Genomic DNA, 144,179 nt, shown 5'->3' with positions numbered 1-144,179 from the left:
CATACAAATAAAAAAGCATTCTCGGTATACTCATCACTCAATCTTAATTCAGATTCTAAAAGAGAATGGAAGCCAGTTACAGTTCAGGAAATATATTCTTTTATGACTATTTTGATTTGTTTTGGTGTAAACAACTCTAATGCTGACCACGTTAGTGATATGTGGCATTCTAGCTCATACCCACTATATCAAGCAACAATGGGAATCAATAGGTTTCGAAAAATTATGCGTTTTATTAGATTTGACGATGCCAATACTCGCAAGCAACGCAAAATAACAGATAAAGCAGCTCCAATTCGTGATATCTGGACAATGCTTAACAAAAATTTATCGCAAATCTATAAGTCAACAGAATATTTAACAGTAGATGAACAACTTTATCCTTTTCGTGGTCGTACAAAGTTTACTCAGTTCATTCCCTCAAAACCAGCCAAATATGGCATTAAAATATGGTGGGTTTGTGATGCTGAAAATGCTTTTCCTCTTAATGGTATCATTTACACTGGGAAAACTGGTCATATACGAGAAAAAAACCAAGGTGAAAGAGTTGTTAAAGAACTCGCAGTTGCGTACAAAGGCAGTGGGAGAAACATTTTTTTACTAGTTTATCTCTTGCTCAACAATTGCTCACATGGAACTTGACTATAGTTGGCACATTAAAGAAAAACAAACCATACATTCCACCGATAATGGTTCCAAATAAATCAAGAGAATTATACTCATCTATATTTGCCTTCCATGAAAACATGACAATGTGCTCTTACGCACCAAAAAAAAAAAATCAGTAATTCTTTTATCAACAATGCACTCTGATATTGCTGTAAATGAGGATCTAAAAAAAAAAGCCACACATTATTACTTATTATAACAAATGCAAAACAGGAGTTGATACCATGGACCAAATGATAAGTAGATACATTACACAACGTCGCACTTTGAGATGGCCACTGGTAATGTTTTTTAACATTTTAAACATCAGTACACTTGCATCGTATTTGATTTATTATAAAAATTATAAGATGATTAAAAAAAAAACCAATCAGCGAACGTTGTTTATGCGCCAATTAAGTGAAGAGCTTGCTAAACCAATGATAACACTCGGTATCAAAACTTGCAGGTAAGAAGACATTACAATACTAAGATTGCTATTGAAAGTGTGATTGGACAGCAAAGTGTTTTAGCGTATCAAGTTTTAATTCCATCAGTTGAAAGAGATTCATCTGGAAGAAAAAAAATTACTGGTTCTTGCCATATTTGTTACCAACAGCCAACAAAGAAGAGAAGAAAAACAAGAAAGAGTTGCTCTCAATGCAATAATCCTGTGTGTGACGAACATTCATTTGGTTTTGTTAAATGTTTTGAATGTAATTTATGAGTGTTTTTTTGTTAACTTTTTTTATAAACTTTATATTTTATTTAGAAAAATGTAGCAAATTGATAGCTGAATTTTTAAGTTCAACCAATCTTGAGATTTCTTATTGCGGTTACCAGGGTACCCGGTTGCGTCTACAAAGCATGTTCACTTCAAACTTAATTATTTTAAGAGATTTTTTTGTTTCTGGTATTTTTTATGCACAACTATGTTAAATTTGAGCCATATAATGCATATCTAAATGCCTAAAGTAAAATATTATCTACAAACTTATTTACATTAAAAAATGTGCTGTAGTGGGTACCCGTGTACCCGGTTGTGCACACAAGAGTTAATAGAAAGTTGAAAAGACAATCCATTTGCAATAGTTGATCATTCTTTTGTATATAAAAAATGTAAAGTATTATATTTTTAGTTTGCAGTTTATTATATATCAATATATTGGTTCAAACATTTAACAGCATTTCCTTTCAAATTTTCTTTTAAATTTGTTTGAATGAGAGACTTCTAAAGTAACTGTTTTATTTGGAGTATCAGGTTCTAATTGGGAACATGTTTCATGTACTAAAATGTCAAACACAAACTCAAATAATTCGTGAACTTGAATATTTTCTTTTGCACTTGTTTCAAAAACAGGCAGTTTTCCTTTTGGATGAACAGGAGAATTAAACCTTTGTGTTAACTCAAGTGATTTTGCTCTAGCTTCCTCAGGTAAAACAGCTCTTTGGTTCGAATTATTAACAGTAGACGTATTTAATAAGTCAAGTTTTGTTCCAGCTAAAACTATCAAACAATTTTCTGACACTGAAGAAAGCAATGGCACAAGTTTTGTGTCAATGGCTTCAAAACTTGAACGATCATTCAAAAAGTAGCAAAGTATTACGGCATGGGCATAACGACAATAAAAATTTGTTAAAGCATTATACATTTCTTGTCCTCCAGTGTCCCATACAGCAATATTTTTTTTGCCCCATTGTTTTAAAAAGTAGCAGCTTCCAATAGTTCCCGTATTATTTTCAGAAAAAGTTTCATTCATATAACGATTAATAAGACATGATTTACCAACACCTATGTTTCCAAGAATAATAACTTTCTTGTCTGGTTTTTGCTTTTGATTATTCATTGAAAAAACTCGAGCTTTTTATTGATGGATACAAGCGGTGCCTTTAGAAACGAAAACTTTAATATTTTTTTATTGCAAAACTTTTATTAGAAACTTGAAATAAGCAAGTACAAATGCGTAGATTGATGTTTAACGTATTGTTTAAATGAAAAGATAGCGCTAGCAAAAACAAATATTGTTATTCGATAGTTTTTAAAGAACAATCGCAAAACATGACAGCTGTGACACATGATAATATTTTTATTTCAAATGACCGCAGTTTCGAATATTTAATTTATAAAAACTTCCAATTTTTAAACTTTCTTTTATGGGCTGTTCGTAATATGGCTAAATAATAATTTAGAGATCTTGTTCGTAATTTCAGTGTATAGTACATCGTTTTCAAACTCTTTTAAATTATATTCTGATTCTGATTCTGAAAATTCAACATTGATTTCATTCTTACATATTTTTTCACGCAATTCTAGTTTCCTACTTTTCTTATAGAAAATATCTTTCACGGTCAGATGATAATAGCATGATTCGTGCACCTGCAGAGACGGGTCCACTTTTTCTTGGTGTTTGAAATAGCTAATTTCCAGACATTGAGCAAACTCCATACCTTTGTGACTTTCATTTAAGTTACTTAGTTTAAAATCCTGAAAAAGCAGTGGTTTTAATTGGTTTTTTGAATAAATACAAAATATAGTAAAATTTTTTTATATTTTACCAATACTATTATATAAACAAATAGTTTTCTATAATTTAAATTCAATAAAATTGAATAAATACCTTTCTGTAATTTAAATTTAATAAAATTGAATTTTTATCGTTCAAAAGTTTCAGTTTATAAATTGAAAAAATAACAAACTAATTCTTTTTTTTTTCTTGCGGAGAACATACTAGTATTGTTTCAACAAAAAGTGGCTTAAAATTTGATCTTTTAATGATAAGTTTTGTTAAAAACGAATCATAATAATCGAAAAATTTGTCCTAATTGTCAGGTTGGCATTTTTTTTACAAAATTAATGTGTTTTTTTGAGCTAATTAAAAGTGCTCATATTACCAAGTAGTCTGGGTAATGTGAGCATTTTTGCTGCTTTTTTAAAACCTCTGGGTTTTTAAGAAAAATTTCGGGTGCCTAAATATCTAAACGGATCATGAGTAGGGATCCCTAAATATTGTTTATTCGCAAAAATTTTTGATCCAGCTTAATTGTTTTTGAAATTATTCCAATTTTCGCATAAGGTGCTCATATTACCCTAATCTACCTTAACTATTTACCTAAGCACACTAATAAGTTCAGCTCTGTCTCCATTTCCATTCATTCTGACATATGCGCAAATTATTTCTACAGCTGTTTTGATGTTTATTTAAATTTTAGGCTCATTAAAGACTCTCTCCCTTTATATTCATATAGTAGATGCTATCTTTATATATGTTATTTATATTTTTATTCATATAGTAGATGATATCTTTATTTGTGTTACTTATATAACAGTAATAAAACTTTAATAAAGTTTAATTTTTTTATTTTGGAAATTTTAAAAGAGTTTTAGAAAAAATTATTATACTATCAATAGGATTTGAACCGTTGCGTTGTACTTCAGAAGTTCAGCGAACTAACTACTTCGATCACTATGGCGCATTAAACAGCCAATTTTTAACACCATTTAATAAAAAATAGACTTTATTTAAATGCTATAAATCAAAATTAAGGAGGTTTTGCCGCAATGCAATTTTCAAGTAAAAGTAAAACAGTAAAACTTGATAAATCGCGACGTTAGAATTATCTTGTTCTAAGTCCATGTTTTTGCAAACTGAGAAAATCGATGTCAAAGTTTGAGTTTGTTTGCTGCTAAGTTGAAAAAACTATTTGGGAATTAAAGATTTTCTTTAGATTTATGATTGTTCCGTTGTTTATTTTTAAATAAAAAAAACTTATAAAAATTTCGCTAACGCCCATATTTTCCCACCCACTTTTGGAGATAGAACAAAATAACTTTGGTATTTTGCAAAATGCAAAAATATTATTTTGTTACATCTTATATATTAAATATATTAACTATATTTTTTAACAAAGACATGTTGAAAATCGATAAAATTTTGTTCTAGGTAGTCATTCTTCTTACGCAGTGCTGTTGCACCCCCACGCCCCTAAATTAGGGTTTGTTGGGACCCGGCGAATCTATGGGAACTCTTTTTAAAGTAAAAGGAATTTTTTTTCGTAATACCTAAAAACGGAATTTTTTAAAATTTATTTTGGGAGGGGCTCCGACCCACTAGCTATTGGACTGTTCTTACAAGTTTGTTTGATACCTGTTCGCGCCGGCTCTGAACAAGACTAAGACATCTAATTTAAAACAGAACACTTCGCTACATAATAAAAAAAGGGTAATATATAGCGTATAGGAAAGGGATAAAAAATATTTATCAAAGAAATAGCTTTTTTAAAATTTTCTATCAATTATTTAAGTCTTACAAATATTAACACAACAATTAAACTAATCTAATTAAAAACAACATGCAAGATGAACTTGATTTTATTTTTCGTATACCTGTGATTCTATTACAAGAGTTTAAGTATTTGTTAAAAACTATTATAAATAATAAGCTAAATAAGGAATTTTATCAAGATTTCTAAATAATAATAATAACTATATGTTTTATATATCAATACTAAATAAATAACAGAGAAAGTCATATATAAAATCACTTTATTAATGCTTTGTAAAATGCAATATCAACAGCAGGCATGTATGAATACATGGAAGTGATATCATTGGCTTTTTCAGCAGATAAAGACTGATAAGGAGCACGTAAGCAAGCTGCCATTGGTATATCTGTCTTTAATGGTTTGGTAATAATGCTTGATGCTGCTCGCTTGACAAATTTATTAATACGAGCTTGTGAATAATTGTCTGAAAATGAGGTTTTAAAAAAAACATGGTATGGCAGTCCGTTTCGATAAACAAGATTTTTAACTCTTGTATAAGGCACTAACTTATAACTTGAAAAACCAGCAACAACTGAAAAATTGTTCACATCTTTTAATTGCATTTGGTAAACAGAGAATGGTTTTTTACGGTTTACATTTTTAATAGCTCTTTCTAGTCCAAGCGGACTTAATATTTCTGCAACAGAGAGAGATTTTTCAATTTGACTATGAATGTTATCACATTCTTGAATGCTGGAGTGACCTGGCTCGCAGAACTTTTGCTCAATGACTTTAATTTGTGGGTATCGTATAATAAATTCACATAAAGCTGCTGACATGAAACTATTGCGGTTTTGTGGTACACATGAATCGAACCAAATTATGAACTTATTTATGTCAAGGTCATCCATGATTTTCAGAAGCAGACATGTTACAGCACTGGCAAGATCATTTCCTCCACGACCAGCCATAGCTTTATGCCAAAGGACGCAATAACCTTTCTTGTTAAGCGAACAATGACCAGTTAAGTTATAATTTGAAAGTTTCCGTTTGTAATAAAAGTTTCCAACATTAGCTCGAGGCAAACTTAAAACATTTTCAAGATCAATACAAACAACTGCAGTTTTAGGATCAGCATTTTGACGATCTTTTTCACCTTCAGTTTTGGTATCATTCCTTGATGCTATGTGCTTATTATAACTATCTGTCTGCTCATTGCTTGCATTAACAATGTTGCAATATTCAAAGCATGTGTCACATAAAGCTTTCTTTGGTTTTTGAAATTCTATGTTGAACTCGTGATTAACGAGTAGATTAAAGATATAACGATACATATGTTCTTTTACTGGTATATAGTCATTTTCATCATAATATATTTTAAAAAGATCATACAGTTTACCTATATTAAGTGATCCTTCCATATACTCTTTAAATGTCTTTTTCCTGCAATAATGGGCCTCAATTCTTGGGAAAAGATTTATATGGTCTCGTACAACTTTTTTAGAATCTTCGGGTAAGCTTTTTTTTACATGTCTTCCAAATTTTGATTGCGAATTTGTGAAAGTAAAATTTTCTTTGGCTACTAATATTCAATGTTGAAAGATAGTAGGATTTACAAACTCTATATTGTGTATTAGAAACAAAGAAGCTATAATAATAAGACATTTTTCTTCTCGAATTTTTACCAGCAGCTGTCCGACAGCGTTTTTTCTCTAGTTTTTCGGTAGTTTTTGAATAAAAATGTTTTTTACCGTCATCATCTAAGGTGCAAAAGTTATCAAATATAACTTGACGCTCGATCTCAGTTATATTAGTAGAGCATTTGAACTTACAATTTCTGCAACTTTTTAGCGTTGCGATAGATCTTTCAAGCACTTGTTTACCTTTTGAATTTTTATAAGCCTTGCCCGACTGACGTTGCATTTTTCTTATATTTTGTTTCCAATTACTCGTATCAGCTTTACGTTTTCTAGATATTCCACCATGGGGTGACCTACTAAAAGGTGTAATACCAAGCGACTCTAAAGATTAAAAAACTCCATTACCTTTTTTACTTGATTATCTAGGATGCATGAATAATAAATTATTTTGTTTTTTATGCATTCTGGATAATCAAAATAAAAAATTGGCAAAATTATAACGCTAATTAAGTGAAAAAATACCTTCGCTTTGATTTAGAGCATGTTCCATTTTTTGGTCAATATTTTTAGTTGCCATTTTGAAAATTACAATAACAACAAAATTATTCCGTACAAATATGTAATTGTAAATATATGATTGGTTGATCGGAGTTAAAATAAGATAACATTTTCAAATTTGCTTATTTAGGAGATAGAACAATGCATTATGGCATGCAACACCGTATTAAAAGTTTTATATATTTTCAATATAAATAAAATAGAAAAACACAGTGCAAAACTATTCAAAAACTATAAAAATTCGATTTTTTCAAAAAGTGGAGATAGAACAAGATAATTCTAACGTCGCGAAATGTTTTAATTTTACATAATTTGAAGTTTGCATGAATTAGATATTTGTATACACTTTTTTTTACATTTTCTTATATAAAAACCGCTGCTACTTTTTTTCGCCAATATTTCGGGTTTAACGGCTGCCGTGAGTTCTGTGCAAACACGTTCATATGAGTAATGGAACAGGAGCAGCAGCATTAAATTCGATATTTAAATATTATAATATAAGTGGTGGCACAGAAAAATAGCTCTTCTAAACTTCAATAGTTACGCGTTAAAACCATGATACTAACAAAATTACATTTAGATTTGCTTTAAAAAGAAAAAAAATTTAAGGATCAAACAAGCAAAAAAAAATTAAATTTTGGAAATAAGAAAGACATCTTTTATAAGTTATTATTCTCATTTAATTTAAAAGTTACGTTTCTTGTTGCAAATTTACATTTTAATGTAGTTTTTTTATTTAACTTAGGAAAAACGACATATCTTTTAATAGAGAGTTGAAAGACAATTCATTTGCAATAGTTGATCATTCTTTTGTATATAAAAAATGTAAATTATTATATTTTTAGTTTGCAGTTTATTATATATCAATATATAGGTTCAAACATTTAACAGCATTTCTTTTCAAATTTGTTAGAATGAGAGACTTCTAAAGTAACTGTTTTATTTGGAGTATCAGGTTCTAATTGGGAACATGTTTCATGTACTAAAATGTCAAACACAAACTCAAATAATTCGTGAACTTGAATATTTTCTTTTGCACTTGTTTCAAAAACAGGCAGTTTTCCTTTTGGATGAACAGGAGAATTAAACCTTTGCGTTAACTCAAGTGATTTTGCTCTAGCTTCCTCAGGTAAAACAGCTCTTTGGTTCGAATTATTAACAGAAGATGAATTTAATAAGTCAAGTTTTGTTCCAGCTAAAACTATCAAACAATTTTCTGACACTGAAGAAAGCAAAGGCACAAATTTTGTATCAATGGCTTCAAAACTTGAACGATCATTCAAAAAGTAGCAAAGTATTACGGCATGGGCATAACGACAATAAAAATTTGTTGTAGCATTATACCTTTCTTCTCCTCCAGTGTCCCATACAGCAATGTTTTTTTTGCCCCATTGTTTTGAAAAGTAGCAGCAGCCTACAGTGTTTGGCATGTTTTCAGAAAAAGTTTCATTCATGTAACGATTAATAAGACATGATTTACCAACACTTGAGTTTCCAAGAATAATAACTTTCTTGTCAACTTTTTGCTTTTGATTATTCATTGAAAATACTTGAGCTTATTTATGAAGATTTCAATATTTTTTTATTGCTAAATTTTTTTTATAGGATTCTTGAAATAAGCAAGTACAAATGCGTAGATTGATGTTTAACGTATTGTTTAAATGAAAAGATAGCGCTAGCAAAAACAAATATTGTTATTCGATAGTTTTCAATGAACTATCACAAAATATGACAGTTGTGACACGTGAGATTATTTTTGTTTCAAATTACCGCAGTTTCGAATATTTGATTTTTAAAAACTTCCAATTTTTAAACTTTCTTTTATGGGCTGTTCGTAATACGGCTGAATAATGATATAGTGGTCTTGTTCATAATTTTCAACTTATAGTTCATCTTTTCCAAACTCTTTTAAATTATATTCTTATTCTGATTTTGAAAATTCAAAACTGATTTCATTATCACATATTTCTTCACGGAAATCTAGTGTCCTACTTTTCTTATTGAAAATATCCTTCACAGTCAGGTGAATAACACGATTTGTGCACTTGCAGTGATGGGTCCACCATTTTTTAGTGAAACAGCTAACTTCTAGAAATATCTAACTTTCAGACACGGAACAAACTTCAAACATTTGTATATTTATGCTTATGTCATATAATGATGCTTTGCAAAAATTTGCGATGATTTGAAGCTGGGAACAAAAATGCCTTTTAATTTCATCCCCGTCCCCCCTACCCCACTTCAAACGTGCGGGGCAACAAATTGATAAAATATTTTTTGCGTTATTCTGAACTAGACTTAGAATCATCAATCGAATTTAAGTTTCTTAGTATTATCTCTTAGCCTTCGAAAATTATGACCATATATAATTTGTTACCTCCTCAAATTGAGGGGGATTTAAACTTTATATGGTCATTATTTTTAAACGCGGAGACATAATACTATAAAAATTAATATTTATTTATTGTTAATATTTAAGTCTAGTTAAGAATAGTATAAAAAACATTCTATCAACTAGTTACGCTTAACGTTTGGGGTGGTAGCGGGGAATGAAATTAGGGGGCATTTTTGTTCCCATCCTCCAATCATTGCAATTTTCTGCATAGGATCATTATTTTAAATAAATACTTCAATTGTGTGCCACTTGTGTGCCAATTGTGTGCCTTATGGTTGAAATTTAATTAATAAATCATGGGCTCTCAAATAATCTGAAAATGGTAAAATCGCACGTAAGTGGAAATGAGTTTTTACTTAAGTACTTATTTAATAACTTTTAAATAAATAAGGGTTTTGTAAGTTCAAAAAAGCATTACATTACACAACATCTAACAAATGTAGGTTTAAACAGAAATTCCATCTTAACCTAAGTATTCATAAGTTTGGTTAAATAATAAAAATAATAAAAACGTTGGTTATACCTAACGTTTATTGAAATTCCCAAAGTTTATAAATTTCGTAATAGAGTTGAACGTTCAAAAGGTATTAAGATAATGTTTGCAGTAAACGTTAAATAAACGTTCGCTATTAATATTTCAACATTCGTGAATGTTCAAGAACTTTAAATCGGAGTTCACAAAAGTTAGTTAACGTAACGTTTGCAGAGAACGTTACGCGAACCTAATTGGGCGTCGTGGCAACGTTTCCTGAACATTAATTTTTAATTGTGTGTACACAATTTACAAAACATTTACAGAACGTTCATTGATCGTGCTCGAACGTTCACAACAAACTTGCAATAATTTCATTACGCTGGTGCTGTTTGGTAAAACTAATAGAATTGTTATTTTTATTACATAATTTTTAGAATTTATTGGTTGTCTAAAACTGTAACTGGCATGTTTTGAGCGTTTACCAGAAATAAATTTTACCTTTGAATGATTTAACACTAGTGTTCTAGTAAAATACGAGTGTTGTAGTTTGCACGTTATCTTGTTTGAAAATTTTAAATATAAGCTTCATTTCCTTTTCTTTTAGAATAATTACAAACCTCCGTCGTACTTTGATTAGATATTATTAATAAGGGCTAAAAAAATTAAATTTAAAATTCCCCTAAATAATTGTAGTTAATTTCATTAAATACTACTATTGCGTAAATTTTACAATATAACGTTTGTAATTTGGTTCTTTTTATGTTTATAAAACATTTGTTTAAAAAAATTATTCCATAAAATTTAAATAAACTTATACACTTATATAAATATAACCAACTTTTAAAAGGTAAAACTCACTCATCAAACACATTGGGTATGAAAAATAATATTAAAAAATTAGTATTTATTTTTCATACTATATTTATTTTAATTATAAAAGCAGTTTAAAAACATGATTTTGTGATTTATCTGCTTAACTATTCAAAGTTTTTTGACGGTTTTTTTATTTCTAAAATGGTTCAAAAATTTGAATTATGTTGAATTATTTAAATGAGTTCAAAAAATAGAATAGTTAAAAGAAGATATTATCCAAAAACATAGAGAGAAGATTAAAGTTTTGGAAATTAAGTTAAATTTTGTTGAAGCCGAAAATAATGTATAAAAAAAAGAAGAGGAAGATTTAAAAAAAAATTCCATAATATCTGAAGGAATTCTAGTAAAAACTTTAAGTAGCTTTTTAAGTTAACAAACAAACCTCAAACGTTCCCTTAACGTTCCCTTTTGTTAAATGTTGTTAGTGCAATGACTGTAGAGCAAGTTGATATAAAATTTAATGAAAAAATGTTTTGATTTTTGGCATTACGGAATCAAACACACTGGAAATTACTAAAAAAGATTCGGATGATAAAGGAGCTAACACCTGTTCCATAAAATTTGAGACTGGCTTTAAACTTGAATAAAAACTTAAATAAACACGATAAAAAAAAAATTTTTTGGTGTGTTTTTAGAACTAAATATGCAGAATAGGGAAATAAAAATAAATTTATCACAAGACTCCATATTTTCGAATTTGATCAAGTCTGGTATTGGTACCTTGTACCAGCTTTTGTACAGCATTTAGGTCAAGTCTACTCGCACAATAACGAATCCGACGCTTAAGGTTTGATATATTATTTGGGGACCATCCATTCTTGTTCACATCCCGCTTAAGCATTGCCCAAAAACCCTCTATAGCACGAGCTTCTGGTAAGTTTGCTGGATTGTCTTTTTTTTCAAACAAATGGTATCTTCTGGGTTTTTAACCATTTTGCTACCGAATTAGCATAGTGAGATGTTGCTAAATCGGGCCAAAATAATATTGATAATAAAAGGTTGCAAGCGCTTTTGTAAACACTCTTTTAAATAGATCTTTTTAGTTTACCGCTCGGCCAGAAGGAACAATGTAAATAGATGTGACCCCTCGAGGGGAGATTGCCATCCATACATGTAATTTTTTTTCAAATTTTGCAACATCCTAATACTTAACAATGTCTGGAGTCAATTTTCTATCATTTGAATAGTATGTATTATTAGCAGCCAGTGTGCTATTCGATAAAGTAAAGTATGACTCATCGTCAATAATAAATTCATGGTTGCGATATTTTAGATAAAGTCGACCACATTTTCGGCAACCCCGAAGCCTCTGTTCAGGAGTTCTGCTTGGTCTTTCTTTTCTTTTATAACAAGGAATAGGCTTTTTAAAGCATTTTAAGATTCGTCCGATGGTGCTTTTGCTACAACCAAGTCTTTAAGAAGCCTTTGAAAGTGACACTCCACTTCGATTGTTGAACATTTTCCTTAATTTGATGCGGTTGTTTTTGTATTAAGATTAGGCCTTCTTCCACTTCCAGCTTTGCAACCCAATGGTTTATTTTGATCGTAACTGTTCATATATCTATAAATTGTAGCTTTTGAGAAGCCCTCCATCTTGAAATGGTTCCAAACAACGTGTTTTCCATCTTCATGTTTTTTTTTATAAAAATTATACAAATGATTTTTTAGGGCTTGTTGATTTAGCATTTTAAATTGTTATCTAAACAAAAAATAATCAGAGAATTTATATGCTAATTGAAAGAGGAAAGATAGAGCTTTCATTTGATACCAAATACTAATTATTTTATCAAGCTTACTAATTAAATATTGCTAATTCAAGTTAGTCTCAAATTTTATGGAACAGGTGTTATTTTAAAGGTATTTGAGGAGATTGGAGTTAAAAAAAATACAAATAGTAGTCTGATATTAGTTGAATTGCATAGCAAAGATGATTCCATTGAAGTAAAAAAAACACCATAGCGATTAAGAAAAAAAAGTTATTATGAAAGTGTTTATATACACTATGATTTAACACCAATTTAACATCGTTTTTTCAAACATTCATTGAATGAACATAATCGTTTTAATAAAGACTTATAATAATAAAAACATTAAAAGATTATAGATATGGGATTCAGAATATCAACATTTACAGCAATCAAATCAATATAGTTATCGTTATTTTTAAAGTAATCAAATCAATCTAGTTATCGTAACTCAAAAGATTGAAAAAAATATATTAAATTTATGAACAACTATTTCTTACATGAGTCTGTTAAAAGTTTAGTAAAAAGTGCTTTATTTAAGAGGAAAATGAAACATAAATCACAAGAAAAACTAGAACCAAACATAAAATTCAAATTAAACCGTTTTTATACTAATCCCACGTCACAAAATTATAAAATAGACAAATTGAGTCATACCATCAAGGCACGTTCTCTAGATTTAATCATTATTACTAAGACTTGGTCTAATGATCTTTCCGATACACCTGTAGAAAATTATGTAATATTTTATTTTGATCGTGAAAATGGAAAAAAAGGTTGAGGGGTTGTCATTCACTAAAAATTAGTTAAGTTCATTTGTAGTAAATTAGTTAAGTTCATTTGTAGTAATTCATAAGTAATCTTGTCAACCATAACTTGTACAAATACTAAACATCTTTGAAAAAAATTTATTCCTTCCACAAAAAAATTATCATCATAATAATAAAAATATCTTAACAAAAATATAATAAACAATATTAGGACACCAGTCATAGTCAATTAAACCCTACGCTAATAATGCGCTCCACCCTGTAATTCCTGGCAAACTTAAATGTTCTTCTTCTGTAACACAAGAATTCTCTGGCGCCCAGTTTGCAATTGTGGTGATTGATCAACTCGTTTAAATCAAATGTTGCTTCATCGCTCAGAAAAATATTGTCAGAAAACTGTACTTGCTTTGCACATTTACATGGTAACATTGAGAAATGTCCTCTATCCAATTACACTCACTTTCATTTAGGGTATGCATGTATCATTGAAACTCTTCCAATATGAGCGCAGGAGGAACTCAAGAAATTAATTTGCCTAATTTCTTCAAGACATTTTGACAGAACTGCTGCAAACTTAATCTAATAATCAATATATACTTTCAATAAAATGTTCATCAATTTCATGGAGTGTATACAGTGCCTAACTCGACAGGTTATTGCAATCCGTGGAAACAATGAAAACGACAATCTTCGGCGGGATTTAAGATTAGTATGCAAAAATATATACCTGATTTAATAATTTGAATTTATGGCTAGACAAGCTCTTTCAAAATATATTCTCTAATTAGAGAACACTTACTTGAAAATCTAAAAGAAAACATGTTTTTTGAAAAGCAAAATTTTGATATATAAACAATATAGTATGTAATAAAAATTTACAAATATTGTAGTATACAAAAAGTATATTGTACCCAGTAGAAAATACAATGCTAACATAATGGTTTCATAACTGTAAGTAAAAATTTAGCGTGAGTATATATAGATATATATATATATATATATATATATATATATATATATATATATATATATATATAAATAAATATTTGATTAAATTATAAAGCTAAGAATATAAATTGATATCTTGTTATATTTATGTATACTTTTAAAATTTTTAATATATATATATATATATATATATATATATATATATATATATATATACATATATATATATTTATATATATATATATGTATGTATATACATATACTTACATAAGTATATATATATATATATATATATATATATATATATATATATATATATATATACATATATATATATATATATATATATATATATATATATATATATATATATATATATATATATATATATATATATATATATATATATATATATATATTTGGGTAGTTCAAAAACGACTTTTTTAAAAAAAGTCTGCAGCACTTTACTAAATGTGTTCTATATAATACAAAAAGACTAGGTTTAAAATTTTTTTGAATAAAAAATATTTTTAGGGGTGCCTCATGACCCTTCAAAATTTGACAGGTCCCTAATATTTAAAAAAAAAGTTTTTCTAAAGTATGTCAACCTGGTACTCAAAAGTAGCGAAATTATATAAACTTCCAAAATAATAATCAATTTACTTAAAAATATTTTTTTAAGATATAATCGCCTAAAAACTATTGTTATTAAGATGAAAATAAAAAAAGTCTTTTTGAGTTTTTTTAAAATAATTTTTTTTTAAATGTTTTTTATGTAAATTGATTATTATTTTTGAATTTTTATATAATTTCGCTTCTTTTGAGTATCAGGTTGACATACTTTAGAAAAACTTTTTTTTTCTTCACAATATTAGGGATCTGTCAAATTTTTAAGGGTCTTGAGGCACCCCTAAAAATAATTTCTATTCAAAAAAATTTTAAACCTGGTGTTTTTGTATTATATAGAACACATTTAGTAAAATGCAGACTTTTTTAAAAAAAGTTGTATTTTGAACCACCCTAATATACATATATATATATATATATATATATATATATATATATATATATATATATATATATATATATATATATATATATATATATATATATATATATATATATATATATATATATATAACAACTTATTTATTTATAATAAATTAAAGTTTATAAATAAATACGTAGGGGTTGTCCATAAATTACGTTACGCAGTTTTTGATATTTTAGACCCCTCCTCTTTTCTCCTTCCCTCCTCGTAACTCATCCGTAACTCCTTTTTGCCCCCCTCCTCATCCCGCTCAATATTACGCAACGGTTTTGTACAACCTTCTCCCTAAAAAAAAATATTTTAAATTTTTTAGGGAGGAGGGGGATTCAGAATTTTACAAAACGCAAAACGATTTCAAATATAATAATGTCTATAATTCTCTGAGCTTCTTTGAGTTAATTTATTAGTACTTTTTCGTCTGTTCAATGTCTTTTTTTTGTCTTAATAGTTCCGCGTAAAATTGTATAAATTAACATCGCTATCCTAAATATGATACCAACTTTAAAAACCTATTCTTCAGATATATAATACATGTAAAATATTATATACATATATATAATGTATAATACATAGTAATATATTATACATGCAAAAATATTATTTTAACTTTCTTGGGACAACGTTAGCGTGGCCGAGTGCATGCCGCCATTCAAGGGTTCAAGGTTTGCATTTCGTTATCGAAACTATTTATTTTTTCTTCTAGTTAGTGAACAAAGATTGTTTTTTTGTTGCGGCACACTTTTGTGCACAAACTAAATAAAGTTCTGCACTTAGACCATATTAAGTCAAAGCGAAGAACATGCACTGCACATAGACTGTTACAGCCGTAACACTCCGTTAACAGGATATAACTACTCCGTCAACGGAGCGTTCACATCGACTAAGTTAGATTTAGGCGTAGTTGATTTTACAATAAACATGTAGATATATCAACTGAGGGTTTTGATTTGGTCAAATACTCTTTTAATTAAAAGAAAGTCTTCTCTAGATTTAAAACTAAAAAAAAAATGTTGCGTCACGAAATCGAGACCCTTCCCCCCCCCCCCCCTCAATTAATGGACGACCCCTTAAACTATATGTGCGCTTCGTGGAGGTATACCGTATTGAGGCAATATCGAGATAAATATTGCACAAATGTTGCTTACTACAATGCACAGTGGACCAGAATTGTCTAAAAATGGCAAAACTATTTATGGGTTGAGTATAGACATATAATATATGTTTACAGAGGTTTTTTGAAGCAAGGATTTCATTTTTGGGCTTCATTTTAATTTTGGAGTGGTCATGACACGGCCGTTATTTTTTACTGTTTTTCTCCAAAATGCTTTTTTTTTAAAAATACCAAAATTTATTGAAACTTGATCCATCAGGGTTTAAAAATTGCAAAAAAATATAATCTTCAGCATGAAATTTGGGTTATATAATAGTATTTGAAGTATATTTTGTTAAATAGAAAATAAATTTCAAACATATATCTTTATAAAATTTTTTTTTTAAATCTGCTAGTTAAAAGTTATATAAATATTGAATGTTAATTTCTTTTAAAAACTAGTATTAAAACTAAAAATAATCAGCTTGATAGACAACATGACGACGTTATGAGAGCTTTCTAGTTGATCTCAAATTCCAGTTTACAACTATATCTAAATTAGAGTTATATAGTAGTTTCAAGCAAAATAACCATCAAAATGTCTGTTTTTTTACAAAATACAAATATATTTACGGCATCACTTAAAAGAAGATATATGTTGTAAACTGGAATTGTAGATTTATATATTAGGAATCCATGCGGGAATTTTCAGATCATAGATTTATCATGGATGAAGGCTATCTAAGAGTTTGTTAGTTGGTTATTTTTTCAATCAAAAAGTTGACTGTGAAACCGTTAAGGATTTTTAAAATATATTATTGTCGGTGTTATGTTATTGATTGATGCGTAAAAATTTAAATATTGATATCATATCATACGTTTGGTAGGGTAGAAAGTGTAATTTTGTTAATAAATTTTAAATCAACCTTTTTTATATTTGGAAAATTTTAGTTCAAGTTAAAGTATTAAAAAAAATTAGTTAGTATTTATTTCAAACAAGTTTTGCATAACATTTCTGTCAATATTTTTCTATAGCACAATTTAATGACAACTTTTTTATTCAACTAAAAATTTTCCTGATTCAAAAAAAGTTTAAATTATTATTACTTAGTTTTCAAATACGGTATATTTGATAAATGTTAATAAAATTTAAATTTAATATATTTATTAAATATTTATATTTATTTTTTAATTCATTTAATTACATAACTTTTACACAAATTAACATCGCTATCCTAAATATGATATCAATTTTAAAAACCAATTCTTGTAACAACTTGACAAAATTTACTTTGCCGGTACTCATTGAATGCGATAACTTAAGTGAACTTCACCAAGTTTTCAATATACTTTAAGCAGAATTGAAGTCATTGTCAAAAATGATTTTGTTAAAAAAAAAATTCAGCTTGAAGATTGTCTAATCAAAAATGGTGTTAATGTGATTGACCACAATCCAGTTCAAACATCCGAACTTAAAGGTGACGAACATACTTGGTAATAATTTTTTCCGTTCGGAACCAATGGATTCAGACAAACCCGCCAATTAAATATTACTCTATTGGATTACTTTCAATCAAGGATACTTGCCAAGGACACACGATTTCAGGGAAATGACTACCTATTTTATGCCCTTTAAAGATATGAATTTCTGAAAGTTAAAGCAAACATTTCTGTATGTGAAAAAAAAATTCAACACAAAGGCAAAATGCTTAAAGATGTACACCTCTATGTTAAAAACTTACGAGGCTCGGGATCATACTGGAAAGAAGCTCACATTTACTGCCGTGGACCACATCATTACTTTATCACATTTAGTTGCAATAATTTACATTAGCCTGATATGATAAAAGCACTTTTAAAAGCAAACAACTCCAATACTGTGAATTTTTCAACTATGAACGTTTTTGAAGTACAGTGCTTAGTTGAAAAGTTTTCAGTGATTGTAAGCAGACATTCTATGTTACATGTCAACATACTTCTGCAGTTTATAAAGACAAACAACGAAATGTTTCGAGAAAAATTAATTGACTACTAAAATCGAATTTAATTCATAAATTGTGGTTCACCGCAATTGCATATGGTCATTTGGATTGAAGGAACACATGACTTTGATACTGAAGAAGGAGTATTTCAAATTGATGAATTGATTTCTTGTAAAATTCTAGAAAATAATGAAGAATTGCTGACTATTGTTGAAAATTTTCAAATTCATCATTACACTACACCATGTCACAAAGGATGTTCAGAGACCGATTAAAGATCACGACGGCCATGCAAAAAACTAAAATTATCTCACACACACCTCAGAAGATTTCATCAAAAACGGTGGTCAAATTTGTGAGCTACGTCGTAAAAAAGAAGAGGAGTTTGTGAACAATTACAATTCCACTTTACTGATGTTGTGGAAAGGTAATATGGATATTTAACCATGTGGAAATAATGAAAGCATTCCCGAATATATAGCAAAATACATTGCTAAAAATGAGCCTATAAAAATTGAAGAAAGCTTAAGAAATACCATTAATCAAATTAAACAAGGTGAAAAAAACGTGTCTAGAAAAATATTTAAAATTTTTATGGCTTTATTTAATGAAAGGCAAGTATAAGCAAATGAATGTGTTTTCCAACTTTGTCATTTAAAACTTCGTGACAGCTCAAGAAGTTGCGTGTTCTTGAATACAAGAAAACCAGATCAACGCTACAAAGTACAAGCATTTCGGAATGATAATCAAGGCTCAGGTTTCTGCCGAAACATTATTAATAGATATAAAAACCGTCCTTTAGAGCACTTGAATTATGACTTTGAATCAATGAGCCTAACAAGTTTGGAATGCTCTTTGAACCATATTATGCTAAACCAAATAATGAGAAGTTGGAGTTGATGATGATATATATAAAGAAAATGATCCAGAATTTAAGACAAGATTTCTAATGCTGATTGATAATGCAACGATAAAATAAGATCACGTTTAGCTACAATGAGAGTTCCGTTCTTTCCGGCTAACATTGATTCTGAAAATTACTACTTCAGCTTGTTAGTTCAACATTGCCCATTTAGAGATCAAAGTAAACAGATGGAAGGCTTTGATACAGTAAAAGAAGCATTTTAGAGCAACAAAGAGAAAATGAAAAAACTTGTGCAATGATGGAAATCATCGCCAACGTAACAATGCTCTGGAAAATGCATTAGTTTAACCTCATGCTTTAGTAGAACTCCAGATTACTGAACCACTTATAGACTGCAATATAGAAATGGAAGAAAATAATGATGACAAAATGACAGTCACTGATTTTGATTTAGTCAAAAGAGCTATGAATATTTGACAACGTGATTTGTTCAACGATATTACATCAAACATTCGATTGCAACCCAATGGAGATAATAAACGCATAAAAGTTTTCATAACTGGTGGAGCTGGAACTTGAAAAACTTTTACCTTAAAAATACTAAAGGTAAAAATTCAAAAATGCTATGAACAAACAAATATTGTCTGCAAAGTTTGCTGCAAAGTTGGTAAACGGAGTAACAAATCATTCCACGCTAAAACTACCGGTTGAAAAAGATAAAATAGTAAATTTTCCTATGCTATCTGAAAACTACCTCAAAAGAATGAGACAACAATGGCGCGACATCGAATTCTTCATTATTGCCGAAATTTTCTATAAAAAGCTATGTATAATTGACAATCAGTTGAAGTACCTTAAAGACAGCTGAACTATTCGGCAATCAACATACTTTTCTTTGGTGATTTAATGCAACTACTTTCCATTCGAGGTAACCAAGCAACCGGAAAGAATGCAACTGGCAACACACTTATGGAGACTGTTAATAATTTCTAAATTAACGGAAAATATGAGACAGCAAGGTAAAAACATTTTTATTGATATTTTGAATAATTTTAATGTTGGAAAAGTGATTAGTGAAAACATCAGTGTTTGACTAACAAAATTTGAGAAAAATGATGTTGAAGATTTTGCCCGCGGAAAGAAACTTTGCGTGCATCCCATTATACAGCAAGCTGAAGACCACAGCAATGTAGTTTTGGAGCTTTACGAGAAAAACAATACTAAAATGAACGATATTCACGCTTAAAATACAATTGTTGATGCAAAAAGGAGGCATAGAAAATGTTGAAATTCAGAATTTGTTTCCATTAGACATCAGTAAAACTGGGGGACTCCCAAAGGAACTGACATTTTTTGAGAGCGCGAATGTTATGCAACGCAATAGCATTGACGCGTCAAAAGAACTTTTTAACGGGTCAATTGGTTTCATAAAAAATTACACTTGCTATTATTCCGGTGCAATCAAGTTCATAAAAATGACATTCCTTATGTGGATATTGGTTTTGCTGATATTGGAATTCAACGTGTTAAATCGAAACCGTACAATTTAGAAAATTCAAGAGAAAAATTCTTTCGGAACAGCAGAAAGACGAATGCTTCTTTTGATTTTTTCCTGGTCTTCTACAGTTTACAAAATGTAAGGCACAACTGTTAACAAGGGATTTATCAATTTAGGATCAAAACTTTTTTCACCAGGACAAGCACACGTTGCCTTGAATTGTGTATAATCTTTAGAGGTATTAAGATTAGAAGAACTAAGTTGCGTAAAACTAACACGTGAAAACGTTTGCAACAAATCTACTTTGAAAGAAATGGAACAACTAAGAAAACTTCCATCATTCTTTAAAGAAGTAGAAGTAACGCATGAAACTTATTCAACCACTGTAGACACTAATGAACCAGTGAATAAACATTTCTCTAAACTTCAAAGTTTTTGACAAAAACCAAAATGTATCATCTTTTCCAAAACAGTTAAATACTCAAATGATAAATAAGAGTACATAAGAAACAGGAAAACGAAAACGAGTAACCAAAACAATCCCAGAAAACAACAATTAGAGGAGAAAAACCTAGAGTTGTTAAAGCTAAGAACTTCATGGCAGTGATATAACTAACATGACATGGCAGTGATATGACTAACAATGACTAACAAATTTGTCAACTTTCTTAACTCATGCAAAGTTGTCATAATCGTGAATTACCCGTTTACAATTTGTGTCCATACAACTCATTTGCTCACGGAAAGGTCGGTCATTTAAAAACAAATTTTTTAATTTCAGAAATTGAAAAATACTTTAAAGCAATCACACTACCATTTTTTAGAAACTTGACATACATTATTATTAAATGTCATTCAGGTAACAAAGCTAAAGAAAATTGGATTTCATATCTTTCAAAAGATGATGTAAAAGATAAAATGCATTAAATCGATATAACAAATGATATCGCATTAATGGTTGATGAAATTCTTCAAGACTTTTTTCGTATGTAAAACTCTTCGAAAATGCTTTACCGATGGTTGTAGCAATATTGATAAAAATCATTTCTCAGATACTTTGATAATATCACTTAAGAATGGTTTAAAGGACATCAAGGGTTTGGTACTTAAAACGGTGACATCAGAACATCAAATATGTACCAAATGTAAACAGAATTATGAAATTCATGTGAAACTTAATGAGTTTGTAACATTCAAGAATGATTTAAGCATGACAATTTTGACTACTCCCTTAACTTTGTAATTGATTTTCGGATTGCACATTTTGTTTCAGACTGCAAAACACCCGGAAACTTATGAAAAACGGAAACTTAACTAACGCTATTAAAATAAATCCGTCTTCCTAAACGATTCTCGATTCAAGACAATTTTTAAGGTGCTAACGTTATTATATTTTTAAGATCAAAACTACATCCAACTTACTATTGAATTACTTTTTTTTTTTTTTTACCATTTGTGTTTTTGTAGCGAGAAATTAGTTTGTTTTTATTATTAACAATTCAATAATATTCAAATTTTAGTAAAATCTTGATAATAATATGGATATTAAAAGTATTGAAAAAAGTTGTTGCTGGTATACTCAAGAATCATAGTAATGCAAACTTAGAAGAAACAAGAAAACTGAAATTTTTTCTGTGAAAAAAAATGTTTACAGAAAGACTGAACGAGTGCGAGAAAGTTAATATTGATAACCAAATAAAAATTAACAAAATTGAAAACAAATTAGATAAAACCAACTAAAAAAGTCATCTCTCTTGAGACTGACTTTTTGGGCTAAAGAAATTTATAAAGACAAGAAATCATTTTGCTTCCGAAAAATTTGAGCTAGTAAAGTTGAAAACTAATGAGATAAACTCTAAGTTAAAAGAAAACTAAAGAGATAAACTCTAAGTTAAAAGAAAACTAATGAGATAAACTCTAAGTTAAACGATAACAGTGATTTAAAGGTAAAAAACAAACTGAGAGAAATTGAAGATAGGTCGAGAAGAAACAACCCGAGGATCAACAGCTTAAAGGAAATGAAAGCTGGAGTGATAGTGTAGCAAAAGTATCAAAGTTATTTGAAGAAACACTTGGATTGAAAGTAACTAAAATAGAAAGGGCACATAGAACTAATATCAGAGACAGAAAAAAAGTCAGATCTGTGGTATTAAAGTTGCTTAATTACACAGATAAGATAAACATCTTTAAAAAGTCACCAAAATTGAAAAGAAAAAACATTGATATCAACGAAGATTATTGTGCAGAGACAGTACAAATAAGAAAGGAATTGCGGATGGAAATGAAAAAAGCTAGAGAAAGTGGGAAATTTGCGTATATATCATACGACAGGTTGAACGTTCGTGATTGTTCTCCAAAAGTAAAGTAATATTATATATTTCTTTTAGCTTAACGGGCCTTTTATGTTTATTTAGTAATATTAATAGTAATATATTTGAGCTGTGACCGATAATTTGGTAAGTGCACCAAGTACACTTAGACAGCTATACCATTATTCAGCATAGTTGCATTATTTAAAATCCATATGTCAAGTTTAGCTTTAAAAAAATTTACAGAAATTGCATTAATGACATCATTAGGTAGTCAATTCCAGTAAAAAGATGCTCCGTTTGTTAAAAATAATGCCGAGGCGAAAAACTGGTTATTTCGCGATTATATTTCATTTGATGACCTTTTGCTTATTGATAACTTCTAGGCAAAGATTCATTAATTAAATTTACTTTTTCAGCTCCATTGAATAACTTATGCATTTAAATCAAGCCATCCCGAATCCGTCTTACAACTAAAGTAGTGAGACCCATTTTATCTAATCTTTTCTCATAACATAGTTTTTTTAGTGGCGATATCATTCTTGTAGCACGATGCTGTACCTTTTCTAAGAGATTAGTTTCATTTTTAAGACATGGAGACCACACAGATACAGCAGATTGAATTAACGGTCTTACAAAAGTTGTGCATATAATTTTTAGTGATTCACTATTTAAACTTAAAAATGTGTTCCTCAACATACCCAAAACTTCATTTGCTTTACTTGCACATAGAGTTATTTCAAGTCAGAGATAAATACTAGGCCAAGATCTTTTTCAGCAACAGGGGTACTTAAAGGTATATTTTTCATAAAATTAGTACTTTTGGGTTATTTTTACCAAAGTGCACTATCAAACACTTCCCAAAATTAAATTTTAATAGCCATTTGTTGGACCAGTTGACAGCTTTATCAAGGTCATTTCGCAATAGGTTAACACTTGGTTCTCAATCAACCCTTAATAATACTTTTGCATCATCAGCATACATTTTCGAAATATTAACAAATTTCTGAGGCAAATCATTAATATAAATAATAAATAGTAAAGGGCCAATAAACGAGCCCTGCGGCACACCACTAAATGTACTCTTTCAAGATGAGACGATATCTCCCATGGCATCTCTTTGTCTTCTATATTTTAGAAATGCTTAAATCCATTTTAACAAATTACCAGAAATCCCATAATATTTAAGTGTTATTAGTAGTCTTTTATGGGGCACTGAGTCAAATGTCTTTGCAAAATCTAAGTAAATTACATCAACAGGTATATTTTGAGATAGATAATACGAGATTGCATCTAATGTCTCAATAAGATTGGTTGAACAAGATTTTTTTTTAACAAAGTTGCGTTGGTTTTTTGAAAGAAGATTATTTGTATTTAGAAAATTCATTATTAAATCTCGCATAACCCCTTCTAGAATTTTACAAGGTACAGAAGTGACTGAAATCGGACGATAATTCAACGGCGACGCTTCCTTTTTTAAATTGAGGACTAATATTGGCTGATTTCCACTGAGCAGGTAGTTCATTAAGCACAATAAAAGCTGTAAATATATATGCAAGCGGTAGAGCTGATCCATATGCGCAATTTTTTAAGATTGACTTCTCTCTATTTAAACGTTATAATCTATTAAGAAGATCTTTGTATGATATCATATTAAAATCCAAATTTTTTATTGCTTTAAGACGCAAATGCTGGTCATTCACACGGACAAATACTATTTTCATGGACAAACACATCTTGGATGTTGTTATTTAGTAAACTTACAATCTGATTTGGGTCATTTGTCACTTTTCCATTTTCATTATGTAAAGCTTTTATTGAGTTATTGATCAGTTGTTGGCAGTTCACATATTTGTAAATTTACTTTGGATTTTTTTATACTCAATATCTTTGTGAGAATAAGAACATATTTTCAATTTTGCATATAAATATTCGAAGTATGAATAAAAATTTCGAGAACTTGGAATGTTAATCATGAGTTTAAAATGTTAATGTTAATCATGAGTTTGGAAACAAAAAATACCCTAAACGTTAGCCCCATGCCCATAACTCAGTCTTAATTCATCAATAATTTTTAAGTTCCACTTAATTATTAAGTGTAAATTTTTAAGTTACAAAAATTACGACCATCTAAAGTTTGAATCTCCCTCAATTTGAGGGGGCAAGGTCATAACAACGGAACACTAAGAGATTATTCTATAAAACTTGAAATTTGTTGATGAATTTAAACTGAGTTAATAATATTGAAATTAAAAAAAAAAAACTAGTTGTGTTTGAGTTATGGGCAGGGGGCTAACGTTTAGTGGTTTGTTCCCAAGCTCCAATCATCACATATTTTGCAAAGTATCCTTATTTTACATAAACATGAAAATATCAATGTTTGGATTGTCCACCATGTCTGGAAGTTAGCTATCTCAAACACTAAAAAAGTTGTCTTCGGTCTTGCAATGGAGTAGAACTTTTTTTTTAAGGGGCGAAAAAATGTCAAATTCTTTTAAAAAGACGTTTTAATAACTATTAACCTAACTCATATACTTGATTAACTATTCATGTTACAAAATGCTAATGTTAGAAAATACTTATATTTTTTTATACTGTTAGGTACAAATTTCAAAAAATATTTGTATCCAATGTTTTAAATTTATAAACATAAATCAAAATATCTCAACTTTCTAATCTATAAATTAGTACTGCTGAACGATTCAGCAATTCTTTTAAGAAAGTGCTTTGAAATTGTTTGTAAACATTAAATCGTTCAATTATTGACTTTATTTTTAAATGAGCCGATTCAGATGCTTGTTCATTGTATCGTCCAAGAAAATGACCAGTAAGTTCAATAAACTGTTGCAAGTGAGCTGAGATTATATGTATTTTCCAGGTCACAGTAAGTTTCTTTCCTAGAAACTTATAAAATATTCCATAAGATAGATAGTAACAATCATAATAATTTTTATTATTGTTATTATTATTGTTATTATTATTGTTATTATTATTGTTATTATTATTGGTATTATTATTATTATCAGATTCTCATACAACAACTTTGTCATCCAAAGTTTACATTAAAGTTAAATTCATACTCTGTCCAACACCGCAGACCTAATAAGTGGAAATTTTTTCCCCAGATTGTTACTATCAAGAGAAATACACTAGATCAGTTCAAATTTGAATCAAAGCGTTTTTTATTGTCTACGGACTCAATTATGAAAAGTAGTTTTACACATTTTGTGTATACATATATATATATTTTATCACAAGCATTTATCACGATTTTATATATTTTATTGTAAAAAACCACCTGTAATGAAGCCATAATGTGGCTTGGTGATAAGACAAACTGACGTTTTCTTCTTTCTCCAGCCATTTGTTTTATCATTTATGTTATTTTATAAACTTTAATTTTTTACGACAAAATGAAAAGAAAATTAACAAAAAAAAAAAAAAAAAAAAAAAAAAATCCTTTTTAATGTCAAACTTTAAGAAATTCATTTTTAAACGCGAAGGCAAAATCAAAATTAGCGTCAACAAAACAATCCTGCTAATTTCTCACTTTTTCTCCATTTATCACTTTTCCACAGGTTACCCTAACCATTTTGATACGAATGATACACACAGGCAGTGACGGATTTATAATACTATGAAACTTAAAATTTATCAATAAATATAAGTCTAGTTGAGAACAGTGCAAAAAATATTTTATCAACTTTTTGACCCCCGCGTTTGAAATGTGGGGGAAGCAATGCTTTAACCAACCAAAGGAACAGCGTTTTAACCAACTGAGTTAAGATAGCTCAGTTGGTTAAAGTGCTGCTATAAAGTTCGGAATAATTATTAAGCGTAGCAACAGGATTGCAGGTTCAATTCCCGGCTGCGCCTACTTAGCGTTTGAGTAGTACTTCGGTACGAGGGGAACTCGTCTCGATTAGCTCTGCTATTATAATGTTTCTTTCTCGACTAGTAAACAAATATTCTAGTCGAGTAAATGAAAATTATCAATGAAGTCAATGAGTTTTTTTGTTCCCAGACTCCAATCATAGCAGTTTTTTTGCAAAGCATCATTGTTTGAAATAAGTATAAACATAAAAATGTTTTGAATTTGCTCAAACACCAAAAAATCCTGAATCCGTCACTGCACACAGGTTATTAATTATTAGGCAACAGGTTACCCTAAGCTGATGATAAGAATCTATTTAATGCTTATAATGATAAAAAAATTTTGTTTTTTTGTAAATTTGTAAGCATAAAACTTCTACGCCATGCTTAATTGCTTAGAGCGAAATTTGTCATGAAATTACTAAAAAATACTATATAAAAAGTGTATGCTAAAGTTATATATATCTGGACAATAGAACTTGGGTGAGCAAAACGGATTCCAAATTGAATAAAAGTTTGGATTATTGCCCGGAAATTGGTTATTCGGCAATCAATATTTAAACAATTAAGTAAGACTATAGGTGAATTCTTTGTATCCCATGTAAAGCCTAAATGACTAAGTTTATCATGAATTTTTATTTATTGGCTTTTAATTGTTATTGTGGAGTTTTTAATTTTCTTTTTTCCGGTGAGAAAGAATTCACTTTTGTCAGCATTCCATTTTAGGCAGCTTTTTTTGTTAATATATTACATGTATTTATAAGCTTTTGAAGGCCAGTGAGGGTAGGGCTAAGAAATATAATGTCATCATGTTGTTGTTCAAGTTGTATAACGTGGTATATAAAGTCACATGTTGTTCATATGTTCAAAAATATTAAATGTGTTACTCCTAAAATGTTTAACCGGTTAATTAAAATAAATGAGAATGAACACTTGACCAGATTTTCACTTAAAACAACTTTTGGGCTATATACAGTTTAAGAGTTATTTTGCAGCAACTGAATTTTCGATTTTACTTAAAGGACCAAAGGTATGAAATAAACTACAAACCAATGAACACCCAACAGAAGCAGATATGCAAGGGGAGTTAGGGATATTTATCTTTATTATGTATTATCTGGTAAAAACATCTTAAATTTTAAGAAACAAAACCTATTAAAAAATTAGACAAAATGTTATTCATTAAATTAACTATTATTGTTTCCGTTCGATTGATTTTAACGAAAAAAATTTTTCCTAATGAAATTTTGAATGATATTCCATTCGATTACGAGTGCGAATTATATCCTCAATAGTTTAAAGCTTCTAAGAAGCTTTAAGCTATTGAGTATTAGCTATTTACTCAGAAATTTTTTTACTCAGAAACTTTAAAGCTACTCAGTACTGGTTTTTTATAAACAAGTATCTTATTTAAAAAAAAATTGTATTAAATAAAACAATATAGAAGTTAGGTCGCAATTCTAGCGGATCTGAATAATATAATATTAATATTTAATTATTTTAAACTTAATGTTGTTATTTTTCAAATTTACTTTAATAAATAAGAATATAATTTTTCAATCATAAATGAAAAGTATTTAAATTTAAATTTATAAAACTTTATTAAATTTAAATTTATAAAATTTATGTAAAATTGACTATAATTATAGTCAATTTTACAAGAATACATTTAAGTCTGTCGACTGCTTATTTAATATTAAAAAAGTACTTTACACCATTTGCTTCTTTAATAGTTTGTATGTTTTTTATTATTTAAACGCTATATTTTAATTTTTCTCTTTTTTAATTGTTTTTATTTTATATAGTTTACTAAATTTTTTTTTTATTATTTTAACTTCGGTTATTATGTCTCATTGCCAACACCTGAAAATTTGTTTCGGGTATAAGCAATAATCATACTAAATCTTATTCTTGAAATGTCTCATTCAAAATAAATTCACGGAATATTTTTTTTAAACAATATATATCACTAAATTTTTAATAGAACAATATTAAAAACGACTAAATTTTTTTCTTAAGAATGTTGTTTTAATCCTTTTAAACGAAACTATTCCTCTTTTTTTAACAGACGATATATTCTATATACTGTTTTAAAATATAATTTTTTAAATTATATTTCTTTTGAGTCAATTACATTAGTAGGTGTATTATATATTCTTTTAATTACGAAAACTATTTTTTGTTATAAAAAATGTTTTATGTTGCACACCTCTGGTTATTGTGGAATTTTATTTCTTATTATAGGATCGTCCGAACAAAAACACCCCCTATCTCTGTTTCATTTTTTATTTTCTTCGGTTAAATACTTATAATAAAGTGTTTCAAAGCAATCTTTTGTTTGTGATGTAATTAGTTAGAGTAAAACCAAAGCCACGTACTCATTTTATATCATTACCTAATATTTCAACCTGTCTAGCAAAGATCGTCATTTGTTTTATAGTATAATCAAAAATAAAAAAAATACAACTTTTCTAAATTAAATGAAGCTAAAAAGGAAACAAGTTATAATATAGTTAATATCATATAACGCATAAATATTTTTACCAATTCACCAATAATAAAAACTATATGCTGTTTACAGGCACAAAAAATTATGTTTGTAAACAGCACATTAATTTGTGTCGTTTTGATAATTATTAGAACAATTAGTAACACAACACTTCAAAAATACGGAAAAATATGGGATAAAAATTCAATCCTTTATTAGCTTTAAAATCGCCTGTGTTATTTTGAACGAAATTAAATATTCAAATTTACTTGAAATAAAATGCCATTTTTGGTCCTTCTTTATTAATAGTTTATATTACGATCTTCCAGAATCCTCTAAAAATCTTGAGGCGTTATGTTAGCTGATGACACAAATTTATTTTACTCATCGCCTTCAATCAAAGACTATGAAACGGTGAACGATGACCTTGAGAACCTAAATATCTGGTTTAATCTTATTACTCTCAAAAGAAAACTGAAAAATCTAATAATTAACAAAATCAATTTTATCAATATATATAAAATGTAAACATTTAATGTCAATAATTTAAAAAAGTAGAAACTGGAAAACGGAGTAAGATAGTGGGTCGGGCTAAATGGCTTTTCATGAAGCAACTCAACAAAAAAACTTCAAAATAGGTGAAAACAAAACTGTATATACATTGTATTTTAAAACACCAATTGGTTTTTTTTTTTATATTATTTATGCAATTTTATACGCATAAGTTTACTTTTTGCGCTTAAAAAAAAAAATACGTTGTTTTCGGTTAATCATAATAAATGGTGTCAAATGGAATCTTTGGGTGTAATTTTTTTCGAATACATTTTTTCGACGTGTTTTTTTTTTTTTTGTGTGTGTTTTTTTATTGCAATTTTGTGTTTCTTTAGTTAAATTAGTTAATAGCTTTTAAATTTTTATAAAATTGGAGTCAGAAATCACATAAGTCATCTTGCCCTGGTTACGTGACCAAATGCCATATTTATGAACTTTTAATTTTTATTTCAAATATGTTTACTTACAAACTGAAAATTCGTGCAGGCAATCAATCATAATGATAAATTGAACATACTGACAAAGTATTCTTCATGACTCATAGTTTTACTATAACTTAGGGCTTTCAAAACGTTTGCCATCTTACCCTGTCATTTCCTTATAAATTGAATTCTCAAAGGATCTTAAAATATCCTAAATATACAAGAGTTTTTTAAACCATAGTAGTTCAATCTTAAAGATTAAACCTTAAAGAGACCGAAGAATTTTTTCGATTTAAATGATCTTTTGAATTATTGAATTTGCAATTACAGGAGTTCTAATTAAAATAAAGTGAACAACCTAATAATATTTTTTGTATTGGAGGCCTCTAAACGTTTATGTGTGTTTTATAAATTTGTTTTTTAAACCTTTTCTTATAGCTCTCGATTTTTTTTTTTTTTTTTTTTTATAAAAACAAATATTTACATGACTGGGGGTAATTTATAAAAACAAATATTTACATGACTGGGGCTTGAAGAAGACAAAATTCATCTTATCATTAAGCCCCCCCCAAAAAAATGCATATTCATCAAATAAAATGTTTTAACAAAATGCAAAAAATAAAATATATAACGTTTAAAATATTTAGTAATTCAAAGAGTATTTATATTTAAGAACTGATTAGTAAAATAAGATGATATATAAGTATTAATATTACAAGAAGAATTTACAATAACTTTTTTTAATAAAAATTGAAATTATAAAATTTTACAATATTTTTAGTAATTAGTATTTCAAATAATAAAACTTAAAAAAATCGTTTGTAAATTCAAAACTTATAAGATAAGAAATACATTTACAATAGCAGACTATTGTTTAGAATATTAAATATAATATTAAAGAGTAATTAGTAGGTTAATTTTTGTTTTTGTTTGCTAGTTTAAAAAGCTTTTTAGAAGAACTTTAATTCATTTTCATGTATCATCAGTAATTGCTTAAGTTTTGTTTTAAACTGGTTTAAAGAATAATTAGATTTCAGCTCATTATTTAATATTGTATTCCACAGCTTAGGACCTCGGTTAGCAATTGAGAATTTGGTTGCTGAATAATGTGTTTTGGATTGAATGTAATTGTTTTTTGAAAATCTGGTAGGGTATATGTGGTTTATTTTTTCAAAAAGTGAATTAAATAACATTGGTGATATTTTTTTATCAAGTTTAAACATGGAGATAAGAATATGGTAAAGGTTTAGTTTATATACATTTAGAATATTAAGTTTATTAAATAATGTTTGAGTGTGAGAGAAACGGTCTACGTTTGTAATTATCCTTATAGCCTGTTTTTGTTTACTAAACAGTTTTTTTACTTTTGTTGCGTTTGTGCTGCACCAAGCAACGTTTGCATAATTTAAGTAGCAATGAATTAAAGAAAAATATAAGTTTTTTAAACAAGATAGATTTAAAAATTGCTTGGCTTTATACAAAACACCTATATTTTTTGATATTTTATTTTCAATTAGACCTATGTGGTCCCTCCAGGTTAAATTTTCATCCAGAACCACACCTAAAAATTTTATTGATTGCTCTCTTTTTAATAATGCGTTATCAATAAAAAGATCAGGAAGTTTTAATGGAATATCTTGTTTTTTATGAAGACGATGGAACAAAGTGTATTTAGATTTATTGATGTTCAAAGATAGTTTGTTTGATTTGAACCATTGGGTTAATTTTTCAAGTTCTTTGTTTACTGTTTGAAATAATTTACTGATATCTTTACTAGAATAAAACAAGTTTGTATCATCTGCAAACAAAATTAAGTTTAAAATGTTAGAAAATTTATATAAGTCGTTAATATAAACGAGAAATAAAAGTGGTCCTAAAATTGATCCTTGAGGAACACCACAGGTGATTGACTTATATTCCGTTTTTCCGCTATCATATGAAATAAACTGCTTTCTATTAGACAAGTAACTATCAAACCAGGACAAATTAGTATTTATTATACCATAACTTTTCAGTTTGGATAGAAGGATTTGATGATTGACAGTGTCAAAAGCTTTACTTAAATCGATAAATACACCTAGGGTATACTTGTCTTCATCAAACCCTTTAAATATATCATGAACAAGGTGAGTGATTGCATGATCAGTTGAATGACCAGATTTAAATCCAAACTGTTTATGAAAAAGAATATTATTAACATTTAAAAAGGAATATAGTCTATTATACATAACCCGCTCTAATATTTTAGAAAAACAAGAAAGAATTGAGATTGGTCTATAATTCGTAACATCGGAAGGATCACCTGATTTTAACACTGGAATGACTTTTGCAATTTTTAGGTTATCTGGAAAAACGCCTTGTTTTAGAGATAAATTAAAAATATGTAGTAATGGAATTGTAATTTGTTTTATTGATTTGATAATGACATTACTACCTATATCATCAAATCCTAAACTTTTATTGGGTTTTAATAAAGAGACTGCGTCTAGTAATTCTTTTTCTGTAAGTTTATAATTAGACATAACATTAAGGTTGGTTGAGGTTAAGTACGAACTAAAGTGTGATTGAGTAGTTGCTATATTAGATGATAAAGTAGGACCTATATTTACAAAAAACTGGTTAAGTGTTTCAGCGACTAAGGATTTATTTACAATTTGTTTGTTATTAAATTTAAGATTTAGAGGAAGTAAATTTCTGTATAAGTTTTTTTCTCCAATTACCTCCTTAATAATATGCCAAGTTTTTTTAGAATCATTTTTGTGCTTTATTAATTGTTCAGAATAGTAACGTTTCTTTGAGCGTTTTAAAATTGACTCAAATAGCCGTTTATAGTTTTTATAGGTAGATTCATTTTTAAGAGTTCTTTTTTTAAGAAACTTGTTATATAAGCGTTGTTTTTTTTTTGAAAATTTAAGAATGCCCTTCGTGATCCAAGGGTTTAAAAGTGTTTTTGTTTTGATTACTTTAGTAACTTCTGGGAATGCCTTGTTATAAAGATTAAGAAACTCTGTTAGAAAAATATCATACGCTTTATTGGCGTTTAGATTTAGTTTTAGGGTGTCCCAGTTAACACAGGATAGAAGCTTATAAAAATGACTAATAGAAGTGTCGGTTATTAAACGTGTTTTAATTATTTTTTCCCGTTCATTTTGGGCATTATATATGCATTTTTGCGATAGGATAAAAATCGGAAAGATCGAAATCGAAAAAATCGATAAAAAGACTAACTTAATCTTCTGCGAGTTACCTTACAACTATAGGTCTTTGTTATAATTTATTACAAATATATACTTTTTCAACACAAATACAAGCAAAAAGTCCAAGTGGTGCGTAGAATTGTCATATAATTTTGATTGCATGGCTTAATAGCCGACACTTTTATTATAAACTGCGAATTTTTGAAGTTAATTATTTAATTTCACTGTTGAGCGCCCAATTCACAGCAGCAGTTTTAACCATCTAGGTACTAAAAAAATGTGTGAAGTAATAACTTATATAAGTGCAAATGGTATAAGTGCGCTTAAAGAATTTCTAAAAATTGGCATAAGTGCGAATTAGCATCATTGGGTCTCATAAGTGTGAATCGGTATTAGTACGAGCTAGCACAAGTGCTCCAATAAAATTTGCAAACATTGGCATAAGTGTGAACTGTAATAAGTGCAGAGCAGTTTTAAGCATACTGGCATAAGTGCTAATTGGCATAAGTGTTCTGAAAGAATTTCTTTTACCGCACTTATGCTAACTTTTTGCTAATTTTTTCAACGCACATAAATCAGTTCACGCATATTGTAGAAAATAAGAATACAGTATTTATGTGTTAAAAAAAAGCTTTTAAATAAATATTATACTGATAAAGAAATATATGTTCTTTAAGATATAATTTGAATTATTTTTTATTTTGTATTTTATGAGTTATGGCACTTCATGTCTAACAATAATTCACGCATTAGCATTTAGTATAAAATTGAGGACGACTGATTATGTGCAAATTTCATGACAGCCAATCTACATTAGTGCAAACTGCCGTAGATGTAAACTTGCATAAGTGCAAAATGGCCTATGCGCAAACCAGTATAATTCAATTTACGAAATATCTACTTTTATTCAGCCTTTTATAAAACTGCACTTTTGTACGGTTCATAAATTGAAAAATGGATAAGATTCTTATCTTACAACAAAAAAAAGAATTTGATTCATATCTTATAACAACTGATATAATTATAGACGAACCAATTTTGAGAAAAAGTGAACTGCATAATGCTTTTAATATTCTCAAAAAAAATAAAAGTACAGTCATTGATCAAATTAATGTTAATGTAAGTAAATCTTTTTCTAATATTATCGATAACCCTCATTATTCCATATTTTTATTTTCTTACTTAAATCAGGTTATATTTCTGACAAATTTAAAATTGCAAAAATAATACCTATTTACAAATCTGGTGATAAGAATAATATTTAAAACTACAGACCTATTATACAGCCTTGCCCTGCTTTTCTAAACTAATTGAATGCATTATGTACAACAGACTTTATAAATATTTAACTGAAAATAAGATTTTATACTGTAATCAATATGATTTAAAAAAAAAGCCATTCCACTGACCATGCAATAATTGAATTGGTTAAACATATGTCAAATGGATTTAATTGTGATTGCTCTACAATTGGGGTTTTTATTGATTTATCCGAGGCTTTTGACACAGTATATTATGGAATACTTTTAAAAGAATAAAAAAATTATGGTGTTAAAAACAAAAGCTTAATTTGGTTTAAAAAATATTTAACTAACAGAAAACAATTATATCTAAGGAATCAAAAGATTCAAAAAACAACCTAATAACTTGTGGGGTACCCCAAGGTTCTATTTTGGCACCATTATTATTTTTACTTTATATAAATGACTTAGATTTAGCATCAAAAATATTAAACACAATCAAATTTGCAGATGGTACTAATTTATTTTATTCTCACAAAGATATTATTGTTTTTTTTTTAATGTTTAACGAAGAATTAAATAAGATCAACGAGTGGTTTATAAGTAACCGACTCTCATTAATCTCGTTGACAAAACAAAGTTTATCCTATTCCATAAACCTTATAAAGCCGATAATATTCCTCTTAAAATGCCCGAGCTTTTAATCAATTACATAATAATTAAAAGGGAATTAACTATAAAATTTCTGGGAGTACTTTTAGATGAAAAAATTGTGATGGAAATAACATATATAGAAGTACATATAAAGTAAGATATCAAAAATTATTTCCATGTTATATCGAACAAAACCGTTTCTTAAAATCAACCTTTGAAAAATATATATTTTTGTTCATTCACAGCTCTCTTCCTTACTGTAACGTTGCCTGGGGTAGCACTAATCACACTAAACTCAAAAAAGATTTATAGCAATCAATAACATGCTTGCAGGATAATATTTGGGGCAAACAGGAATGCACATTGCGAACCTCTCTTAGGTCAACTTGGAGCTTGAAATATTTATATGATTAATATTCATCAAGTAATGTTGTTTATGTTTAAAGCAAAATGTGGTTTATCTCAAGTAACATTTCAATATTTTTTTAATTAAATCTCTCATAAATATCCTACTAAATTTTCAGTGAATAACTTTGTCATTCCCACAAACCATCTTAAATTAGGCTCGTACAAAATTTAATATTGGGGACCTTTTATTTGTAAAAATTTTCTACGTATTTTTAATGAAAAACAAGACTATGTTTAATGCTGCACTTTGGAAAGTTTTAAGGCTGATCAAAAACGGCATTTACTAAACATGGACTTCGATATACTAGATTTCAAACATCTTTTTTAAAAACAGTTTAAAAGTTTTAAATTAATAAGTCATCTAATTTAGGTTTTTTTACTGTTTTCCTTTCTTGTTTAAAGTTTTTGTTGATATTTATTAATCAACCTCAATTACTTGTTTATATTGCATTAAGTTTAATAAAACTTAACGCGATTCTTTGTGATTAATAACTTTTTTTAAATTATTCCGCTGAAAGATTGTTAGAAAAAGTTAATTTTATTGCTGAAGTTTTGTAGGTACTTATACTGTTTTATTTTATCACTTATTGTAATGTAAATACGTTTGAAAACAACATTGTGAGGGGGCTCTGAAAAACCTCATTATTTCATTAGATAATATATTGAGTTATGTATTAAAAATTGAAAATATATTTTGGTCTACTTTCTTATTGTTCATACACATGTCTACGTTTATAGAAGTTTATTCCTACTTACTTTATTTATTGTTCTTATACTTTTTTATATGCTGGTTTACTCTTGTATAAAATTCTGATGAGAAGATCCTCTTGACCTGGTTTCAGATACATAGACTATTTATTTTGCAATTTTGTAAAAGTTTATTAGTTTTTTGTTTATTTTCCTCGTTAAACGCTTATTTATGGTTCTGACGAAAAGACCCTCGCGATCTTCTTTCAGATACCTTGTTTATATTTGTTATATTTTCTATCATTGTAAGTTTATATTATTATTTTTATTATTGGTTATATAAAGCTGTATAACAACCAACAAATGTGAAAAAAAAAAAATGTTTTGCCATGGATTGTTTAGAATTTCAATGGTTGAAATTTATTTGTTGGCGTCAGAAATACTTGAATCATTCTTAATATTACGCGCAATACTTTTCTTTACATAAATTAGAACTCCCGCGTTTATTGATCTCTTGAGAGTCTCTCTTGAGAAATTAAATCAAAGTAAGATTAAAATTCGAATTAATGTTTAAATCCTTTTCAGTTATTCAGTTAAACAAATAATATTTTTTTAAAAATTATTAGTTTCTTCTAACAAATTAAGAAGATTTTCAAAATTACGGTTTAGATTTCTGATATTTATATTAGGAATTCTTAGTTGATCTCAATTATTGTTTTTCATATCTTTATAAAAAAAATTCTTTTAATTTGTTAGGATAGTAATATGAACAATCCGTAATAATGTCATTGAAATATCTGGATATAAGTTTTCATCAGATTAGAATTGCCTCATTTCCGAAAAATTCAAAATCATTTATTTCATTTATAATCATTTATTTCAGACATTATGATTGTGTTATAAATTACTTGTGTTAAAAAACGTACGACAAAGAATTTTAATTTCTTATTTGTTGATTAAATTCTTTAAGTTTATTTATTTGTAAGTATTTATGAAACTAAAATGAAAAAGTAAAAAAACTGTTTTGTTTTTATTAACGAAATATATTTGATAGCCCTTAGTTACATTTACAGTTACAATTCTACTAAATCGTCAAAGTTTTGAAGCTAAGCCACGGAATAAGGATGCCTAAGTATATAACAATCATTTTTATGTAGAAAAAAATCGTTATATCGAAAATTTTATGTTCGTTCAGAAAATTTCATTTTTCGTTCAGAATTGCTTGTATTCAATATAGATAAAAAGATGAATATTCCTAAACACAGATCGTTTCAAATGACCAGTGTTTTGGAAAATTTGTGATTCGCTAACAAAACGCGATTGTCTGAAATAAAGTAAAAAAAAACTAAAAAAAAATATATAATAAAAACAAGGAGTTCAGAAAAATTATATAGATAAAATAAAAAATAAATAAAAAGAAAAATAAATATAAAATATGGGCATATAATTAATTTATTTTCGCATTAACATTACGATCTTACATTTACGATTTCATATTTACTTTACTATCAAAATGATCGTCTTGTAAATGTGATCGTAAAACGCATAGAATGAAGCTATAAGTTTTATTAGTACTAATTATTTTTGTTACTTATGGTTTATAAATAGGATCAATTGTTATTATTTGGATTAATATTATTATTAACTCAAATGAGAGCGTAAATCAAGTAATTTAAAGTTAAAATAAATTCTATATTATACTGAAGTTGTTCTGTACAACGGTAACTCTGTTGCTTAACAGAAAGTTTTTAATCACTTCATCATTAGTAACGGTTTTATGTTTTAATGTCATGTTTTATTTTTCTCTTTGGAATTAAATTCCATACGCGCTGTTCTCGGAATAAAATATAAAAGTCATTTTTTAAAAACAAAGTCATCTAAATTTTAAAATTGTATTAGGTTGAATATTTGTGATCAATTACAAAAAATTGCTTTTCAAAATATTTTAGGAGCGTGCTATTTTGTTATTTTTAAATAGTCAAGCATACACGTAAGTTTTGAAAATGGTTTAGTACATGAGCATCAAACGCTTCAACTTGCATGAATAACGGTGTTGTGTATTTATCAAAATTATATACTTTACCTCACGCTTGCTTTATATTATGTATATTCTTTAGTGCTAAAAAGCACTTAAACTTAAAACTTACTTAACTGATATAATAATAGGTAGAGTAATAGTGAATGAATAATAGATAATAATAGATAAATCGGTAAATTTTAGATAAGTTTTGACGTGTAAGCTTTTTGAGCCGATTGTCTTGAAGATTATATTTTTAACAAGTAAAACAAATCTTTTGCATAAACGACTGCTTTATTAATTAATTGATATCTATTCTCTGTTGAAAATAATTGCAGAGCATCTAGTTTAATATTGCATCAATTCTTTTGTTTGAGGTAGATCCCACATCTACCTCAAACATTATCATTTATTTCCTGAAGGACCAATTCTGACTCTCACAACCCAAGAAAACGCAAAAACTAAAATGATTTCAATGCCACCAACGTACCTCAGCATTTGACCTAGTACATCTGGTTTTTTTCGTAAGTTAATTGCTCCTTAACTTTTAGGATTTTTGAGTAATTTTTTTTTTGTCACAACACTATTTGTATCCTCCTTTGCACTATATCATGTTTTGATTATGTACTTGACAGCGACAGAAGTCAAAACAACCTAGCATGGAATTGAGGAAGAAAAAATAAGTAAAACTGCTCCAAAGTTCCAAATAAATGTAACAGAACTCACAGCAGCTGATGAAGTTTATATAATCTTTGATATTTAATTTTCCAATTTTTTTTTTACTAAATTACCGGGGTTTTTTTTATTTGAAAACCTTTTTTTGTAAATTAATAAGTCAACGTAAAATAGGGTGGCTTTGGACAATTTTACACTTTAACGTCTAATGCATGAAAACCACAAAGGTTATTTCCTCAAACACCCAGCACCATTAGAAGTGCATAGGTATGATAATTAAAACTATCTGTCTCATAACTAAAAATAAATCACTTTAAGTATTTTTTTAGAGGGTTTAAATGGTGGGCAAAACTCACCCCGCGTGTTAAAGTGACTTTGCTTAACCCAGTAAAAAAGAACTAAATGATGCATTGAATCTATAAAAATTGCAATGTTAAGGTAAAAAAAAAAATTTCAAAATTTTGTGAATTTTTAAAAATTTAGTAAATTGAAAAATTTACGAAAAGTTTTAAAGAAAGATTTTCTGACAAAACTTACATAATAAGTAAAAAAAATGTAGGTACAAGTTCAATAAGTTATGATTTTGTTTAAATAGTATTTTGCAAAACATCTAAAGTCATATGATTCCACAGAAAAGCCGTGAAACTATTTATATCAACATCCCTACTACATATACATATATATATATATATATATATATATATATATATATATATATATATATATATATATATATATATATATATATATATATATATATATATATATATATATATATATATATATATATATATATATATATATATATATATATATATATATATATATATATTAAATGACGACATCTTGTATAAGAGTTGAATAAATTTAATATACGAACATCAATAAATACGAATTCTCTCAATACTAATTTTTTTATTTTTCTAAGAAATTTTCGCTAGAATATTGATACTAGCATCTTCAGCTTTACTTACAAATTACACTGATCAACAAATAAAATTTTATTGTGCATATCTTGTTAACTAGGTGGTTTTTTAAAACAAATTAAATAAGCTGATTTCAAATATTTTTCACCATCACGTCAAGTTGTAAAGATATTTGGGTTCAAATCTTAAGTATTTAAGGTAAAGTCCCTAATATTGTCGAAAAAAAAGTTATTCAAAAGTATGTCAACCTGGGTCTCAAAAGAAGCGTATTTTCATAGAGATTTTAAAAATGGTATTTATTTGAAATAAAAATAAGTACTTTTTGTATTATTGCTGAGAAAAATTCTGTTAAAATTTTTTAAAAGTCTTTAGCATTTTTTCACATAATTTTTTTTGTCAATAAATTTTAAGTAAAAATATTTATTTTTTCTAAAATCTCTATAAAAATACGCTTCTTTTGAGACCCAGGTTGACATACTTTTGAATAACTTTTTTTACGACAAAATTAGGGACTTTACCTTAAATACTTAAGATTTGAACCCAAATATCTTTACAACTTGACGTGATGGTGAAAAATGGTTTGCATATTTGAAATCAGCATATTTAATTTGTTTTAAAAAACCACCTTGTTAACAAGATATGCACAATAAAATTTTATTTGTTGATCAGTGTTATTAATTAAATTAAATTACAATCAAACGGTAACGTCACATTTTAATGGCTTTTTTAAATTTCGCTTAAATTGGGCTTCTTTAATATTACGTAGGTATAAAAAATATGGCGTCCAGAATTGCGTCTTTACATATTGACCATCATCTAAATTCAAACCTTCATTTTTAGGTCCGCATTTGTTGAACTGAATTTCGATTGCCTCTCGAACTTTTCTTTCAAACTTTTTGGGTTCTACTTTTAACGTTTTTACTTGATCCCATTTCATACTACATGAACATTTAATTTTATGATGCCCAATTGCAGATTGTTCTAATTTTTCTTTAAAAACATTTTTTTGGTGTTGTTTTGTTCTTGTTGCTATTTTCATTTTTGTTTCGCCGATGTATGTTTGTTCACACTCGCATTCTATTAGGTATACTCCGGGATGGCTATTTAATGGTAGTTTTGTTTTGTTGCGTGAAGTTAACAAAGATTTAAGATTTGCACTAGATTTAAAGACTGCCCTGTAACCTGGTTTCCTAAAGATTTTTCGAAGTTTTGGTGATAATATTGGGATCCACGGTAGTGATACAGTTGGCATGGTTGCCTCGTTGTTAGATAAAATTATTTCATTATTTGAGTGTCGTTTTTTTATAACAATATTTGCAAGGTCTTGTAATTTTTTCTTTTCATATCCATTTTCAGCAAACACATTTATTAGGAAATCGATTTCTTTATTTAAAAATTTTTCAGAGCAAATTGATAAAACTCTATGAATAAATCCTTTATATATTCCTTCTAAGATTTTTGGATCGTGGTTTGAATTGGGCTTAACCTGAATATTTGTTATTGCTTTTTTTCGATCTATGTTAAAATCATAATTACCTCTTCCATTATTGGTTATTTGGATGTCTAAAAAACTTTTGTTTTCATCTTTCAATTCAATTGTGTATTTGATGCTATGATGTTGACTGTTTAATATTTGTTGAAAACGGATGGCATTATCTTTATTTGTAAATCTTGCGTGGCTATTATCTTCGCACCTGAAAAACGATTTTATTTTTAACGGTGGATTAGAATGAAGCGCAACGTCGATTGCTTTATTTTCAAAAAAGTGCAGGAAACCTTCCGCAAGTACTACCATGAGTGAAAATCCTATTGGACCTGAATCTACAAGCTCGTGAATTTCTTCATTCCATAAAAAATAACATTTGTATAAACACAGGTCTATTAGTGATGTTATTTCTGAAACGCTTAGTTTTGTTAGTTTATTTAAATTTGGGAAGTGCTCTAACATATCAAGAAGAATTTTCATAGCCTCTCCCAAAGAAATTGTTGGATATAAATTGACAACGTCATAAGATACCTGTATTTCACCGTTTGATATATTCCGAAGTTTTGCTGTTTTTACAAAAGTTGACAAAATTTTTAACTTTGTTATGTTTTTATCTAAAATTGGTTGAAATATATTTACTAGATATTGTGATATTCCATAACTTGGTGTCCCGATGGTTGAATCTACTATTTATATAGTATTTTTATAAATCTTTAATATTTTGACTCTTATGTTAAATAAAGTAGTTCACTACTTTATTTAACATAGGTCAAGCAGGTTACTTATTATCTTTAATTAATATTTAGTTATTCTAAACTTGTGTATTTAAAAAAAGTTGTTTATTTTAAAGAAAGTGTATTTAAAAATTACTACTTTCAACTTTACTTACTAGTTTGATTGTTCAGTTCGCCTGATTTACTGATTTAGATATCTTAGCTCATATAATTTTACCTTAAAGTATTTTCATATACATTTTTTTTTTACATTTTTTTTGTGTAAATACTATTTTTAAAATTTGTGTAAATACTATTTTTTCGTATATGAGTTAACACGAGTTTAGCTAAGATTTTGATTGAAGATACCTTCTGAAATCTAAGGTACTAGTTATAAAAATTGGAAAGCTGTAAGAGTAGAATGTATTCAATTGCTATCAGAAAAAATTCTTTAAGGTAAAATTATATGAGCTAAGATATCTAAATCTGTAAATCAGGCGTTCATTTGCTTCAGCTAAGTAAACTTTAACACTTTATTAAATAAACCCACAGATTATACGAAATAATAAAAAAAGGTTGCAGAAAAAGTCAGTGAATTTCTGTGTTTTTGATGCATTTGTCATAATTTTCAAAAAAACAGCAACAAAAAAAAAAATTAGGTCAGTGAGAAAACAAGTAATTATAAAGGTTTAAATGAATAAATTTTTGTTTATTAAAAGAGATTAATATAAGTTTTAAATAAGTAATTTTAAATTGTTTTTAAGTAAATTATTCTTTAAGATGTTCTTCTATGTCATGATAATAAACTAGAAGTTAGACGAATTGCATTTGTTTATTATCTTGTTCCTCAAGATTGGAATGCAAGTGATGGAGGTTTGGTTTTTTATTTTATTATTAAAAGTTTTTTTATTGTTTTTTACTTATTATTTTTTTTGGAATATTTTTTAATAAAATTTATAGTTTTATTTAATAAAATTTATAGTTTTATTTTATAAAATTTATAGTTTTATTTTATAAAATTTATAGTTTTATTTAATAAAATTTATATTATATGTTAAGAAATTAAAATATTAAAAAAAATATTTTTACTAAACTTGTTAATATAGGAGAGAGCGGGGAGATGTGAGACACGAATTTTTTTTTTCAGGGTAATTGCAATATCTTTTTTATTTGATGTATGAACTGAACCAAACTAGTCTTAACAAATAAAGCAGTTTTTGGGGCACCGAATCCACCCCCTAAGATTGACAGAATGTTTTAATAAAGTATATATTTTTTGGTTTAAAAGGAACCCTGCTATTGGAGTAAAGTGGGACAAGTGTGGGAGAAGTGGGACAAGTGTGCGGGAGAAGCGGGACATTTGGGGGAGATGTGGGACTATATAAAAACAACTCCAAATCTAGTTAAATATTAATTTTAGCAAACTTTGATTTTAAAGTTAATTTTAGTTTAAATAAAACGCGGCAGAGGAGTAATGGTAGAGCGCTTGTAAGAGAGAGGTTTGACTCCCGCAACGTCCGGGGTGGCCACATAAAATTTTTATAAGAAAAAGAGGATATTAGAGGATTTTAGAGGAGATTTTGCATATAATTTAGAGGACTTTCTCGCAAAACTACAAAATTTTGAATAAAAATAGAGGATTTTTTATACAGGTTTAACGTCCATGTTTCCACATAACTGGGGTTTGGACAAGGGTAAACAATGTCATTTTTTATGTTAGATGACACGGATTCGCTAAAATGAATTTTTTACGACCCAATCCTTATTTCACATGTTACCCAGTTTTGCAGACCATGAATTTTGAACATTAACTACCATCAAGAAATAAAAAAATAAAAAAGAGGAGTTAAAGAGGAGATTTGATCACATTTTTAACTTCTTAGAGGATAATTAAGGATTTTAGAGGAGGTTTTTGAAAAAAAAGGACATTAGAGGATTTTAGAGGAGCTGTGGCCACCCTGAAGTCTCTGAAAGTACCACGCTCAACTTAGTTTCTTCGCGCAGCGGGCCTTGTTCGTAAAGGTTCGTGTTTCCGAGTTAAAGGGTTGAGAGAGGGTTGTAACCACAATAAAAAAAAAAATTTAAAATGCGTAGCCTCTTCGACTGAAGTGGCCCCCTTGGAGAGAGAAAAAATAGAAGAAAAAATCAAATTATCAATGCCTTTTTCAATCAAATTAAGATTACATTTTAAGAATTAAAATTTCTTTGTTAAAAAAAGAAAAAAGTTATTTTACATTTAAGATGCCAAAGTTCACTTGGAAAATAATTTCAGCTTTTGTTCTTGATGTTGTTCCACCAAGCGGTTGAGGCAGGACTGCTTTTATATCATCAATATTCACACTACGAATGTCATTAATTCTAGGTTTGACAAATTTCCGTAAAATGTTTTTCCTCACATTTTTGGATTTTAGAAGGACAATTTTTTTACCTTTTTGTTTGTTTAATACCTCATTTTTTATTCTTAAAATCTCTGGTGTTGATGTGGCTATCATACACTTTCCCTTTTTACGTCCACGTCTTAAAATCTTACGAGAAGGTGCCTGCAAAATATATATTATAGTATTATATAATTATAGAATTTAAAGAAAACCTAAACTAAGAATATTTAGTTTAAATTACCTTTGGATAACCTCGTACAATCTCAGGAGAAAATACAGTAGAGTTTTTTTTACTGCTTCATGTTGCACACCCAAACCTGATATATCTGAAAGTATAGGACTTGTATTATATTTCTCGCATGAAGCTTCGTTGCATGGTTCTTGAGGCACATCTCTATCTGTAACAACTGCTTCATGTTGCACATCCAAACCTGAGATATATGAAGAAGTAGCAGTTGTAATCGATTTCTCACACGAGCCTTCACTGCATGGTTCTAGAGGCACATCTCTATCTGTAACAACTGCTTCATGTTGCACATCCAAACCTGAGATATATGAAGAAGTAGCAGTTGTAATCGATTTCTCACACGAGCCTTCACTGCATGGTTCTAGAGGCACATCTCTATCTGTTACAACTGATGGTAAAAAAATATCATCCCCATATACATGTCTATCATAAGGCCAAATTGCTGTCACGCGAAATCCTGACATAATATTTGTTGGTGTGGAAGATTTTTCCCATGCTTGTCGAATGAGACTGGCCATCTCATAAATTGCAATGGCTTGCCCTGGATTGCTAAGCATCTAGCTATTGGCAGCTGCATTAAAATATGTTTTCATTGGACCAAAAACAGACCTATCTAAAGGTTGTGTCTTATGTGAAGTATGTGGTGGCAAAGTCATCATACAAACATGGTTCTCTTTTGCATAATCAAGTGACTGTACTGAAAGGTGGCTTTCATGATTATCTATAATCAATAAAACTTTGTGATCGGCTGTTGGGCAAGCAAACTTAACAAAATGTTTTAAAAATCTATAAATATTTCAGCATTCATTCATCAAGATTGATTGGCTAATCCAATAGAACCTTCTGGTGCTCCTCTCATTAGTGAGTTTCAAAATAATTTTCTTGGAAAAACAATAACAAGGGGTATTGCTACACCAGCTGCGGAGACAATGCAACACACTGTTACTAATGCACCTCTTTCTCTAGATGTTATTTGCCCAACTTGCTTCGATCCCTTTGATGCAATGACACGAGGAGTTTTTTGCACAGTAGTAAAACCTGTCTCATCAAGATTAAAAATTTGAAACGATGTTGCTTTAGACTCTGATATACCTTCTTGTAATTTGTTAAAGAAAATATCAATAGTATACCGATTAAATGCCGATGCTCTTGCAATTGAAGTTGCCTCTGGTTTTCTAACAGATAGTTTTGGGTTTCTTTTTAAAAGTCCTGTTAACCAATCTTGACCAGCCTTTTTTTGCTCTATCCAACGCAAGGGACATTTTATTTTGTTTGCTTGAGCCATTTCAAAAGCTAGAGCTCTTACTTGAACTGGTGTAAGGCCATATAACATATCAGAACATGACTTTAGATAAGTGCTCAGTGTTTCTTCTTGTGCAACAGAGAAAATCATAGAATGTTTATAATTTGGTTGAAGATTAGCAGCTGGGTATTGACACTTTTTTTTTATACACCTATGAAGTGCAGACTTAGAAATGCCAGCCCAATATGCTGCTTCTCTAAGGCTTATCCCATTTTCCACTTCGGCTACAGCAACTTTCAAAATGTTTTCTGAAACATAAGGAGATTCACTTTTTCTGTTATAAACTCTAGGCATGACCTGAAATTTAAAAGAAATTAGGTTTTATAAAAAATATTTATTTTTTACGGTATTAAGGTCACTGTTATTACTATATCTTATATCAGACTATTATTATTGATTAAAAAAGCTTTTATGCATGCCTTTTGCTTTCCAAATGCTTTCAAACTATTGATGTAAAATAATTCTAAATTTGCTCCAAACAATAATGATGAATCAAATCAAATTGATCTTTAATGAAGATCTCTCTTTCCAAATTTTGTTTTAAATCAACTGAATAAGAACTAAAACTAAAATTAAATATTTCAATAAAGCGTCTCAATATATTTATTTTGAAAACTATAAAAAATTGTAGCTAAAATATTCTAGAATTTTCCGCAATAAAATAACGCATAACCGTAAAGGAGAAGTGGGACAGCGGCTTTTTTCTTTGTCCCACTTCACCCCTATGTAGGGAAGACGAAATAAAACTAAAATTACAGTTACACAGTTAAAATACAGCCACACAGTTAAAGCTGAATAACAAATTTAATTATTAAATGTTAGATGATAAGTGCATTTCCCTGTAAAATAGAAAAAAAGTGCAACAACAGTCAAAAATAAATACATACATAAGTTACTAGACTGTCAGGAAAAGTACTTTTTTGGGGTACTTTAAAAAAAAGGGTTTTCACCGCGCGCAGAGAGGGGAAATGATGTCTACTAAAAAGAGCACATGAAATCTATACGTTTACATTAAATAACAGTAATTAGGCGCTGCTGCAAAATAAATTTATAGGGGTGTCCCACTTCTCCCGCGTTCCACTTCTCCCCACTCTCCCCTACTTATAATGACTTTACGCCGACCAAATAACAAAAATGTGCAAACATATTTTAAGTTGCCATAAGTCAGAGCTATGAAAAGAATGACCAAGTTCTCATAAACAGCAATACCAGAAGAAAAGAACCGAAAACTATGTGAAGTAGAAAATCTAAAAAAACAAGCTAAAAAAAATAGAATATTAAAAAAAGAAAATTATTGTCAAAAAAATACCTAAATAATTTACTCTTTTTGTTTTCTTATTTGTTATTTTCCACTATAATTTTTGTTATTTTCCACTATAATTATTAGAAAATCTAAACTTGCCATAAAACAAGTAAATAAAAATAATAATAAACAAAATAAATAGCCAAATGCTAAAAATTGAAAACAATGTTCTGAAATTTACTAAAAATGGTATATATCAATAAAACACTATTTTAATTTATTTTTATTTTGAAAATTAATTGTTATTTTATATATTTTTAAATACATGAATAAAAAGTTAACTAATTTTATTATAAGTTTCAACGAAAATACAAAAGATTTCAATTCAAAAAATGTGTGATGTTTTTTAAAAATTATTTCGAAGTTTTACCTATTTGTTATAACTATGCATTAAATATTGAGATTTTTATATTTATATTTGTTTTATGTAAAACGCTTTTTATATTAGACCAGGACCTAAAGGAACACCATGTAGTGGTGGCTCGTTTGAGTATGAAAACAAATTTAGATATAATTATCTTAAATATAATTTGGATATAATTATCTAGTACGAATACATGTTTTTTGTTTCTCTTGAAAAGCTCTTTCCTATCACAAAACTTGTTTTTTTTTATTATTTCGATAATTCATTTTCCAAAATCATTTATATTCCTTACTGAAATAACACTTCATGGATCCCTAAAAGTACTCCAAGAACTTTAGGTTCTTTTGATCATTGATACAACTTATTCGTTGAAAATGGAGCAAAGTGGTTAGAGATGAAAGATTTTTAAAATGTTATTAGTCCTCGACTCGTTTATTTAGGTAAAAATGCTGAAGATGAAATTAATCACTTAGTCCCTCCACCAGAGTTACATCTTCTTATGGGGATTCTGACATTACTTTGGTAGACTACTTTTAGATCATTGGCCTCTTTTTAAAAATTGGCTCAAAGAACATTATATCTTACTTTGAGGTTATCATGGGTTAGGCTTGATGGAAACAATTCCATTAAACTTCTGGAAAAAGTAGATATTTTAGAGAGAGATGCGTTAGCATCTCAAACTAATTTATTGCCTATAGTTCATTGCCTCAGAAACTTTGCAAAGGTTAAAGAGTGCACCTTTGGATACAAATTAGGCAGCAATGCTTTTTCAGTTATTGAAGAGTTCAAAGTATCATTTTGTGACCTACAGCAGTTGAAAAGATGCGTTTAAATACAGTGCTGAAGGTTACCTGGAAAGTCCATATAGTTGTCTGTTATAATCTCCCATTTACGAAATTTAATTGTTGTTCTCTGGGATCATATGCTGAACAGACTGGAGAAGCTGTTCACAGTGCCTTCAAACCAAGTTGGTCTCAATACAAGCGAAAGATTGTACATATGCTAAAAGATTGAAATCTGCTATTGCGACTTTTTGCTTAGATAAGATGTGAATATTGCAATATAAAATTAGTTGTGTTATTTTTGTTGCATTAATTGTATTTTTTTCTTTTAATTATTGCTAAAATGGTGTAAAAGGAGTTTAAATCACTTCAATTTAAGATTAGTGAGAAAAAGTAAAGATTGTTTTAAAGAGGATAATGAAAGATTGATATAAAAAAATTTTCTTTTTTAAAAGAAGGTAATATCATCATAAAGGAAGTTTTTTATCACTTGAAGGGGTAAATAAAGGTAAGTAGGGTAAAAAAATAAGTTTTTATGTTACTTCTGATCGACTCTAGATTTGTCCAATACAAAAAAATAACATATCTAACCAGAGTTGTCTTAATATGTAAAAAAAATAGAGGTGGGGAAAAGTTGAACCTGGCGGTCTTTATGGCTCACTGTGGCTTCTGTTTTAATAATAACAATTAATTTGTTGTTATTATTAAAATAGAAGGACACAATTTCACATAGCATAACATAACAAATAACTGGTAAACGATTAAAACTTTTAATTTGAAAGTGAAGTAAAGCTACTTCAGTTTCGGTTATTTTTCTAAAATGTCTTTGATCATTTTTAAATTGTACAACAGAAATATTAAGCAAGCTGTATATTGTGGCAGAAGTGAACTATCTTTAAAGACTTCCCCAGCAACACTGAACAAATGTTCTGATGGTATACTTGTCAGTGGGGTACCCAAATAAATACGAGCTACTATCACCAGAGCTGGCAATCCTTGCATGTTGTCACTCCACCATTGTAGTGGATCAGCGTGTCTATTTATTTTTTGGTTCCACCAGCGTGTCTATTTAATTTTTGGATACTGGCTGAGCTGAGTGTCAATTCTTATTGGTAATTGTTGTTCATGTGCTGTGCCACAAGCAGATGTAGACTAGACAATTTCATCAATATATTGCCTGAGTAATGATTTTGATGTAGAAGAATTATCCAGGCGGGCATGATTAGCTGGATTTTCTTTAGCTTTGTCAGATTTCTCAGCATGCTCAGATTGACTTTCATCTTGCATCAATACTCATTGCACTATAACTTTATTGAATGCAAGCAAAACCACTACTTTTGCAGCTATCAGTGTTGCTTATGATGAAAAAAATTTAGTTACAGTTGTGGACCAACCAGTGTCGCCACTGTATAAAGAGGTTCCTACTCACTGCCTTTAAAACGCTCATCCAATGACTCGAGTAGGATTGACATCATAGGATCAATGCCTTTTTTATTCAACAGGTTCCGGAGAGCTGTTACAATAGGTATAACTAGTGTTGTATGTTCTGTTTCATATTCATAACTTCACAAGGAGCCTCTTCAAACAGAGCCAGCACACATTCAACTTAGCCACAAACCATTGAAATGCAGTTGAGCACTAAGTTCCATCAACTTCTGAACAGTAGACAGTTAATGAACGACGCTGTTCACATAGTTGATGCAGCATGTGAAACGTTGAGTTCCATCTTGTACTCACGTCTTACATCAGCTGGTGGTCTGGTAAACAAAGTTCAGCCGACAGCTCCCTTAACCGGCCAATCGCAGACAAAGAATGCTTAAAATGGCTAAGTAATTTCTTTCCAATACTTATTATATCTGATACTGCCCGCTGGTTGATGGAGCCATCATGCACCCGAGGTTTTCTATGTTGGCGTTACGGAAACATTTTGACATGTTTGCCGCATTGTCTAGAAGTATACTATGACATTGTCCGACAAAACGGAGTAGGTATTGGATCTAGCATTAACAACAGTTGAGCACACACTTCATCGTTTAGTTCAGGAATCAATCGCTCTGCAAAATACTTCCGTGAAGGAACAGTGTACAGTCTTTTTAAAAACATCATAAGTTCAACGAAGCCTGTCTTCTGAATAACCCGAATCGGCTCCATATCTGTTATAATCAGTTTAGCAATGGCACGATGAATTCTCATTGGTAATCTGTTAATGATATCCCATATTTTCATGCGTGCAACTTGTTCTTGAATTGTGTACTGGACTGTGGCATTACTGTTTGTGGCAGTTGGACAGCATCTGACAGTGCTATAGTTTCGGCTATCTTTTGTGAGTCAGCAACTTTTATTTGTACTTTTTCGTATTCTTTACGATGTTTTGAACAAAGATGTGTTGGCATAGACAAAATTGAAAACTTTTTAGGGTTCACCAGCTTTACTACGTGACAAGATAGTGGGACACCGGAAGCACTGGGATTTTGAGCTGTCGCCTTCATTTAATTTGAAGTGTTCCCAAACTGGACTGCTTTTCCCTATGTCTGTCATATAGTTAAAAAAGTAAAAAACAAATCTTATGAATGACTTATTATTATTAAATCTTTTGTAATTTTTACAAAGTAGTTGAATGTTATATCCAAACATAAAAGTTATTTTATTAAAACTAAAAATCCACAAATTACAAACTCAAAGTCTTTATCGTGTGTCGTCACTACAGAATTTGAGTCTTCACTTCAGACATGCTCTAATTAAAATATACATTTTCTTCACAGGGCTGTTATATTTTATTTTTATTATTCTATTTTGTTTACATTTATACTATATTACTCACATTTATAACAATAATAGCAATAATAATAACAAATAATAATAATAATATAATATAATGTAATATATATATATATATATATATATATATATATATATATATATATATATATATATATATATATATATATATATATATATATATATATATATATATATTACATTAGTAAAAATCCACTTATCAAACTTTTTTTATTTTATACTGTGTTTGATCAATAAAGGCTCATTAGAAAGAAATTTTCAGAAATAATTCATTTATATACATTTTTATATACACAAAAAAAAATTTTGAAAATTACGACTTTATTCTCTATTAATGTCATCTCCATTAACACATTGTGTAAGAAAAGATTCCCAGTGTCTAACGAAGTTTGAAAGATTGTGTTCAGTAATGTGCTTACAACTGCTTCTCATTTAATTTTCGCGAATATCACTTCACAAGGATTTAGAAAAGGTAAATATCGTGGTAAAAAAAATATCACAGTATTAATAATCATATCATAAAAATCTAATAATGAATGATGAAAGTTATCGTTGTTCATTACCAAGGTAAACTCGTCGTTATCTCCCAAAGTACTTTTAAGTGTATTTAAGAATCCTTTAAAGATATCTACTGTCACCCCTACGCCAATTATTACTTCACTCTAGACTATATTTAAACAATTTAATGCTAACACGATGGTTATGTTGCGGGCTCTTTATGACAGTACACGCTGATTTTAGAATCGCTCCGCGGAGACTGTATCCGTGGTTTCTTATCATATGAAGATTGAACGGACTTTCATCAATACAAATAATATTTTTACAACCTTGCTGCAAGTGCCATGAAACCTTGCTGCAAGTGCCATAAAACATATGTTTGTTTTTTTTCTTTAACCTCTGCAGTATTACATGTTCCACTAATGGGTCTTAAAATATTATATGTATAATTCAAATTTTTAACCATCACCATAATGTAGAGACATTGAAATCAATTCCCAATTCTACCTTTATCTCCTGTAGTTTCTGTCATCTCCAATTAACTCGCAATTATTTCTTATTTCCTCAGTAAAACCTGACTGTCGAAAAACGTTCTCTAATACCGGGATTGATATTACTTGTTGATATATCGATGGACAAGGCGTCGTATTATAGTCTCACTTCTATACACAAGTTCTGAAACTTCATTTACACTTTTCCCTTCGTTTATTACAAGATTAATGATCAAATTTCTTACTTTAACAATAATTTCATTGTCTTCGTGCGTTATTTTAGAGTTTTAAGAAATTAAAACTCTAAAATAATGCACGAAGAAAGGAAAGTACCCATTCTGCGAATAGGTGCTTTCCTTTATTTATTTAGAAAAAACCTTCAAATTCGTAATTGTCTGTAGTAAAAAATTTTAAATCTTAGTTCAAGATAAAACGTCAATGATACCTTTGCATTGTTGGTTCTTTTTGTTCAAATTCAAATTTTGTTTAAATTTAAATAATAGTATTTAAAAGCACAGAATTCGAGTTACAAAGTAGCTGTTATGATAATATATATATATATATATATATATATATATATATATATATATATATATATATATATATATATATATATATATATATATATATATATATATATATATATATAAATTAGTAAAAAACACTTATTTAACTTTTATCTTCGACTTGAAGTTTCACCATTGCTGGATCATCAGGAAGAGAACTCTTCCTGATGATCCAGCAATGGTGAAACTTCAAGTCGAAGATAAAAGTTAGATAAGTGTTTTTTACTAATTTATTATTGCTCTGTTCTTTAAGAACATTGAGCCTCTATTTGTAAAATACACTAACATAATTTTTATATATATATATATATATATATATATATATATATATATATATATATATATACATATATATATATATATATATATATATATATATATATATATATATATATATATATATATATATATATATATATTATCAAAACAACTACTGAGCAATTTAAAAAAAATCTATATTATAATTATTTTATTTAAAATTTATTCAAAATATATATATATATATATATATATATATATATATATATATATATATATATATATATATATATATATATTATTTAAAGCAAAGAAAAAAAATTTTTTGTATAAAAAATTACGAAATGTTTTGTTTTTGAATAAACTTTAAATAAAATAATTATAATATAAATTTTTTTAAATTGCTTAATTTCATTTGCTTTAAATTAAGACTTTTATTAATGATCAATAAATACTTTCTCAATACTTTTTAAATGTGACAACGCCGGTTTTTCCACTGAGGTCTTCATATATATATATATATATATATAGATATATATATATATATATATATATATATATATATATATATATATATATATATATATATATATATATATATATATATATATATATATTCAATTACTTAAGAATCGTGTTAATATTGATACAGAAATTGATACAGATATTAAAAGGAATAGTTTAAAATTGATTATATGATATACTATATATCGTCGTTGGCCAGGTAATATCTCACTTGTGTAAAATTCAAAATTTTACAGGAGACTGAAAAAACTATATATTTCAATGAAATGAGGTTTTAAAAGTAAGAGTAAAAAACAAATAACTAACAAATTATATTATAATTTGTTAGTTATTTGTTTCTTACTCTTACTTTTAAAACCTCATTTCATTGAAATATATAGTTTTTTCAGTCTCCTGTAAAATTTTGCTTTTTACACAAGTGAGATATTACCTGGCCAACGACGATATATGTTTATACTAATTATATACTTAGTGCTTGATATAGTATATCAAGTATAATACTTGATATACTATATCAAGAACCAAGTTCTGACTATTTGAAATATTTAGATATCACAGAATCTCATGCAGAATCATATTTTTCTAAAGGAAAACCTGTTAATGATACAGAGAGTTTTTCCTGATAATTCAATAGAATTTAATATCTTTAATTGACAACTTTTAGATTGTGCTATTCAAAATAGTTGGACCAGTACATTAGTTAATGAACTTCTTGAAATATTAAAAAATCAAGGTTTCGAACTTTGTGAAGATGCAAGAAAAATTTTAAAAAACACCTTGAGGTATAACTAAGTTACTATATACCTATAGGTTTATATTATATATATTATAGGTATATATTATGTATCTATAGATGTTTTTAAATTTTCCCTGCATCTTTGAGATAAACAGTTATTAACTGCTCCTGAAAAGTGTGTTGGTAATTACTCTTATTTTGTAATACAGGCAAGTATTAAGAATATTTTTTTTGAATTTTATTATTGATGGTTTACCATTATTTAAATTCTCCTGTAAACAATTGTGGCCAATATTAGCTTGCTTTATTATTTTAATTTTTGTATTGTTTGCATTTATTTTAATGAAAATAAGCCTTATTCAGTAACTAAATACCTATTTTTTTCTTTGAGTTAAGACAATAATATGAAATGGTTTTCTATACAACAAAAAATATAAGTTTAACTGTCAAGTCTTTTTTTTGTGCGATGTTCCAGCTAGATTGCTTTTAAAATCTCATAATGGTTACAACTTTTGTGAAAAGTGTTCCTTTTTATGGAACTTATGTAGGAATAATTGTGTTTAATAAGGAAATATTTTACCCACCTATCTCTTATATAAATCAACTGTTCTGACTGGTTTAATTTTTTAAATTAAACTCATTTGTTAGTGACTTATCATACTCTTTTGAAATTTGAATCTATTCCAAAAAAAGTCACACTAAAGAAAAAAAACTTTATTTGTACCAGGCATGTCAAAGTCTGCTTTAAATAATTCTTTAGAAGATAGATGTAATTAATTTCTCTATTTTATTTATCGATCTTTAAAAATTTCAAAAAAATAATTGTAATTAAAATCAATATTTATATTTACTATTTGATAAAAATTTTTTTTAGTTACTTATCCAACTTCAAATAAGAATGAGAAAGATGTATTTAATGATGGAAATGAGTTAATTTTTTTTTTTTTTATATGAATGAATTTTTGATAATTTATGGTTTTTAGTTTTAATATTTAGTAAAAAAATATAATAACAGCAAACATTTAAAGAGGAATTTCAGTGGACTTATATAGGCATTTTAGGTGGTTGCAGTTTTGGTAATCATATACTTAATGGACCATTAGTGGCAGCAGCCAAAAGTGGATAACATGAATAACCACTATATCACTTGTTAGAATGTTATCGGCTGGCTAATTAAGTAATTTACTAAGTAAACGATGAGTTAAACTGCTCAAAATACCTATATAGGTCCACTGCAAATCCACGACAACAATGTTTGCTGAGAAAGTTTCAATATTTAAGACATGCACCAGAAAAAATCTGCGCGTGTTCTGATGTGGTGTTTATGGAAACCGTGCATCATTTTAAATAGCTAATTGTTTTAAAATGTCATTGTATTAGTGTTATTCTAAAATTTAAACAACTCTGTTATTTAAACAATTAGTTTTAATAAAATGTAATCAAATCAAGATGAGAAGCAAGAAAAAATTTTACATTTTCTAGTTGAAAATCCTGGTGTATCAAACAAAACAATTTCTAAAGAGTTGCAGGTTGCTTTGAGAACTGTGCAGAGCAATGTGAAATGATTTCAGGACACTGGTAAGATCAAAAGGAAATCAGGAAGTAAAAGAAAAAAATGTTTTGTTAGACGAGATCTTGGTAAAAAATTGAAAGATGCCTTAGACAGAAAACCGGAGATTTCTGTTCGAACTTTAGCGAATAAATTCAAAACAAGTGTCTCCACTATACAGAGAGTGAAGAGAAATTGTGGTTATAAATCTTACAAAAAGTTAAAAGTTTCTTGTTGTGAAGAAAAGCAAAAAAATGTAACAATTCGTTGTTCAAAGCTCCACTTTAAAAAATTATGTGCCAAAAAATCTTGTTTGATTATTGACGATGAAACTTTTTGTGCTGCGTATTTTCGATTTCTCCCACGACACCAATATTACTCAGCAATTAATCGCAAAAAACTGAATTCCAATTAAAAATGCATTGGAATTCAAAAATTTGCTAAAAAATTATTAGTTTGGCAAGCAATTTGTAAATGTGGAGAAAGCTCTTGTTTTGTGACTACGGGAACAATTAACACTAAAATATACATGAAAGAATGTCTCAAGAACCATCTTTTGCCATTTTTAAGAACACACACAGGTAACCCCTTATTTTGGCCCGATTTAGCATCATGCCACTACTCTGGGACAACTTTAAAATGGCTTAGAGAATATAAAGTAGATTTTGTTGAAAAATACTACAATCCACCAAATTGTCCCGAAATACGTCCTATCGAAAGATATTGGGCTCTTTTCAAAAGAAAACTAAGGTTCAATGTAAAAGAAGCCAGAAACATGAAAAGATTTCAAAAATAAATGGATTAGAGCTACCAAGAAAGTCCAGTCGAAAACCCTGCAAAAGCTGATGTCGAGTGTAAAACTCAAAGTGCGTGCGTTCTCACGTACAAAGCTTTACAAACTTTCTTAAGTGAAATTTAAGAATATTAATATATGCACTTTCAAAATATATATAACATTCAATATCGAAATACAATTGTTAAAAAAATATCCTTTAAAATGCCCGCGCAGATTTTTTCTGGTACATGTCTTAGTCATTTATTGACATATATTTTCAGGGTTCCCAATCCTCCTTAAAAACCTTAAATATCCTTGGAAAAAAAACCTCCTTAAAGTCCTTAAATAACCTTTTAAAAAAGTTAAAATTTGACAGCTTTCCTTAATTTACTTTTCTATAAATTTTATTTTACTTATTAATTAAAAATTTATTTATAAACATATAAATGTATTGGTCAAATACATGGTTGTATTTAGTAATATGTTACATTTTTGTTTTGTATTTCAAAAACTCACATTGCATTTATATGTATTTAAATATGTATTTAGAAATTTATAATTGATGTGTTTGAAGTTTTTGTATTTAATTTCGTTTTAAATTAAAAAAATATTATTTGATGAAAAATTAACCCTAAACTTTATTTTTTTTTTTACCTTTGTTTTCAAAAAAATAGAACAATATTTTTGGCTATTGTTTATTTTATGTAATGGGTAATGTAATATAGTTTATTTTATAATTAAATAAAAAACTTCTATTATGTATGTAACTCTATTTTTTGAGTTAATTTTTATACAATATTTCAAGGTTGTCAAGTATAGTATATATAAATATAGTATAAATAGTTTATTTTATGTAATATGCTTAACGAATTTTTATAAGTAACAGCTTCTTTAAATCATTCAGCTCCTTCAAGATTTGAAAATTTCTAATTCAAAATTTTGCTTTTTCCAAGAAAAAAGTTGAAGAAAATATATGAAATCAATGATAAATCTTTAAGTTTTACGAAGATTAATGTAAGTAATATTTTTTTTTGTAATAATTATCTTGGATGTTATTTTAACTATATAAGTTTCTTTTTCTTAATAAATTTATTTTTTTAATACTTCACAATACTCAAAAAAGCTACCTAGTCAGTTCAGCAAGAAAAAAAGGGCAATTAAGATTTCCCTTTCGAAGGATGAATTTAATAAATTTTATGTTGTTTATTTATATATATATATATATATATATATATATATATATATATATATATATATATATATATATTTAAATATATATATATATATATATATATATATATATATATATATATATATATATATATATATATATATATATATATATATATATATATATATATATATATATTATGTCATAAAGTGTATTAAAATGTTCTTTTTATTCCTTCCCCCTTTATTTTTACATACTTATCTTTACAATTTTTTTTAAAATGCTGTGGGCAATATTCTAAGGCGCTCACCTGATCTAAAAGAAGGTGAATGACGTCAAATGTTTGAACAGTTGATTCTTGGAAATTAACAAGTGGATTAAGAAGTTTAAAAAAATTATAATTTATAGAACTTAGCACAATTATAATATTAAAAAGTTTAAGCAAATTTTAATTTTTTACTTATTCTCAAAAAATTCTGGGAAAACATAAATTTTAACCTTACGTTTGAATAAAGTCAAGTAAAAACACGTATTTTAGATGTCGAAATAAGGACGGCTAAATTAGGATATTTAAAAACGTCATTTGGCGCTTTCATTTAGCACTAGTTCTAAACGTCCTAAATTCACTACTTTTAGACGTCTGAAAAACACGTCTTCATTCCGTCCTAAAAAGACGTCATTTGGCGTCAACAAAAAAACTAAGGTAATAAATACAATTTTAAAAATACAACAAATAGGGAGGTTTAATTATATTAAGTAAATTTTACAAGGTTTGAATTGAAACTATTACGCAAAACTTGAAGTTGCATCTATAGCCAGTTAAAGGCTAAATGTATATTAGTACATGGCCAAGATTTCGACAAAAGAGAAAAAATACTGTTAAACTAATAATTCATCTAATACATCCAGTGAAAACTTGAAAATAAAAGTTGTCTAATCAACCTCAAAGTTGCTTCTATATTAGACTATACTATTTAAAAAACACTATATATTACTTTATACAGATCCTTATGTATTAAGCAATTTTTTTTCCTGAACTTGGATACTGTGCTTGAGATTGTCTAACATAATGATAAAAATGCTTCACTTCACCTTAAAGACGCTTCACCCTAAATTCATGTCCACCTCTTTAGCATATGTTTGGCATAAAGCAGTATATTCCTCACCAATATTTTTGTCGGTACTTCTGAGTTTTCAAGACTTTAGCTTTATTTTAAGTTTTAGCGACAAACAAACGTTTCCGTGCGTGACTTTAAAGCATTAATCACCGGTATAAAAGTTTTGATTTAAAAAAAAACTTTTTTTTGAAACTTGATTTTCAAGTCTTTTTTCAAATTAATCAAGCATTTGTCTTTACCCTAAAACAAAAACCAAAAGCGTAAAATTTTCTATAAATCTACACTAATATTGTTGTATTACATTGATTGACTAGTCGGAACTGATCTTTAAATTATAGGTTTTGTTAACTTGCAGATAATAAAGAAATTTTCATAGAAAAATTATCAAGTAAATTTACAAAAGAATAACAGCAAGTTTTTCAGACTTTTTATTTTCAGTAAATGATAAAAATTTATCTATTCCAGCGAAAAACTCCATACTGAGGTACTTTAAACTTCTCACTGATTTGTAATCCTTTTTCTTATATCTTTTTCTTTCAAAGCTCATTTTAATTTTATCTTTTTTTTCTTCCGAGTGTTTTTAATAGAAGAACTGCTTCAATATTTAGTTTTGAAACCATTCACTATTGCTGCTATCTAAAGGTTATTAAAACTACTTTGAGACAATGTTATAAAAAAAGGGTTTAAAATTATTTTCTGTAAGTCATTTGCTATTCGGAAGATTAAAATCTGTTTCTTGTAAATAAGTTTCATGTTAAGGATTAACAATTAAACATATGTTGTTGCTAGTATATATGATAATGAGGTTTACGTGCGCAAACGCAATTAATGCAAAAATGGTCATATCAAATTGAAGTGAAATGAACTCAGCTTTGACGCTATATACATACGCTTCGATTTAAATAACTTAGTATATTAGCACAACTATATGGTAGGTAACTTTTCCAATTTAAAGTCCTAAATGTTATTTTTAAATTGCTCTCATTGTTAGGTTTTTCTGATTAAAAACTATTCAATAATGAAAACCTTTCATGTCGTTGACCTCCACGCTAAATAAAAAATTGCTTTAAAGCGGCTAGGATAAGACGTTGTTTAGCTTAATAAAAATTTATAGAGTCTTCGTTTGCAATTTTTATAACTATTGCTGTGAGTAAAAATTTTTCTAGTCGGTCATTGGATGCGTTAAGCGTTAACACAGTGGCGTGCCGGCTCCACAATGCCCATGTAAGATTTTTGATAAAAAGGCCAATTTATGCGGGATTTAGTCATATATGTATAATTTTCATACATTGTAAAATAAATAATATTGCATAAATATATTAACGCTACGTTTTAAAAAGGTATGTAAACTAATTAGAATTGTTACACTGCGTTATTAAAAAAAACTAGTTTTTATCAGCATTGACGTCATTGATTTAAAAATGTAATAGTGATCGATTTAAAAAGTCGAATGCTTTGGATGTAAAATAATTATTTAATAACTTCTTTGAAATCAATGAATAATTTTTATTACCCTACGGTACATTGCTAAAATAATATTTTGCAATGAAAAATATTTTTAGAATATTAAATAACTGAGCAATAGTTAATTTAAGGAATTGTAAATACTTTATTGAAATTATAATTTATATATATCAAGTTTTATTTGAAACAAAAACTTGCCTGGTATCTTGTAAAACCATTATTTGTAAAAATTGATAATAGAAAATATTTTAGTGAAGTACTTTTTAAATTATATTTTTATCATTTATTGTTTTTATTATTTTGAAAAATTTTGACCACATCAATAAGTCATATAAAAAACTTTAGGTTTCAACTACTTCAACAATAAGATTTTAACTATAAGATTGTAACAAAGATGCTCAAAATATCGGAGTTATAAAAGTTAATAGAACGCCGAAGTGAACGCATGCTTTTTTCGCTGCTTTAAGAAAATAAAATAAATTATAATAATTTATATTATAATAATTTATACTCATTAAACATGTCTATCACACTCGTCGAAGTTAAAAAATTGATAACGGAAATGTTTATAAAGTTTAAGATCGAGACGGGAGAAATGCTTAAGCAACAAGAAAATACTTTTATCAACATAGTTAGTCTTAACACAAAAATATTGAATAATCGATTAGACAGAGTTAAACTTAACATCCTTCAAAACTCAACCAAAATAGCATCAATTGCAAAGGAAGTAGAAGAAATCAAAGAAAGTTTAAATTTTCATGAAGATCTTTTCAATAAAAAAATAAAAACCGCCATCGATTGTTTCGCAAAAGAAAATCTGGCAAATATCAAAATACAAAATAACAACCATGAACTTATAAAAATAAATAACAAACTCAGAGAGATTGAGGATAGGTCAAGCCGTAATAATCTAAGAATTGATGGTGTCCCTGAAAATGACAGTGAAAGCTAAGCTGAATGAGAAAAAAAGGTAAAAGAAATATTCAACGACATATTAGGAGTCAAAAGTGTAAACATTGAAAGAGCACATAGAATCGGCAAAGTTGTTCACAACACACATAGAAAAGTAGTCCTAAAGCTTCTGGATTTTAAAGATAAAACTGAAATTCTCAACAACTCTTCCAAATTAAAAGGTAAAATATTTTCATATATGAAGATTACTGTAAGGAAACGAATGTTATACGAAAGACACTACGTGAAAAAATGAAAGTCGAAAGACAAGCTGGCAAATACGCGTATATTTCATACGACAAACTTATTGAACGGGATTGGAATTCCAAAAAAAGTAATATCTTATCTTTTTATATTTTTTTTTATGGTATACAATAAGTTAATCACTAAGTCTTCCTAAAAGACTTTTAAATTGTCGCATACTATTATTTATTGCCAATTCTAAATTATAGCGAAAATGGAAACAGCTAATAATGATTTTGAAAAAAAAGCTAATTTATTTGAAACCTATAAATTACAATTAGATGACGAATCCGATCCGGATATTAATTATTTAAATGAAATTAATTCTCCTGAATTTGAAACCTCTTATTTTTATCCTAGTAACGTGAGCAAAATTTTAAAAGGCGATAATAAAAGTGATTATCTTAATGTAGTCTACATTAATATACGTAGCTTAAAAAAGAATCTTGAAAACTTTTTAAATTTTATTAGCGAAGCGGAAAGTTCTTTTAATTTAATTTGTTTAACTGAAACTTGGTGTTTACAAGCAGATTTTAAAAAATATTGGGTTGTCCGATAAGTTCTTGCCGTTTTTCTAAATTTGATATGACTTTATTTTTTATCATAAAATAACAACAATTTAATCAGTAATGTATTCTCCGTTGTTTGTTACGACTTGCTCCCAACGTTCAACGAGTTTTTCGAATTCTCTTCGGTAAAAACCGCCCAGCCTCGATTCGAAAAATTCTTCTAACCACGCCCGTAATTTGACGTCATTATTGAACGAAACGCTTCGCAAAGCGATTGAAAGAGATCGAAAGAGGTGGAAATCCGATGGCGCTAAGTCTGGAGAGTATGGAGGATGTGGCAGCACTTCCCAAACAAGCGTTTGAATTGCCTCCTTGGTCATAATGGCAATGTGGGGACGGGCATTGTCGTGTTGCAGAAGAACGCCATATTGCCTATCAAGTCGTTTTTGCTGGATGGCGTTGTTTAATCGTTCCGTCTGTAGAACATAAAGTTCCGCATTGACTGTTTGGTTGCGATCAAGCTATTCTTAGTCGATAATGCCTTCCCAGTCCCACCATACACACAACATTGTCTTCCGTGGATGAAGAGCTTGCTTCGCTCGCGGGATCGCTTATTGTTTCGGGCTTAACCATTCTTTGCGCTGCTTTATGTTGATGTAGAGACACCATTTTTTGTCACCAGGGACAATGCGATAAAGAAATCTTTGCTTATGTTCATGAGTTGAGAGATGACGAGCAAGCAAACTGGCAGCAATGGTGGATTGTTAATTTTTGTTGTTTTCGCTCAATACGTGCGGCACCCAAGCTCCGAGTTTTTGAATCTTTCCCATTGAGTGGAGATGTTCTGCTACTGTTGATTTATTGGATCCTATACGCTCTGCCAATTCTCTGGTTGTTTGACGCGCATCTTTGTGCAGAGGTTGATTCAACGCTCTTCATCAAACTCACTTGGTCGCCCGGAACGAGATGCATCCTTGAGGTCGAAATTGCCGCTTTTGAAATTCGCAAACCAATATCGAGCAGTTCTTTCAGCTATGGCACCCTTTCCGTATACGGCACAAATCTCTCTAGCAGCTTCCGTGGCTTTGGCACCTCGGTTAAAGGCAAAAAGAAGGTGGTGTCGAAAATGCTCGTTTTTGTCGACTTGACACTCCATTTAAATGCTCTGAAAATTAACAAAAAAGCCAAATAGACTTTCTTGTAGAGCGAAAAATTCTCTTTCGAATAACACAAAACATTGTACTAAAAAATTTCATTTCGATTGCAAATTTTTTAATTTAAAAAAACGGCAAGAACTTATCGGACAACCCAGTAATTAAAATCTCCATCTCCCAGGTTTTGATCCAGTAATTCTAGAACGAAGTACTAATAAGCAAGGAGGAGGAGTTTTATTTTTTGTTAAAAATAACCTTCTATATAAAGTTCGAAGCGAAATGCGTGTTTCTGACGAAAACAAAGAGATTTTAACAATTGAACTTATCAATAAGCGTTCAAAAAATATACTAATAAGCTGTTGTTACTGGCCACCAACTGAATGAATTGAAAACTTTGGCAAATTTTTACTAAAAAACATTATAAAGCAAACTGATCTTAAAAAGAAAAAAAATTACTTGATCGGGGATTTCAACATAAACTCCTTTGATTATTATGAAAAGCAAAGCTCGAGAAAATTTTTTAATGGTATATTTGAAACTGGAACAATACCTTTAATTAATTGCCCGACTAGAATCACAAGTCATTCACCATCATTAATTGATAACATTTTAACAACCGATTTTTTTAATAAATCACTAAAAAAAGGAATTATAAAAACCGATGTTTCCGATCACTTCCCGATTTTTTTTTCTATATGTGTTAATTTAAAAAAAGAAAAGCAGGGAAAAGCTTTTATAAAAAAACGGCTTATCAATAATAATAAGTTAAATTCTTTCAGAGAACAATTATCGCTTGTAGATTGGGGTTATATTAACTTTAATGATAATATCAACATAATCTACGACAATTTTTTTAAAACTTTTCACCAAGCGTACGATTCCAATTTTCCTTTAATTGAAATAGTTTTAAGCTATAAAGAAATGTCATCTCCTTGGATTACTAAAGGTCTCAAAAAATCGTCAAAAATTAAGCAGAAGCTTTACATAAAATACCTAAAATCGAAATCTGAAAAACATAAACAAAATTATAAAACTTATACAAACTTATTTGAAAGCTTCGCAAAAATGCAAAAAAAAGCTACTATTCAAACTTGCTTAATAAAAATAAGCACTACTCAAAACGCGTCTGGCAAATCATGAAGAAGGTGTCTGGAAAATTTAAACCAAATAAAAATTTACTCCCAAATTTTATACAAATTGATAACAAATTAATAAATGACTCAAGTGATATTGCATTTGAATTTAATAAGCTTTTCACCACTATCGGTACAAAATTAAGCGATAGTATTTCATTTATTAAAGATAAGTCTGTTGATGAGTTCAAAACATCAATAAGCTCTTATCTAAATTTTACTGAATTAACTTTTAATGAATTTGAGGTTGCTTTTAAGTCATTAAAACGTAATAAAGCTATTGGGTATGATGATATTAACACAAATATTGTGATTGATTCCTACGATGTTATAAAAGATATTCTTTATAAAATCTTCAGAGCATCCATTGCACAAGGGTCTTTTCCAGATAAACTAAAAATAGCAAAAGTAACTCCAATCTTTAAGACAGGGGATCGTACAAATATAACAAATTATCGCCCTATTTCAGTTCTTCCAGTTTTTTTAAAAATTTTAGAAAGAATAATGTACAACCGAATCTACTCTTATCTTGTTTAAAATAAAATTCTACACGAAAACCAATTTGGTTTCAAAAAAAACAATTCAACCGAGCATGCCATTCTTCAATTAACGCCCAATATAACTGACTCTTTTAAAGACTCTTGTTTTACACTAGGAGTGTTTATTGATTTGTCTAAGGCGTTTGATACTGTCAATCATCAAATCCTGTTAAAAAAACTAATATCATATGGTATTAAAGATAAAACCCTGTTATGGTTTGAAAGTTATCTTACTTACCGTAAACAGTTTGTTTACAATAAAGATTCTATATCTCATTTATTAATGAATATAACATGTGGTGTTCCACAAGGATCCATACTTGGTCCACTTATTTTTTTAATATACATAAATGATCTTCATAAATCATCAAACTTAACAACAATAAATTTTGCAGATGACACTAACTTGTTTTTGTCTCATAAAGATATTAATATGCTTTTTACTAATATGACAAATGAATTAAAAAAAGTACCTGTTTGATTTAAACAAAATAGATTGTCTCTAAATAGAGAAAAAACTAAACGGACACTTTTTTATGCACCTTCAAAAAAACAGAAACTGCCTCATATCATGCCAGACCTTTTAATTGATAATATAATAACAAAAAGAGAAAAAGTTACTAAGTTTCTTGGAGTATTTATTGATGAGAATCTATCTTGGAGAAATCATATTGATAATACCTCCAATAAAATTGCTAAATGCATCGGAATTCTCTATAAAGCAAGAAATATATTATGTAAACACCAGTTAACACAATTATATTATTCATTTATACATTGTCATATAAACTACGCGAATATTATCTGGGGAAGCACTCATCGAACAAAACTAAAATCTCTTTACCTTCATCAGAAACACGCAGCTCGCGCAATAAATTTTAAAAATCGGTTTTTTCATACGAAACAACTTTTTAAAGAAATGAATATTTTAAATGTATATCAACAAAATGTCTTTAACATTTTATGTTTCATGTTTAAATGTAGAGAAAATTTGTTGCCAACCGTATTACAAAGTCTTTACTGTATGAAACCTAAAAACAAATATAATCTTCGAATTAATAACAATCTTATTGCCCCTTTTTGCCATAAAAGCAAAGACCAGTTTTTTGTTTCTTATCGAGGTCCATATTTCTGGAACGAAATAGTATTACCAAATTTTGATTTTTCTACCCAACTGACTTTTGCTTCATTCAAACAAAAACTTAAAAAAATTATATTTTTAATTGAAAATATTTTGATTTATTTTTAATGTTTTTTTGTTTTGTTTGTTTTTTTGTTTGTTTGTTCGTTGTTGTTTTATTTTGTATATTTTATTTATTTTTTAATCTTGGCTTTTTAAAATTTTATCTTGGTTTTTACATGTTTTTGCATAAAGTTGTATTATTATTTCACAAAAGACATTGTATTTTTTATCAAAAATTAACCATATATTGTAAAGGGCTTCATGACAAGATCCACATGATCTTCAAGAAGTCCTGTCGTTACTAATGTAAAAGTTGTAAAATATAATTGGTTAATGTAATATTTTTAAATGGCAAAATATTAAAGAAAAGAAAAAAAAAAAGAAAAAAGAGTAATGTACAAAGCTAGAATTGCTTTAAATAAACACAGTTTAACACAATTATATTTCTCTTTAATTCATTGTCATATAAATTATAAAAATATTGCATTGGGTAATACCAATAAATCTAAACTGCTACTTCTTTATCATCAGCAGAAACATGTTGCTCGTCTTATTAATTATAAAGAGCGATTTGCTCATGCTAAGCCATTATTATTTCAAATGGAAATTCCTAATATTTATCAGCTGAATAGTTTTAATACACTTTGTTTTACGTACAAGTGTAAAACCAACGCATCTCCTGTTTCTTTTCATAGTCTATATACCACAAATAGTAAAAATAAATATAACTTACGAAAAGATAATCTAATTCGGCAACCTTTTTTTCTAACTAATTTTGGATAGTCACGTAATTCATTTCGAAAAGCTTTTCTTTAGAACAAAATAATTATGAAATATTTTGATTTATCCCATGAATAGAATTATCTTTCATTCAAGAAAAAACTTAAAAAAAAATTTTTTATATTTTGAAGACATATTTATATATTTTTTCTTCTGAAAATGAATATGAAGCTTATTACATAAAGTGATATATAATAGTATATCTGATATTTATAAAAACAGTACTTTTTAAAATATTTTTGTATATTTATAAAGTATCAAGATTTTTTTTATACCAATTTTTCTTTATATATTCCTACAAACTTTATGTTCTCGCTAGTTATTACTACGACAATGTTTTGTTAATTTTATCTTATATTTCATGTTAATTTAATGTACACTGTAAAAAAACTCCGTAGTATTTATCGTTGTTTTTTTCCGGAAAAAATCCGTTTTTAATAAATAACGGTTTTTTGCCTTTACTTTTTAGACTTTTCAAATAATCAAATTATTTTATATAATTTTGTCCATATTTATGATAACGAGAAGTTCCGGAACTTTGAATTACGGACTTTAAACGTATATTTTAGTATACTTTAGCCTCTAATTTACATTGCCAGAGCCTTAGGGGTGGCGAACGAGGCTACAGCCATGGGCGGCAAATTAGCAAGGCGGCAAATTTCAAAATTTAATAAACATTTTTTAATATATGAAATGTTTTAAAGACGCCTCAAAACCAAAATAATTTTAATTTGCGTTTCAAAATCTTTGGATACGCCTCATAATTTTTTTCGCACCTTCATGCAAATTAAAATAATTTCCAATGTGAAATTAAAACATTAATTAAAAAAAAATTAAATAATTAAAACAAAATCTGAAAGGCAGTGGAATATATATTAACGAAGATTTCGCTAAAGAAACTATGGAAGAGAGAAAGAAACTATGGAAAATGGAAGAGAGAAAGAAACTATGGGAAGAAGTGAAAAAACTGCGCAATCGAGGTAAATACGTAACGACTAAATATAACTAAATTAATTGTCACGAATTTAAAAAAAAACTTAATTTTTTTTTTAAACGTAAGAATTAATTACTCTACAAATGGCTAAACAAACAATAGATTTTGGAACGTAACACTTTAATGTTTTCAAAACTACAAATAATGTTTTACTTAAGAGTCATTTTTTGTAAGAATCAGGCAGTCAATGGAAGTGACCTCCTCCAAATTGCTTGAATTTTTTATATATTGATCAGAATATAGAAAAAACCTGTTGGGGAAAAAAAAAATTTTCAAAAATGTTTCGTTCACTCGGAATCTGGGCTTAAATTTTTGAGATTTTTTTAAACATTTTTAGAAATTTAGTTTTTGCCACCTTTGAACCCATTTTTTTGGCAAGGCAAAAAGTTGCACATAGCTTTTGTAGTTAATATCAGACGTAACCCAAAAGCTCTCTCCAAAAAATATAAAAAAGTTGCGTGACACTGTGCGGTTGGCTAATTATCATAGTTCAAAAGTACAAAACCAATCACTTTTGTCAACTTTTAATCGGAGTTAATTCTAGCGGCGAAGTGTTGCACACAATTTTTCTTTTAGGATTTGAAATTATCTAAGGTATTGAGTCTAAAAATGCAAAGAAAGTTATGTGATACCTAAGGCCTATTAATATATTAAGGCTTGAAATTGGAAAAAAATGTTTTAGTATAATATAAAATATTTAGTATTTTTTGCGTGGCGAACATCGTGGTGAACAGACGCGTTTTCTTACAGTTAAATATTTTTTGGAATTTTTTTAATTCGTTAAATAAAAATTGATATGTCTAAATCAGAAGAGTTAGTTTCGATTGCTATGATGAGAGAGCTACTAAATATTCAAAAAGAAACAATTTTGTCTTTTTTTCATGAAGCATTATCGAACATAAATGAGAGGTTTGATAACTTTCAATCTAGTTTTAAAGAAGTTCGGCGAGAACTCGACGAAATGAAATCTGGATTAAATTTTGTTGGCGATGTATTCAACGATAAAGCTAGAGCAGTTGAGGAAAAAATTAATAAAGTTCACGATGATTTATCAAATGTACGAAAAATGCAGGGTAAAATATCTTCTGACAATATTGAGTTAAAATTAAAAAGCGTTGATATTGAAGACCGTAACAGAAGAAACAATTTAAGAATTGACGGGGTCGTTGAAAATAGCGAAGAAAAGAATTGGGAAATCACAAAGAAAAAGGTAAAGCAACTATTTAAAGATAACCTTGGTATTGAAAAAGATATTATAATTGATCGGGCTCATCGAGTGGGAGTAGCTAATGATAAACGAGAACGAACTATTGTCTTGAAGCTCCGGGATTACGAGGACAAAAAAACAATTTTGGAAAGAGCAACAAAATTAAAAGGAACTAATATCTTTCTAAATGAAGATTTTAGTTTTACCACGCGAAAAATTCGAAAAGAACTTTTTGATCAGGCGAAGATACATCGTCAAAATGGCTATTTTGCAAAAGTTGTTTACAACAAACTAATTGTTCACGAATTTCGAGAAAACACCCGCAACACAGATGTTATTCCGACATGCGTAAACGAGTAAGCGTTTTGAGTATTTTAGTTTTTAATTATATTAAATATTTTTAAATTATACATTTTTAAAAAATGGCAGCGCTTTTTCCACAGAAATTAGATTTTCACAATTTAAATTTAGACTTTTTTGAGGACAACTTTATAAATAACCTATCAGAAGAAAATATAAATACTTTTCAAGAAACTTAAATGAACTTAATTAACACACCGTATATTGATCCTTTTGAATTTAAAGTAATAGCAGATGATGGCTCATTTTCTGTATTACACATAAACATTAGAAGCATGCAGCAAAATTTTGATAAACTTAAAGAATTTTTAAATACTTTAAACTACACGTTCGACATCATATCTATTTCAGAGACTTGGCATGATACAGAAAGTTCTCTTGAATTAAATTCTAATTATATATTACCATTTTATAAACTAATAAGTCAATCAAGAGGAAATGGGAAAAAAGGAGGAGGATTAGGAATTTATGTCTTAGAAAAGTATGCTTTCAAGATAAAAAATATACTATGCTTTTCAAATGATAACTATGAAAGCCTTTTCATTGAAATTATTAATAAAAAATACCGAAACATTTTAGTTGGATGTGTTTATCGTCCACTGAGTGGAAAAATAAAAAATTTCGAAACTTTTATCAAAAATACGATTATGAAAATAAATAAAGAAAATAAGACTTTATATATAACTGGTGACATAAATCTTGATGCTCTTTCTAACACAAAATTTCCAAAAATAAAATCTTTTTTTGATATGCTTTTTAAATTTAATGTCTTGTCAACTATTAATAAACCAACGCGAGTAACAAAAACCTCTGCAACAGCAATAGACAATATTTTTATCAATAATTATTTAGAAACGACATTTGAAACCGGTATATTTTTAACAGATATTAGCGATCATTTCCCGATATTCATAAAAATAAAAAACTTTAAATCTATGTCTGATTGTCATTCAAAAATTATACATTTAATAAAACGAAATTTAAAATTGAGTAACACTAATAAATTAACAAGTAGACTAAAACAAGAAACATGGAACAACGTATATAAATGTAAAGATACTAATGAAGCTTACAATGCCTTTTTAAGTACATTTTTGGAGTACTTTAATGAAACCTGTCCAAAAGAGATAATAACAACTAAGTCAAAAGCAATTGCTAATCCGTGGATGGATAAATCGTTATTAAAGTGCTCAAAAAAAAAAAAAAACTCTACAATAAATTTTTGAAAAATAGAAACAATGATAATGAAAAAAATTACAAAAATTATAAATTTTTTTATCAAGATCTCATTAAAAATGCAAAAAAAAAATATTACAGTAATCAAATTAACAAATGCAAATTTGATAGCAAAAAAACATGGTCCATCATTAATCTCATAATGGGAAGAGAAAAACTAAATTCACCTTCTCTTCCTAAACGAATTGTTATTGAAAATAACGATATATTTTGTCAAAAACTAATTTCAGAAGAATTCAATAAATATTTTACAAATATTGGTCCTAATCTTGTAAATAAAATTGTACCAACATCTGTATCATTTAAAACCTATCTTAAAACCACGAATAACGTTACCATGCTTGATTATGAATTAGGCTATGAAGAATTAGAGGCAGCCTTTGCCTCCTTAAAAAAAAAAAAGGCTCCAGGATTTGATGAGATATCTAGTGATATAGTTATTGCAAACAAACACAGTCTTAATAGACCCCTGATTCATATACTTAAGCTCTCATTAAATTCTGGGATATTTCCGGATGTACTTAAATTGGCAAAAGTAATTCCATTATACAAATGTAATGATCATTCTGACATTTCAAACTACAGGCCTATATCAATACTTTCTGTATTTTCAAAACTCTTCGAACGTGTAGTTTATAATAGAATCTATGATTACTTCATTAAAAACAATTTTTTTTACCCAAATCAGTTTGGCTTTCAAAAAAATCTCTCTACAGAACATGCAATCATTGAAATAGTAAATCAAATAACTAATGGTTTTGAAAATAATAAATTTACTTTAGGAGTGTTTCTTGATTTATCAAAAGCATTCGATACAGTGGACCATTGCATTCTATTAGATAAATTAAGGCATTACGGAATAATAAATAAAACTTATTATTGGATTAAAAGCTATCTTACAAACAGAAAACAATATGTAAATAATGTCCAATCTGGAGTATTAAATGTCATATGTGGAGTCCCGCAAGGATCGATTCTTGGTCCACTTCTTTTTCTAATATATATAAATGACTTTTGTAATGCATCTTTAAAAATGAACTCGGTCATGTTTGCAGATGACACAAACTTATTTCTCACCAACAATGATATCAAGAAACTATATGCAGACATGAATATTGAATTGTGTAAAGTAAACAACTGGTTTAAGGCAAACAAACTCTCACTTAACGCTGAGAAAACAAAGTATATACTATTTCACAAAAAAACACAAGAAGAAAACCTTCCTCTCAAGTTGCCTAACCTATCTCTAAATGATAAACTAGTAAATAAGCAATCCAATATAAGATTCTTAGGAACCATTGTTGATGAAAAATTATCCTGGCTTCCACATATAATATATATCCAGTCAAAAATCACCAAAATAATAGGTTTGATGTATCGAGTTCGCTCCTACGTCAATAAAAATAGTCTTAAATTAATCTACTTTGGGCTAATTCATAGCCTCATCAGCTATGCAAACATTTCATGGGCAAGTACTCAAGCGGCAAAGATTAAAAAAATTTATAGTCTTCAAAAACATGCCTGCAGAATCATTTACTCAAAAAATAGGCGTGAACACGCTAAGCCTTTAATGAAAGATATGAAAATGATGAATGTGTTTGAAATAAATATCTACCAGCATTTAATTTTCATGTATCGTTATAATCACAATATCTCTCCTATAAGCTTTAATAACAAGTTTAAAATAAATAAAAATGATAGCTATAATCTTAGAGCGAATATGTCCAACACATATAAACTGCCTCGGATAATAAACAAATATTCAGAGTACAGCATTCTATATCGAGGTCCAAAAGTATGGAATACTTTTCAAAAAGGATTCAAAGGTACGGTAAATTCGTTAAGTTCATTCAAGTTTTTAACAAAAAAAGAAATTTTTAAAATATAAGAAACGTTTTTGGTTAATGATACTTTGAATAATTTCTCATAAATCTGTTTTTGTTTTATTTCTACTTTTGTTGGTTGCTTATCAATTTTATTAGCGAATTACGCGTTTTATTACGATATTTTATTGAAATTTTATTACGCATATTGTAACATATTACGATATTTTTTTGAAATCTTGTTATAGGGGCTCTATGAAAAGATTGTGATAACGTACTGTCATCCTCATCATCTTTGAGCCCCTATCTGTTTTGCTTATTTTTATTATTGAAATTTTATATTACGAAGTTGTAAAATCTTATATTATATTAAAACAGAGAAAGAAAAAAAAAAAAAAAAAAAAAAAAAAAAAAAGTATACTTACAAAATGAACCATTACGGCAGAGGCGCTTAGTTTTGTAAAAATGTAAACATATCCAACTGTCAATACAAAAAGGTCCTAACATAATAATAAAAAAAATTCGTGTGATCTTTAGATATTAATTTAAAAATAAAGGTACAAATTGTTAAAAATGATTAAGTACGAAGAGATATTTTTTTGGACACACAAATGAGGTTTTCGCTCACAATAAAATTTCTATCATCCAAAATTAGCATTTAGCATTACACAAAACATTGCACGTAATGTTAAGAAAAAATTTAAGCGTTTCTGACTATGATATAGAAATCATAACAATTGAAATAAATAATAATAAAAAACAATACATGATCAGAAGTGAATTATTTAAATTTACGTCATAACCAAATAACTTGTGGTGATCGAATGGAAGAAGAATCGCTGATATCACGATTGTGGAGAAACAAGTTAGTGGGTGGTTGTTTACTTTACCATAAAAATGTCTTAACTTTATTTTAACGATCTTTAAAATTTGCATAAATAGAGTAGATATTTTATCATTGCTATTGAGAAATAGGTACTGCATAAATAGAACTTGTTTTTAGTTGAGTATGAAACAAAACAAATATTTTTATGAAAACTGTTGTTGCTTTTCAAAAGGAAATTGTGGATCATTCAAAAAACATAAAATTATAAACAAAATGTTCTACATTCATCAGCTGGGAGATGTTGATGTTAAGAAACACCTCATCAACTTAAAGGTAATTATGTATTTTAAATTTACGCAGACTGTAATATAATTTTTATAATTACATACTTTATAACTTCTCTGCAATAAGATTTTGAGACAAAGTTCTTTAAACAAAAAAAAATAGCTCTTTTAATTAATTCCTCACTCTTTTAATAAATAATCACTAAATTAATCACACTCTTGCAATATTGTATTTTAATAATAACAACAATGTATTTCAAACTTGTAAACATTTTTCGTGAAGAGTCAGATTATAAACAATGCTTTAAATGACACACTTAATAATTGTTTAAAATATTGTTTTTAGGTCATGCGATTAAACGATAATAATATTTGGGAAGAAAATGGACTTATTGCAAATAGACTTAAAAGAAATCTTGAAAAGGATGAACAAATATGTGCTTTTCACCGGTACACGTTTGGTATTGCATGGAGTCCTCCAAAAACATGCTGTCATCCTCACCTTCCAAATATAAATGGAAAAAAATCTCCCGCTTTAAGGGCGTCACCAATACATGTCGTCATATCAATGTCAAAGCGATACAATGAAGTATTTTCAGTTGGTGCAATGCTGTGTTTTACCCATTTAAAGCAAGAAACTGCTTTATCTAGAGTCAACGAAAACACCAATTTATGTACAGAAACACAAACACAACAAGAACAAACATATATGACACCTGCTACTCCAGATGAAGAATTTGATCCCGGTGAAATTAATGTTTCACAGGAGATTTTGGACGAATCTCTAAGAAGCCGTGAGAGTGTAACTGAGGTTCTTAATGCAAGTCCAATAAAATTTAGATTAAAAAGGAAGTTCGAATATCTGGAAGATACTGCTTAAGATAAGTTAAAACGCAAGTATGTTCGCCTAGAAAACTTATTAAAGAAAAAATTTGCGGAAGCTGTTGCTCCTGGACAAGAGGAAATACTTATAGATTTTCTTAACAGTTAAAATGTTGATGAAATAAATAGCCCTCTCCCAATTGAAATAATTCGTGCTCAGAAAGTATATAAGCAAAGTGATTCCATGGGAAAGTTAGTTATCCTCTCATTATTAGACCATACCAAGTATACCAAAAAGTTTATAATGAACACATTTGAGTGTACCAAACATCGTATAGAAACAGCAAGAAAATGGCATGCATCTCATAAAGGGTTGGCATTTCCAGAGAAGAAAGTATTCGTCCGATCTAGTCTTGATCAAACAAAGTGTGAACATTTCTTAGACTTTATATTTACAAGCGGTATTTTGCATGATGTTGCTTATGGAATAACCAAATTAAAATACGACAGCGGTGAAGAACAAAAGATAGTGCATGCAATACTGACGACAAAATATAGCCACGCTATCATGTTCTATCGAAAAAGTTGTAGTGAAAACAATTATATACCATTATCTGATTCAAGTTTGTGGAAAGTATTGCATGCAATAAAACCTTCAAGTCGAAAAAGCTTAGCTGGATTAGATGATGTTACTGCTTCAGGCATGAATGGTTTTCAAACATTACAAAAATTGGCACAAAGATTTAGTTCTAAATCTCTCGAAGCTGCCCTTGAAAAAGGAAAAAGGTATTTGAAAACAAGTTATCAAACCAATTGTAGTGTCAATGACTCAAACATTTCTTCTCATAGCTCAAAACATGCCTTATCAGATCCATCTGAAAAAAATCTTCAATCCAACACAGAGATATCAGAAGTGGTATGTGCCGATTGCTATGATTTGTGCAAAGCTATCGAGATGATCAAAGAACTAACAATTCAAAATTCTGACGATGCTGATTCTATTTATGATTTGGAAATTGCTGTAAAGGATGTATTCAACTACATAAAACACCTGATGAGAGATTCTCAACAGAAAAAGGCAAAAATCGAAGCTTTTAAGCAATTAAACGATGAAACTGCTTTCTGGCTTCAAGATTTTTGTCAAAAAATTCTTCCGGTTCGATACAGAGAGGGCCAAAGAGAGTATTTTGGCAAGAAAGGAATGAGTTTACATGTGGATATATTCTTCATAAAAATAGCAGGAAAGTTATTCAAACGTGTTTAATTTACTTCAATGTATAGGTGTGATCAGGGAATAGGTGATGTTGTTTCGTTAGCCACTGCAGTTTTAGACCAATTCAGAATTGATCAACCGCATATCAAGAAAATGTTTACCAAATCTGATAATGCCGGCTGCTATCAGGGAAATCTTTCAGCTGAAGCAATCTACATTGTATGCAAAGAGAGAGATATAAAGTTGCTGAGATATGATTATAATGAACCCTGTTGTGGAAAAGATCAATGTGACAGGGAGAGTGCAGTTGTAAAGACAATTTTAAGGAGTTACGTTGACTCTGGTAATAATCTTTTGACTGCTGAAGATATACACAAGGCTATGCATTATAGTTTTGGCGCTAAAGATGCAAAAGTAGCAATTGCTCAAATTAGCAATGATAAAACTGTAGTTACTGGACCAAAGATTAAGAACATTAGCAACTATCACTCATTTGAGTTTGGTGAGAAAAGTATGAAGATGTGGCGTTATTTCAATATCGGTAAGGGAATTGAACAAGAGTATGGAAATCTTAAAATTCAACCCTCGATTAAGTTGTTGTTGCCATATAGCAAAACAGATAATTCAATTAAGCGTAACAAGTCACTTAAGGAAAAATAGAAAAGAAGTGACAGGCAATTATATTCATTAAGATTTTGCACTGAAATGAATTGTACTTTATCATTTGAAAGCGATGCTGAGTTAGAAGAACACATGCTATCCGGTCTTCATACAGTTCCGAAATCATTAACATCATTGGATAAAGTTCGCAACTCGTTTGTTCATAAGATGAAAATTACTTCACAACTAAATATGCCAATTTCTTCATCCTCTAACAGTGCTTCCGTAAAAGACAAACCACATTGCATGAACATTTTTCTATTGCAAGGTTGGGCATTACCAGTTCGAAGTTCTTTTAGATTTTCAAATCAGCAGAAAGAACTGTTGTATAAATACTTTATTCGTCGAGAAGAATCAGGTAATAAAATGAGCCCTGAGCAGGTTCACATGCAGCTGAGGAGAGAACTTCCGCCTGATCAATATGTAACTAGCCAACAGATAAGATCTTTATTTTCAAGGTAGGCATTGTTGCTATCAAAACTTTTGCAAATTAGATTATGTTTCTGACTGTTAAATAGTTCTTTTACAAATATGAAATTAAAATTTAGGTGAAAGTTATAATTTTGTGTGTTTGTTTACATATGTTTAAAAATATGTACAATTGATATTGTTATAGATTTAGTAACCTGAAAAGAAAAGGTAAGCTGGTAGAACCGACAACAGAAAATAATGAAAATAGTCAGGTTAACGATAACAAAGAAGTTTATGGCGAAAATGATGACTTTAATCTGGCAGGAGACAATGAAGATGATAATAAATATGAGGAAGACATCGCCAATCTTGCAAAAGAAATTTGTCTTGTATGGAAAGTGAATGATTGGGTTGCTGTTGCATATGAAAAACAATAAAATATTGGATATATTGTGGAGGTAATATTATTTAAAGTATATATTAGTTTCAAGTTTTTATTTTGTTTTACAAAACAGTGCTCTAAAATAAAAGGAATATAAATAAAATGTAAAAATAATTTCAGAATGACATTATATAAGACTTTACAAGTTTTATTGAATGTAAGCAAAATTAAACAAATCATAAACTCTTTATTATATTATTTTAAATGTTGCGCTAATACTTTTAGGTATCTATAACTGGGATCAGAGTTAATTGTATGATTAACGGGCAAGAGAAGAATACTTTTCGCTGGCCAGTTACTACCGAGGAGATAAATAACCAAACTGATAAAATTATCTGTTTAGTAAATGCTCCTTTTCTAATCAGTGGTTGTGGCGATTATTCATTATCCGAAGAAGACTATAATACAGTCATATCATTATTCTTAGAGAAACTTACTGCAGCAGAGTAGAAATTATGTGTGATGTGGTGGATAATGTGTGTAAATGACTCTATTAATAAATGAAAAACTAACTTTTAAATGGAAAAACATTTAAATGTTTGATTTATGTTTTATTTAATTAGCAATATAGTTATCTTGATGTTAGATTTTTGTTCAGTTTTTAATTCATGTTATATCATGCGTGTGACAAAATCACACGAATTTTTTTTATTATTATGTTAGGACCTTTTTGTATTGACAGTTGGATATGTTTACATTTTTACAAAACTAAGCGCCTCTGCCGTAATGGTTCATTTTGTAAGTATACTAAAACATTTTTTTCCAATTTCAAGCCTTAATATATTAATAGGCCTTAGGTATCACATAACTTTCTTTGCATTTTTAGACTCAATACCTTTGATAATTTCAAATCCTAAAAGAAAAATTGTGTGCAACACTTCGCCGCTAGAATTAACTCCGATTAAAAGTTGACAAAAGTGATTGGTTTTGTACTTTTGAACTATGATAATTAGCCAACCGCACAGTGTCACGCAACTTTTTTATATTTTTTGGAGAGAGCTTTTGGGTTACGTCTGATATTAACTACAAAAGCTATGTGCAACTTTTTGCCTTGCCAAAAAAATGGGTTCAAAGGTGGCAAAAACTAAATTTCTAAAAATGTTTAAAAAAATCTCAAAAATTTAAGCCCAGATTCCGAGTGAACGAAACATTTTTGAAAATTTTTTTTTTCCCCAACAGGTTTTTTCTATATTCTGATCAATATATAAAAAATTCAAGCAATTTGGAGGAGGTCACTTCCACAGTTTCAGGAATTTGCCTGATTCTTAGAAAAAACGGCTCTTAAGAACTGTTTCGCAAGTTGCGGTGCGAAAGGGTTTTGTTTCGATAGAAATTTGGTTTTTTGTTATTATTTTAAAAAATAAAACCTCAAAATCTCCATATGTTGCAATTCTGAAAATAACTTTTAATTATAAACATTATGGTATATAAAAATTTTATTTTTTACAATTATATCCGTTTGACCAACAAAATTTTTTTATTGACTTATTGACAAAACGTCGCATCGTGGGACTAAATTCTGATTTTGTTGCCAAAAGTCAAATTTTTGAGTTTTATATTTTCGTCTGTTTACGTTCAGATCTTGTTTACAGATAGTCCTAGAACAAAATTCCGGACAGGGCAGGTATATACCTGCTCTAGGGTGGCCTGGACTACAATTGACATTTAGCCTCCGTTCGGTACGCACTAAACAAGTGGACACGTCGAAAAAATCTTGCCTGTTTTAAAGTGCTGTTAAACTATAGGAACTATTTCAATTGGAATTCCGCAAGATGGAATAACTTTCTGGAGGTATGTAGAATATATGGTTATGCACAGTTATTGCTAATTTTATTTTTTTTAATATTTAAATCGCGCGACGAGTAAACATAAAAAATTGTAAACTTATTTTTATTTTAAACTTAGTTTATCTAAAATTGATTTTATAATGTACTTTTAAAAATTAAACCGCGGTTATCCACCTTCTTTCGACAAGGAATTGATTGTGCATAGTGTTAAATATAACATATTAAAAAACTGGCTGCCATTGAGTGCCATTTTAAAAGTGAGACTAGTTTTATGGAGGAATGCGTGGTGCGACATTAATCTATGTTAATAGATTAATGTTACACTACGCTCGTCTTACTATGTCTTATAATGGTCATGGAAATTAGTAAATTAACATTATTTAATGGCACTAATTACATTTTAATACAATTATTTATTATCTTAAATATATGCTTTACAAGTTACTTTTTGTTCCGTTTTATGATAATCTCAAAATTTTATAAAACAGTCCTCAAGAACTCCCAGCAGTTATAACTGTATTTTTTTTAGAGTCTTCCAAATCTTCAAATATGGAATTATCAATAAAAGATATATTCTTTATGGTGAAAGACAGTTTAAAAAATGAATATAATTTCATCATTGATGTTTTGACAGATGCAATTTTCAAAAAAACGCGTGATACAAGCAGGCGAGGATGAAATGCCTTTATCACGGTAATTTGCAAATTTTCGATCGAGATAGAGAGGATCAGGAACATGGGAAGAGTTTTTTCTGAAATAAAATGAAGAATAGTTGAAGGGCACCGTACAATTTTCAAAATTATCCAATAATGAATGCACAACACCTGAGAAGATTGTAAAGAATGATAATAAAAAAGGAACATGTGGGCGACCTTCGCAATCCTTTGCTTCATCTAGTGATAGATCAAAGCGGTGAAAGACTCAGGAAGTACGTTCTACTTTCTCTACAGAAGAATTGGCATATGCTGCTCAAATGAGTTCAAGGACTTCTGGTCAAGTACATGTTGCTCAAGTTGTTAAAGATTACGTTAACAACCCCAACAAGAGCCTTAAAATATATATCCGCTGTTCGTTCACAAAATGCCTTTAACCCCAGACAAAGCACTTTCTTTAATGATCGAGAAAGGAGAATCAAAGCACTCTTATCAATTATCAAGAAATGTAGCTAGAGCACATAAATAAAAATTATACCTATCATACATTGAAGTAGAAAAAGCAAAAAAACGTTGTTATTCATCAGTTGTGTACACACCTGTTAGTGAGTCGTGCGCACAAATTGAACTACAGGCTTTACTTGATCATACCACATCTAGAATTATACAACTTCAGGCTGATGTCACTGATACTCTAAATCCGGAGATTCTGCAAAAATTAGACCTTCACTGTAAATGGGGATGTGATGAAAGCAGCGGTCAAAGTGTTTATAAACAAAAATTTACTGAGACTGGAAAATCTAATGAAAGCATTTTTTATACTTCTCTTGCACCATTACAATTAATACACAACAATCACGAGACGGGTGAAGCAACTATTGTGTGGAAAAATCCTAGACCATCATCTCCGCGATTCTGCAGACCAATACGATTGCAGTTTGTACATGAAGATGTACAGTCAACATTAAAAAAATTTACCGACAATGAACTGCAGATTGAGGGTCTTGCACCATATGCTAATGAACAAAATGAAAAATCCATTTCAGTAACTTATTGTATGTCCTTAACGATAATAGACGGTAAAGTCTGTAATGCAGTTACTGGTACCATTTGTGCACAACGCTGCTTTCTGTGCAAAGCTTCCTCTAAAGAACTTAATGACATCAACAACATTATAAAAATAGGCATTACTACAGATAATTTAAGATTTGGCATATCTGCATTCCATGCATGGATTCGTTTTTTCGAGTGATATTTGCATGTGTCGTATAAGCTGACGACTAAAAAGTGGCAAGCTTGTCGAGAGGAAGATAAAAAGAATGTGAAAATACGTAAGGAAGAAATACTAAATTCAAATAAAATAAATTCAATTTAGGATAAAACTGGGGCTTATCGTTGATCGACCAAAGCCAGGATATGGAAGCTCTAACGATGGAAATACAGCGCGCCGCTTATTTCAAAATGCTGCTATATCTGCTGAAATAACAGGAGTCGATGAAAATTTAATTCACTGATTTCATGTTATTTTGCAGGTAATTTCGAGCGGGCTTGATATAGATGATGAAAAATTCAAAGACTATTGTGTAAATACTGCTCATTTATTTGTTGCTTTATATCCGTGGTATGACATGCCTACATCTGTACATAAAGTGTTGATCCATGGAGCTAAAATTGTAAAATAAGTCGTTTTACCGATTGGACAACTTTCTGAAGATGACCAAGAGTCACGCAATAAGGACATTAAAAACTTCAGATTACATCATTCAAGAAAATGCTCAAGAGAATTGAATATGAGAGACATTTTTAATAGGCTCTTATTAATATCAGATCCATTTCTCTCGAGCATCAGGAAATTGCCCCAGAGACCGGCAAAATATCTACATCAAGAAGCTATACAATTGTTACAACAACCTGAAGTCACCAGACAAGAGACAAGGAACAATTCCGATTTAGATACAAGTGGTTCAACATCAGATTCCGAATCGAATGATTTGATTATTGATGAATATGTCATACGTGATTTTTGTTACTAGGATTTAACAAACAATTTTTTTACATATATGTGACTTAATCTTTTACCAGTTTATAAAAAATAATAAAATTAAATTTACAAATTTCTGTTTTTTTAATAATAGTATAAATTTGGAAATAATTTTACAATGTTTTTGTAATAATTTAAGTCCTGAATCATAAGCAATGACCTCAAAAACCAAACTAAATTAGATTTCATATTTTCAACGTATGAACAGTTTTGGCCGCCATATTGGAACCGCTATTTTAAATTTTTTAAATCTGACATCAAATCAGCAACCTCGAAAACCCTCATGTAGGTAATTTGGGAATTTTGGCCACAAAATCGGGATTTCGTCCGACTGTGGGTCGTTAAGCGAAAGAGTGCGACTTTCGTAAGCGCTACTTTCGTATGTAGCAAAATAGTTTTATTTCGTAATTCAACTTGCGAAAGGCTACATTTTGTAAGTAGCATTTTCGAAATGAACATCGACGGGTTTTTTTGTTTAGTAAAATTCGGTACGAAAAAAAATAATCCTAAGTCTCAATATCCTTCCAAAAGAATTTTATTTTTTCCGGAATTGTACGAAATCTTCCGTTTAACAACTCTAGTTTGCATCAAAACTAAAATTATAATGTAGCAACTAAGTAAAATCAATGTAAAGAAAAAAAAATTATAAATAATAAAACTGTTATAAAAAATTATGATCGATTTTGTATTGTCTCGTTTTTGTTAACTGAAAAAGCCCAACAGGTCTAATGAACTTTTTACTACAGATTTTCGATAAGTAATCTTTAATCCATATCTACATTTGTCTACTGTAGAATTAAATTAAGTTGTCTCCTCGCAATTTTAAATTTACAATCCATACTTATTTAAAACTAACGCAATCCATACGTATTTAAAACTAACGTAAAAGAATTTATATAGACTGTTAATTAGAACACAAGTATTTTTATACAAAATTAGGCCAATCTTGCTTAGTAATACTTTACTAATAAGTTATTTTTTGTTAGAAACTTGAATAAGTTAAATCGTAATTTCGAAAAAAACTAAAAAAAAACTGCCACAATATATAATAAGGAAACATATAAGCGATAACGAACAAAACCTTAAAACAAAAAACACTCTTCAAGTTCGTCATTAAATACTTTGAAAAAAAGAGATGATGAAATTGATTTGCTTTATTTTAAAAGTTTCGATTTAGTTTAAGTTTTTTTTTAGAAAAACGAGTAAAGCAGTGTGACACTTTTTCATGTGAATTTTTACATTTCACAAACCTTAACGAGTAATAAATGAGATGCCGTTTAATTAATTAACACTAAAGTTTTTCTTAATCCCAGCCATCCTTACGATCTTCATCCAAGTAATCGTACACAAAAAGACCTACCAACGGACGCTGTGAAATATTACTACTTTTTTTTTGACTTATCAATTTTTTCTAAAATTTGGAGTACTACTTGTACTCCTATTTCAGGTTCTCGTATAATGTAAACTATAACCATGGTTATGATATTACTAATCTAAACTATATAATGTCTAACTATATTGTTGAACTGAAATAAGTTGTGAAACATTGCTGATGGTCTTTTATACTAATATACCAAGGTTTTTAATAATACATAATAACAATAATCAAGATTAACACATAGAATTAGTTTTGTTTAAACTCAAAATACGTTATTAATTGGCAGTATAAATTGAACAAAAAGCAGTCAAACTTGACTACTCACAAAAGCAGTTGTTATATTATTATGGTAATCACAATATCACTGCTTCCTTACTATTACGCAATTGCTAATAATGAATGTGGGTAAGATAAATATATATATATAAAATGTGTCAGCAGGTTTAATTTTATCACAACGTAAAAATTCGAATTTTTATTACAAATCAAATTCGAAATTTTATTACAAATCAAAAATTCCAAAAAAAAAAAATGTTGTAATGAATATGGTAAGGTAAGGGGTCGTCCATAAAGTACGTACGCTCATAGGGGGGAGGGGGGAGGTCTTCAAAAAGCGTACGAAAGCGTATGGAAGGGGGGGGGGAGGGTTTAATTTAAAAGTACGTACTTCGATTTTCTAATTTATCACAATTAATTCTTGTTTATACCTATGCCAAATGAGGAGGCCTTGCAAAATATCGGGATGGCGGAGGCCTGTGAATAAAAAGCCTTAAAATGCTTACCCTCCCGACCCCCAAAATAAGAGGGATGTAAATTTTGCATGGTCATAACTTTTTTGTAATTTACAATATTTTTCTACAAAAATTAAAATCTGTCAATAAATTTAAATTTAGTTTTAGATGTTAAAGTTAAAAATTTTGCTACATATTTCCCTCACGTTTGGGCAGGGAAGGGGGGAGGCAAACTGCATCAATTACGGCCCTGAGTAAGACCTGAGGGCCGTAATTGATGCGACGGAGTCACCCCTAAAAAAAACGTGTCAATGGCGTCTCAAAATCTTCCAAATTTGACCGCTAGGTTTTGCTAAAATAAAAAGCTTCTTTAATTAGCAAAAGGGGACAAAATTTGCTGTTGCCCTCTCCCACTGGGTTTTACCCTTTGTTTTCAATATTACTGATCTCACCTAAGACTCGTTTTTTACTTACTAAAGAGGGGTGCCTGAAAAAAACATCCACCCTAAGTATAGTTTATTTACATTTGATTCGTTATTAAAGCAAAAAAAAGTTTTACTTGGATTTCACCAGGAATCGAATCTGGATCTCCGATGACTATTGCCGCCGCATTTACCTCTCGCCTTAATACGCACTTATCATTACAAAATTTTAAATTTACATAAATTATTATTTGCATATATACTCAAAGACGTTTTCAAAATGCGCAAACAAAGAGCTTTGGGGTCGTATAAAGTATCTAAGGTACCCTCCGTCTTTTTTTTTTTTAATTAAACTTTTTTATTAGGAAAAAAAAAATAAAAGAGGGATGGAGGGGGGGATATTTGAGGGGGGGTATTTGAGAAACGTACGTACTTTTAAGGGGGGGTGGGGACATAAAAGTACGCATGGCAACAGGGGGGAGGGGGGGGGTGTCAAATTTCAAAATTTTTGGCGTACGTACTTTATGGACGACCCCTAATTCGATACTAATCTAGCTATTTAATCTTTATTGAAAAGTTTTTATATGCATAAATTAAAGTTCATTAGTTAAAATTTTCTTTAGTTAAAATGCGATTTTTGTGACCTCCGTAGAAAGATATTATTGCGCCCTTTTCACTTCCGCATTACAACAAAAACAAATTATGAATTATGTAACTCATTAATTTTGTAGGTCAGACAAATATTTCTATACACATTTGGGTAGCGCCGGAATTGAAGCCGGTTAGTAGTAGGCAAACTTTAGTTAGTTAAGCCGCACCGCCTATTAGTTGCCGGCGGAGCCGCGCCGCCTATCAGCACTAACCATAAAATTGTAAATAAAACTTATTAGTAAATTATGTTTTATATATTTAAAATATTTTAAGATCCTTTTTGTATGAATTGAATTTTTTATAGTTCATACTGTTTAATGTTTCTTTTATATACTATAAAAAGTTTTTAAAAAACGTAATACAAAATAATAAGAACTTTAAAAAATTCAATACATTTGAAAAGGTTTTTATACCATATAAATACTATAATATAGAATTTACATGTTATAGAAACGTTTCCTATATTATATAGGCTATATGTTATAGGGAACTAATTTTCAGAAGTACCTACCTATAATAAATATCTATATCTATTTATAACAGCATTCTTAACCTAAATTAAAGATAATTTTGAGGAGGCTAAATAAGTGCGAATTTCATAACTGCGAATCTGCATAAGTGCAAAGCAGTTGCAAAGACTGGCATAAGTGCGAACTGGCACAAGCGCTAACTGGCATAAGTGCGCCGAAAGAATTTGCAAACATTGGCATAAGTGCGAACTGGCATAAGTGCGAACTGGCAAATGTGCGAATCAATTGCAAAAACTGGCATAAGTGCGAACTGGCACAAGCGCGAACTGGCATAAGTGCGCCAAAAGAATTTGCAAACATTGGCATAAGTGCGAACTGGCATAAGTGCGAACTGGTATATGTGCGAATCAATTGCAAAAACTGGCGTAAGTGCGAATTGGCACAAGCGCGAACTGGCATAAGTGCGCGCTTGTGATAAGACAATTGATATTGCATCAAAAAAATTGCTGGTCTGATTGCTTCTATACAAAACCTTCGAGACAGGGGCATTCATAACAGCATGAAAAAAGCTGAAATAATATCAAAAGATCTTGAAATTGAAGCTAGCTTTCCAATCAAAAGAAAAAGAAAAGCAAAAAGGATGTTTGATGATGAAACAAGGGAAGGAAGTTCACACATACTTCCAGAAAAAGATTTTGAAATTAATTGTAATATAGTCTTTGACAGTATAATTACACAACTACTCTGGCTGAGATTTCATTAGATTTTGAGTTTCTAAATGGTAACTCGCTTGCAAGTATGTCAGTTAAAGATCTGAAGAAATGTGAAGATAAACTTTGTCAAAAATATGTTCTTGATCTTAATGTTAATGAATTTCTATCTGAAATTGAAAGCTTTAAGTTTCAAGCCAGTGTCCTGATTCCAGATTTAAATCCATTGAAAATCTTGCAGTTTATGCACACCTATTCTTTGACTGAGGCATACCCTTACATTGAAATTACTCTTAGAATCTTTCTCACACTACCCGTCACTGTGGCATCATGTGAATGTAGCTTTAGCAAACTTAAGCTTTTGAAAAATTATCTAAGATCCTCCATGGGTCAAGAACGTTTGACTAATCTTGCCATTTTGTCAATTAAAAATCCCCTGGTAAAATCTCTGTGTTACAATGAAATTATTGATAACTTTGCATCATTGAAAGCTAGAAAAATAAATTTTGCTTGAATGTGTCTAATTTTAATATTTATTAAAAAAATTAATGCTTGGTAATTTTTTCAATGACTTTCAACCACAAAGCACAATTTAAAGTTGATTTTAAATGTGCTTTAAGTAGGTTTATCAAAATTTGAATCATATTAAACATTAAAAAAATTATTGAATTTGAGGCGGCATTTTTTCTCCTTGCCCGAAAGGATTTTTAATCTCGCTACGGCCCTGTACATAGCGCCATAGTTATTTTTCACGAGAAAAAAACTATACACGTATATAATTTCATGTTAGAGATATTAATATATTTGTATTTGTTTTACTGGAACTAAAGTGCTATATGTATTCAAAGAAGTTCATTCACAAAAAATTATGGGGCGACTAAATAAGTGCGAATTTCATAACTGCGAATCTGCATAAGTGCGACTGGCATAAGTACGAACTGGCATAAGTGCGAACTGGCACAAGCGCGAACTGGCATAAGTGCGAATTGGCATAAGTGCGAACTTGCCAATTCGCCACTTATGCCAATGTTCGCAAATTCTTTCGGCGCACTTATGCTAATTCGCGCTTGTGCCAGTTCGCACTTATGCCTGTTTTTGCAATTGGTTTGCACTTATGCCAGTTCGCGCTTGTGCCAGTTCGCACTTATGCCAGTTCGTACTTATGCCAGTCGCACTTATGCAGATTCGCAGTTATGAAATTCGCACTTATTTAGTCGCCCCATAATTTTTTGTGAATGAACTTCTTTGAATACATATAGCACTTTAGTTCCAGTAAAACAAATACAAATATATTAATATCTCTAACATGAAATTATATACGTGTATAGTTTTTTTCTCGTGAAAAATAACTATGGCGCTATGTACAGGGCCGTAGCGAGATTAAAAATCCTTTCGGGCAAGGAGAAAAAATGCCGCCTCAAATTCAATAATTTTTTTAATGTTTAATATGATTCAAATTTTGATAAACCTACTTAAAGCACATTTAAAATCAACTTTAAATTGTGCTTTGTGGTTGAAAGTCATTGAAAAAATTACCAAGCATTAATTTTTTTAATAAATATTAAAATTAGACACATTCAAGCAAAATTTATTTTTCTAGCTTTCAATGATGCAAAGTTATCAATAATTTCATTGTAACACAGAGATTTTACCAGGGGATTTTTAATTGACAAAATGGCAAGATTAGTCAAACGTTCTTGACCCATGGAGGATCTTAGATAATTTTTCAAAAGCTTAAGTTTGCTAAAGCTACATTCACATGATGCCACAGTGACGGGTAGTGTGAGAAAGATTCTAAGAGTAATTTCAATGTAAGGGTATGCCTCAGTCAAAGAATAGGTGTGCATAAACTGCAAGATTTTCAATGGATTTAAATCTGGAATCAGGACACTGGCTTGAAACTTAAAGCTTTCAATTTCAGATAGAAATTCATTAACATTAAGATCAAGAACATATTTTTGACAAAGTTTATCTTCACATTTCTTCAGATCTTTAACTGACATACTTGCAAGCGAGTTACCATTTAGAAACTCAAAATCTAATGAAATCTCAGCCAGAGTAGTTGTGTAATTATACTGTCAAAGACTATATTACAATTAATTTCAAAATCTTTTTCTGGAAGTATGTGTGAACTTTCTTCCCTTGTTTCATCATCAAACATCCTTTTTGCTTTTCTTTTTCTTTTGATTGGAAAGCTAGCTTCAATTTCAAGATCTTTTGATATTATTTCAGCTTTTTTCATGCTGTTATGAATGCCCCTGTCTCGAAGGTTTTGTATAGAAGCAATCAGACCAGCAATTTTTTTGATGCAATATCAATTGTCTTATTTTTTGATTGTAAGCTGCGATTCTCTCTGTCAATTAATGTATGTATCATGTTCCAAAGGTCAAGTCAGCAAAGAAACTCAAAATCAACTTGAATCAAAAACTCTCTAGCTACAGACCTTGTTTCAGCATTTAGCAGAGAATCATTACTAATTTCTTGTAAAACATTGCAAACATTTGTGGTTTGATTATTTAGTGAATGGATAGCCTCCTTTTTGGCAGACCAGCGTGTTTGACTTTGACTTTTTAGGGTGACTTCAAGTGTTTTCATCAGTTTGTCCCATCTGGTAGTAAAACTTGATAAGGAATTGAATATTTTTTGAACCTTTCCAAAAAATGTAATCATAAATGGGAAAACTTCTGCTGAATGGACTCCTACAAGATTTAGAGTGTGAGCTGCGCAAGACACATACCGTGCTAAATCATTTTTTGCAGTTATTTGGGCTTGAACGCCAGAATATTTATTCAGACATGTTGGCTCCATTGTCATAACCCTGACCTCGGCAATCTTCGATGTTTAATTCATCTTTATTTAAGCTAAATAGTATTTCTGAAGCCAGACCAACTCCGGTTTTTTGATGAGACTCAATGAAATCCAGAAAACTCTCTTCAATAAAACATTCTCCATCAGTGACACAAACATATAGGATTATTTCTGACATTTGTTTTTCGTAAGAGAGATCAGGAGTGCAATGAAATAAAATTGAATATTTGGCTTTTTTAATTCTCGTGACTATCTCGCTTTTCACCTTTCTGCCAAGAAGTTCAATTAGTTCATTCTGAATTTGTGGGGAAAAGTAACTAAAACATTTCTGCCTAAGTTTAACATTTGTTATGTGTTCTACTAAAGGATGATGATAGCGTGCTATTAGTTCAATTGTGTTGAGAAAGATTCCACTGTTTGGCTCACCAATAATATTGGAACTGCCTCGAAAAGCCAAATTGTTCTTAGCGCAGAACATAATTGAATCTAAAACAACTTTTAGAATATTTCGCCACTTTTCTTTTTCAGTTTGGATGGCATTTTGATTGTCCTTGTCTAAAGATCTTCCCTCTCTCAGATTTTTTTCCATTTCTTTCCATGAAGTGAAACATTTTCTATGTTCACAGCTATTCTCGTGTTCAGGGATTCGAGGGTTTAGTTGTTTCCATTCTGAAAAACCTTTTGATGTATCTGCAAACTTGCTTGTCTTTGTGTTTGGATACATGGAAAGCAAAAGAAAGGATACATGGAAAGCAAAACAAAGAATTTTTGATGCACTGTATAACAACCATTGACGATTAACTTTTTCCCCATTAGGAAGATTTTTTTCAAACCAACTAGAACTGAAATGTCTGTTTTCTGATGATGTTGATGTGGTAGGATAGACTTCTCTCTTGTCTTGTTTAGCACCATGTTCAACCAAAGAACATCTTAGACTGTCATTAGTTTTGGGCCAAGTTGGTTGATCATTATACTTGAATTCTAACAGATTTGTTGTAACTGCATTTTGGTTGACTTCATTGTTTTGCAGTAACTGTTCATCATCACATCGAAAAAAAACTGGACTTTTTTGCGCTGTAAAAATAAAAATAAACTATATCAAAATTTTTTCCATTGTAATATTGCAAATGACATGGCTTAGTTTGCTAAGTTTTTTAATTAAATTTATTTGTGATTTTGACTTGTCAATCCATTAATAAAAATATTTTTACCAGGTTGTTCTGTTTGATCTTCGCTTTTTTTAATCCATTTTGCAAACACCTTTTGTAATTTTTTGTCACTTTCAAGTCGTTGCTTTTTTAACTTTTTGAAAGCTGAACCAGATAACTTTATTCTTTTTTTTGATGGTGACATAATAGATTTTAAAACTTTTATTTCAAAATATTTTACTTTTCTTGACAAAGAAAGAATAAAAGTTTCTGTGTGCGACTAGGTGTAATCAATAAATACAAATGGAATTATTTTGCCTCGATTTCTTTTTTAAAAGTTCTCAAGTCAAAAAACTGCGAGTTAAAATTATTTTCATTAAAAAGTTGCAAATCTGGGTCGTAAAAGTTATTAAGAGCCGTTTTTTCTAAGAATCAGGCAAATTCCTGAAAAAAATATCTCTTCGTACTTAATCATTTTTAACAATTTGTACCTTTATTTTTAACTTAATATCTAAAGATCACACGAATTTTTTTTATTATTATGTTAGGACCTTTTTGTATTGACAGTTGGATATGTTTACATTTTTACAAAACTAAGCGCCTCTGCCGTAATGGTTCATTTTGTAAGTATACTAAAACATTTTTTTCCAATTTCAAGCCTTAATATATTAATAGGCCTTAGGTATCACATAACTTTCTTTGCATTTTTAGACTCAATACCTTTGATAATTTCAAATCCTAAAAGAAAAATTGTGTGCAACACTTCGCCGCTAGAATTAACTCCGATTAAAAGTTGACAAAAGTGATTGGTTTTGTACTTTTGAACTATGATAATTAGCCAACCGCACAGTGTCACGCAACTTTTTTATATTTTTTGGAGAGAGCTTTTGGGTTACGTCTGATATTAACTACAAAAGCTATGTGCAACTTTTTGCCTTGCCAAAAAAATGGGTTCAAAGGTGGCAAAAACTAAATTTCTAAAAGTGTTTAAAAAAATCTCAAAAATTTAAGCCCAGATTCCAAGTGAACGAAACATTTTTGAAATTTTTTTTTTTCCCCAACAGGTTTTTTCTATATTCTGATCAATATATAAAAAATTCAAGCAATTTGGAGGAGGTCACTTGCATTGACTGCCTGATTCTTACAAAAAATGACTCTTAAGTAAAACATTATTTGTAGTTTTGAAAACATTAAAGTGTTACGTTCCAAAATCTATTGTTTGTTTAGCCATTTGTAGAGTAATTAATTCTTACGTTTAAAAAAAAAATTAAGTTTTTTTTTAAATTCGTGACAATTAATTTAGTTATATTTAGTCGTTACGTATTTACCTCGATTGCGCAGTTTTTTCACTTCTTCCCATAGTTTAGTTTAAAACACACACAAATAAGGTGAATAAATAAATGAAAAAACTTTACAATTAAAGAATTATATTTAACTTTACTTTATTCCCGTCATTCTTTGTAAAGTTTTAATTTTTTTTCTCCCAGTTTAGACGTTTCTTCACCATAATGGATGTTGACTTTGGTTTACGTGCTGGCCGACGTAAAGTTAAAACAGATTCTTTAAGACATCTCTGGACTGTATGCTGGGAAATATCGATTTCCTGTTTATTGACAATCTTATTCAATAAGTTGACTAGGTGTTTTCTTTGTTATAGAAAAATATCCTTAATTTTTGGTCAGTCCAGATTCAACACCAAGCCTGACAGAAAAGTTAAACTTGTGTAATAACCTAATAACCTGCCACAAGCGCCGCTAGCAGGTTGTAAAGATGTCAAAATCAAGTTTTTGCTTCACTCTCTTCACCATGCTTTGAGAAATATTAAGAGTCACAAAATAATCTTCATAACGAGGGATTCTAATAATTTTGTTTGTAGAAAGAAACACTTCACGCAACCGTTTCTATGCAACGTCTTGCTCAAACTGACAATATTCGAAACTGACAATATGGTAATAATAACTATAAAAGAAATGAGCAATGTAGCCATTTATAAAATAGCATCTTTGGCAACGTTGCCAAAGTAAAATATAATGAAAAGGTTTTTAGTGGTGTTTTGTCTGTATTTTTCACAAAGTCTGATAATATGCATATTATTGCTCATTTCTTTTATATATTTTAATGGCTTGCCATATATGGCAAGCCACTGTATCTAATCTAAAATTCAGTTTAACAATCTAAAATTTATTTAGCCTAAAATTTAAAGTTAAAATTTTTCTGTTCTTTATTTTTTTTTATTTTTTTTTTTTTGAACTTTATATTTTCCCGTTGAAGAAATGTTACAACCTACATAAATTTACAAATAAAATTAATGGCCGAAGCAAAAGGAAGACATTTTTGTCTTATCGCCTAGCACCATTAACTTAAATTAATTAAATTGTTTTTACTTGATGTTGTTTTTTAGTTGATTTTATTTTATTGATCTATTTTAAAAGAAACAAGATAAATCAATATCTGTGTGTAATTACATTGTGTTTATTGCAGATACAATTATATAAAAAATCAAAATTACTAGTGAAGGTGCAGTCAAATATAAAGAATAAAAAGATAAAGAAGGTAGATACTTAAAGAAGACAGGCAGTTGTTGTCGCAGAGCACTGGTGTTGAAAAAATTAGAAAAAAACTTATAAATTTTTGTCTTTTTACTGTTATGTTGTTTACGGTTTACATTTATCAAACTATTAAGTCTTCCTAACCGCTGACAACAACAAAAAATATCTATATATTTCTAAATAATTATCACGTCAATAATGTTTAAAAATAAAATACAAACAATAATGTCAATAAAAAAAGTTGTTCTGTATCGGGGACTTAAACATAGATTGTTTAAAATGCAAAGAGTGTCCGATCACTAAATTATTTTTTGATAACATGTTTCAACATTGTATTTTACCAATTATTAATAAACCCACACGGGTAACCTCGAATACTATTTCTGCTATAGATAACATACTAACAAACTCATTTCTAGATACCTCCTTAAAAGCAGGAATAATAAAAATTGATATAACAGATCATTTTCCAGTTTACTTTACAATAAAACATGATACAAAAATAAATAATAACTCGAAAAAAAAAATTTATAAAAGAAAAATAAATAAAAATTCTATTAAATGTTTTAAAGACGCACTATCGGCAGTAAATTGGGTTAAAGTGTATCAAGAATGTAACCTTGGGAACACAAACTCTGCATATAATACTTTCACAGATATTTTTCTAAAACACTATAATAATCATTTTCCAATCAAAGAAAAAGAAATAAAAGTAAAACATTTGAGCTGTCCATGGATCACCAGCGGAATCAAAAAATCTTCAAAAACTAAACAAAGACTATATGTTAAATATTTGAAAAACAGAAATGAAGAAAACCTATCTACTTATAAACAATATAAAAATCTTTTCGAAAAAATCAGAAAACATTCTAAAAAAGTTTATTATTCTAAATTACTTCAAAAAACTAATGGAGATACCAAAAAAACATGGAACATCATGAAAGAAATAATCGGAAAAAAGTATATAAAAACAAACAGCTTACCAGATAGAATTATTATAAATGAAATAGAACACAACGATCAGAACTCTATTGCCGAACAATTCAGCAATTTCTTTGCAAATATTGGCCCTAACATGGCGTCTAAAATTCAAACCGCAAATAACTCCTTTGAAAATTATTTTACTGATCTAAATAGCGAACTAACTTTCAACGGATTAAGCTATGAAGAACTCGAAAATGCAAAAAACTCTTTAAAAATCAACAAAGCACCAGGAATTGATGAAATTTGTAGCAATATTGTAATAAGTATCTTTCCGATAATAAAGAAACCCCTCTTCGAAATATTTAAATCTTCAATTACAACAGGAACCGTTCCAGAGAAATTGAAAATTGCTAAAATTGTACCAATATATAAAACTGGAGAACCATACTTACTAAACAATTATAGACCAATCTCAATTCTTCCTGTATTCTCAAAACTCCTCGAACGAATAATTTATAATAAATTATACCAATATATAACAAACAACAATATCTTAAATACAAAACAATTCGGCTTTCAAAAAGCAACATGCAACCGAACATGCAATTGTAGATCTTGTAAATAGCATCAACTACTCATTTGTTAATAAAGAATTTGTTTTAGGAATCTTTATAGATTTATCGAAAGCATTCGATACTGTTGATCATGCTATCCTGCTAAAAAAATTGGAAAAATATGGCGTAAAAAATGTTGCATTACTCTGGTTTAAAATTTTTTTGCTAAACAGACAGCAATGTGTTAATACTGATGAAAATATCTGTTCAAAATTGCTTAAGATTAAATGTGGCGTTCCCCAAGGTTCCATTCTAGCTCCCTTATTGTTCTTAATATACATTAACGATCTTCCAAAAGTCTTAAACAAACTTGATGTAATAATGTTTGCAGATGATACTAATTTATTTTATTCATCTCAGTCTATTGAAGAACTCTTTGAAACAACGAATATCGAACTTGAAAAACTTATTATCTGGCTAAAATCTAATAAATTATCTTTAAACACAGAAAAAACCAATTACATTTTATTCCATCCCAACCAAAAAAGAAAAAAAATACCTAATATATTACCATTGCTAAAAATAGAAAACAAAAATATTGAAAGAACCTCAATAACAAAATTTCTAGGTTTACTAATTGACGAAAATATTTCATGGAAAGCACACATTGACTATTTAAATACAAAAATAACCAAAAACATTGGCGTGCTATACAAAGCTAGACCAATGTTATCCCAAGAAAATCTAAAACATCTTTATTTCTCATTTATACAGACCTATTATACATATGGTAATATAGCATGGGCAAGTACCAATAAATCCAATTTGAAATCACTTTATCGACGTCAAAAACATGCCGTTAGAATTGTCTATAAAAAAGACAAATTCACTCATGCTGAACCTTTGTTAAAACTCCTTAATGCACTAAACGTCTATAGAATAAACATTTATCAAAACTTATTGTTTATGCTGAAATATAAACTCGGGCTTGTCCCATCACATTTCTCAAATGATTTCTTTAAAAGCAATAGAAATAGATATGACACTCGAGAAGTAGGAAACTTTAACATACCGTTTAGAAAAACAAAACTATCGCGTTTCACAATTTCATATCGCGGTCCCTATCTCTATAATAAACTGATATCCAGAAATGCCATAATTACAAAATTAGATAACCAAAATTGTTTGAAAATCTTACTAAAAAAATTCGTTTTGAATATAAACAATTATATGAACTTACACTAAACTAATACTGAAACTAGAGCCAAAATTAACGTTGAAGAGAAAATCCCAAAAAACTTCAATAACAAATAATATAAAAAATATATAAATCAAAAATAATTTTATTTATGCCTAATCATATATTTATGTGTGAATAATCTAGCATTTATCAATTATTTTTTATCTTACATTTTATTATATGTGAATCCAATATAAAATGAACTACCATTATATTTTGTGAAACTAGAAACATTTAAAAACAAAAATACAAAAAATATTACTAGTACAAGCGGTTTCTTGATGACAAGACCATCTGGTCTTCTGCAAGTTTCCCGCGTTCTTTTAATAATAATGATACCCTGCAGTTATATTCTTTGTATTCTAAAAAGTTGTGAGATTTTATTTTTTCTCCTACCATCATATATTTTATAAAAATTGTAAATTTGTATCAGTTATATAGATAGAATCACAATATTGTAAAGATAAAACAAAAAAAAAAAAAAAAAAAAAAAAAAAAAAAAAATAATTTTGAAAATAATCATCACGTCTTGCGCCCACTGAATCTGATTCGTCGGATATAATCTTTGAAAACTTATTTGTTCTGATCTTATTTGTCAAATATGATTGTTTAATGAAATCTTATTTTACTGAACATAATAAAAATTTGTTTGTATCAGGTTATTTCCAAATACACATCCAGATTGCCCTTTAGATTGCGCAGGAGAAACTAAGTAGCCATACGATAGTGTCGCCGTGTGTGAAGCCAAAATAATAAACACAGGCTTCCATTATACAGTATAGACTTATTTCCCACTCATTCAAAAATTAGCATTTTATATTGCTGAACATAATAGAAAAAATGTTCCATAATCACGAGAAGAAAGACTTTCTGCTAAAGAAGATTGGTTGAATGGTTTTACGAACAGATTAAAAACACTTTCTTTACGTAGATTAAATGCAACCAGTTTGTCATGCGCTCGAGTTTTAATAAAATTAAGGAGGTATAGTTAATTAAAATCGTAGTACAGTCTTATTATTACAATTATTCCAGTGGCAGGGTAAAATGGCGCCTTTGCGTTTAAAAAGAAAAATTTGAAATTAGGTTTGCAACCTTTAAAAGCTGTTATCGAAGTGGTTACTCTCCTAAAAGTTGACTAAATAAGTTTTTAACAACTGTTTGAAACACCAGGAAGTAATTATAACAAAAAACATAATCTACGTAAATTGTTAAACAATCTCTTCTACTTGTTTGAAGCTTTGAATTTTACTTCACCGTTTAGCTTTAGGTTTTTTCTTTAAGAAAGTTTTTTTGGCAAGGAATTTATTATATTTCTCCACGATTTTATTTTGTGTTGTAGTATTTTTGCTGGATTTAAAATACAAATTGCTATATTTCAAACAGTGATTATAAAATACGTTTTTGTAAATCCGGCAAAATACTATCAATTCTTATCTTGACATTTATTAATTCAAATTTTTATCTAGAAACTTATTATTAGTTGTTCAAAAAGCACAATATAAAAAAATATAAATAAATTAATTCTTAATATTGTTTGCGAAATTTTCTAAACTTCTATTTTTTATTTGTAACGCTTTGATTGCGCATGACGTTTTGAAACAATTTTGTTTCAAAACTTTATAAGCAATCAAAGCAATCAAAATTTAGTTTACATTACCCCCCTATTTTAAACAAAACGAATGTATTGTAATATATTCGTTTTGTTTAAAACAAAAAAATTTTAAACAAAACAAATAATTTGTAATATGTTCGTTTTGTTTAAAATAGGGGTAACGTAAACAGATTTTACAATAAGTTTACTGCAGTTGACAACTATACCTTTAAATTAAAATTGTTGCAAACATTTATATAAGTATAGTTGTTATATGTAAATAATTTTATTCTCTGATGAAAAGTATAAACAAAGTGAATATTATAAATTAAACTGTATGACTTTTTTTAAAAAAGAAAATATTTGCGGATGCCAAAACGTTTTTTCTTACGTTTGTAGTAATTATGCGCGCCATGATGTGCGTAAGTGCGTAACAATACTTGTATCACACGTTTGTATTGTCGACACTAGTATTGTCCAATGTAGGAATGGTTATTAAAGTTTTTTAATTACAAGTTTATTTACATTAAAATATTAAATTATTGGATATCCATGAATTTAAGATTTATGTGAGCTTTAAATTTTCTCACAAGTTTAAAATTTCAAATAGACTATTTTATATTACAGTAGCATTATATCTCAGAAAACACAAGACTTGTTTAAGTCGAGTAAAAAACGTATTATGGGTAAGAGGGTAAAAAATAGCTATATTTGGCAGTAGTTTGAAAAATATAAAAATGCTTGCCTTGAGTTCATTAAAACTATATTATTTGGTATGCGCTTCTCAAAAATATAAAAAACTTCACAGTTCCTATCAAATTTACCGATTTTTCGAACAACGGTAAGGTTACGCCATCAAAGCAACTCCCTTAGAAATGCATTATTTCTAATATAACTTTAACCGAAATGGAGTTAAGCTCAAAGCTATGAGAAAAGAGTTTATTAAAAAAGAAAAATATGGAAAGGGAGAAGCGTGTGGTTTCGGTCAATATTTAAACTTTTGATGTTATAGAGGAAAGTCGGGTAGCTCCGGACACTTAAGGAAAAATAGATGGTAATTGTACACATGAACTGACAAAAAACAAAGTGTCAAAAGAATTTTTTAAAAGTATAAATATTTATCTATCGAATTAAAAACAAAAATTATTGATTACCTTAATAATCTATAAAACATGAAAAAAATGTTACAAAAAAGGCATGTTTCAAAATTGGAGGGTAGCCCCGGACACATAGCTTAACCATGATTTACCTCTTTTTTACCAGTGTGACACATTTAGAAAAAAAATCGCCTTAAAAAAGTGCCACATCATTTAGAAATAAAGACAAGAGCTTTTTACTAATGAAAATAAACACTTTAAAAACGTTTTTTTCAAATGTAAGGTCTTTTTGTCTGATTTAAATGAATTAGTATTATAGGTTTGTGTATTATATTAAATTTAAAAGTATTTATATTAAAAAGTTGCTCATTTAATATGTAAACGGATTGAGAAACAGATTATTCTCTTTTACTGATTGATAGACATTTTACAAACGTCTTATTTTTACTCGAATAATATTTTTATAGTATTTAAAATTACATAACTTCTTTAGTTTAAGCTGTACATCAAGTGTCCGGAGTTACCGCCGTCCGGGGCTACCCGACTTTTCCCTATAATTACTCTGTAATACTGATTTTTTTTTACTGGTTTTAGCTTTTAAAAGACTAACCTTTTCTAGCTAAAATTTAATTTTCCAAAAAAATAAGTTTTTGATTAAGGATAGATAATGGGCTAAATTTTTTCAGGTTTGAAAATTGGGAAAGTGGTCAATGAAGCTGAGTTTAATTTTTTTTCTTCAAAATAACTCAATTTTATCGCTATTTTGGTTCGGAATATCCCTAAATTTATATTTATTTAAGTTTGAATGTAATCCTAGTAATATTTTTATAGACAAAAATGAATAAATTAAAGAATTTATGTTCAGCTTTTGAAACAGTTCTGACATTTCAGATTTTTTAGGGTAAAATGACGCTAATTACGCGCGTATTAGTGACGTCATTACTTACAAAAATTTGTGCGCTTTTTTATATTCTTTTTGTTTATTAATAGAAATAAGCCAAAGCTGTAGATTGTTTTCAACTATTTGCTTAAAAAAATTTTTTTTCTGCCTGTTACTACCAGAGTTTTATACAAGACATGTTTAGATGACTTAAAAACGTACTAAAAGTCATTAAATGTTTTCAAAACTTTTTTACGCCTAAAGCACTATTTGTGTGGATTGGGTAGCTTTTGATATAAAAAAAAACAAACTAAAACGCTCATTAATTGTGGAATGACATCAAGTTTAAACAGTAATTTTTTTACGTAAACAATCAAGTGACGAATTAAATTGTTAATTAGATTAAATAAATTAAATTGAATAGAATTAATATGATTAAAAAGAGATTTTTAAGCAAACCAAATTAAATAAAATTTTTCACGTATAAGACGGGAAAAACAGTCCGTCAATTTTAAAGCTAGTGCAACAACCAAAATAGCTATTCAGGATTTCGTTACAATGAAGGTATGTTTTATTCAATTTGCTCAAAATTTGTGAATATAAAAACATTTGCAGCCAAGTTTGCTTATGCAGTGTATATTCTTGTATTTTGCCATTGAAATTTTATTTTAAGTTATAATAAAAAAACATTTAAATAGTTTGTTAAGCAAAAAAATCAGGTTTAACCTTTAATTAAAGTAAATTATTTAAGCAAACACTTACAAACGCAAAATAAACTCAAAAATTTTGAAATTAGGAGTAAGATTATATATAAAATATAACGAATAGAATGTAATCAGGTATTGTCTCGGTTTCGGTATATTCTAAAAAAAAAATTAGAATCGAGATTTGAATTTAGCTCTCAAATCATTTACTTTAAAATTTGACAATGCTGATTTAAAAAATCATTCAACCAAATACATATTTTGTTAGTATTCAAGCAACACCGTATCAATTTTGACACAACTGAATTTAAAATATAGTACATTTGAATTTTTTAATAATTATAAATATTATATAATTTTATGCCATACTACATTATTTTATGCCATATTATATTACACCTTGATATATATCTTTTTTGCTTTATTAAGAAATATGTCATTTCCATACAAAAAGATTGAAAAGGGTGTATTTCATTTTTTTGTTTAACCTGTCTCTGCTTACTAGCAGCTTTGCTGCAGCTTACTAGCAGCTAGGGTGAGGCTTACTTTGAAATTTTCAGGTAGAATTCTTCAAGTACCTAGAAACTATACATACCTAGAAACATACCGAGCGGTATAGAAAGTGAGCGGGGAGATGGTATTTATTTTTTGTTTGATTTCATTGATTTTAATTTTTATATTTAAGTATTTTTTTTTTTTACATTGTTTGCTATTATGATTTTTTTTAGACAGTATATGCAAATTTTTTTCCGCTCATTTTTTTATATATATATGTATGTCATTTATCAGTCTATTAAATTTCATATTATATACATTAGTCGTTATTAAGTTATTGTGTTTCAAGTTTCTCCAAGTTTCAAGTCTCCAAAATATAAAAAAATGCTGAATCACCTCTAAAAAAAAACCATTTTTCAATAAAACTATACTTTTTAAATTTGCATTTATTCCTAGTTTTTAAAATATTATATTAAAACTTTTCTCTATTACTGTAAATTAAAGTACTTTCTTTAAGAGAAACCTTAATTTATCCAAAGCAAAACTACGCATACTCACGTGATAATTATTCCTCCTACCCGTAGAAAAATAGAATCGCCTATTCAGTCTGCACACTCCATTAGAAAAACAACTTTGAAATTATTGGACAATTGTTCCGATGTTGCACCAAACCATTTTGGTTCAACATCGGAACACCGTAAATTGTTTAGATTGAAGTTGGATCTTTTTGCATTTTCATATAATTTTAATTAAATTTCTTTTATGCGATATAGTTTTTTATTATAAATATTTATTTTGGTTAGCTATTTTTTATATTTAGCTTTTTCTCCTCAATTAAGTAGTTAACTTCTTCGGAAAATTATCCATTTTTTTAGATTACTTAAAAGCAATCTCTGATATAAACATTTAAACATTAGAAAAATAGCAATGAAGATACTAAACTTTGATAAAAAGCTGAATCAACAAAATGTAATGGACACGATAACAATCCAGGCTTTTCATAGACAGTTTGGGGTGGTAACTCTATTTTTATTTATCCATTTATTCCACAATACAATATTGTACTAATGTTCTCAAAAACATTAATTTAACACCGATTACTATAACCAAATGACATAATACAGATCATTTAATTTTTATTGAAAAAGTAATAAATTTAGAAACGAATTTTTTTTTTTTTTCAGTGCACATTATTTATATGTCGTGTAATATAAACAATAAAATTGGAATCTTGAAAAAGATCATACCGATCAGGTCGCCAGAACCATATAAAAATTAAAATATATATATAATATAAAATAATACACGTTAAATAAATATAAGAAAAAAAAAATTATATAAAATAATATATAGTATAAAAGAATACACGTAGTTGATAACAAAATAACAATCCAAAACATTTCAAATAATAAATAGTTAAAATAATATCTCAAAAATGTTTCAATATATTATCTGTTGAAAAAATAATGTTCTTTAACTTGTTTTTAAAAAAAGAAAAAGAGATAGATGAATCTAAATTAGGCTGGACAATTTTATTCCAGAGATAAAGTGCTCGATAATCTATACAAATGCGATTAAATTTTGTTTGACAAAAGGCTTCTTAAAAATACCCAATAAATATTGAACAGTTGGTAAGTAGTTGGCCCGATCCTAATAACCAACTATTAGCTACAGTTGGGCCAACAGTCGGCTATTTAGTTGGTACCGTGAAAAAAACGTAACGCTTTTATCAACACTTAGCCAATTGTTTTATAAACTGTTGGCACCATTAACGGCACAACAATAATAAAACAGTTGGCTAACAGTTGGTACCATTTTCGGCCCATCTATATGATTTTTTTTCGCGACTTTTTAAATTCGCTTTTGCAATTTAATTGAAAGTGTAAATGTTATAAATGTTTACAACAATCTTTACAACTTGACGTGATGGTGAACCATGAGTTGCATATTCGAAATCAAAATGAGAAACGTTATACAAAAAACAAATTGTTTGCTCGGCACCAGAAAAAAAAATTTTTTTTTGTTGACTGTGTAGTAATACAGTAATAATCATTGTAATAATAACAGTTGTAATAACAATAACAACTACAAATATAATAATTAGAGTAGAAAATTACAACAGTAACAATAATAAAAAACTAGCAGTAAGCAACTCCTAATACGGGTTATAAGTAATGAAATCATTTATAACAAAAACACATTAATAATTTGATATATTATCTAAAAAATTAAATACAAATTAATCTATAAGTAATATTTTAACTTTGACTCCCTATCAGCAATGTCATTGCTTATAGTTAACGACCGCATTAACTTCAGTTAAGTTCTTTTTAAAATCTGTCACAACACAGGTACCAGAAAAAGAAAGTCAAATAAAGCCTGCGAATACCTAAAAAAAGAAATGAAAAAAAAATTACAATTTTTAATTAAAAAGTATTACTTGCATTTCATTGTTAGTAGAATTAGGATAATAATATAACAGAAAATTTAAAGAATAAAAAAATAGCTATAACAGCCTAGGTCTATCAACACAAAACGCAGTAACAACAGCGCAAAGCATAAAATATTTGTAAGCACACATTACTTTGTCTCCAGAGGAATTGAAAAAGAAAAGATTATAAAAAGGCTAGACAACACAATGTAGTAACGCTGGCAAATAACACCACAACTTAATAAGATATTTTATTAACTCAAATACTTGGACTAAAAAAGATTTTGTTTATTACAATATTTTAACAATCTATATATAAATGGTCATTATCAATTGTGATATTAATAAATACGTAAGAGCTTAGTATTTACATAAGTTTTATTAATTCTCCCTCTCATCTAAGAGAGAGAGGGAGAGAAAGAAAGTGTTTCCAAAGCAGCATGTTAAAAAAAGTAAAAAATCACGCAATAAATAGTAGTAACTGGTTTTATTATGTTACCATTAAACAAAGTTATTTTTACCTTAATTTAATTTCCAGCATTTCTTAATTAAGCTCCAGCTTCTCTCTAACTGTTGACTAATAACTAATAGAGTAAATATCGCATCATATTAAATTTACAAGATTAAAACCACATTTCAACAGTTAGCAAACTAATCAAGTGATCACAAAGGCAACTAAAAACAAGAAAAGAACATAAATATGTTTGAAATTATAAAAAATGTGTGAAATTATAAAAAAATTTAAAATCATTTTAATTTAAAACTTTAATAAATTGTTACTATAAATAGTAAAATTCATACTTTGCTTTGTTCTAAATTGTCTAAAGTAAAATCAAATTAACAGACGTTAACACTGCTTGACATTGAATTCTGGCAAGTAAGTTTTCTGCTCGCTGAGCAGTATTTCTTATATTTCAACAACGATTAATTTCATCTTGCCTAGATCTATCTCTTTCACTTGACAACTATTTTCAAGTTGCATATTAGCATTTACATTAATAACTTCTTTGAGCCTAATGTTATCCACTTCAATTTCACTATTATCATTAAACATATTACCAGTAATATTACAATTGTTATAACTGAATAATAAAAAAATGTAAAAGGATCTTATAAATCGTGATCTTTTCTAATCAAAGATTATATTTAAACTTAAGATTTATTGAAATCCATATCTTTTTATGTTTATATACATAAGTCATTTATCAAAAATATTAAACATTTATTTATATCAATTGTTTTTAATTTCAAAGATTTTAGACTAGAATGCACAAAATTATTTAAGTAAGTGATCAACAAATTACTGACTGTAATTTGTTGATCACTTCTGTGTCAACAAATTACAGTCAGCTTTCCATGTCAAATACATAAAATTTATATCTAATATAAAATAAATATAATATAAAATAAAAAATATTAGTAAAATTACTTAAATCAGTACCAGTTATACTGTGTGAGATGACAAAAAACACTTCAGTTCTTTCCAATTGCACTAAAAAATACCTTTCAGCTCTTACCAATTGCCCTAAAAAATAAAAAAAAACTTGCTTAGCTAAGTTGCCTAGTTCTTAAGAACCTGAAAACAAATAAGTAAGAACAAACAAACATTTATTTATTAAAACTACTACATTTAAAAAAATTAAATTACACAAAGAATAAATCAATTCTCCTTAAAGGCTAAGAAAAATTTTTCAGCTCAAACTTGCTTGCAGACCTTGTTTGTAAAATTATGTGAATAAAAAACACATTTAGAAAAGCCTAGAAACTACTTAAAAATGACATATGCAATATTGAAGTTTAGACGTTGACTAGACTAATTATTTGTAGATATTTTTAAAAAATTCATACAAATTTACAATGCTTTGTTCTTCTATATCGCATAAATCCATCATATGATGATTCTGAAATGAAAAAATGTAACAAATAGGTAAATACAAAGAAAAACATATATGAATAGAAAATCAATGTATCGATAGATTATTGTCAATAACAATAAGGGCATAGAAGTAGTTCTTGAGGGAAGTGCTAAAAATAATACCATATAAGTTATACCTACATTTATAGATTCAGATAATGTGCTCATAATAATCTATATGTATATTTTTTAAATTGATGTGTATCCGTGATTTTTCTTAATAGTTCTTTAAATTGAAAACGATTTTATGCAAAAAAACGAAAATATGCGCATTTAACAAAAGAATAAGCAATAATTCCTAGTTATTTTATTTGTTTATATTCACATTGTTTGGTTTATTAATTATTAATGTTTCTTTTGTTTTTTGATATGTGTACTATGTTTGCATTTTTCTTTTGTTCTCACTTAACAAACAATTTTATTACCTGTCTAAAAGTTGTAAAAAGAAAAAACTGACAATTGTAAATTAACGTTAATGTATATTGCGAAATTCTGCGTTTTAGTTTCATCTCATATTTTGAAATTAGTGAATGTCATTTCTTTTAAAATAGTTTTAAAAATTATAATGGACAATTTAATAGAAAACAAAGGAGAGTCACATAAAATGAAAGTTTCAAGTGCAAATAAAAGTAAGAAACAATTAAAAAGTGGCAATGAAAAGCGAAAAATAAAAACGAAAAAAAAAACAAACATTTTATTATTGAGAAAGCGAAACCAGCAATACCAAGTAACGAATTTGTTTTGAGCTTTTTTTTAATTTTAAATATCTAGTTTAGGATATAAGATTATAGTTTATAATGTGAAATCTTATGAGTATAAGATTTCACGTTGTACAAGAGCAAACTCAACCTGAATATTTTTGTTATTAACTTTAGTTGATCAACTGCCAATTGGACTAGATATTTTACAACACATATCTTTTAATAAGGCGACGCTTTCTAAAACATCAAAAAAGTCAATGATAATTGCATGCTCGGTAAAAAAAGAAATTATGAGAGATGTGTTAAACTGCATTGTAGGTGTATTCTAAGCAAAATCAAGGGTCCCTGGCTTAAAGCTGGATTCCCTCTTCAATCAGATAATAACTTGATACAAAAGCTGAATAAGTTGAACAAAAAATATTTGAATTTGAAAAAAAACATGCACAGGAGGTTGCCTTTAGAATTAAAAAAGCAACAAGACTTTTGAAAGGAGCTGGGAAAAATCTTTTGGGCGGGAATAGCTGACTTACAAAACTGGATAAAGAAGGACAAGAATAGATCACACCTAGATAGGAAAGAGGACCTAGATTTTTTATACGATCAAGAACACAACAGAAAGTTTTTTCAAGGACCTGAAGTCAAAAAATATAGCGAGAAGGTATTATATATTATAATATAAATTCATATTATATACCTTTTTTCTGAATTCAAAAACTCTCCTCTCATTGCTCACTCTTCTCCAATTTTTGATTGTTTTTTATTTTGGGTACAATAATTTTTATTTTATAATGTATGCTGTTTAGATTTCGGAGAATACAAGAAAAAGAAACCCATCTATAAAAAATGCTGCTAAATCAGTAGAAATAAGTTCAGAGCTAGAATTTGGTACGGACACCAGCGAAGATTCATCTTTTGATTCCGATTTTAAACCAGGATATTGGTGCTCTATAGAGTCAAGTAGTCTTATAAAAGCTGAGATCCCAAAAGATATTATTTCTGGTAATGTTGCTCTAATTGCCACAATTACTGATATTTCTCCAAACGTTTTGACTAAAGTTACTGCTGCAATCCTTGATAGTTCAGGGGTTGATCTTAGAAATGTAAATTGCAGTAGATCAGCAGCATCTAGAAAGATGAAACAAACAGCTCATGAAATGGCAGTTATTGCTAAAGAAGATGTCGAACTTAGCATCCAAGCTTTTCTTTACCCATGCATTATACATTTGGAAAATACAGATGGAAAGACACTTTTTGAAATTAATAATGGAAAAAAATTAAAGCATGATAGACTTGCTATTCTAGCAACTATTGATAATGAGTCCCATCTTCTCGGATCTACGCCATTACCCTCTTCATCTGGAGAAGATCATAACAATGGTGTAATGAAAGTCCTAAAAGATCTCAATCTCGAATCAAAAATTGGATTACTTTGTTTTGATACCACATCAAGCAATACAGGAATACATAAAGGATCTTTTATAAGAATATCTACTGAGTTAAATAAATATCTAATTCTTTTAGCTTGCAGACATTATGTTTCTGAGTTAAGAATCACACACTTTTGTGAGGCTATAACAAATGAAAAAACTACGGCCCCCAATAACCCTTTGTTTAAAAATTTCAAAAACTTGTTTAAGCAGCCTAATTTTGAGTACAACCCATCTATGTTAGTAAAATTTGGTTGGGAAGAAATTAAAGGAACTGTTGTTGAAAAAGCTGTTACAGAATCTCTTGAGTATTGTAGATCTTACTTATTGAGAAATAATATTGTAAGGGAAGATAGAAAAGAACTTGCAGAGCTAGTGGTCAGCTATCTATCTCCTTCTATCATTAAAATTCGAAAAACTGGAGCGGTTCATCATGCAAGATTTCTTGGGAAATCTATATATTATTTAAAAATGCAAATTCTTTCAACTCAAATTAATTTTATTCAAAAAAATAGAGAACATATTAAGGTAGTAACTGAATTTATAGCTTGTTTTTATGCAAAGTGGTACCTGCAATCAAATGATACAATAAAAGCTCCTTTTATGGATGTAACTGCTATTCATCAAATGCATCAGTATAAAGCAGTATGTGCAGAACCATTTGCTGTTGATGCGGTGTTGAATTCTTTATTTAAACATACATGGTATCTTGATTCAACTCTGATTCCTTTAGCCTTGCTGGATGATGGTGTTGCACTCGAAGAAAAGAAAAAATTGCTGCTGCAATAGGGGCGACTGAATAAGTGCGAATTTCATAACTGCGAATCTGCATAAGTGCGACTGGCATAAGTGCGAACTGACATAAGTGCGAACTGGCACAAGCGCGAACTGGCATAAGTGCTAATCACTTGCAAAAACTGGCATAAGTGCGAACTAGCACAAGCGCGAACTGGCATAAGTGCGCCAAAAGAATTTGCAAACATTGGCATAAGTGCGAACTGGCATAAGTGCGAACTGGTATAAGTGCGAAACAATTGCAAAAACTGGCATAAGTGCGAACTGGCACAAGCGCGAACTGGCATAAGTGCGCCGAAAGAATTTGCAAACATTGGCATAAGTGCGAACTGGCATAAGTGCGAACTGGCACAAGCGCGAATTAGCATAAGTGCGCCGAAAGAATTTGCAAACATTGGTATAAGTGCAAATTAGCATAAGTGGCGAATCGGTAAGTTCGCACTTATGCCAGTTCGCACTTTTGCCAATTCGCACTTATGCCAATGTTTGCAAATTCTTTCGGCGCACTTATGCCAGTTCGCGCTTGTGCCAGTTCGCACTTATGCCAATGTTTGCAAATTCTTTCGGCGCACTTATGCTAGTTCGCGCTTGTGCCAGTTCGCACTTATGCCAGTTTTTGCAATTGATTCGCACTTATGCCAGTTCGCACTTATGCCAATGTTTGCAAATTCTTTCGGCGCACTTATGCCAGTTCGCGCTTGTGCCAGTTCGCACTTATGCCAGTCTTTGCAACTGCTTCGCACTTATGCAGATTCGCAGTTATGAAATTCGCACTTATTCAGCCTCTTCCTGCAATATTATCATTTCCAAAACCTAAGTCATCTTACTTTAAAAATGAAAATAAGCAAAAAAAAGATATAGAAAATTTGCTGAAAATTAAACTTAACACTCATCAGCAAATTCCTTGCTTAGTTTCTTTGGTTGATGAGTTCTCCTGGTTAATGTTTGATATGATCGGAATAAAAGATCAACAAATTGATAATTGGCTGACCTTGCCACCTCAGTATTGGCACACGCAATCAACATATAAATTATTTTTAAATTTTTCAAAAAGTATTGTTTGTGTAAACGACCACGCAGAAAGAGCAATTGGAATGATGCAACAATTTGTTCACCGCTACAAAATAGGCTTATTGCTGTGGACAAAGTTCGCTCAATTTTTAAGGCATCAGGCAGTGAATCTTTACTAACCAAGAAACAAAATAACAAAGTTATAAGCAAGAAAAGAATCGCAAAGGGACTACTTAGCTTACGCTCCGAAATTCAGAAGAATTCGCTTAAACTTTAGTATTTATATTAAAAAAATATTTTTTAAAGATACAAGTTGCACGTAATTTAAGTTTGTATCATTCAATCAACCTTTAAAAAAATGTTTTTCTAAAAAGCTAAATACAAATAAAATGAAAACCAAACAATGTGAATATAAACAAATAAAATAACTAGGAATTATTGCGCATTCTTTTGTTAAATGCGCATATTTTCGTTTTTTTGCATAAAATCGTTTTCAATTTAAAGAACAATTAAGAAAAATCACGGATACACATCAATTTTAAAAAAATATATAGATTATTATGAGCACATTAAAAAAAAAAATTAAAAATTTTAAGATTTACCTTGTGCTCAAAGCCTTGCTACGAGGGTACTATTTGGGGCATTTTTAGGGGGGTTTTGATGCTTGAGCACAAGGTAAATCTCAATATTTTTGGTTTTTTTTTTGTAATCGTATTTTTTTTATGTTTGCCCCAAATTTAGCTTGTTGTGTATTCGCGTTTTCGAAATTTTATTTTTTTGAACACCCCTAATATATATATATATAAATATATATATATATATATATATATATATATATATATATATATATATATATATATATATATATATATATATATATATATATATATATATATATATATATATATATATATATATATATATATATATACATATATATATATATATTTATATATATATATTTATATGTATATATATACATATATATATACATATATATATATATACATATATATATATATATATATATATATATATATATATATATATATATATATATATATATATATATATATATATATATATATATATATATATATATATATATATATATATATATATATATATATATATATATATATATATATATATATATATATATATATATAGCCGATACTGGCCCATCAGTTGGACCAACTAAAGCGTGTTTACTAGGTAGTTATCACTTCGCAAACTATATTTATTCTTTACTTTAAAGGTAAATAGATCTTTAAAGACATTTAATAATAGGTTGTTCATACAACTTCATACAACAAAACGTAAAACATAAAGTATTATACAAGTTAAGTTCATAAACGTTTAACACATTCATATCTTTGAATAAAGGTTTTGTGTTTGAAAAACGATTAAAAAAATATATTATTCGCATTGCATGTTTCTGATGGCGGAAAAGACGCTGTAACTTATTTTACTTGTACTTCCCCAGGCAATATTTTTATTATGTTATAAATTCATCAAATTATATGTTAACCCTAACACAAATTCATAATACCCCTGTTATGAATTTAAGTTAGTACAGGAAATTTTTTGTCGGATTTTAAGTCAAAACGTCAACGTTATATTTTAAATCAGCGTTTTGAAATTCTCCCGTGAAATATAAACGATAAAAAATCACGTCACCCGCAAATATACGAAAAAAATCCCAAAATTTATCTAGGTTTGCTCACCTATCACCTGAGTATTGGCTTGTAAAACATATTGACTTTGAAACAAGTTCAACTTATTTGAAACCACTAATAATTATTTACCTCATAACTTCTATGACGCATATGCACAATTATTCAGTGGAATAAGTTATATCAAAAAACTTTGATATTTATTTATTCGAAAACCTATTATAAAACAGATTAAAATGACATTGTAAATTACATCAATGTCATAAGTATATACGTAATATGGACTAATTAAATAACTTTTTGTTTATAACGGTATTATGGTATTGTAGTGTTGTTATCAACTTCGACTAAATCGGCTAAAAGTTGACTAAAAGTCGAAATTAGTCGACTTGGAAAAATCAAATAGTCGATTTAATTGACTATGGGCTTCCTACTAATTGACTAAAAGTCGATTTAGCCGAGTAAAAATCCTGAAATCCTTATATCTTTTTATTTGATTTAACTTTTCAATCTTTAGTTTTCATTTAATAACAATAGTATGTACAATTATTACTATTACCTAGTACTTTGTTTACTCTCTTAAAGTTTTATCTTATTCATAGCATGTTAGCATTGTTTATACCTAATTAAACTTTCAATTTTATATTTCATTGATTTTTATAAATACTTTTATACAGAGCCGCTGCAATCTTGCACGGGTCCTGGGGCAAAATTAGGTTGTGAATTTCCAAAATCTAAATGTTAATCTAAATCTATTCAATCACCTTTTTGATATATTGCAAGTATTTAAGGCGGTCCCTATATCATTGGGTCTGAGATTTGATTGTCCAATTGTCGGAGCAGCCCTTCTCTCCACCATTATTATTTAAATGGTTTGATAATTAAAAACAGAAAGCGAATATAAATTACTCTATTTTTATTAAAATTTATTTCAAGAAAATAAATTATTCCCATACTTTGACTAAATCAACTTTTAGTCGATTTAGTCAAAGTATGGGAATAAAGTCGAATTTCAAAAATTTATTAGTTTATTTTCATCGACTTTAGAAAATATATTAGTTGATTTAGTTGACAGTTGAATTATCTAGTCGCATTTGTCGTAACAGAACTATGGTATTGTAATAAAATCATTATTTGGTGATTTTATTGAACAATACCATACGGTCTGGCGGTAGTATTCAATTATTTATTGTTGATATTAGAGTCATAGCCAAAAAAGTAGAGATGACAATAAAAACGTTATATTTTCGTCATATTCTACCCATTTTAGACCTTGATAAATTAATAATTATTATAAGTCACTGGTATCCTGTTTCTATGGAGAATGAGCATTTGTTTTTGCTCATACTTTTACTTTTTATCATTTTTTTGTGACTTATTGTATATTCTATTAAACTCTATTTTAGTCAGTATTATTGTTTATTAGTTTATTTACATTTAAATGGGTAAGACCTAAGACATTACTCCGAGAAAAGCATCTGTTGTTATTAGTTATGCAAATGATGGCATGTCATATTAGAATATTACTGAGAAAATGGATATTCACAAATCAACAGTGGTTCGTATCGTAAAGAGGTTTAGAGAAACGATTAGTATTAACCGTAGAAGAGACTCAGGAGGGCACAGGAACGCCAGCCGGTGCTTTGACAATTCCATTAAACGTGCAATAGTTACAAATTCATTTGCTGTGTCATCCGAAATCGCAGCATCCCTGCCTGTTGCGGTTACTGCTCGTACCGTTCGTCCACAACTCGTGGATGACTTCCAGCTTTTTGGAAAAACACCCGCCAAGAAACCATTGCTGAATAATGTCCAGAAGAAAAAACGAGTGGTATTTTGCAAGAAGCACTTAAATTGGACGCCTGTCCAGTGAGGAAAAGTACCCTTCAGTGAAGTGCCAAACTCTTGTTCAATCTGGAATATACTTTGCTCATCTAAGCTCTATTGTCGAGCTATATAAAACTTTCGCTGTTCTAACACGAACACTAGGTCTTGATCTTTGTGAATATAAAGAAATATTAATAAAATATATAGTTGAAATACTATTGAAATATTAATGAAAACATATAGCTCGATATAGTTAGAAGAAACGCACTAAATTCCATCTTCAAAATGTTTCAAAACATTGTACAAAATACAAATGTTTCAAAACATTGTAAAAATTATATTTTCTATCCGGATATATTTACAATAATATAGCAAAACAAGCTAAATTTGTTTATTTATCAGTTGAAAAATAAAATATCATTTGATATCGTTGAGCCACAGTTGAAAAACAAAACCTTTTTTAGACAGTATCAAAGTTTTGTGCAGTAGCCAAAGCCTAAATCATGCCAAAATAATGCAAACCAAAAAAAATTATGTCGTTTGGGAGTTAGATATTGGAAAGGGCAATAATTATTATTAATTTAATTTAAAGAAATAGATACAAAAAAGTGGGTCAAGTTTGGAACAACTTATACAATGAATGGTATCTTTTATTAAAAAAGCGGAGTTTAGAAAAAAAAAATTTAGCCCTCAGCGTATATTTATTGCGCCTAATTAACTTTTTTTTATACATGATGCAATTTCTGGAAGTAAAAAAGTAAACGAGGTTTTTATAATTTTATATGAAACTTACTCTTTTTTTAACAACAATATTAAAAGATGGAATTTATCATCAAACTTCAACGGAAAACTGAAAGCAATATTTAAGAAATTCAGAAATTCCATTAAGAATTATTATGAATTAATTTTTATTAGCACTCGTGAATTAATTTTCATTAGCTATAAAGTTACGCTTTTTAGATAAGGTAAAACTTAAACAGAAGTTTCATTTAAAATTATTACTTAAAAAGTTACAAATCAAATGTGGTGTCCTTCAAGAACTTATTCTCGTTCTATTTCTATTTTCAGTTTACATTAAAAACCTCTGTAATGTTTTATCTTAATTAGATTAAATATTAATTGCAGATTATACGAATCTGTATTATTAATCTATTTCTAACAGAAACCACTTTATATGTTTTTAAAACTTCAAAAACTAAACAAATTGTTTTTTTTTTGAGTTATCAACTAACATATTGCTATTAAACTAAATTCATTTTGTTTTACACCAACTAAAAAAAATGCATTACTAAAATATAGCAAATATAGCATGACCACATAGGGTTTGCAAGATGGAGCCCATCTTGCAAACCCATATGTGGTCCATCAAAAAGTTGTCCGCAGACACAATTGTAAAATAAAAACAGACCACCCAATAATATGTATTATGAATGTTATTTGTTATTTAATGGTTTAAAAACGCACTAGGGTACTAATACTTAAGCTAAACAAGATGAGTAATGTGTCTTACCTGTAAGAAAAATAAGTTGGGACTTGCTTCAGCCTTGAGAATGACCGTTCAGCACTGCATTTAATCAAAAATATTCTAAATGATGTATCAACGTTAGGAATTTTTATTTTCAATTTTATCATTTTTGATAATCCTTTAAAGGGCAGCGTGAATGAGCTGGAAAATGTGGCACAGGAAGAGTATTTTTTTTGCAGATACATATGAAATTGTTGCAACTCAACTGAAATGATGTCGTTTGAGTTTTTGATCTGTTCAACATAAGAAAACATAAAAAATTTGAATTTAAAATGGATCTGGGGCTACATCAGCAATAAATAAAAACTTCTTTGTAATAATGCCGTCTATTTCTCTCTCTTCTTCTCATTTGATCTTCGAGTTTATCAATGATGACGTAATATGTTGGCACTCTAAAGTTGTCTTGTGAGGATAGACTTCCTGTACATTTTTATTGTTTGTTTGTTTTTTACTGATGCGCTTTCTTTTTTAGCTTTCCTTTTAGTCAACCTCAGGTAGTATATTATTTAAAGGTTTCTCTATTCTTTCAATTTCCAATTATATATAATGTGCAGTTTGTCTGCTAGTAATAAATACATGTCTGCACATGTTTTAAAATTGACATTCTCTTTTCGAAGGGTCTGACTTATCTTATGAAAATCCTTTAAGATTTCATCCTACATAATGAACATGAATACAAATTATAATACTTGTAAAGTTCTGACATATTAGCTGTGTTATTATACAATTGACCCCTACACTTACAAAAATTTATTTAATCAGACACAACACAAGTATTCCAAAACTTGATTAGCCAATGCTTCCTCTGGATGCACTTGATTGCATCCAGAGGAAACATTGGCTAATCAAGTTTTTATTCTTATTATTGAAATTCCAGTAATAAGAATACTAGAAAATGTTCTTTTGGTCAACCACTCTTAATGTACTTCATAACAACAGATAACATGTAACAGATCTTGTGTTGAATTAAAAGATAAAATGAAGTAGCCAGAAAAATTTACTTCTTTGACGATGTTTGAATAAACCTTTTCAGCCATTAGCTTAATAAGTTAATCCCAATTTGTCTTTAAAAGATAAAAGAACTTTTTGCTAAAATTACCATAATTAGAAATATGACATGCTAAAAATAGATCAAATTGGTTTTAAAGTTCCAGAAAACCCATGTAATTCCCAATAGTTACAGAAGACGCAGGTAATTCATTTTCGGAAGAACAAAACTTTGGTACCACGAAAGACAAGTCCCTCTCAGTCAGCACTAGGGTTACTTTTCTTTTTCTGTACTAAATTTATCTGATCATAACTGAATAAAGACACATTTACATTTGGTTTCTTTTGGTCTGATTTTTTCTTGTTTATTATCTACTTCTTGATCTTGATACACTAATGAATGTTGATTTTGATTTATGCACATCCTTGTTGATGCTGCTCGGTTTTTACGTAAGCTGTAAGTTTAAATACATTGTTAAATTGGTTGTTTTTTTTTTATTTAATTTCCAAGTGTTCTACTTTTTTTCTAGCATCTAAGCCAATTGGTAGACTTGTTTTTATTTTATTTCCACGTTTATCTGAATTTCAGTTCTTTATATATTTTTTTAATATTAAGATTTCTTAGCTTTATTTTAAACTTTTCCACTTCTCCTAAACTTTTTATAGATTGCAACAAAGTTTTGATTGCGTCTTTTTGATAGTGGTTATGCAACTCTTCCTGTTTTTTATTTATTTACTCATCCTCTATTATAGTTTGCAGAACTCTGTGGTAGCTCTTAGAGAGGCTGATTTCGATAATAGCTGTAAAATATCAAAGTACTAAGAGTACCATGTTGCGCATCGGTGTCTCTATTAATGCTTTTGACGTGCATTGCCAAGATCACACAAAAACCCCTAAGTTTTTGGGTTAATTTGCCATAAGACTTTGGGTTAATCAACAGGACTAAGACAACTGCATACATGCAGTTGTTAATGAAATCAGCCTCTCTCAGTGCTACCACATATTTCCGCAAACCATACTACAGGAAGAGTTGCTACATACGACAATAAGAAGAGTATCATAGCCACTATTAAGAAAGCACAATCAAAAATCTATGAGTAGAGTGAACTTTAGCTTATTATGTGGTATGAGATATCATCATATGAGTAATGTGAGCTATAGATCATTGCTTGGAATGCCTGGTTCTATAATTAAATAAGTCAAATTCTCTTTAAGTTTAAGCCATGCTCAAAGTAACCAAAAACATTAAACATGAAAAACCATCCCCACAACCAACCACGACCTGTTTCAATATATTTTTCACAAATATTTGTGGTGTTCCAAGTAACTTTCCATCTGTTGAATCTTACTTTTTGCAAAGTTCTTTGTGAACTCTTCCTGTTGCAAAGCTCTTTGTGAGACATATTTAAATTCGGATGTTTCTTATGCAGATCTCAGTATCATTTGGTACTATCCTATGATCGCAAAGACTTTAATAATGACAAGCTTAAATTGGGTGTATAATTACGCATCAATTCATTTATTTGTCAAGAAATCAGATTTAAATCCACTGACTATTCGATTATGTGTTTCCGCTTAGCAGCTCTTCACTTTATAATTTTTCTCTTTGTTTTTTATCGCAGTCTTTCTTTTAAAACTTCTCTTTTTAAGATGGACCTTTTAATTAAAGCGACTGAGATTCTGTTTGTGATTTTCTTCGTGAAAGTTATTTGGCTAATGTCTTTTCTCTCTCTCTGCAAATAAATGTGCCTTCTACCTAGCTTCTTGGAACCAGGCAGGTATAGAAGCTTTTATTTATTCATCTTAACTTTCAAATCAAGTTTCATTTTTCTCCGTGATTTTCTCTCTTTTTGTTCAGATGTTTTATTTAATCGCAATCACTTTTTTTTATTTTTTTCAAAATAAAAACTCTATTGAGAGAAAATTCCTATTTATTATTGCAAGAAACCAATGTGAAAAGGTGGTGTCTGATACTAAACTTAACTATTCCCGGTTTACTAAATTGTTTATCATATCCCAGAAGTTAGGCTCTAGAGGCTTCTAGAAAATCTTTATCAATTTCATTAAGAAAGGTAAGTCTAACTTTTTATCTCAAATTTATTGGACTGATCGTATTACCTCTTCCAAAGATAAATCAGAACTATTTGCAAAGAACTTTTTAATTTGACTCTTGAATCTTACAATCACACTTTTTCTGCTGCAGTTAAACAGATTAAACAATTGTTAGATATTTAAATCACTCCAGCTTACGTTTCCAAAGTCAGATCTCAAATAAACTCTTTAACAGTCGTGGTCTAGACAACATTTCTGTAATAGACTTACAATCTGGTTTTACTTCTGTAACAGATTGGGGTTTGCAGAGGCTTAATTGCCTTAAATAACTCAGTTATTTATTGCAAACAACTATTGCAATACTGTTGGCGTTCCTATATTTATGAATTGAAACTCTTTCACTGAGTCCTCTTCTTTTGGATTATCATTCACCACAGACTTCTCATGGAAACCATATATACAATTGATTGTTTAGTATCTGATAAGAGCGGCTGTGGCTGTGCGCAGTGGTTAGAGCGCTTGCTTCAGAAGCAGGAGATTGAGGTTCGAAACGAGCTCTGGACATATTTTTGCGTCATGGTAAGTAAACTTCCGAGTTAAATGCACTTCCGCGGTGCTCTGAGACAAGACCGTTAGGTCTTCTTGGGGCACCTAAATAATAAAATTTAAAAAAAGAGAGAAAATAAGGTTGTTTCTCTTTATCGTACCAGCCATTATCTAACTTTTGATTTTATTCTCTACCTTTAGCTAATTACTTAACTGTAATTTTGGCTGAAGAATTGCGTTGATGTAGTTAAAAAAAACAGCATTTTGAAATCCAATACTTATTTGCGCGCGTATAAAAAATATACCAGAGCTGAAAAAGTTTGTTTATAGTTGATAAAATATTCGTTTTAAAATAGATGAAATCAATCTCAACATAAAACTGTTTAAGCAATTTGCGTAAAATTTTTTTGATATTTTAAATAAGAGACTTTTAGGTATGATTTCATAGGTAAAATTTGTCTCTTATTTATCTAAGATTTAAATATAATACCTATAGTTAGATGACTATAGCCAGATTAATTAATTAGTAGACCTTTTTAATTAATAAATCCCTCATTTACCAAGTTAGCGAATAGCGTATTTCATTCATTACCATAATTCACGGTGTTGTTTTTAACCGTAAATAGTTAAAAAAAGGCCCCTCTCAGCAAGGCTCTCAGCATTTAAAGTTATAAAAAGTATTATGTTTACTCACATTTTTTAATTTCAAGAGTTTTGCGCACATTTTTCGAATAAAAATGAAATACGAAGGCCGCCAAATGTTTATTAATTCCTCTTAATAACTATTTATTTATACTTTAAATTTTATATCATCTTATTCAGAAAAAGATTCCTTACAGCATGATTGAAAAACATTTCAAAAAAGTTGAATCAATAACTAATTATTGGCGAAAGAATTAACGTTGCCTTAAGTGTTTCATAAAACCTTAGATTTTAAAATGTTATTGTTCATAAATTTGTTTAAATTTAATTTTCTAGGTATGTATGAGGAAAGCAAGTCCTGTTTTAAATCAAAATTATTTTTGGTTACTGAATAAACACAATTTAAATAGTGGGTTATTTTACATCAGTAATTTCGCTAATAGGTGTATGATATTATATAATTTTTCCTCAGCAATTTCGCTAACAGGTGTATGATATTATATAATGATTCCCAATATCTTACTGTTAGTGAAATTTACTTAAGCTTTCAAGGGGTCATTATTAGAATTTCTATTTATTTCGTCATTTTACACATTTTACAATGTTATCTATAAATTTTAACAAATATATATAATTACAAGCTGACTGGGGCAAGTAGAAGTCAAAATGACTTATCATCAAGCCCCTTTGTGAAATACAAAAAAAAATACAATTAAATTTTACATCTTCCAATATTATATAAAAGAGTGAAATTAATAAGTTTAAAAAAAAAAAAAAATGGTTAGAAATTTTAGAAGGTTTAAAAAGAACTTAAAGTTAAAAAAAGAAGAAATTTAAGATAAAGTTAAAATATAAAATAACAAATAAAAAATTACAAATCTGTACATATTCGAATACATATTAAAGACAATAAACAAAAAAACAAAAAAAATTTAATTCACTTCATATGCATATACATATTCAATACAATATTAAAATTAAATAAAGTACATAAAAAATTAAAAATACAAAATTATTTCGATTTTTTTTTTTAAAAATGAGAGAATGTACGTAATGTTTAAATTTAGTGTTTTTTTATAGTTCTTTTAAATGTAGCAATAGATTTTATTTTTTTCATATTTTCGTCAAGAACCGAATTCCACAAGCGTGGTCCCCGGCATATAGTCGAGAAGTCAGATTTTTTGAGTGATGTTAGTGGGATGTAGTAATTACTCATTGAATGTCTTGTTTCATATTTATGATTAATTCGAGTGAAACTTTTAAAAAAATATTTTGGAATCATTTCATTTTGAAGTTTAAACATAAATAACAAGTTATAGTATATATTTAGTTTGTATACATTTAGAGCATTTATTTCCTTGAGTAACGGCTCGTATCTACTTGCGCCCAATTGATGACCACTAAACGCTATATTAATTTATATAGTAATAATCATAAATTTTACTTTTTACTTTTTTTTTTTTTTTTTGCATACAATTTGTTTTTCTTATAGTATTCCTCATTCTGATTTTAAAAATGAAATCTTTTTTCATCTATCACGTTAGGTTGTAAAAAAAAAACTCTTAAAAAGTATGTAAACCCGGGTCTCAAAAGAAGCGTTTTTTCACAGAAGTTTCAAAAATAAAATTAGTTTGTAATAAAAGTAAACCTTTTTGTTTTAAGCAAAAACATAATTTTTATATAAAGTTGTTCATCTTTTTAAAAATCTATGTAAAAAAAACGCTGTTTTTGTGAACCAGGTTGACATACTTTTGAAGAAGTTTTTTTTTGAAAATATTAGAGATTTTACCCCCAAATATTTGGGATTTGAACCCAAATATCTTTAAAACTTGACGTGATAGAAGAAAAAAGATTGCATATTTGAAATTAGAATAAGCAATACTATAAGAAAAACCTATTGTATGCAAAAAAAAAATTAAAAAAGTAAAATTTTGTTGGCCTATGAAATCAGTTGCAACTTATTACAACTTAGAAACCATCTTTTAATTGTTTTGTATTGTTAATTGTGATAAACTTTTAATTAATTAAAATATATTGAATACTTTCATTTTAAGTATGTAAAATATGATAATAAAAATTGCATTTTTTAAAATCTTATAATCTATTTAACTTATCACTGTTTAATAAAAAAGATGTTAGACGATGTGCCAAAACCCTAAAGCTGAGGTTTTTAAGTTGTAAAATGTTGTATAAAATATTTGTTAGGACATTTTCATGACATTCTTTTATTTTCTATATGCCATAGAAAATCTTATAAACTTGCCTCCTATCTCAGCTTAGTAAACCAACATCAAAAAACTGTTCACACTTTTTGAACAGAAAATTTCTTTATTGTTTCTAAAATAAAAGAATGTTTATTTATAGTTACTAAAGAAAGTTAATTTGTTGGTACTAAAAAAAAGAAAAGTTACTTATTATTAAGTTAGTTGATATATTACTTTAATTAGATTGTGAAGATATAGATAGTTATAATTTTATGTTAAAAAAAAACGTTATGCAAAAGAATACATTAATATGAAAATTAAAAGTCATCACAAACAGCAAGACCTTTATTTGTTAAATATAAATAAAATTTGATTTTGACAGCTTATTTAGTAAAACTTATTAATTAAAGAAAAAATTCGCACGTCATTTTTGACTGAAAGTTTAGACTCCTCAAAGAATATTACGTCACAAATAGATGAACTCCCTCCCTTCTCTTAGATAAATGTTGCATTATTTCGATAGTTAACTAAAAATAAAATATTTTTCAAAAATATTGTCATGTATATATGTTTAATGGAAAAATTAGAAAGGCCAGCAATGATAAAGGAAATTTATTATCTTTATGATTATTAAATTATTATCAATTATTCACTATTGATTTATAAAACTGCATTTTATAATCATAAAGATATAATATTTTCAAAATGTTCAACTGTAGTTTATTATATTTAAATATAATATTAATTGAAACATTTTTATATTACTACTATAAAGTAACTATTATCTCGTAGCTATTCCGGATTCTAAATGAAATAATTGAATAAAATGAACCTTAGATTTAAGGTTCATTTTATAAAATGATTTTAACTATTAAATACAAATTTAAATACTTATAACAAACTTAAATATTTATAATTATTGAATCTTATTTGAACCAATTATAACAAATATAACATGGAACTTTGCTGAAATTAAAAAATTAGCAAAAACTATTTTTCGATGGTGAATAAAAATGTTGTTTTTTGGAATAAACTGGAAGGGCATTGACACCAGTATCCTAGTGAAAAACATTTATAGACAGTACAAGTCATATGGAATTGACCGATACGGATTTGAAGAGCGGAAAAGGGTGTCATCATCTTTTACATTTTGTGCTGTAAACAGAGATGGAAATTGATGGCATGATGGGTCCGTTATTTGTAGTGGAATTTAATGAACTTCGCTTTTTGAACAACTTGAAGAAATATGTCTTTTATCACACTGAAATAAGATTTTTTTAGTTTCAAATAATAATAATAGATTCAAATAATAATACAGAATAAGTTTATTCTCATTTTATTTTACAATTTGCGTAAGATATTGGCTTGTTTGTATGTGACATTTCTTATCCCTTGACAAGAGAAGTTGTTCTTGTAACTCCAACTCTTTGGGCTCAATGTACTCTGCCACTAATGGAAAATTATTGACAATCAAACCTTATCAAATTTCAGCAAGAGTGGTCCCTGAATTGACATCAATTATAACACCTCTCTTGTTCAGATGGCTAATATAGTGGTCATGTGGCAATAATTAATCCAGCAAGTTTTTTACTAAGTTTTTCTATCAACTCTATTAAATGCACTTCTTCTAGGAGCGTTTGTAGCAAGCATCAAATAAAGCATCAAAATCATCCTGGATAAAGTGGTGTACTGCAACCTTTATTACTTTTTGATATCTTGGGTTCTCATCAGGACCAGAGGCAACTTTTTGGGGGACTTTAACTGGAAAATCACTTTCTTTGGGGGGTGTTACACTCCCCTCCCATCCCCCCAAAGAAGGTGATTTTCAAGTTATAGTTGGTTTTTTTTACAAATTTAGTCAGCTATTTGACACAGTTCGGTCGGTTAAATTTTTGTTTTGAGGACTTTTTTTTTTTTTTTTTTCAAAAAAAGCTATTTGGTTTTTTTTTATAATTCACCCCCCCCCCCACCCACCTCTACTAATTGTATTCGTAGAATCGCATATGATCAGGGCCACCATCAACTGTCAAAACTAAAATTAGTTAACCGATCGATAAATACCACTTCTGGTAATGATTTCTAACTCCTTAAGTGTAAGCAATCTTTGAAAATCTAATCCATGGCTGAATGCTGTTGATTTTGAGTGTTTTTCTGATCTGATTCCTATATAGATTTTTCCGGAATATCCTACTGCTTCTCGGTTTCCAAGACCATTAGACTTAATTAAAATTCCAGCACCCACCGATGGAATTAATTTGTGTTCTGCAGTCATCAACCAATTATGGTCAGGTAGGTTGACTTTCTACTCAATGTGCATAAGTAATGGACTTTGTTTTTTGGGAGCAGTTAACCCAATTGGCACATAAGCTTTGTCATATTGACTCAAAGAACACACTTCATTCATTTCTAACATAGGCGCTAACTCTTGTAAGTGCCTTATTGTAGCAGTACAAAATAAGTCCTTGATATGTTTAGCGTGTTCGTCATTACGTGCTCTAATTAATTTTTCCTGGTACCGTTGATACATGACGCCGGCCTTCAAGATATGAACTGCGTTTTGGTAAGAAACGATAGTAAAACTCACTTCTACTGATTGTGAAGCCATTCATTTTCAACTGTTCAGCCAGTTCCAACGTTTTGACGCTTCTATATATATCACTATTTCATTTTTCATCAGATGCTAATCCATGAATAGCAATATTCACAATAGTTTTAAATAGTAAAGGCTGATTTGGTTTGAATCTTGGCCTATCAGACTTGTCTCTGACATTCAGAGTTATGCATAATTCTGGATTATTTTCAAACGAAGAAATGAATTTTCTTTTCTTCAGCTCTCTTGCTTTTTTTACTCTTCTCTGGTGCGCTCTCTTTTTATTCAACTGCTGTTCTAAATTGTCTCTTTTATTTTTTTTCTTTCAATTCAGCATCTTGTTCATAAGAAAAGCATTTCACGTTTTTGTAGCTTGTACAAACCGACTAAATCAGAACTCAGAATTTCATTCTGTGTCTCCAATTGCAGTTGGGCTGGGGCAATTCAATATTTCTGAGCGGGCAATACTAGGTTCAGGTTCTAATTCATCACTAACAATATCGGTATCTTTTTTATCAAACTGCAAATTTTAGGTCGGAAGATTTTTGTTATGCACATTTATAGTTGAAGGTTTATTAGTATATAACGTTTGTTCAGCCCGAAATGCAAGGAGTGTTGTGGAAAGAGCGTTCAGTTCTTGTAACCAATGATCCGCTTTGGTTTTTAATTTTTATCAACTTTTATTTCATTCCACTTCTGAATCAGTTCTACTTGAAAAACCTTTGTGCTCATTGTAGGATGCTGAAACGTGCATGTCAAAAAAAAGCTGTTATATTTTATTTTTATCCATTATCCGGAAGTTCATTGTATGAAAAGAATTTATCGGCGCTTACAAATCAGATGCGCCAAAAAATTAATTGAGAAAAAAATTGAAAGATATGGTCGAGAAATATTAAATACATACTTTTAAACAGCTACTTTAAAATACTTTGTTATACTCAATTTGTTATGTTATTTTGTTATTTTATTTTGTTTTATGGTAAAATGTGAACTTTTTTATGCGTAAATTTTTGTCACTACTTAACGCGTGAGTGCGTTAAGTCTAATAAAAGAACTCATTGCATTATTTTGAATTGTATTTGTTTAGAATTTCGTTTTAAAATTAAATTGTCATAGATCGTCACTAAAGTCTGGACCCCTCCCTCCCCTAAATGCGTGACGTCATTTATGGACTGCCCCTTACAACGAGTTTGAAAAACAATAAAAATTACAAACAAAGCTCTATATAATTTTTTGTTTTGTTTTTTAGTTTGCTTTTTCAATATTGCTTTAATTTTTTTCTAGAAAAAAATCGAAGCCATGGTTTTCTTAGCGTTTGTTTCGTTTTCTTTACTCGAAGACAAAATGCCTCCAATTGAAGTAAACCAAAATACCGATTCTTTGAAACAGGTCAATACCAGTTCATTTATTCCATGTGCCACAAAAGCTTTTATAATAGCTGCTAGTGTGATTACGAACTGCAGTATTAGTGTAGGACAAGATGAAACATGCAACACACCTCCATGCACATATGATGTTCCAGCCTCACCTTCACAGTGTGTTTACTTTTATAACGTGTTTAACTATCCTACAGGATCATATTGTATAGCCATCGCTAACTTTTTATTGAGTATCAATAACGCTGTTGGATATTTTAACTGCTGTTTATGATTTTATTATTTATTAATTTTAAGAAATTTGATGAGGTTAAAACTTCCAATGTTGTAAATAAATTTTTGTAAACCTATGCGAAATTAGGAGTCGCATAACATTTTTTTTTTAAAGGTGGCATCATTTTTTTTTATTTAAATTAAATTTTAACTTAATTACAAATATAAATTTATCAAAATTAATTTTAATCTAACTTTATAGTAAATTGAAATCTTGGGATTGTTGTATGAGATAACCTTAAGGCTTTCGGTAAAAGTCCTGCAACAATACTTAGGTTGTATAAAAGAATTCATCAACGATGTTACCTTAATACAATTTTAAGGTTGCACAGTGGATCAAAAGTGACATTTTCTAGCCAAAACCTCTAAAACCAAATTTTTTTAATTTTTTTTTAATTAGAAACAGTTTATTATATTGAAAAACATAGTTTGTGAAAAAATAACATTTGTTTTTTAAAAACTTCAAATTTTATTACATAATTACGCAAATTATTAAAAAACTAATTTATTTTCCATTTATAAAAAACTCCGTTTTTACCCAACAAAATTTACAACAAGGATATTATTTAAGTTTATGTTTTACGCAGAGTATTCTATTGTTGGCTCTTGCAATAGTTCAAGTACACCAGATGGTAGACTTTTTTTTTGTTATGTATCTTCTTTCTTAATGTGCAAATTAAAGGATCAGATGCACATAAAAGGCGATAAAAAAGGTCTATATTGTTTTTTTTCCGATCGCATTTTCTTGTAAAATTTTCACGAAAAATCTTAAAAACCTTATTGGTAGCCTCTTGAGCCTCTTCAGAAAACATACCTAATGGAAGAGTAAATAGTTCGATGACTTCATAGCCATGAATCAAAATCTTATGAAGTGTTTGGGTCATAGGATACCAAGGGTACAGGAATACATAGAGCGAAGCAGTTTCCCAACAGAATGTTTTAAATTTGGATGAGTTAATTTCATAACCACTTGATATTGTGGCCAGAATAATATGAAGCCTTTTCATAAGATTTACATCGATGTTCATTATACTAGCTGAGACATCGTATTGCTGAAAAAATCGCCTAGCTGTGTTGCCATCGTTTGATGTACCTGCCCCACCTATTCTCGGTTGGTCTATGACAAGACCTATCCTTGTTCGAAATTCAGCACAGACTTCAAGCTTTCTCAGTTTAACAATATTTTTTTCGTCTTGATTTCTAGCCTGCCACTTTATAATCGGCATCTTATAAGAGATATGGAGCATACATTCTAAAAACCTTTTCCAAGCATGCTAAGTTGAAACGCCATGTTTTATATTGCCTTCTAAAGTTTTTTTTTGAACAACTAAAGATAAATTGTTCATTTCGATTGGAGATGCACCACACACTGAACAGCATTGGTATGAGTTGGTTGCTGTGGAAATAATAGTTTGAATTTTTCCATCTATCATTGTTAAATTTACAATATGTTGTATTTCAACTTCCTTTGTTGTACCGTCCTCCAATAAAACAGGTACAACAAATAATGTTATCTCTTTAATAGAAGCCATAATTGACTCATATTCTGCAAGAATTACTTCATTTGATTTTTTTCTACATTTAAATTTCAGAGGTCTGCAGTAATTAGTTGACGATGGTTTCGGATTTCTCCAAACAACCTGTTTTTTTGTCATCTTTGAAACAATATAGTTCTAGAGGAACCAAGCAAGTTATGAAAAGTGATTCATCTGTATGAAGTTCACTAGAAACATCTGACAGTTGTTTATAAACAGATTGTTCTGTTCCACCATCAAAACCAGCTTTGTGTATTATAAATAGTTTAGTACAATCTTTAAGCACAGGTGAATTTAACGCAACACTATAAGCTGAACATATTCTTGATGCAGTATGAAAAAGAAAAACTTGTAATGGAACCTCTGCAGAGTAGTCACTGACCTGAATGTTTTCAGGGAAGCATTTATTTTTAGCCTCTTTTACAATATGATTGGATGGGTATAGAGAGCTGAATGGAAGAGCATTGTTTCTTAAGTGCTGATAAGTTTCTTTGGATAAAATAGCATCTAAGACTAGCGCTAATGATTGTTCTGAAGTAAGTGATTCTGTCGATAATTCTTTGTTGTATATTTTTTTTCCTTCTATAAACCTTTTATCCCTTTTCAAATTTCACTTGCTGCGTTTAAATTATATTTACTCAAAAGCTCTTTAACTATGCGATCTTTAGTTCTCACAGACGCATCTTCAAACAAAATCGAAGGGCGTCCACCTTAAAGTATAATATTATTTTATCAATTATTAAATCGTCGTAATAATAATACAAATAAATTATAGACATTATGATAAATTTACACATAATTAAAGTAAACATACCACAGGTTTTTGTTTCGATTTTTTTTTTTAACAGTCAAATATAGTTTGGTTTAACCAAACTTTATATCTTTTTTCAAATACTGCACTTGTTCTATTCGATTTTTTCCAATTGTTTTTAGCTTGGTAAATGAATTTCGAAACAATTGACAAGTTATCATTAGATTCTTCAAAATTGCTTTGGAAAACAAAACTCAAAATCTTTGCTCAAGATCAATGTCATATTGGTATTCAATTATATATCATTTTAAGCGGTTGATACAGGTTGATCCGATGGTTTTAAATTATATTTTTGAAAAAAATAAAAACTTATAACTCAAAATTATTGATGTTTGCATTGTTGAAAATATTTATATAAAATGCAAAAAATATTTTTTTATGTGATTTAAATATTAAAATAATACTATATAAGTCATTTATAAGTTAAAAAATAAACTTAAACTTCTTTAAAATAAGAAATCAAGGTTTTCAAAAGATGTAAAAAAATAAAATTTTCACACTTTTTTGTTGTTATTGATAAAAAGTATTTAAGGAAGTATTTAAACAACAAATATGACGTTTTATTGAAAAATTATTTTTTAATAAAATATAATTTCTGGCTTATTAATGTATTGAGCAAAATTTGCCTTTTTCAAAATTTCAAAATTTAAAAACTTTTTTGTATGGTTTTGCCAGCTTCTGACCCACTGTGGGTTGTATAAAAGAGTTCATCAATAAAAAAATCTTAAAGTTTACAAAAAAAATAGCATCAGTGTTGAAACCTTAAGATTTTTGCCATATATCAAAAACTTAAAGAGCAAATTATTATACATTTTCCTTTTTTTTAAATAATTTTATTCATAAATACTTACAACAACTTTTCAAAAATTTATAACTTAATTGTTTTGTGTTTGTTCTATTCTTCATTATGGATTTCGAATTCCACTAATATTTTTTTTTTTTTTTTTTTAACTTATAATCTGGCATTTTGACTGTTTACATATAGGCGGGCTTAAAATGATATTTTTTATGGTAATTAAGGTGCTCCCAGACGTACTTACGGTCTTTTCCCAGAGCACCGTGAAAGAGCATTCAATTAGGAAGTTCACGCCTTGTTCTTCACTAATGTTGCTTATTGGACTAGAGCCAGTGTCCAATCTCTGACCTCTTGGTTCTGAGCCTGAACTCTACAATGAGCCTGAACTCGCACAATTTAAAGAAATTAATCTTTAAAAACTAAATTAAAAAATAATACAAATCCAATTACCTGTTGGATTTGTATACATGGAGCTGCATTTAAAAGTTATGTCATCAAGGTAAGCCGGATCAAGGTTTTTTTAAAACAAACCCCGGATGCAAAGCATCTGCTACCTAATATGGCACCTTTTTTTTTCTTTAAGATTTCTTACATGCATCAAAATAAGGGTGTTTGTTAAAAATAAACTAAAAAATTGATGGGAACTTATTTATAATTTCTAAAAATAATCACTAAAAGTCAGGTAAAGTTTTGATAAAAACGAATTAAAATTATTTGTGGATTTTTGTAAAACTCGGAAGTTAACAAAATAAATAGTTGTATTGAATTAAATAATGTTATTTGTTATAAAATGATAATAAAAAAATTATAGATAGATGTTTATAATCTTATAACCCCCTCTTTATAACACAACTTTTTGTTAAATAAAAAATTAAAAAGTGTTTCCCAATTCGTAAATTAAAGTGATAAAAAAAAAATTACTTATGTTTTAAATTCAAAATATTTAAATATATTTATTTATATACTTATCTTTAAACTACAGTTTAAAAAATTTGCTCTTTTAACAGTATTTTCTGTAAAATGTCGTTGTACATAATATAGGAGAACACGGAAACTGGAAGAAGTCGTAAGATCCTGTCACCGAAAACCGTTTAAAAATACAATAATAATAAACCAACTATTTCAAAAAATATAAAATAAAAAGTATATACTGTTTAAGAAAACATATATACAAATAAGATAAGGAAATAATAAGGTGTTTTATAATATCAATTATAAAACACCGTTAAACAAAACAAGAAAAGGTCAAATCAAATATTTTAAATTACATTTAGCTAACACTTATAAAAGTGAAACGAGTTCAGAAGAACTCGAATATATTATCTATTGAGAAAATAACTTTTAACTGTTTATTTTTGAAAGTAAAAAAATTCCAACTTTGGGAAAATAAGCTCCGCGATATGTTATAAGAGACCTTCCAAAATTTGTATCCAAATAATGTTGATAAATAAAGTTTTTATTTCTTAGATCATATTTGTTTTTGGGCTTTATTGCTCAAAACTTCTCGCTTTGTAAAATACTCCAATATTTTTTGAAACTTTGTTGCGCAAGGTTTCAAAATGATTTTTTTTAATGTGAGATTTTCATCAATAAGAACACCAAGAATAAGTATAACTTTCGATTGTTTTATTTGAATATTATCTATACATATTTGAGGCATATCATTTGACAAAAGATATTTTTTGGGTTTGAATGAAATAAAGTCTATTTAGTTTTAAATTTTAATTTAAAATTTAATTTAGCTTAATTTTAATTGATAACTTGTTTGACTTGAACCATTTTGATATTTTAGAGAGAAAAACGTTTGTATCATCAGCAAACATTACTACTTTTAAATTTGAGGCATTATAAAGATCATTAATATAAATGAGAAAAAGAAGTGGTTTAATTATAGACACTTGGGGGACACCACATGTTATATCCAGTAAATTTGTAGTAGAAGATACATCAATTTGCACATACTGTTTACGATCACTTTAATAACTTTTAAGTAACTTTAGAAAATTACCACAGATTCCATAATTTTTTACTATTTTAATAAGAATATTTAGTTATGCAGACTATAGAAAATTTTAAGGGTAATAGAAAAAACTAACTAAATTCAAAGAAAATTAAATTTATCAAAATTAATTTTTTTGATTTCTTTTATTAAAAAAAATTTCTCTAAAACTGGTCGTTAAGAGATTGAGGTTTGCATAAAATAGGCATCAGATGAACCCAACAGAGATCATCTCTGTATGGTCATGTAAACTTGCTACATAAAAAAGTATTTTTTCATAAACTTGGTATAAAGATCTTGATGAGCTTCCAAAATAATAATAATATTTTTTAAATGCATTCATATTCTGATATATGAAACTTCAATATATGATATATGATATTACTTTAATAATAACATATATTGAATATATGATATTACTTAAATAGTAACATATATTGAAGTTTCACGCCCGGAACATATACGGAAAAAAATACATAATGAAACTTTTTAGTCCCTGTGTAATAAGTTTGGTTAGCTATTGGAGGCAAAATAAATCTATTTGTATATAATGAAATAAAAAAATGGAAAATGGTAGCTTTTGTGGAAAAAATGGCTTTAACAAAGAAAATCATATTACAGAAAATGGCTTTATCAAGGAAAATCATTAAAAATTTCAAAGTAGTACCCAGTCTCCCTGATAACTACAAAGATGTAGCTTTTGAGAAATTAAAAGATGCTGTTAGTGCTATTCATCTAAAACATTCTATTTCATATAGTCTTGAAGAACTTAACTGATATCATTGATAATTTTTTTTTTTTTTAAAAAAGGATAAACAATGGGAGTCACATTGTCGGCAAATGACCATGATCAAAAGCATTTTTTTGTATCTTGATAGAGTATATGTACTGCAAAACTCGTCAGTTCTTTCAATATGAAATGTTGGACTTCAACTATGGAGAATACACAATATGGGTTATCCTTTTATTCAGTCAAAGACTGCACAAGCATTACTATTTTTTATCAAAAATGAACGCAATAGCGAAACAGTTGACAAAAGTTTACTGAAAAGATTAATAAAAATGCTAGCTGATCTTCAGATGTACTAGCAAATATTTGAACTAGTTTTTTTAAAAGAGATTGATCAATTTTATTTGATAGAAGGAAATACATTAATGTCAAAAGTAGGTGTTCTAAACTATTTACAACATGTGGAAAGACAACTAAAAGAAGAATCAGAGCAACTTTTTCATTATTTAGAACAATGTACTAGAAAAGCTTTGATCAGTTCTGTTGAGAATCAAATGATCAGTTGTTATCTTACAAGTATACTCAACAAAGAGTTTAACTACTTAATGGATTGCATTGCAAATGTTCATCTTTTGCTTATGCGCAGTTTATTTTCAAGGGTAAAAAACGGGCTGGATAGTTTGTGCGAATATTTTGGTGCTTACATAAAGGTAAAAGGTCTTACAATAGTTAATGATACAGAAAGAGATAAATACACGGTACAAGAACTGCTTGAATTTAAAGAGAAGTTAGGCATGCTCATTAAAGAGTCGTTTAGCAAAAATGAAAAGTTTATCATTAGTATGAAAGACTCTTTTGAATATTTTATCAACAAACGACCAAACAAACCTGCAGAATTTATAGCAAAATTTGTGGATTAAAACTCAGAGCTGGAAATAAGGAGGCAACAGAAGATGAACTTGAAAGAAGATTAGACAAAATTATGATCCTTTTTAGATTTATATAAGGAAAAGATGTTTTTGAGGCATTTTACAAAAAAGGATTTAGCAAAAAGACTATTACTTGGTAAAAGTGCTTCAGTTGATGCCGAAAAGTCAATGTTGTCTAAGTTAAAGCAAGAGTGTGGCGGTTCATTCACTGGCAAACTGCAGGGGATGTTTAAAGACATGGAACTTTCAAAAGACATCATGAGTAGTTACAAACAAATGGTTCAGCTTCAGAACACTTCTTCTGGCATTGATTTAAATGTAAACATATTAACAATGGGATATTTGCCTACCTACACTCATATCGATGTTCTTCTGCCTAATGAGATGGTGAAACTTCAGGAGGTTTTTCATAAGTTTTATTTGAATAAACATAGTGGAAAAAAGTTACAGTGGCAAACAAATCTTCGAAGTTGTACAGTTTTAGCTTGTTTTCTATCAGGAAATCTCGAGCTGCATGTATCGTTGTTCCAACTTTTGTGTTTATTTCAGTTTAATGAAGGTGATGAATTTTATTTGAAGATCTTCTTGCAGCTACAGGAATTGAAGAGGGAAAGTTTAATAAGACAATATAATCTTTAGTGTGTGGCAAAATTCGATTCTTGTGCAAATTATCTCAAGGAAAAGAAGTAAACAGAGGGGACAAACTTATATTCAACAAGAAGTTTTCTCATAACTTTTATAAAATAAAGATTAATCTTGTTCAAATGAGAGAAACACAAGAAGAAAATTAATTAACAAATGAACAAGTATTCCAGGATCGCAAATATCAAATTGATGCAGCAATTTTTCGCATATTGAAAACTAGGAAAAGTTTAATTCATAACCTTTTCGTCACAGAATTATAGAGTCAACTTAAGTTTTCCGTAATGCCCTCCGATATTAAAAAAAGAATTGAAAGTTTAATAGACAGGGATTATATGGAACGAGATAAAGATAACTCCGATACTAACCATTATATTGCGTAAATTTGGAAGCAAGAAAAAAATCTGAACGTGGTGCTGATATCATATCAAGCGTGCTGCGTGAAACTTCAATATATGATATTACTTCAAAAAAATGTTCCGGGCGTGAAACTTCAAGTTTCATTAATATAAACTTTGCAGGTAAAAATATCCACGTTAGGTTAAACACCGTCAATTTAATGAGATAAGTAACGTTGATATAAAACTGTGGTGGTTTTGTATCTCCTGTCTAATAGAAGATGAGTGGTCTTTTTAAATGACTTTCTCTTTTCAAATTGTTTTCTCTTATCCAAGTTTAGGTTTCTCAAACATAGAGATTTTTGCCATGCAAAAAGTTCATTTTTGTAGCTACATATATTTAATTTCAAAAAGCTTTTGTAATCGGCAATATTGCCGATTATGGAGTTTTCTGTAAAAGAAACTTAACATTTTGATGGTACTAAAAAAAAAAACTTAAACAATTAATTTTTTTCAAAAAAATTAGTAAAATTTTTATGGCATGAAAATTTTATTAAAATTTACCTGACTATTGGAAACAACCTAGGATTATATATAATTTTGATCTGACTCACAATTATGACTTGTAACTTTTGAATGCATCTCTCTAATCAACTAAATTTAAAAAATGATTTATTCACCACATGTAGATCAACTGGCAAAGTGATTTGTATTTGTTTTTATTCTAGTTTTTAAGAAGCTTAAATCACAAAAAAGTTTAGTTTAGGAAACAAAACGCCATTATCAAAACGCCAGATTTAAAACTATTTGTTTTTCTAATGCATTCTAATTATGTTAAAATCGTTGAAATATAAAACCAGCTTTTTCTAACGTTATTAGCTGGTAAAAATAATGCAAAAAATTATTTAGTTTGAAGAATAAATTTTTATTCAAAATACATTATTACTTTTTTATTATATTTTTTTTATTCTTTTTTTATTTGTTCAAAATTAGTTTTACAATAAAAGAATGAATTAAACGCATTTAAAAAGAATTACACTCAATAAGAACGCGGATACTCGCCGAAGATCATAAATCCTTGTCATCAAAAACCGCTTAAACAGATTATAAGGAATTTGAAATTGTCTAATAATACATATCGCGAGGTTAGAATTATTTTGTTCTAACTCCATGTTTTTCCGAACTGAGAAAATCAAATTCAAAGTTTTAAAAGGACCTGTAGACCACTTAAACATAAAAGACGTAAACAAATTAGATTCATATTAATTTCCCATACTTGCTATCACAGTTTAAAAGTAAATACTTCAAAAGATATAATGTGCAGGTATCTGAATTACCACACCCTGATTTGGAGATAGAACAATATAATACACACTTATTTTATAAAACACAATATTATTTTGTTCTATCTCCATTTTTTATATAAAAATATAATACAAATTAGTATTTTGTATATATATATTGTATATATTGTAGCAAGGTAAAGAACTGTTTGGCATATCTCTGTTTTATTGGAATAAAATCTTACTTTAACTAGTAAAAAAACTTTATAAATGCAATATTTATAAAGTTTAATTATCTAAAGCATGTACCGAGATTTTTACAAAAAAAATAAAACTTTGGTTTAAATAAGCTCCAAGAACATATTATCCAAAATACATTTCACAGTGAAATGAATTTCAAAGATTAAATTCAGCAAGGTAAGCACATCTGGTTAATTCATTAAAAACAACAATTTTAATAAGAAGCCCATTTAACACCATAATATAAACATAAAACATAAATATTTTGACATTAAAATAAACTATTTTAAAATACTATTATAAAATGTTATGTCTACAGCAGGCATGTACTTGAACATACTTTGAAGGTCCTTAGCTTTATCATTAGAAATTTGAGCACACTGGTTTAAGACAGAAGCCATTGGTACAACTGCAAGAGGTCTTGCCACAGCTAATGAAGATCGTGGATTGTTAGGAAGACGCTTAATTCGTACTTCTGAACAAACATCAGTAAATGACTTTCTGTAGTATATATGATCTGAAAACTCTTCCCTGTAAACCAGATGCTTTATTTGGGTATAGGGAAAAATGTTATAATTAAAATAGCCTGCAATAGCTGAAAAATGCTTAAAATTCAATCTTTTCATTTGGTAGACAGAAAAAGGATTTCTCTTTTGAATATTAGCAATTGCTCTGATTAAACCAAGTGGACTAAATATTTCAAGAGGAGCTAGTGCTCTATCAATTTGACTATGTATATTGTCAACCTCTTGTATACTAGAATGCCCTGATTCACAGAACCTTTGCTCTATTACCCTGATTTTTGGGTAACGTATCAAAAACTCACGTAAGGCAATGGACATGTGACTATTTTTATTTTGAGGCACGCAGGAATCAAACCATAGTATGAGTTTATTAACATCTGGGTGGTCAGTAATTATCTTCTCTAGCTAGCATGTTACACTACTTGCAAGGTCATTTCCTGCACGACCTGAAATACCTTCATTTCAAAGCATACAATAACCTTTTTTATTTAGGGAGCAATGCCCAGTTAAATTATAAGCTGAGAGTTTACGTTTGTAAAAAAATGCTCCTATGTTTGATTTTGGTAAACTTATTACACTTTCAAGGTCAATGCATACTACAGCTACATTTTTATTCTTAAGTTTGAGGTCTTTTTTATGTTCTGCTCGACTTTCATTCTTCAACATTACATGTTTGGAAAATTTTTGGGTTTGCTCCTCAGTTGGATTTACTACATTATGGTATTCATAACATGTATTACATAAATCAGTTTTTGGCTTTTGAAATTCGATGTTAAAGTCATGCTCAAATATGAATCTATATATATGCTTCTTAACAGGGGCAATATTCTTTTCTTTGCAATAGATAGAGTAAAGTTCATACATTTTATTAAGATTTAAAAAAGCTTCAAAATATTCTTTTTTTGTTCTTTTACGACAGTAGTGTGATGGTACACGAGGAAATTCATTGATATGATCTTTAACACTTTGTTTTGATCTTTGAGCAACAACCTTTTTGGTGTTTTTCCCCCATTTTGAAAAAGCTGGGCTTCCAGTAACATCATTCTTGTTTTTATGATGATAATAAACTCTTATACTACTTATATTTAAAGTAGTGAGGTAAAATTCTTTACAAACTCGAGCTTGCAAATCACCAACAAAAAAGCTGTAATAAAATGAATATGTTTTTCGCGAATTTTTATTGATGGTTCGATGACGTTTCTTCTGGAGTCGTTCAGTAGTTCTACTGTAGAAATGCTTTTATTGGGTATCATCCATAGACCAAAAATCAGAAAATACGTGCTCGTTCTTCATCACTGATATGTTGTCTACATTTAAATTTACAAGAATTTAAACAGTCTTTTCTTGTGGTTACAGACTTGCATGGAACATTTTCTCCTTTTCTATTTTTATAAGCTTGACCAGATTGTCTCAACTGCTTTCTCACATTCTGTATCCAAGTTTTAGGTGCTGACTTTCGTTTCCTAGTTTGGCCTCCATGTGGGGGCAGACGACTAGCTGATGCTATTACAAGTGCACCATTAGGATATCTAAGAACAGTCAGATCAGTTTCTAAAAAAATATATATATATATATACTTAATAATAAACAAATAACAATAATACCCAAACCATGAACAATATATATATAAGAAAGTTCAAATGTAATAACTATGATCTAAGAAAAAAAAACATATATATATAAAAACATATTTTACCTTCAACGTTTTGTTGTAATTTTTCAACAAAAAATCTACCGCGGCTGCCATTTTGATTTTAACGACTTTCAAATATAAAACAGATAAAACGGAGATAGCACATTATAATTTTAATTTATAAACTGTATTAAGGAGGTGGAACAAAATACAATGTCAGGTATATTAAGAAATAATTTATTTTTTACTGATTTGGTAGTAAAAAATAAATATTTTAACTATAAAAAGAAAAAAAATTTATCTAACTCAAATCTTTTGATTTGTTGAGATTCTCCCATAATCACATATATAATTATTTACACACATATCTAGGCATATTAACATATACATTTATATGTGTACATACTCATTCATTCAATGCAATGACTAGAGATGGTCGGACATAGGCCAAATTGTGTCCGATGTGCGACCGAGTCAAAAAAATTTTACCAGATGATTGATCGGTTTGAATTGAAAAATTTTCAAGGGTGTCCGTGATCGAAATGTTTGGTTCTGATTGAAGAATGTTTTGTCCGATGTCCGCCATTGTCCGACTTTTTTATGGCCGCCATGTTTGGCGACCGACCGGGCCGGCATTTCTAGGCCAAATCGATTAAAATTGATTGACTTTTCCAAAAGTGTTCGACTGTTCGGTTGTACGACTTGTTCAGCATTATTATCTCTCTTGAATTTATTCCATTTTAATGCAAATTATTCACTACAGCTTTAAATTATTTCAAGACTTTTGCTATTGTTTCGCAGTGGAAGCTATTAAAGTTCCATCACTTATTTGGAACACATTAGGCCGTTGTAGCTCTGAGGGAAGAGAAGAGATATTTTACATAAATCCTAGAGAGTGCAAGGTAAATTACCATATTCGGACAGGTGCCCAGTATTGAGAAGTGAATTTCAGAGGGGAATATGATTCAGTGTCCAGTTCTGTGCACAGTAAGTGTCCTTTAAGTGTTCTGTATGTTGTTTTGATTATTGTGTTTTGACGTTTCTGGGGTGATTATTTAGTTGACGTTTACCGGAAAATAAATGCATTACAATTAATAGTTAATTGTTATAGTGGAAATATTCATTTTTTCTGGAGATTCTAAATTATGGTTACTGTATATTTTAGTTTATAGTTGATATCGTTTAAACCTTTGTTTTATCCTAGTTTAAGTTTTTTTATTAAAAATCACGATGTATGCGAAACTATGCTACGGCTGTACTCTTGTTACTTGTGAACAGATATCTGAAGAGCATGAAACGTGCGCACATATAAACGTTAAATATTTTGTTTATTTCGATTCTATTGTTATCTTGTTGTAAACTTTTAATGGTCTATTGTTCTATATACGCAGCATAGCTTTGGGGAATATATGGGGATATATATATATGGGGAAGGATTTGAATCTGTCATAAACACTGCTATTCATCTTAGTGCTACTTATCGGGGACATATTACTGCTAAAGACATTCTTCCTTCCAAACACAAAGTTGCTGAAGCCATGAAAACTAGTGTTTCAAAGTCTAGAATCACAATCAGCCGAATACTCAAAGCGAAACTAGAAAGAAGTGGTGTAGGCATAACTACTAACATTTGGACTGATCATTTTCACAGAAACTCATATCTATCAATGACGCTGCATTGGATTGAATATAATCAAGTACAGGAGGCGGCAATGGCTTTTTCTGTGTTACCTCCTATTTCAAAAACTTCCACTGTCGTCTCTCGATATCTCATTGACAATTTTAAAAAGGTAGATGCCTATACTGCTGGTGGACTGAGACGAATAATTTTCACTACTGATCAAGGTTCTAATATTTTGAGTGCTTTCAAAGATAGTGGCTTTGTAGTAGCAATAGAAGATATAGGCATTCGTCCAGAAATCTTGCAATCAACAAGAATTTCATGTAGCAGCCACATCTTGAACAATGTTTTGACAAAATTTTTTAAACCATCTGAACTGAAAATTCACTGCTTATCTTTGCATGATCTTCTTTACAATTGTTATCAAGTTGTTACATTCGTGAAGAGTGGAAATGTGAATGCAAAATTAAGCCGGACTCTAAAAAATTATGTAGCTTCACGTTGGAATTCACATCTGGCACTCTTTAAAGGAGTCCTTCTTATGTATGATGAATTGTTGATTCATTTACGAAGAACTAATAAAATGGTAGCAATTGAGGCAATCGACAAAAATCAGTTGGAGGTTTTGGTTAAATTTTTAAAAGTTTTCAAAGCTGCAAGTGATGATTTGGAAGGGTCAACCTATCCAACAATTTATATGCCAATTTTGTTAAATTTTAGTATGCAAGATTACTTCAAGTCTTTCTCCTCATCTTTTGCACAGATTCCTTTGAACATTACTCCTGAATCAGACAATCCTGAGTCTTATGTAATTGATGATAACACTGACTTGGCAAACACTCTTCCAGTTGAAAACTTCTTGCGTTGGGTTAATGATTCTGACTTTGAAACTCAATATGATTCTCAGGTCTTCACACAGGACTATGAAAACCAAAGAGATAATATTACGTACTTGTCAAGTTTTGCAACTGACATTTTGTCTGATAAATTCAAAATAAATCATATTCATTGCATTGGTTTGTTTCTTATTCCTTTTTGCAAGTCTTTCAAAGTCTTCGGACAAAATGCTTCTGCCAAGCTTATAGAAACAAAGGAAAACCTGCGACATCTTATACAATATTGTAATTTTGAAAAGACAAACTCATCACCGACCAATTCTCCACCTCAGAAAAAGCAGCACTCCTCTACCAAGCCTTTTACTAACCACATTTTGCCTTCACTTTCTTATTGAAAACTTACTCAACTTTTTTTTTTAATTTACTACCGGTATATACTTGACTTAAATCTGTACTAGAAATTACTACGAACCTGTAAATATGAAATACCAATAAATATTAAGAATTACAACAACAACAAAAAATTGTCTGATTCTTGTGTCATTTTTTATTTTTCATTTTTTTGCATGTTCGACGTCCGACCGCATTCGAGATTTTTAGTTCAATGACTGTTCGGTGATCGATCGGTGTTCGGTTCAACATTAGTTTTTCTGTCCGGTGTTTGGGGTGTCCGAGTTGTCCGAGTTGTTTGACAAAATTATTGTTGCTCGTGTTCGACCGGTTTGGTGGTTCGGACCGTACGAACACGGGCAAACAGAAAAACGTCAATCAGTCCGAACATCTCTAGCAATGACATCGCAAATGGCAGAAGCGTTTATTTAACGTTGAAAAGGAAAAAAAGAGAAAAGAAAAGGCGAAGGAAATTTTTTTGAAGAATCAAAAAGATCAGTTAAAAATAAAGTAAAATAAGAAAATTATTACAAGGTATAAACGAATTAGAAGGTTGAACAAACACGAAAATGAATAAAAGAACAAACAGATTTAATAAAATAAAAACAAAACAAAAAAAATCAATTAAATGCAAAGTACCATTTTTAAAAAAAAAAGTTCGAAATAATAATAGAAAGAACTAATTAAAACGTAAAAATAAATCGCTACCAATTTTTTTACACCTTTTTTTTTCAGCAAAAATAAAATAATAAAACAAATTATAATTACTTTTTTATTTTATTTTATTTTGTGGGAGATTTTGTGTTTGCATTTTCGTTTTGTAGTTTTTGCCTTCATTTTTTAGTTTATGATTTTGCCTTTTTGTAAAGTGTAAAGTGTGTTATTATTTGTGCGTTTGTAGCTAATTATTTTTATTGTTGTTCTCTGTTTTTCTATTTTACCGCATTTTCTACACCTTTCTTTTTTCGCCAAAAATAACATAAGTTTTTGTGTTTTGCCTTTTCGTTTGTGTAAAGTTTGTTTTTATTTGTGCTGTTTTGCTAATTATTTTCATTTTTGTTTGCTGATGTTATTGAGTGTTTTCATATTTATTTGTCTTATTATTTTTTGTCTTATATTTTTTTTAAATGAATTTAATTTACGCATGCTTTTATTTATTATTATTGCTGTTAATTTTTTTGTTTGTTTATTTTATTTTGGTGTCACTCCAATGACTAGTTTTTAACTATATGAGTGACACCTAACATAATTTTGTTAAATTATAAAAAACTTGTAATTTTTCAATTTTCGGTTGAATAAATAATAATGACTTTTACTCGTGCATACAAATACACCTACATATAAATAATACACATAAGTAACACATACAAATATAAATTTATAGTTGTTATACGAATAAAAATAACGTAAATATAATAGATACATAATATATGTTGTACGCACAAAATGATACATAAACTAATAAAAATTCAAATTTTTATAACAAAAATTGAATATGCAATATAAATCTTTATATAAATAGTTAAGATAACTCGTTGGTCATATTAATAATTTTTGCACTTTTACTATTATCAACATCTTATTTTTATTTCGGATTTCTGCAATTTATGCAAACATTATTTATCGCAGTATATGTTATAATTTATGTTGATATTTGTTAAAAACATTTTAATAATAATTAGATATAAATGTAATTTGTTGTTTTAAACTAAAAAATTATTTATATTTAAGTAGAAATAAATAACAATTAGGCTAATTTTTAATAAAATAAATTTGATTTTTTTCAACTTATACTACATAAAATGAAGCATAGTTTAGAATTACGTCCATACAATCCATAGCAAATTAGTCCTGAAAACCTCCAGTAAATAGAAAAAGTTACAAATAAAAGTAAATACAATATTAAAACAATAAATGATGCAATTTTTTTTGAAATTATTGTGGAATCTGCAGCCTGAGACAGAGCTGAATCATTTTTTAAGAATTTGAAAAAAGCAGCCTTAGAACTTCCTCTAAAAAAGAAAAAAAGTTTCCGGAATGATTTTAAAAAATACCAGTAATTAATTTTAATGCAGCATTGAAATTAATTTCAAAGCAAGGAAAAACATTTTTGCAGCAACGAAACCGGCGACTTCACAAAAGAGTATCTAACTTGCTATCTTTATTTGAACATTTGAAGAAAATACAAATGATTAACAAAGAATCCTCCCTTAAGCTTTCTGTAAATAATACTTATTAAAAATACTAAGTAATAAGTGTGAACTTTCTGTTCAAAATTTTAAGTTAGGTTTAGTTAATAATTTTTTTTAATATTTTAGGATTAATTAAATTTTTGCTGGACACAATGCGTGCTTCAACGTAAACAGTTTTCAAACAATTACTAAAATCCAAATGCACTAAAGAACTTCCAATGGAGTTGAAAGCTTTGCTCTTACCCTAAAAGTTTTTCTAAAACTAACTAAAACGCTTCTTTATCCTAGAATACTTCAAAAATAGTATCAGAAAATCGAATGCGAAGCTAGATTTCAATTAGAACCAGTTAAGGTCTTGAAATTAAAAGTAGAAGAGCTAAAAGAAAAAGGATCTTGTGTATCTGCTCATTAATCTAAATATTAATACGCTAATGAATATTATTATTATTAGTGCGCATAGTTACGCATAGTTTCGCCTATTGTTCGTATTGTTACTTACGGTTCTGTATTCTATAAAATACACTATTTCTTAGTTTTTAAGTAGTTTCAAGACTTTTTTTATGCGCGGTTATATTTTCCATGCGGTCTTTTGAGTAAGGTCAGCTAGCGAATTAGAGCCGATATACTTTTATTCTCAAGAAGAATTGATGTTGTTCATTGTTTAAAATAAAAATTTAAATAATCGTTTGTTTGTTGTTGGTTGTTTTTATTATTCTAATTTTTATAGCCTGTTTTCATTTTTTAGAAGAAGTTAGAAATAAAATGTCTGGTAAAATAGTTTTTATAGTACAATCTAAACATGAATGCTCTAATTTATCTAATCTTCTAAATATGAATACTGTAATTCAATAGTGTTAGTGTCGTTTCACTTTCTTTTTTAATAAAGAACATTCTAGGCTTTTCTAAAAGCGTTTCTCTACTCCACGCGGTCTTTCGAGCAAGGTCTTCCAGCCGATTAGAGCTGATAAATTTTTAGTTTCAAGTGGAATTAATGTTGTTCATTGTTTAAAAACTAAAATTTGTTTGTTGTTCGTTGTTTTTATTTTTCGTTCGTTTTTTTTTTTTAGAAGAAGAAGTTAAAACTAAAATGGTACTGGTAAAATAGTTTTTTTTAGTACAATGTTTCTTTTTTAGTAAAGTGTTTCAGTTTTGTCTTCAGTCTTTTTAGATCATTTTAAGCAAGTATTGTTTCATTTTTTAGAGCAGTTAGAAGGATCTGAAGGCCTTTTTAGTAAGTATATAGTGTATAGTAGTTTATTTATAGTTTATATTAGTAACATAGTTATATTAGTTTATTTATAATTTATATTAGTTTATAAAGTATATCGTAGTTTATTTATAGTTTATATTAGTAAGTTTATTTATAGATTATAGATTAGGATTAATGAGAATAAAAAATTTTTTTAGACAGGCAAGCTGACAGCGACTTAAGTAAGTTTTATCATTTAGATTTTATTTGAGTACGAATGTAGCATTAGCAACTTTATTGTATATAATTTTATCTCAATTTTTATTTTTAGACAGACAGATAGAACTCAGTAAGGACTTTGATTTTGTAGATTTAAAAGCTTTTTTTGAATATTCTTTTAAATCATTGAATATGTTTTATATATTTTAATAAATTTTGTCATTTAAGTGTGGTAGCATCATCAGTTGGTGCAAATAGTAATGTCTTTTATTTTATTTTACAGCAAATAGTAATGTCTTTTATTTTATTTTAAAAAGAATCAATAATAATTGTTTATTTAAACATAATCATCAGGATAAAATAGATAAGATAGATAAAATAGCTTTTTTATTTAATATTTTTTTATTTAGTTATAACTTCAGTTGCACCAGCCACAACAGGTAACTTAGTACATTTATTTTAATATACTTGATTTACATTTGTTACTTAACTTTTCAAGCAATAGATGTTATTTATTTCAACATTGTCGTCAAGATTATATAAATAAACTTTTTATTTGATAATTTATTTTAGTTGATTTTGGATCAACTTTAAATAATGGTAACTCATTAATTCAAATTTTATTATAGATAAATGTAGATAGAAAAAAATGTAGTTGGAAATGTTTGTGGATTAAAAAGCAGTAAGCTTTTTTCTAAAGGTTCTTTCTATTTTTGGATTAAATCCACTATTACTACATTTGTTCTATGTTTATATAATGTACTTTAATAATTTTTGTCATTTTGGGGTTTGTTACTTTTCTGTTTTTTATTTAATAAAAAAACAAGCAATAAATATCATTTTCATTTAGCTTCATCGACCTCTATATCCGGTAACTGAATAATTTTCTTTTGTTAGTTTTTCACATAGGTAAAACACTTTCAAAACATTATAATAGCGTCCTAATTTTTTTAGATAGCAATGAATTAATAAGTAAGTTTGATTTTATTATCTAGATTTTCTTTTTCAATTTTTTTTAAAAATTAAATTAAAAATGTTTTTTCTATTTTAGATCTGAAGCAACAGCTTGGTAAGCAACAATATATTGTATATATAAATTATGTTAGTGTGTCAATGTTCCTAAAGAACAGAGCAACAAATTGGTAAAAAAACTTATCTAACCTTTTCTTTCTTCTACACAGTGTTTCACCACCAGTAGGTTCATCAGGAAGAATTCTTCCTGATGAACCTACTGATGGGGAAACACTGTATAGAAGTAAGAAAAAATTAGATAAGTGTTTATACTAATATATATATATATATTTATATATATTTATATATATATATATATATATATGTATATATATATATATATATATATATATATATATATATATATATATATATATATATATATATATATATATATTGTTGGTTGAGTTTCTTTTTTAATTTTTATCTTGTTTATTTTTTTTCGTTCTCCTTCAAAGGCGAGTTGGTAAGTTAGGCATACTGTTTTTAATTTAGTTTGTAATTTAGTATAAACTATTAATATTTTGATAAAGTCTTTACAACTTTTTTTTTTTACTCTTTTTTTAAATTTTTCTTATGTAAATGTACTTATGTTATGTACTTATATACATGTACTTATGTAAATAAAATTCAAATGTTCATATATTTACAATTTTTTTTCCATCTAGATGAATTGTCAAATGGCAAAGGTAAAATTTCATTTAAAATGTCTCATGTACGTGTTTTTATTTATCGTTTAGCAAGCAAGAATATTTAAGTTTATGTTTTTTTTTAGATAAAACACCAAACGGTAATTATAAGTTCTCAATTGCTATAATATTTGCTTGATTATAAAAAATACATTTTTTTAATTATAATTTTGCTCCATCATTTAAAATTAAAATTTTAAAATTCAGTTTAAAA

The 144,179-nt window shown here is 28.6% G+C and overlaps 6 protein-coding genes, 1 long non-coding RNA gene and 1 pseudogene across 7 annotated transcripts in view; 3 read left to right on the top strand and 5 right to left on the bottom strand.

Moving 5' to 3' along the window:
• Positions 1-2,636, bottom strand: part of LOC136087608 (ras-related protein Rab-20-like) — a 2,921-nt gene extending 285 nt beyond the window's left edge. Inside the window, exon 1 of the mRNA XM_065810922.1 lies at positions 1-2,636. This exon is cut by the window's left edge and continues 285 nt beyond it. Coding sequence (XP_065666994.1) covers positions 1,827-2,495 — 669 coding nt within the window. The 5' untranslated portion in view covers positions 2,496-2,636 and the 3' untranslated portion in view covers positions 1-1,826.
• A 5,261-nt stretch (positions 2,637-7,897) lies between these two features.
• Positions 7,898-8,771, bottom strand: LOC100205865 (ras-related protein Rab-20). Its single transcript, XM_065809711.1, has one exon. It carries the CDS (start codon positions 8,648-8,650, stop codon positions 7,994-7,996), a length of 657 nt encoding a protein of 218 aa, XP_065665783.1. The 5' UTR covers positions 8,651-8,771; the 3' UTR covers positions 7,898-7,993.
• Positions 8,772-40,944: 32,173 nt separating this feature from the next.
• Positions 40,945-44,267, bottom strand: LOC136086996 (uncharacterized). The gene is made up of 2 exons (XM_065809498.1): positions 44,228-44,267; positions 40,945-42,350 (listed from the first exon to the last, which is right to left on the bottom strand). The coding sequence occupies exons 1-2, from the start codon at positions 44,265-44,267 to the stop codon at positions 40,945-40,947; spliced, it is 1,446 nt and encodes a 481-aa protein (XP_065665570.1).
• A 24,791-nt stretch (positions 44,268-69,058) lies between these two features.
• Positions 69,059-69,829, top strand: LOC136086995 (uncharacterized). The gene has a single exon (XM_065809497.1). It carries the CDS (start codon positions 69,059-69,061, stop codon positions 69,827-69,829), a length of 771 nt encoding a protein of 256 aa, XP_065665569.1.
• An 18,137-nt stretch (positions 69,830-87,966) lies between these two features.
• Positions 87,967-88,631, bottom strand: LOC136086994 (uncharacterized). The gene is made up of 2 exons (XM_065809496.1): positions 88,484-88,631; positions 87,967-88,427 (listed from the first exon to the last, which is right to left on the bottom strand). Exons 1-2 carry the CDS (start codon positions 88,629-88,631, stop codon positions 87,967-87,969), a joined length of 609 nt encoding a protein of 202 aa, XP_065665568.1.
• A 543-nt stretch (positions 88,632-89,174) lies between these two features.
• Positions 89,175-90,550, bottom strand: LOC136086993 (zinc finger MYM-type protein 5-like). The gene is made up of 2 exons (XM_065809495.1): positions 90,409-90,550; positions 89,175-90,271 (listed from the first exon to the last, which is right to left on the bottom strand). The coding sequence occupies exons 1-2, from the start codon at positions 90,548-90,550 to the stop codon at positions 89,175-89,177; spliced, it is 1,239 nt and encodes a 412-aa protein (XP_065665567.1).
• Positions 90,551-99,649: 9,099 nt separating this feature from the next.
• Positions 99,650-124,472, top strand: LOC136087246 (uncharacterized). The gene is made up of 2 exons (XR_010641665.1): positions 99,650-99,744; positions 123,994-124,472. It is a non-coding gene; the product is annotated as an uncharacterized LOC136087246 (long non-coding RNA).
• Positions 124,473-130,308: 5,836 nt separating this feature from the next.
• Positions 130,309-132,230, top strand: LOC136087607 (cullin-4A-like; annotated as a pseudogene).
• The last annotated feature ends 11,949 nt before the right edge of the window (positions 132,231-144,179 follow it).

Source organism: Hydra vulgaris, chromosome 11 (assembly GCF_038396675.1).
Source record: "Hydra vulgaris chromosome 11, alternate assembly HydraT2T_AEP".
NCBI classification, from domain to species: Eukaryota; Metazoa; Cnidaria; class Hydrozoa; order Anthoathecata; family Hydridae; genus Hydra; species Hydra vulgaris.
Note: the sequence above shows the minus strand (reverse complement) of the source record. Positions and strands in the feature narration are given on the sequence as shown.

Bases quoted from the DNA above. Each gene is read 5' to 3' on its own strand.
- LOC100205865 (XM_065809711.1), bottom strand. From the start codon at position 8,650: ATGAATAATCAAAAGCAAAAAGTTGACAAGAAAGTTATTATTCTTGGA.
- LOC136086996 (XM_065809498.1), bottom strand. From the start codon at position 44,267: ATGGTAGTTAATGTTCAAAATTCATGGTCTGCAAAACTGG. The intron at 42,351-44,227 runs GTAACATGTGAA...AACCAATTTTAG, and splicing joins TTCATGGTCTGCAAAACTGG to ATAAAAACATAACAAAGTTA.
- LOC136086995 (XM_065809497.1), top strand. From the start codon at position 69,059: ATGTCTAAATCAGAAGAGTTAGTTTCGATTGCTATGATGAGAGAGCTA.
- LOC136086994 (XM_065809496.1), bottom strand. From the start codon at position 88,631: ATGAAAAAAGCTGAAATAATATCAAAAGATCTTGAAATTGAAGCTAGC. The intron at 88,428-88,483 runs GTAATATAGTCT...AGATTTCATTAG, and splicing joins AAAAGATTTTGAAATTAATT to ATTTTGAGTTTCTAAATGGT.
- LOC136086993 (XM_065809495.1), bottom strand. From the start codon at position 90,550: ATGTCACCATCAAAAAAAAGAATAAAGTTATCTGGTTCAGCTTTCAAA. The intron at 90,272-90,408 runs GTAAAAATATTT...TTATTTTTACAG, and splicing joins AGATCAAACAGAACAACCTG to CGCAAAAAAGTCCAGTTTTT.